This window comes from Anser anser (assembly GCF_964211835.1).
Source record: "Anser anser genome assembly, chromosome: 1".
NCBI lineage: Eukaryota > Metazoa > Chordata > Aves > Anseriformes > Anatidae > Anser > Anser anser.
Window position 1 is genome coordinate 199,864,793 of NC_139720.1, and position 144,179 is coordinate 200,008,971.

A 144,179-nucleotide genomic window follows, 5' to 3' on the forward strand; every position below is an offset into this window, starting at 1 on the left:
CTCTTTCCCTGAGAGTTCTGATGATCTCATTCTATATAGCTACACATTCATTACAGTATGAAGTACCTTCCTTAGAAGAAATGCTGGATGCTAACAATTCCTATGCTGGATCTCATTCTCAACAACAAGGAGGTGTCATGGGGAATGTGAAAGTCAAGAGCAGCCTTGGCTACAGTAATCATGAAATTGTGCAGTATTGCATTCATAGGGCAGCGAGAGGGAAGCACAGCAAGTTTGCTACCCTGGAATGGGGAGAGCAGACTTTGCCCTCTACAGGAATCTGCTTGGTAGACTAACATGGGACAAAGGCCTGGAGGGAAGAGGAGCCCAGGAAAGTTGTAATATTCAAGGATTACCTCCTTCAAACTCAGGAGTGATGCACCCCAACAAAGAGGAAGTTGGGCAAAAACACCAGGAGACCTACATGGATGACCAAGGAGATCCTTAACAAGCTTAAACAGAAAAAGAAGGCCTGCAGAAACTGTAGACAAGGACAAATTGTCAGGTAGGTAGAAAGAGATATTATCCGAGCAGCCAGAGGAAAGCCAAAGCCCTTTTAGAATTAAATTTGGCCAGGGACATCAAGGGCAAAAAAAAAAAAAAGGCTTCTGTGGGTACAGTGGTGATAAAAGGAAGACTAGGGAAATTGTGGGCTCCCTCCAGAACGAAAAAGGGAGACCTAGTCACCTGGGATATGGGGAAGGCTGAGAAACTCAATTGCTTTTTTGCCTCAGTCTTCACCAACAAGAGCTCCAGCCACATGGCCCAACCCCCGGAGGGCAAACGCAGTGACCAGGAGAATGATGAACTCCCCAGAGTAGGAGATCAGGTTTGAGACCAACTAATGAACCTGAAGGTGCACAAGTCCATGGGACCTGACTAGATACATCAATGGGTGCTGATGGAACTGGCGGATGTAGTTGGTAAGCCTCTCTCCATCATTCTCCATTGAGAAGCTGTGGCAGTCTGTTGAATTTCCCACTTACTGGAAGAGGAGAAACATAACCCCCATTTTTAAAAAGGGAAAGAAGGAAGACCCAGGAAACTACACGCCAGTCAGTCTCACCTTTGTGCCTGGCAAAATCATGGAGCAGATCCTCCTGGAAAGTACGCTAAGGCACATGCAAAATAAGGAGGTGAATGGTGACAGCCAACATGGCTTCAGCAAGCGCAGGTCGTGCCTGACAAATCTGGTGGCCTCCTACCAGGGGGCTACAGCATTGGTGGATAGGGGAAGAGCAACTGACATCATCTACGTAGGCTAGTGCAAAGCATTCGCCGCTGTCCTGCATGATATTCTTGCCTCTAAATTGGAGAGATATGGATTTGATGGATGGAGCACACAGTGGGTAAGGAATTGGCTGGATGGTCACACTCAAAGAGTTGCGGTCAATAGCTCAATGTCCAGGTGGAGATCAGTAATGCGGGGTGTTCCTCAGGGGTCAGTATTCGGACCAGCACTGTTTAACATCTTTGTTTGTGACATGGACAGTGAAGCTGAGAGCACTCTCAGCAAGTTTGCCGTTGACACCAAGCTGTGTATTGTGGTTGACACACTGGAGGGAAGGGGTGCCATCCAGAGGGACCTTGACAGACCTGAAATTTGAGACTGTGGGAACCTCTTGAAGTTCAACATGACTAAGTACAAAATCCTGCATCTTGGCTGGGGCAATCCCAAGCACAAATACAGGCTGCGTGGAGAATGATTTGAGAGCAGCCCTGATGAGAAGGACCTGGGGGTGCTGGTTGATGAAAAGCTCAACATGAGCTGTCAATGTGCGTTTGCAGCCCAGAAAGCCAACCGTGTCCTGGGCTACATCAAAAGCAGCGTGGCCATCAAGTTGAAGGAGGTGACTCTCCCTCTAGTCTGCTATGGTGAGAGCCCACCTGGAGTACTGCATTCAGCTCTGGGGCCCCCAGCACAAGAAGAACATGGACATATTAGAACGAGTCCAGAGGAGGGCCACGAGGATGATCAAAAGGCTGGAGAATGTCTCCTACGAAGACAGGCTGAGTGTGTTGGGGATGTTCAGCCTGTAGAAGGGAAGGCGCTGGGGAGACCTTACAGTAGCCTTCCAGTACCTAAAGGGGGCCTACAGGAAAGCTGGGGAGGGACTCTTTGTCAGGGAGTGTAATGATAGGACATGGGGTATTGTTTTTTAACTAAAAAAGGGGAGATTTAAATTAGATACTAGGATGATGTTCTTTACTCAGAGGGTGGTAAGGCCCTGGAACAGATTGCCCAGAGAAGCTGTGGATGCCCCAACCCTGGAGGTGTTCAAGGCCAGGCTGGATGGGGCTTTGAGCAACCTGGTCTGGTGGGAGGTGTCCCTGCCTATGGGAGGGGGTGTTGGAACTGGATGGTATGGCAAGGGGGTTGGAATTAGATGATTTTTAAGGTCCCTTCCAACCCAAACAGTTCTATGATTCTCTGATTCTATTATAAATGCCTTGAATTTGAGTTCTGTATAGCTCATTGAATATAAATCAGTGGAAGCTTTTAGATACCTTTGTCAGTGATTTTATTAGGTTAGGTAGCACCTTTATGGCCATTTTGTGAACAGCAGAGTTGCCTAAATGATAGATTTAGTTGGTTATGTCTCCAAGGTCCTGTCTTTGAAGATGTGTACTAAAACTAAATCCTTGGGTTACTGCAATCTTCTGTCAACAAGACTACAATTCATGGTCAACAGCTATGAACAAATTTCACTGATCTCCTACCCCATTTAAAACTGTGATACTTCTATTGAACTTTTTAGACAAGATATACTTAATATGTAATTAGTAGGTAATTTTTAAAGAATTTTCAGCTGTAGGAACATCATGAGTCAGTGGATCCACTCTGATGCTTTCACATAGCCATGTCATATACCGATAAAGTATCAAGTTCCATCTCAAAACAAGACTTTTTTTGTCCTTCAGCATTGTGTTTGAGATGCATTTTCTAAATCTTTTTATATTCATAAGACATTTTCTTTTAATCTCTACAGAAAATTAATTCAAATATAATTTTGTTACTAATTTTTACCAAAGCTGTCTTTTAGATTGCACACACACATTTTTTTCTTTCCCAAAATTTGCTCTCCATTCTCCTTCTCTTCATTCCCCATCTTCAAATTTATCGGTCCCAGAGACACCTCTCTTTAAATTTTGACAGGTTTTACCAATCCACTTCTTTTAGTGTTTGCTGATAAGATGGGCTCTATGTTCCCTATAGTATTGTATCAGCACCTGCTCTGATCTGAATTCAACATTTTAAACCTGGGCCATCAGAACTGGAAACAATACTCCAGATGAGATTGCTGTACTGTGTACTGACATCTGTCACTGTACAAATAATACTTGTAAATCACTAATGGAAATAGTTCCATTACTCAGCATATTCCAAGCTTTTGTTGATGTTTTCCATGGTTTCATCATCTTAGAAGTTCTTTATGATCTTGTGATTTACTGAAAAACAGAAGTCTCTTCTTCCTCTCTCCCTGTTGTCCTTACTACTGAATAATTCTCTTATATCTAACACCAAGCTCAAGGCACTGACTCACAACATGCTGAAGTGTGCTCAGCATCGGGGACCCTTTCATTTCCTTGCAAAGGAATTTAGTAGTTCCATCAAAAGCACCAGCATAGTAATGCCAGAAAATCACTAAGCTTCCTGTTTGAATCCACCCTGCCCGTACTGCATACAGTTAAATCCTGGTTCTGGAATCTGCCGCAGGGATTGGAGATCTAATAGTTGGCTTGTCACAGAGAATTAAAACAAATTAAATATCTTCTCTGAAGGTGTCTTCATTGTGAAATGTGCCTGTTGCCTTATCTCAGTTGTTATATGTGAGCTACCAATAGTTTAGTCAAGCAGAAGAAAGTGCTGAACTGCTTAAATAATGTTAGCAGTTACAGTCCAAAGAGGTGAGGTTCAGGAGTAGAAGATTAAAACTATCTCCTTAAGAATCACTCACTGCTGGAAGGCAGAAAAGAGGAGGAGAGAGTTTAAGCAGTAATGAAGCCCTGAACGGACTCTGAGGCTTAATGGAGGTATAAAATCCAGCACCCTTGCTAGTTTTTCTCCTAAAAAATCAGTGGACATAGGATATGAAAAAAGCAAAAAGACATTAACTAAGTAGTGTAATAAATGCCTTTAGATTTTCTCCTAAATGCTCAAAAGCAGAAAAATACCTGATTCATTTCATCTAGGGATCAAGATCTTTCACTTTTTTTTTTTTACTTTACAATTACCTTAAAGGAGGTTTTAACAAGATGGAGATCATGCTCTTCTCCCAGTCACCAAGTGATAAAATGAGGAGAAAAGGCCTCACGTTGAGCCAGGGGAGGTTTATACTGGATATTAGGAGAAATTCCTTTACTGAAAGAGTTGTGAGGCATTGGAATAGGCTGCCCAGGGAAGTGGTTGAGTCACCATTCCTGGAGGCCTTCAAGAAATGTGTAGATTTAAAACTTAGTAACATGGCTTACTGATGGACTTTAGTACTAGGTTAAAGGTTCAATTAGCTGATCTTAGGGATCCTTTCCAACTGCAACAGGCTCCCCAGGGAAGTGATCATGGCACCAAGCCTGCCAGAGTTCAAGTGTTTGGACAACACTCTGAGACATATGGGCTGATTTTTCTGTGGTTCTCTGCGGAGCCAGGAGTTGGACTCAGTAATCCTTGCAGGTCCCTTCCAGGATATTACATAATTCTATGACATATAGTATATGTCACAATAACTAATATGACGTATCAGTGGTCAATGGCTCTATGTCCGGGTGGAGGCCAGTGGCAAGTGATGTCCCTCAGGGGTCTGTCTTGGGACAAGTGCTTTTCAATATCTTCATCAGTGACATAGACAATGGGAACGAGTGCACCCTCAGCAAGTTTGCAGATGACACCAAGCTGAGTGGTGCAGTTGATACCAAAGAAAGAAGAGATGCCATTCAAAGGGACCTGGACAGGCTGGAAAACGAGGCCCATGTGAACCTCATGAGGTTCAACAAGTCCAAGTGCAAGGTGCTGTACCTGGGTCGGGGCAGTCCCAGACATGAGTACAGACTGTGAGAAGAACTCATTGAGAGCAGCCCTGTAGAGAAGGACTTGGGGGTTCTGATGGATGAAAAGCTCGATGTGAGCCAGCAGTGCATGCTTGCAGCCTAGAAGGCCAGCTGTGTCCTGGGCTGCATCAACAGAGGAGCAGCCAGCAGGGGAGGGAGGTGATTGTGCCCCTCTGCTCTGTCCTTGTGAGGCCCCACTTGGAGTGCTGCATCAGCTCTGGGGCCCCCAGCACATGGATGTGAACCCGTTAGACCAAGTCCAGAGGAAGGCCATGAGGATGATCAGAGGGCTGGGGAGCACCTCTCCTGTGAAGAAAGGCTGAGGGAGCTGGGGTTGTTCAGCCTAGAGAAGAGAAGGCTCTGAGGAGACTTTATTGCAGCTTTTCAGTACTTAAAGGGGTCTTATAAAAAGGATGGAGAAGGGCTCTTTACTTGGGTAGGCAATGATAGGACAAGGGGAAATGATCTTAAACTAAAAAAGGATATATTTAGACTAGATACTAGGAGAAAATTCTTCAGTGTAAGAGTAGTGAGGCTTTGGAACAGGTAGCCAAGAGAAGCTGTGGATGCCTCATCCCTGGAAGTGTTCAAGGCCAGGCTGGATGGGGCTTTGGACAACACGATCTAGTGGGTGGCATCCTTGCATTTTAATATATTTTTTTTTCCTTTGGCAATAGGCAAGTGATAAAAAATTAAAATAGAGAAGAGCTGGCATTCATATGGACTTGACATCTTCTTTGGTCCTTGCAAAACGCTTTGTAGTCTTTTCTGATACAAAAACTCAGATTATGAAATATTATGCTTGCTAATTTAACATGCCCTAGTTGTTTGAAACTTGGCTAAAAGCCAGATTTGTTATTATTTGATAATTATATTCCACTTGCTGCAGGAAAGAACAGCATAGGCACGTGTGCCTCTATGAAAAGAAAAAAAAAAAAAAAAAAAAGACTACTTAGGAAATAAGATACACAATTTGAAAAGCCAAATCTCTGTCTGATTTAGGCTCACACCAGGTTCTCTCACTTCCAAAATGGGATCTTGAATTAAAAGACTGCTGGCTAATATGGAGGTGAATTTGTATGTGTCTCCATCCATTTGCAGGTAACTCTTGATAAGCAAGGACTTTAGTACAGATTTCATCACATGAGTCTACCTACATTTTACCTGACAGTATACACTGAATTGCAGACTTCTATGATGATCTATCTTTAGTGCCTCTGATAAGCTTTTTGCAAGAAAATCACATCTGTTTTTTATGGCAGTCAGCATCAAAGATCCCCAAGAGAAGAACCCATACCTTGCCAGAAAGCCTGTGATTCTTCCTTTTCAAAAGCAGATGGAATAGCTGGAGACCTGAAGCTCAAGCACACTTGAAGCACTCATTGCTGGATGCTATCCATACTGAGCACACTGCAGGCTTCTCTGCAGACGACAGCTAGGTTACTCAAAACTGTTTCTGAGGATGCTCCCACTGCAAAATGCAGAGGATGGAAGACTATTTTGATTCCACCATCTTTCAGGCAGAATGGCAGCCATTCTATATGGTGCTTAAGTACACCAGTCAAAACTGATGCCTATACATCCATTGGCAAGGGATGCTCCCAAATCAGTTGCTGGTTAGGTACCAAGACTGCTTCTGTAGTATTCTTAGGATATCAAGTCTGCTAACTCTGGAGATCTTGTCTTTAACTGTGAAAGAGCACTTCTTGATGGACATCCCACTCTATTCCTAACTGCCACTACCTATTTCCAGCCTTCCCTTTCATTTGTGCTCATAATTGTGAGGAAGCTGGTTCCACAGACTGAAAGGAGGCTTTTTCCTGATGGCTGAGATCTCCATTGCATCATCAAGCTAAACTAATTTATCTTATGGCTACATGAACATGAGATATACAAGAAAAGCCAAAGAAACAGAAGCTGTGTTGATAGCAAGGCCATCTCTTTTTGATGGAGTTCAAGAAGCATTTGGACAATGCTGTCAGACATTTAGTTTGATTTTTGGGTGGTCCTGTGTGGAGCCAAGAGTTGGACTCAGTTATCCTTGAGGGTTCCTTACAACTCAGGATATTCTATGATATCACTCTGCATAGCCTAAGGCATGCCATCACCCTAGAGGCTAATTCCCCCCCTGTTCTGAATGGAGACCTTAGTACCTAATTCAAGACTGAGGGGCCCATTGCAAGGTTCACTGGCACAATATCTCAAAATAGTTTACACTCCTTGCCATTGTAGCTTAGATATCATCTGGCATGAAAGAAGTAAAGAGAAAATTTAAGATTTCTAAGAAAGTTCTGTGCTAAGGACTGCCATAGATTGTAAATTAAGAATTATGGAAAGTTGTGTAGTTCTTGTTATGGCCTTACATATGTAAGGCCTTAGTTTGTTGTGCTGGTAGTGTCCAGGCATTTTTCAAAATCATTTTCAGGTCGTTAGTGTGGAAAGCTTCAGACATTTTAAGAGTTATGTATTCTACAGATGGCAAAAATATGCTTGTTCACCTGATATTTATTCTGTCTAGAGGTAGTGAGAAATGTAGACAGTTCAAGCATGCAAAACTCTTCTAATTACCAATAGCAAAAATGATTTTAAGAGTTTGGTCTAGGAGCTTAGAAATGGGTACTGCTAATAGCTGTTATGGGAAGATTCTGCCTTTGGCCATGCTGGGGTAATTTATCACTTCCCTGTACATTATCTGAAATAAAAGGGAATGCTCATTTATTTATTTTGTTGTTGTTGTTGTTTTGTTTTGTTTTCTGAGCAGTTTATCCTCCACCGAAGCAGTTTTTACTGTACTGTAGTGTTGCCTACACATTGAATAGACTCTCTATCAAAGACTGTTATCAAAGACTGAACTGTTAGAGAGCAGAATCAGTTCTTGAAATGGGGAACCACAGCAATTTTGGGGGTCTTAATTACTGTGAGAAAATAGGAAGAAAAATCAAAATGAGGGAAAGTGCACACACTTTCATTTCAGCTGAGGATGTCCAAAGTTAAAATTATCACACTGAAATTTAGAAATGTACATTATAGGCATTTACATTTTAGCTTTATAATCAAGGGAGATATAGGCATTTTATGTGGTTTATTTGGGATATATATATATATATTTCAGGATGAAATTTAGATTCAAATTCCAAAAATGACAATTCCAGAGGGATAATGATGTCTAATAAGTATATACCAACAGGGTAAGGCTCTCTTAAATAAAAAAAAAAAAAAAAAAGAGAGAGAGAGAGAAGAAATCTTAGACTCATTCAGAAATAGCTTCTATTAACCTTAGTAAAGTTTTATGTGGGTTTAAAAATTAATAACGGTCAAATTGGAAATGACTAGTGATTTTTGGTACCTCTATTTTTAGATATTCACCTTGAGAAAAAACTTTAGAGGACATGAAAATGCTTAAGACCAGTTTCTGAAGTCATGTGGTTTGGATTTTGATGTAAATAGTGGTGATTAAACACCAATGTTTCAGTTGTTGCAGAGCAACAGGACTTTCAGCTTCTGCTTCTGCCCTGCCAGCAAGGTACCTGGGGGTGCACCAGGAGCTGGAAGTGGACACAGCCAGGAGCTGACCCAGACTGGTCAAAGGGATGTCCCACACCACATGGCATCATGCTCAGCAATAAAGCTGGGGTAAAGAAGGAGGAAGGTGGGGACATTTAGAGTGATGGAGTTTGTCTTCTCAACAAACTGTTATGTGTGATGAGCCCTGCTTTCCTGGAGGTGGCTGAACACCTGCCTGCCAATGGGAAGCAGTGAATGAATTCCTTGGTTTGCTTTGCTTGTGCATGCAGCTTTTGCCTTGTAACCTGTTTTTATCTCAACTCTAGTTCTCACACATTTACCTTCCTGATTCTCTCGCCCATCCCACCTGGGGACAGTGAGCAAGTGACTGTGTGGTACTTAGCTACCTGCTGGGGCTAAAACACAATACGAAGATTCTCTCCCAGTTTTTGAAAACAGTTCTTTTGCATAAATGTTATTAGAATGCTACACTAAATTTCAGATGCAACACATTTGCTCTATAGTACTTTATTCATTCTTTTATGTCTGGTTACTTCTGCCGGTTGCAAGCAACCAAAGATTTGTTGCTTTGGTGTTTGCATTCTCCAAGTTATAATGATACTTTTATGAAACTGCTTAAGTGGACTAGATATCAAGGTACATTTTCTCCTGGAGGAAATCAGTTCAACATCTCTGTTTTATACCAGAATAAGCCCTAAAATCAGGATATATGATATCTACTGCTCTTCCTCTTCTTATGATATCTGTTACTTTATCTGCAGAAGCAAAGTAGCTCAGTTTGACACAAGTTGTCTTTGACAAATCTCCATTATCTGCTGCTCATCTCCTTGTTATCTTCCAGCTATTTACAAATGATCATATTATATGTCTATTTTTTTTCCCACAGGGACTGAATTTAAGCTGTCTGGTCCATAATTCCATGCTTAGCCACTTAGAAGTGTGGCACAGTTTCACTCTTTTCCACTTTTCTTCTATGACACCCATCTACAAAAATCTAAAATATAAACAGTAGTGGTCCTCAGGCTACCTAAAATATTTCTTCCAATAGCTGAAGATTAAATTCATAACACAAACCTGACTTGAAAGCATCCATATAATAACATACTTTAATCTACTTTTTCCCTATTCCAAGTCAGAAATCCATGCTTTTTTACTGTGTATTTCTTGAGCTCGCTGCCTCCTACTGTCAGCATTTTTAGTGAAGACTAGAACAAACCCCAAACACTTCACACACTTTCTTTTTCACTCAGCACTGAGTGCTGAGTTCTAGTGCTGATCTCCAAATCCTCCACTACAATTACTTCTTTGTATTCCACCACTAGATCCATGAAGTTATTGAAAATCTTTTTTTTTTCTTTCAATCCTTCATTTTGTTTATCTCAATAAATTCTGACGTTCATCTGACAATAGCTATTAACAGCTGTTAAATCAGGATTTTGCAAAACCAAACAATGGGTTGCATCACAATCTTACAAACTTCAAAAAGAACAGATTTTTAGATCAATGTCTTTAACCTCACATATGGAGAATGTCTTAAGATGTGAGGGGGTCATGCTGACATTTTGTGTACGTAGAAAATAGTTTTGCACTATCTTCCATTTAATATGTGGAACAATTGATTGCCACAGAACCCAGTGAAGCCAAGTGGATATGTATAAGTTTCTTTTGCCATTGCAGGACCTTCTCATGATTATACATTTCTGACTACAGCCCAACCATCAGTTTCACATCAGTAAAGGGAATTTGTTCTTTCCTGCTGTGTGCCAGAATTCTCATACCCAAGTCATCACACATCCAAGGATTGTACATGCTGTCTTTACAATAGTATCATGCTGACCAGATACACTGACTTTGCAGCAGCAATTGGGAACAGACAGACTCCCCTACTGGGTAGCTTAAAATGATGTATAAAGAAAGCTTAAGACCTTACAGGTTGGTCTGGACAGACAGTTGTGAATTATTTACGTGATTAAAACTCTGCACTGGCAAAAAGAATATAAATTACCCAAAACATATAAAAGCAAAACTCATTCATTTTATTCAGCTCAGCAGCTTAACACTATGTAAAGGGAAAAAAAAAATAATAAAAAAAAATCTTCCCAGCACAGAGAAACTATAAAACATATTTGAAAGCAAAAGGCTGCCATTGGCCTTCTTGGCCACCTGGACACACTGCCGGCTCATGTTCAGGTGAGCATCGATTAGCACCCCCAGGTCCTTTTCCTCTGCACAGCTTTCCAACCACTCTGCCTCAAGCCTGTAGCGCTACATGGGGTTGTTGTGACCAAAGTGCAGGACCTGGCACTTAGCCCTGTTGAACCTCATCCCATTGGCCTTTGCCCATCAACCCATCCTGTCCAGGTCCTTCTGCAGGGCCTTCCTACCCTCCAGCAGATCAGCACTTCTCACTTCTCCCTAACTTGGTGTCGTCTGCAAACTTACTGAGAGTGCACTCAATTAGCTTCTCTACTGGTTTACTGTTTTAATCTGCCTACCCATCCATTGTGCCTTCTCACTTTAAAGGAAGTTCTTCACAACAATCAGTATATCTTCATCATTGTCTGGGTGCCCGTTATCCACTCAAATGAACCTGTTGCTGAACAGTCCTGAACAGTCTGCTATTGTGCTCTTTGGCTGCCATCACCAGCAGTATCTCTCTTCTCATGGACATGCTTCATCTGCTAATACTTCCCTCATGCATGAGGGTTATGGGACCAACACACCTCACTATCAAATTAGGTAGGGCCAGTAACTTAAAAATTATTACAGGTGGTTACAAGTACAGCACAGAAGATTGGGTAGTGTTTGCATTTTCCACGCATTTCCTACCTTGGGCTTGTTTAACATGGGGAATATGATGTTTGCATGAACAATGTGTCCATTTATATGTAGTATAACTGTACACTTAGTACTACGCTATATTACTACAACTTGATTTTCAGCTAGCTTACTAACCTAATTGTAATTTATAGGACAAATGTTCCAACTTAACAAAAATAATATCTCGTCAGTTTTTGCTAATAAAAATGAAGTTAATTTAGACTCCTGGGTAATAAGGTAACTTCCAATATCAGCATATCCCTAGTTCATTTACTTATACATAGAATGCTTTTTAGGTCTAAATATTCTCCTGAAAAGGTAAAAGTCTCAGCTTGATAACTGCATTATGTTCATGCAGGAACATTAAATAATAATAATAATAATAGTAATAAAATAAAAAATCTTCACTTAGAATTCTACTTTAACAGTTTTGGACTGGAGGCTCAGAACTGACAAGTGTAATTAAAGCTTTACTTTAAAATACTTCTTGGAGCTTATTGGTAGTGAGAAGTATTTCTTCTGCTGTCTGAGCGTTCTGACAGCTGTGCTCAGTGAAATCAGGTTAGTTTTCTCTTAACAAGTGCAAAATAAAGATTTCTACTTTTGTCAGAGGTGTAACAAGCCAGTGAAAATGCCACTGGGCACCAAACCAAACTACAGAAAAAGAACACACCACACAATAATTTAGTGTCAAAAAAAAAAAAAAAAAGACATTTTCACTGTACTTTCACTATTTCAGCCTCTACGGTACATACCCATTCCTGCCGCATTTTTAAGGTTTAGCATGTTGTAATAATTTCATAATGTATACCTTTGATAAAGTAACTGATCTGGGAAAGGAAAGATGAGCAATACACTGAATCTAACTGGGCTGCAGCAAAATATTTGATCACTGACATATGAAAAATTCTTAATGAACATGGATGGACAAAAGAAGTCACAAAATAAAATTAAAAAAATAATAATAAAATAAAAAAGAAGGTTTTGAAAAAATTGTTATTGCAAATGGAGGTTACAGAACAAAGAGCAATGTGAGAGTTCCTTAAGGAATGGTCTTGCAGTTTAATGAGTATTTTCATTAATGATCTTTAGCTAATGAAATTTGTCACTGAAGCAAATCTGAGAGGCATTATCAATACTATAGAAGATTAAGATAAACAAGGAGGAAGCAATGGACGACCTTGAGAGATCCTAATACAACTTAAATGAAATTCAGTAATAGGGGAAAAAAAATGAAAAAAAAAAAAAGTTAAGGACTAAAACCAAGGATCCCTCTTAAAACAAAAACAAAAACAAACAAACAAACAACAACAACAAAAAAAACAGTCTGAAATACAAAAGGAGAGAAGGACCAGGGGCTTTGTCAGTTACAACAGTTACAGCGTGGCTACAATATGATGTACCTGCCACAAAAGGCAAAGCATATAAAATATTCCAGTAGATCTAAGTAAATATTAGGACTATTACACAAAGTCTTTGCTAGCACTAAAGGGAGTACCATGTTGAACTTGGTGGAAGAGGAGAGTTCAGGCTGAACAACTGAACAGAAAAGCTGTATCATCATAGTGAAGGCTGCCTCATGTAGTAAAGTCAAGCCAGAAGCTCCTCCTTAATCTTTTCCAAGTCTTTCCATGCCTGCTGCATTTTTAAGGTTTAGCATGCTGTGATGTCATTTCCTTCTATTAATTCATATGAAAAATGTTTATAATAATGAGATGTTTCACTTAGAATCACCTTGACAGAATAACTCATATTCTAAGGAACATCAGGAGATCACTGGTTGATCCATCTGCTGAAAGCAGAGCTAACTATGATGATAGTTGGTCATGACCTTGCCAAATTCTGGTTAACTCCAAGGAAGGAGGCTCGGCTACCTCTCTGGGCCTTTGTTCCAGTCTTTGATCACCCTAAAAATGATTTCTGTCCCTTGTATCCAATTAGAATTTTCTTTGATGCTGTTTTTATCTTTTTCTCTTTTTCTCTTTGTTGTGAACACCTGAGAATATTTGGTTCTTTTTTCTTCATATACATTAGCAGAATGACCATAGAGCAAAAACCAATACTTCTGTAATGGACTACTTCCATTATTATAAACTAATTTTCTTTTCAAGTTAACTCTTGGCAGCCTCCCTTCTAGATCTCTAAAAGTGCATTAGTCCCAGAAATCTAAATTTATTCTTCAGTGTTGTTATGCACAAGAAAGAAATACTTCAAAAGAAGTTTCTGATTTTGAAGGTGGCCTCACTATTGGTTTTAGCTTTGTGCTTAGCACAGACCAAAGGGTAGTCTTTACTTATTTTGTTAGACCTAGCTTTATGGCTTTGTCCATAAAACGTGATGTATTAAAAAAAAATGTTTCTGAAAAAAAAAAAAAGTAATTAAAAATATCTGGTTAGATATGTTTTTGTTCTTGTGAATTTTAGTTTTAGGCCTCCAGAACTAGGAAGAGATTTGACAAGTATGGCAAAAAGCAAACACTAGGGTTATTAGACAATCATTGTATTCTGTTTTTGTGTGTTTTGTTTTATTTTTCTAAATAATTTATTTTTCTAAATAATTCAAATGTTCAACCCAGAACAATTCCTAAATATCAGCTTTCACAGAAAATGAGTTTGTTCCATCACTAAAAGGCCACTTTGAGTGACTGCTACAGGACACTTAAATTTTTCATCCAGTGAATCAGAAAGTATTATGTCTTTGTGATATAATCTGTTTATGACATTTTTGACATTTACAAGTTGTGAGTTTCTGCCAGGCACACCTGTGTTGCTCCATAAATGATAATGTGTAATTATCACCATTCCTTCAACTTACAGTATTAACTTCTTCTCAATGCACATGCAAAAATTCCTTTACATAATCTTCAATTTCATTTGAAGATCGTGGTATAAACTTACTTAAAAAATGAGAAAATGTCATTCAGAGGAATGGGTTTTCTCTTATGAAATGCATGGAAAAGTACAAATTGTATGGACAGCAAGATTTTAGTCTGACTACTGCAGTCAAAACAGGAAAGGAGTGAAGTGGGTGGAAATAAAAATAAGAGAGGTTAACAGTCCTTATAGGTCATCCTTGGGTCCCCTTTGAAGGTGTAAAGCTCTGGAGTATCATTTCCTCCCTAAAATCTGAGAATGGTATGTAAGAAAACAAACAAACAAAAAACTGATTTGGAAAAAAAATGAATAAATGTCAAATCTCAGCAACCAGGAGCTGGAAGGAGTATGGTTCTGTTATTCTTAATAGAATACAATAAATTCTTGCATAGTTAGCCAGAGACTCGATGCCATGACCACTTCCCTGGGGAGCCTTTTCCAGTGCCTGACCATTCTCTTGGTGAAGAAACTTTTTCTACCACCCAGCCTGACCCTCGCCTGTCACAGCTCCATGCTGTTCCCTTGGGTCCTGTCGCTGTCACCAGAGAGCAGAGCTCAGCGCCTCTTGCTCCACCCCTCCTTGTGAGGAAGCTGTAGGCCACCATGAGGTCATTCCTCAGCCTTCTAAGCTGAACAAGCCAAGTGACCCTTGCCCTCTGAACATTTAAAAACTGTAATCAGAAGACTCCTGTGAAGGAGTAGTGATTGATATGACATCTGGCTTAATATGAAATTGGATTTCAAAATATTGCCCTTCTCTTTATTTCCCCATGAACAGTTAGATTTCATTGGAATTTGTTTATAGTTCATTGACTCCCTGTTAATGTCAGTTGTTGCTTCACTAATACTACAACTCCAATTTTGTAACTCCCTTGTGTGCAGCCCTTTTCCTGGTCACTTAATCTTAGGTTCATTTAGAGACTCTCAGTCCTAGAAGAGAAATAAATATGATCTGCATCTGAAAAAGAGAGTGGCAGGAAGAGGCATTGACCTTTGGCCAAAACACCTTCCATAATCCCAGTAATGAAAACCCAGAAGACAAGCAAAAGAAGAAAATCTTTTCCCTCATCTGCATGAAATTATGTTCTCAAACATCTAAAGGAATTTTCTTCCAGTTTTCAGAGATGCATACAAAATGACAGTACACTAATCTTACAATAGGGGCACACAAAAATTAAAAGTATTCTTACCTTTCTCCAGGTGTCAGTGCACCAGTGAGGGAGCAAATTCATCTGGAAAACATAATAAACAAAATCCTGAAGAATGTAGTCCCAACCCAGCTACATACCCAAAGTTTTGAAAAACAAGGAATTTTTCCTGTACGCAGGCTAACAGGGAAGATAATTTTCAAAGCCAAGTACCTTTCATGAGGCATACTTCAGTTGCAGCTGTTTCCTGTTTAAAACCATAAGGATTCTTGCCTGAACGATGCCAGAGCTATGATAATATTGTACTCAGGGAGAGGTTTTTTTTTTTTTTTTTTTTTTTTTTTTGTTTGTTTGTTTGTTTGTTTTTCCCTCTTTGGAAGATGCTAGAGTGCTTAGAAACCAAACAAAAAATAACTTGCACCACTACTCTAGACTCTAAACCTTTAAATAAGAACACTTTCTTATGATAGGTAATTACTGTTGTCAATCATGGTCCTTGATAAAGCAGACAGAAGTGAAAGGACTTTTTTTTTAATTCATGTTAATAAATGGTCAGTGGCATGCTTTTTTATGTACTGTGAGCACCCTCACAGTACAGAAGTGCCCCCTCATATTGAGCCAGAACTTCCTGTGCTTCAGTTTTTGCCCATTGCCTCTCGTCCTGTTGCTGAGTACAACTGAAAAGAGACCGGCTCCATCTTCTCGACACCCTCCCCTCAGATATTTATACACACTGATGAGGTCTCCCCTCAGCCTTCTCTTTTCCAGGCTAAACAGGCCCAATTCTTTCAGCCTGTCCTCATAGGACAGGTGCTCCAGTCCTCTAATCATCTTCATAGCCCTCCTCTGGACTCGCTCCAGTAGCTCCATGTCCCTCTGGTTCTGGGGAGCCCAGAACTGGACACAGGACTCCAGGTGAGACCTCACCAGGGCTGAGTAGAGAGGGAGGATCACCTCCCTTGACCTGCTGGCAACACTCTTCTGAATGCATTACATGACGAAGCTAAGGAGTGTTCTCTGGTGATTTCACTGTTCCCTTGTAGGTGCAGGTCCCAGTGCAGACTTGCCCACCAGTCAGGCTGTATACTCACAAGTATGTGCTTGGGTGTAAGGTTGTGCACCAATCTTGATCTCAATTGACAGAAGAGGAGGAGCTAACAGATGTTCTTGACCACCTGACCATGCTGTATATACTATATAATACTAAGTAGTCTGTTAAAAAAAAAAAAAAAAGGCAAAAAAGCTGGTAAAAGGGCAGGAAGGCATGTGCTGTGACAGGAGGCTGAGGACCCTTGGGTTGTCCAGTCTGGAGAAAAGGAATCTGCTCCCTGCATCTCCCTGAGGAGGGAAGCGCTGAGGGAGGTGCCGGTCTGCTCCCTGGGACCGACGGTAGATCACAAGGGAATGGCACGGGGCTGCGCCAGGGGAGGGTCACACTGGGCATTAGGAAAAATTCCTTTACTGTGAGGGTGGTCAAATGCTGGAACAGGCTGCCTAATGAAGTGGTTCATGTCCCATGCCTGTTAGTGCTCAAGGAGCATTTGGATAATGCCCTCATTAACAGCCTTTAACCTTTGTTTAGCCCTGAAGTGGTCAGATAGTTGGACTTGATGATCTTTGTAGGTTCCTTCCAACTGAACAACTATGTGTAACAGCAGCTGTGGCAGTGTTTGAGGCACCCAGAAAGCCAGTAGAAAGGAAGAGTAGTAGTCCTGACCTGACGCTGAAAAGAGAAAAGTCTCTGAGGCAGAGAGTTGGAAGAACAAGACTGCACACTGTGGGAGGGGAAAAAAAAAAAAAAAAAAAAAAAAAAAAGGGTATATGAAGATGTAAAAAGGAGCTGAGTTTTCTTTTCCACCACACTCCTTTCTTATGGTGTTCGGGAAAAAAAAAAATATATATATAGTTTGCATGCAGAAAAGCAGGATGACACTTAAAAATACCTGACAAAGAATATCAGATTTTTATCCTCTGAGAAAGAGCCCCTAAAATACCCACATATTAGGTGAGCACACAGGTCAAAAAATAAGTAATATTGCAAGCAGGACTGGTAAGACCACCTTGTCTACTGTTTTCTGGTTCTCAATCAGATTTGTCATAGAATCATAGAGTGGTTTGGTTGGATGGGACCTTAAATATCTTTTAATTTCATGCCCTCCCCCCCTCCGCCCCCCCCCTCCCCTCCAGGCAGGGACACCTCCCACCAGACCAGGCTGCCCAAAGCCCCATCCAGCCTGGCCTTGAGCACCTCCAGGGATGGGGCATCCACAGCTTTTTGGGGTAACCTGTTCCAGTGCCCCACCACTCTCACAGTAAAGAATTTCCCCCTGGTATCTAATCTGAACCTACCCTCTTTTAGTTTAAAGCCATTCCCCCTTGTCCTACCCCCTGACAAAGAGTCCCTCCCCAGCTTTCCTGTAGCCCCCTTTAGGTACTGGCAGGCCGCTGTAAGGTCTCCCCGGAGCCTTCTCTTCTCCAGGCTGAACAACCCCAACTCTCTCAGCCTGACTTCACAGGAGAGGTGCTCTAGACACTCGATCATCCTTGTTGCCCTGGACTTGTTCTAATACTTCCACGTCCTTCTTGTGCTGGGGTCCCCGGAGCTGAATGCAGGACTCCAGGTGGGGTCTCACAAGAGCAGAGCGGAGTGGATTACCTCCCTCACCCTGCTGGCCACACTGCTTTTGATGCAGCCCAGGACACGGTTGGCTTTCTGGGCTGCAAACACACATTGCTGGCTCATGTTGAGCTTTTCATCAACCAGCACCCCCAGGTCCTTCTCAGGGCTGCTCTTAATCCATCTTCCACCTAGCCTGTGTTTGTGCCTGTATTTGTGCTTCTCAAATATGTGCTGAACAGTGGGTCTGTCTGAAGAATGTTTCCATGCTGAAGGGCTGACTCAGATTAATTATTTCTGTACAAGTTTCCAACCAGAAAAAAAAGGGGGGGGGGGGGGGGGGGGGGGGGAAGATCCATTGTTTCCAAGGGAAAAGATATTTTCTCTGTCCAGATTAAAAATCAGATCTGGTGATCTTCTGGAATTCCGCCTGGAATTCCTGTGTTTTGATTTAGATTCTAATGGTGAATTTTTGATAATGATGTTCTTATTGTATGTCTGGATAGGGCTCTTTGTCCTGCTGCAATGAGATTAAGAACAAGCAAAGGAAAGAAGGGAGTATGACTAAAAGAAAAGTGAGAGCCAGATGGTTTAAGGAAATATTGGACTGTCTGTAAAGTGATGCTCAAGGGTCTGATTTGCAGAGAAGCTAATCCTTCACAGCTGCATTGTGAAATTTTGGGAGCTGTTCTTGACCATACTGGATACTATGCAGTGTTAAGTAGTAAGCGCTTTTCAACCCAAATCATCCAGCTCCAATGGGCAAGAACTCAGTCCTTGCTTATTTTATGCAACAGATCTTCCACTGTGACGCTGGGAAATAACCTCCCTCCATTAAGGTCCTGTGGGAGTAACTTAATTCATATTTCTGAAGCCCATATATACCACACCAGTGAATGCAGTAGCTAAGATGTCGAGAGGATTAATACTCCTCTATTCGATACAGACAGATTTGAGGACCTGGCTAAGGCATTTTTCCTATGGGTGGGGGAAAGCACAGGTATATAAAACCCACAGTATAATCTTACCTCTGACATTTTCTACCTTTCAAGTGTTAGGCTTCGCAGCCTTGAAAACATTCTCTTTTGTTGTTGTTTTTTTGTCTGTAATAAATATAGAAAGAGACAGAGGTTAAAATGTACATCATTTATCTAAAAGCAGTCTTTGTGTTCCCTCCCCTTTGTCTCTGGAGTGATGTCCCCTAACGCTTATGTAAAGCTAATAAAAGGGAGAGAGAACCTGGATCTTTTATCATTCACTGCAGAAAACACAATTCTGTATTTATACAGCAAAATATGAATTATTTACCTGATGGACCACAGTGGCCTCTGAAGAACAATGCTATCTGTCTTGCTAATACATTTTGAACACACATGCGTTGGGAGAAAAACAACAAAAAAATGTACAAAATCTTAATCAAGTGCATTTAAATTTAAATTAACTAAACATCAACATAAGCATTTGTAAACCTTTTGATCTTCCTTAAAATAAATAAATATATGTATATATTTTTTTCTAGCTATCTCAAACACTTGTTCACACTGAGGTTAACAATTTACCCTAAATCTTACTTTCCAGGGTATTTTTTCCACACAAATACGTCTATCACATATATTTCTATTCTAAAAGTACACATTTCTACTTTTAACACTTCCCTGATGCATAATAAACGTAGTGTGTTATCAACTTTCACCATTTCTAATATAGTTCTAGGCAGAATATGGCTGATTAAAATTAATAAAGTTTTTAATCTAATTCGTTAGTTGTTCAGTATATTTGTGGAGGGTTGCCATATAATTACAAGACATTCAATAGGCTTTGGCTTCAGCATATACCAATTTTTATAGTCAGCTAAAAATGAATAATTCAGCTTATTAATTAGTTTATGCTTATTAGTAGGATAGAGTACATTTTGAAAACTTAGGCTTTTAAAGCAGCACTTGTTAATTTGATGACCACATAACTTAGAAATAATTACATAATACTTTAAAAGAAAGTTTCCCATTCTTGATGGGAAACTTCAGGTTTACATACACATTTTTAATGGTGTTAATAAGAAAGCAACAAAATGGACAGGTGTAGTCGACTGGGGTCTGCTAGGAAAAGTTCTGGAGTTTTTTGTTGCAGTTGTTGTTTTGTTGTTGTTTATCCATATTGTTTTTACAATGTTACTGCTTGAAGCCTTACCCAAGAATGAGTTTTATTTTCCTATATATCAAATGAGTTACATCAGGATGGTGACCTGTCACTAGTGGGGTTCCCCAGGGCTCCATTTTAGGACCAGTCCTCTTCAATGTTTTCATAAACAATTTGGAAAACTTGAAGGTTTTTTGAGCAAGTTTGCAGACAAAATCAAATTGGGTGGAGTTGTTGACTCCATCAAGGGTGGTGAGGTCTTGCAGAGAGACCTAGATGGGTTGGAGAGCTGGCCAATCACCAACAATACGAAGTTGCCAGATTCTGTACCTGGGAAAGGGCAACACTGGCTATACGTACAGACTGGGGGATGAGATGCTGGAGATCAGCCCCGCAGAAAGTGATCTGAGGTTTTTGGTCAACAGCAAGCTGAACGTGAGTCAACAGGCTGAAGTATTTTATTCCTTTTAATAAGCTTCATATTTGTGATAAATCTTATAAAACACTGAGCTGTTGACATGGACAGTAGGGCTGTGGAATAGTAAAATATCAGTAGATTAACAGAATTACTGAGTTAGAGGAGAGAGGAAATTCAGAAGATATTAATAAATTAAGCCAAGATTAAATTTTTGTTAAACTGCTACTGATGCAGCAAGTTAAAATGACTAGGTTCAGATGAAATATTAAGTAGCATCTGAAAAACGGAGTACTTCTGAGTTAACCTCTCCAAAAGTGTTGGGCAGACATCTCCATTCACTTGTAAAAAATCTTCTCTTAAACACATTATATATTAAAAACAAACCAACTAACAAATTAAAACAAAAACAGCCTGCAAGGAGGCAAGATTCTGATAATGAGAGTCTCAGAAAAGTATACCTCTATTAAAAATAAAATAATATATAAATTAAGATAAAGACCACTAAAATACCTTGATGTTTTTACCTAGTGAGGAATGCATCCTACTATATATATATATATATATATATATTTCTTTGCTTTATTCCCTTAGCTGCTACTGGTCTGCTGACAGACATAAACAAATTGTTTAAATCCTCCCCATTTCAGCTTCCCCCTTAGTAAATCAAGACTGGTACTTAACCTGTTTTGCAAAGGACTCTAAGATCTAATGACAGGATTCCAAGTTGGGAGCTCAGGGCTATGGTAAATATGACATTTTGGCATACAAAAATGATTATGCTTTTAATTGAATTACAAAATATAATTAATCTTGAAGCTTGCTATTATGCGATAGAAGAGATCAAAATTGTGACAAATTATCTGTTTTATTGTGTCTTCTATCATAATTATGTTTTTATAAAGTATGTTACAAAACTCAAGAATGTTCTTCTTACTGTTGTAATTATAAATGTCCAGGAAGATATTTTTGTTTTGTTTTAAACCAAGAAAAAAATTATATTTTCAAAGACCATGAGGATCCCTTGGACAGGTTGTGGAGCACTCTGGAACACTTTGAACTGCAAGCAAAGAGGAGCTCTAAATATTTGAATGCTATTTAAGAGTAGGACAAAATAACAACAACAAAAATATGATTTGATGGCAACAAACTGTAATTGGGTAAATATTAATAATTTCTTTGGTGCTAATTTGAGTATGTGATTCCCATGGTTTGTCACATTTATTTCTTTACCAAACTGGTCATGCAAAGTTAAAGTTAAGTAAGATGACCTCATAACAGGTATTAATTTATGACTGTTCTACTAAATAGTATCTACTCTACCATGAATTTTATCATTTTACCATCAGATAAATCTAGTCTGGTGCCAGTCTGGTGTAGGTCTAATTTGCTTAAATGGTCCCTAATTTAATATTACTGTACTGTAGGGAATGTTTCAGCTCCTTAAGCTCTACCACCAAACACATAGAACTGGGAGACCTGATGACAAGTCTTACAATTGTAAATGGAGGTTACAAAAACATTTAACACTTTGGCCTTTTCCATGTCTTTTGTCAGTATGTCTCCTGTCAAATAAGCAGTGGATCTACATTTTCCTTAGCCTCACTTTTACTGTGAATGTATGTACAGAAACTCTTCTTGTTACACATCAGATAACCTGCTACTTTCAACTCCAGGTGAGCTTTGGCCCTCCTAACTCTATTCCTGTATTCTCAGGATTATTATTATTATTATTATTATTAATAATAATAATAATAATAATTAATTATTATTATTGTTGTTGTTATTATTATTTATTATATTCTTCCTGGATAGACCATCTTCTGTACACTTGTGTGTGTGTTTGAGTTTAAACAGGCATTCTCCCTTCTTTCAAGCTGGCTTTCTGCCATACCTGCTTGACTTTCTGCATGCCGTAAATGGATTTCAGAGTAAGTTGTCATTGAACACCATCTAGATCTTCTGGATCCCTTTGCCCTTCATAATAGCATAGCATGATGTAATGATCATCATACGCCTGATCAAGCTAAAGTTTACACTCTGAAGTTCAGAGTCTTTAGTTTACTACTCACCTTCTTCACTTTCCTCAGGATCTAAAACTCCAGCATGCCATGGTCACTACAGCCAGGATTGTCTCTGATCTTTACAGTCATAATTCTTCCTTATTATGACTGGCAGGTCCAGAACAAAACATTATTGTAGTCAGCCCATTTGACACCCGAGTAAAAACTAATACACACTCCATAATTCTAGGTTTCTAGATTTCTGATATACTGCTTTCCAAAAGATATCACAGTGGCTTATATTCCCCATGAGAACCAAACACTGTAGTCATTAAACTTCTTCCAATTAAAGAAGGTTTCATTCACATCCTCTTTCTCGTGATCACGTGGTCTGTATTAAACACTGACCATGGCATCCTCTTCTTTGCCCTCCCCTTTGAACATGACAAACAAGTTCCATGCATCTGAGCTCTTTCTTTTTGCAAATACAAGCCTCTCGTTCTTTGTCTTCTTTCCTTTCTTTTTTTTTTTTTTCCTAAAGACACTCTATCCATCTGTCACAGCATTTCTGTTGTGCAAACTATGCCATCACATCTCCATAATCCCAGTAACATCATAAGTCTGCAACTGCTCAGGGACTTCTAATTCCTCACATTTATTTCACATACTGCATGCATTTAGGTAAAGATATTTCAGGTGAACTTCTCATCTCACTTTCACCTTACTCAGAAGAATAAGGGAGACCGCCAAGTCATGCCTTCCCTTGTACACTTTTCTCTGCATTTTCCTAATTATGTGTAAGCTTTGTATTTTTGTATTCCAGTTAAATTAATTTAAGCTCTCCTCAGTACATTAGCATGTCTATTAGCAAAGATGTTCTTGCTGCATATCATCAGGTAGATTTCACTTCTTCCCAGAAAAACTCATGCTTTGGAGAGGGTTCCAGAAGAAGCCGAAGAGACCTTCTGGCAACAACAGCCATAAAGGGTAGAGCTGATAGATACCTGGGCTTCTGTGCCCTTCTCCTATCTCCAAAAGTCCTGTAGTCACTCTTGGTCTTGCCAGCATCTTCACTGATAATATGGTGCCTATATGGTGAAATACTAAAGCTGGATGTGATGATGAGTCAGATGTGCCCTTCACCTGACTTTTATCTGTAATCATCATGTTATTTTTGCCATACATCACTGAAGAAATATTTATATGGATTTCCACAAGACATTTCAGTAACAGCTCCAAACAGCAGTTGTGGAGCCATATTAGAGGGTGCTGGGAACACAAGATAACAAGCTCTTTGGAGAGGTAATATAGAATCGTATCATTGAATCATTGAATCACAGAATCATAGAATGGCTTAGGTTGGAAGGGACCTTACAGGTCATCCAGTTCCAACCCACTAAATTAGGTTGCTGAGGGCCTCCATCCAGCCTGGCCTTGAGCACTTCCAGGGATGGGACATCCACAACGTCTCTGGGCAACCTGTTCTAGTGCCTCACCACCTTTTGAGTGAAGAATTTCCTCCTAACCTGTAATCTAAATCTCACCTCTTTTAGTTTAAGAACAGAGGAGCGGCTGAGGGAGCTGGGGTTGTTTAGCCTCGAGAAGAGGAGGCTCAGGGGAGACCTCATCGCTCTCTGTAGGTACCTTAAAGGAGGCTGTAGAGAGGTGGGGGTTGGTCTGTTCTCCCACGTGCCTGGTGACAGGACGAGGGGGAATGGGCTAAAGTTGTGCCAGGGGAGGTTTAGGTTGGATGTTAGGAAGAACTTATTTACTGAAAGGGTTGTTAGGCATTGGAATGGACTGCCCAGGGAGGTGGTTGAGTCGCCATCCCTGGAGGTCTTTAAAAGACGTTTAGATGTAGCCCTTAGTGATATGGTTTAGTGTAGGACTTGTTAGTGTTAGGGCTGAGGTTGGACTAGATGATCTTGGAGGTCTCATCCAACCTAGACGATTCTGTGATTCTGTGATTCTGTGATCCTCACTTGTCCTGTCATTATCTGATTAAACAAAAAGTTGTTCTCCATCTTTTTTATAAGCCCCCTTTAAGTATTGAAAAGATACAATAAAGTCTCTCTTCAAACTGAACAGCCCCAGATCTCTCAGCTTTTCTTCATAGGAGAGGTGCTCCAGCCCACTGATCATCTTCATGGCCCTCCTCTAGACTCTCTCTAACAGGTCTACATCTTTCTGGTGCTGGGGGCTCCAAAACTGGATGCAGCAATCTATTTGGGGCCTCAGAAGGGCAGAGCAGAGAGGGACAATCACCTCCCTTGACCTGCTGGACATGCTTCTTTTGATGCAGCCCAGGATGCAGTTCACCTTCTGGGCTGCAATCATGCACTGCTGGCTCACATCAAGCTTTTCGTCTGCCAGAACCTCCAAGTCTTTCTCTGCAGGGCTGCTCTCAATGAGTTCTTCTCCCAGTCTGGACTCCTGTCTGGGATTGTACTGACACAGGTGCAGAACCTTGCACTTGGACTTGTTGAACTTCACTGGGTTCACGTGGGCCCACTTTTCAATATGTCTTGTGAGATTTGAGGAAAGGCAGGATGGCTTCATAGCTTCACTGGATTTATACTAGTCCAAGCAGCATGTGGATCTTGTCTTGGAACATAGTGACAAAATAACAAATGACTGATTATTTTTCCTGATCAGGACATCATTAACTTTGTACTAATGCTCCAACAACACATTTGAATAAATTGTATGATTCACCATTCAGACAAGTATGCACCACAAGACAGTGGATTACCTCCTGTCTGTCCTTACGACAAACTTCCTTACTTGTGCTGTGCAAAAAATATCACTTTCATCACTTGTCTTGTCCCCTCACTATTTCACTAGGTAATTTCACATGATGCTCATTGGTGAATAGTTTTCTTTACTGTAAAAGTGTTTGTATCAATTTGTGCTGATTGCATCAAATAAATAACTTGCCAGGACTTTAATACATTTGATAGGTACAAGTGCCAGCCTTCTGTCTCAATGTAGTATTTAAGGATAAATAATCATTTTTCCTTGGTCCAATCTATTTTCCACTTCCATCATTCAAGCTAGTTTTAAAATCACATTCCTATTTTTTTGTTTGTTTGTTTGTTTTTTCCCCCCAAAGAATGTCGTTTATCCTCAGTAAATTAGGAATAGAATCATAACTAACCCTTGCCTTGCAGCACTGTAACTTTATTTATTTATTTTTAGCTCAATTACACTAATGCTCAGCAAAAGCTAAGTAAATCCTGATTTCTCAGTTAACGTACTTTACTTTAAAATGGGAATTATTAATCATTTAGTGTGCAGTACCACAAGGCTGTGGATGAATATCTGCTGATAACCATCACTGAACTACTCTGCTGCTGCCAATTGTGTTGCTATTACAATAAACTGAAATAGATTATTTAGATCCTGAACACTTTGCAGTGGGGATTATGTCTGCTTTCTCCCATCCCCCATCTACTGCAACAGAGAGCTAGCTGGTATTATTTAATGAACGATGAGAAAAACAGAGAGGGGATGCTCCTTAAGGTAGAGGAGAAGCTGGATCCATTTACTACCAGGCTTTGCAACAGCTGGCTATGTGAGATGCTGATCGATGGAGATCATCCTTAGTAGCAGCCGTCTGGCCATGGGAGAACTAACAGAGATACTTACCCCCAGGAAGTGTGCAGTGCAAAATGTCCCTTCAGGCACCTCTGATAACTCACATGTGTACCAAAGTACTAACTCATTCAAATGTTTTCTTCCTTCTCACACTATTAGTCTCAGTTCCCAACACCTCTCACAGGAAAAAGAACAAATACAGAAAATAATAATAATAAAAAGCAGCAACGACAACAACAAAGCTCCTTTCTTTCCCGTGACAGTTCTTAACCTTTCCAGGTACTGACGTGCAATACCCACATTGTACAAGTTTCCTTTTCCTCCTTTGCATGCCCATCCCCAGCTCTCACCACTTATTTCATCCCTGACACATCTGCTTGGAAACCTGGGATGCAGGATTTGTCCTACCTAGATAGGTAGGATCACCAGCAAGGTGAGCTGGGAACTACCAAGATTATGCTCAACAGCTTATTGCCCCACTGTCCTGTCTCAAAAGGTTATCTTGAAGAAAACAGCTGTGTGCTTATATGCCTATGGAGCAAAAGCATATTCAGTCTGTTCCCATCTGTGAAGAGAGGCCCTGAGAGAGTCTTTGCCTGAGTGAAACTCTCTTCTTGGAGCAAGACTAACAGAGTTGTGTGAGATATCGTATTTCTATTCACAGAAGGGATTATAACATATATATATATATACATAAAATCTGCATCTATTTCTTTTCTTAATGAAAACAAAGGTAATTCAGTTTTTCTCAGGAAAAAAAAAAAAAGTGCTAGGAAAAATTCAATGAATCACACCAAAGCTTGCATTCTGAAACAAAACACTGAACAAAAAAATATTTTTTGATTGAAGTTGTGTGCTAAAAGCATAACATTTGTAATACAAGAATACATCTACAAAATAAATAAATAAATAAATAGATCTGAAAAAAAAAAAGAAAGCTTTAAACACTGTGTTCCATTTTGAGAACTATTTTTTTGTTTTTGTTGTTTCTGTTTCTTAGCCCAGAATTTCATCTGGATGAGCAGGTTCTTGGGTGAAATGGTTGGTTTTGATCAAAAGGTAATTTTCTGATCTACAATATTCTCTTGGAAATCCTAGACCAATTCTGCTGAAATCCTTGAAATGGCTGCCCCGCTCGTCAGCTATATCCACCAGACCATGCCAGACATACTGGGCTCTGTTTCTCTTACTGTAAATTCATTTAGTTCTGCTAGCTTCTGATGTTTTTCTGATGCTTTCGATACAGCCCACTTCTGAGCTTGCAGACTGAATCTTGTCCAGGGATAGGGTTGAATCTGCTTACTGTGTTTTTTTCTACATTGTGTAGAAATATCTTCGTGCCAGATTCAAGAGGTCTTTGCTTTTCCAGCCTCTGCAGCCTGAAGTAGGACAGTGATGAGGAATAATATGAAGAAGAATTATTAAAGCTGAGTAATCCTTCCTTATGACAGAAGTATCTCTTATAAATAGGTCCAGTTTTAACAAGAGGAAAAAGAACAGAGCTCTTTTAGGCACAGCTAGTGCAGTATTTCTGTTGTAGGTCATGCTACACAGCAGTGGCTTCACAAGTCTCATGTTATCCATGGTGTAGATTTGCCTGCTTTTGACTTTTCTTATTACTCAGATTCTGTGGTGTGGTTTTGAATTTATTGATTAATAGTCCCAAGTATGATGTAGGTACATGCACATACCAATGGAAAGATAAAGGATATTCCCCAAAGAGCTTTTGGGGCTATTCTGGATAAAGAACAAGCATAGCACATTTCATCTTGTATCCAAAGTATTTTTCAAAGCATCCCATCAATTTAAATCCTCTAGGTGTGGAATTAATAAGGATTAGATAAATTCAATAATCTATATAATCTTCAGAAAGTGATAACAATGTTTAGCTCTCTCTTTATAACAATAATCTCTTTATCCATACTAATATGAAATGTCAAAGTTTCTATTACCATACATCTCAGTTTCAAGCCCTTACTAAGGCAAAACATCCCCTGAAAAAAAAATGTCAGAGAAAGAACTTTGTGACTTTCCAGTGGATTGCTATTCATGCTAAGCAAAATATACACCACTTAGATACAAAACTTTTTTAAAGCAGTGTTTAAATATTATGTAAGGTTCTGTTATCCTTCTGAAAGGAAAAAAAATCACTCCCTCCATTGAGGACAATGACAAAGGAACCCTGAGGATTAAGAACCTTCAAACATTTCTAAAGATATCATATCTTTATTAGTTTTCAGTTCATCCCTGGAGAAGAATTTGACAGTTGTCCCCAATTAGCAAAGACCAAAATTAATTCGCTTCAATCAACAGAACTAAAAACCTTAACATGTTCATTAAGAATACAACTAAAGACTTCATCCAAAGAGATTTACAGGAACTAGAACAGAAAGTTAATTCTGCTGAAGTCTGAAGAATTATTAGCTATTGATACTAAAATGGTTGGTTTTCAAGCAGAAACACTGCTTGATCAAGATAAATAAAACACGGATGTCCACATAAATTTTTATTTATTTTTTATTAATATAGTCAACATTTAGCAAAAAAATATTGACCTGGATTGTATTACAAACCTTATTTTCCTTCATTTTACTGTTACATCGTATCTCCCATCAAATCTTTAATTAACATGAAAAGAGAGCTGATAATTAGGATGATCATCCAGAGGTCAAGCAAACCCACTGAGATTTAATATAAGCTAAGAGCAGAGTTCTAATCAAAGGAGTGTAATTTCCAATCAAACCTTTAGAAGATAATTTTCATGGTTTGAATTTGCAAACATTTAGGTAAGTATGTTAATAAACTTTACATATGTAAATAACCCTGCTGAGGGCAATAAAACTAGTCAGAGGTGAAATGGCACAGTTGTAAGCATAGCGAAGGTGAAGGAGTTGAGCAGCAGAGCTTTAAATGGCTAGGGATTTCCCTAAGATCTGCCAAAATCATTGGAAGGTGGCAGAGTAGCAGTACATAGGTGTCCAACTAGACACTGGATGCACATGCATAAGTGCATGTTTAATCCTATAGTGCCAGACACTCAGAATCTGTCTGTAGGATGTTTCTTCTTATTCCTCTGCCTGGACAGAAAGCAAGAAAGTTTTAGCAAGAACAAACTTGTCATTATCACCTCTTCCACTTGTAATATACACATTTCAGAATGAGAGCTAACACTTTTCCCACAGTGTTTTGTTTTAAGGACTATCACTGCAAACCAAATAAGATGTTCAAAAACTCAGGCTGTTTCAAGGAGGAGTAGGAACTTCAGTTTGCCTTCTGCTTTCTTAATGCTGCTTCTTAAGGCAAACCTGGGGAACAGCATGGCCACCAGGGATTCTGCAGTCAGGCAAAGCCCCATCACTGATACAGGTAGAAGAAGCTTTTTCTTTTCAAGCTTTATTACCACTATCTTGTAATCAGAAGAAAATCTTATTTAGACAGTAAAGTGAACTTAATTGTCAAAAAGGAGAGAAGATTCCCTTTTACGTTTATTCCTTTTTTTTTCTTTTTTTTTCTTTTTTTTTTTTTAAATTATTGTGGCGGCTCATTTTTAGGCTGTGTTTTTCTTAGTGAAATTCACAGATATCTCTGCTTTCCTCTGTTACTTACTGCAGAAAACTGTTCACACAGCTCATATTCATATTTTCTTTCCCAATTTGCACATCTATGGTTGAAAGCACCACCTTCTGGCCAGTGTGCACTGAAATTTAAGCAGCAAGCAGCTGAAACTCTTCATATGTCTTTACCTAACATATACTACAGAAGATGGCATGTTTTTATTATTGCAAGAGTGATAGCTCAATACATACAGTTGCAATACAGAAATTGTTACTAAATGGGTTAGTCCAAAATATGAAGATCTGATTTTTCTTATGTCACCATAATATTAAAATTCATATTTTAAAGACATGGAAAAATGAAGTTAAAACTGTCAGTGAAATATCTTGGAAAATATTAATATTCCCATTTTGGTTTTAGGTGTTTGGTAAAAATGACCCATCCCACAAAGTATGAATAAATTTGCTTAGCTTAATATATGCAAGTACCATTTAAATTCTTAAGATTAATTTCATGTCTAAAGCATATGTAGGTGTGATTGGAGCTGGTAACAGACGTTAAATTTGCAGCATCTGCATTTGCAGTACTTGTGTATCCTGCCACATTTCTTACAATTATCATACAATCTGAAAAAAAGAGACTAACAGTTTAAGACCTGTCACAGTATCATAAAAAGCAAAATAAGGACTTATTTAACAGAAACGCATGGTGGAGATTAAGGAAATCATTCTGCACTGCTCTGTGACTCATTCAGCTTCTTCCAATTGTTCTCCCTTTATTGCCTTTTTAGTATTTGATCTCTCTGTGGACCCAGTCAAATCCTCTCACTTATGTTTTTGCTAAAAGAAGATATATCACACCTCTTCATTCATTTCCTAAGGAAAAAAAAAAAAAAAAAAAAAAAAAGGATAGGAAAAAGGTTTTAAAAAATGTATTTTTTTTAAATTTCTGATTTATGCAAAAGACATGCTTTTTTGACGGTGAGATATTGATTAGGTGAAAAAGGCTGATTATTTATTCACTCAGAACTCACTGTTCTTGTAATTTTTCTTTTATCTTGCATTTTTCTCACAAAATTTGATAATAAGTACACAGTCTAAGATTCAAGATATTTAGCAATCAGTTTTTAAAGAATGGCATTCCTGGCTCAATTAGTATGAACTCTACAGCCTCTATTTCAAACATTTGGAGTAATATTTTGGCCCCTGAGCTCCACAACAAAAAAATCTCAGTGGTTTTAAATGGGCCAGACTTCCATCTGTGTGTTTCAAAATGCACAAGCTGGCATGGCATGCAGGACTACTACAGAAACTGTGGTTCTTCATCTTTTTTTAGGCTGTAAGCATTTGGGGAGTTTTGTGCAGCACTTCCCACTTTATGCTCCAACTTGCTTATTTTCTAAAGGCAAGCATAGAATGATAAAAATGAAACCAGCAACTGGAGAGCATTAATGAGGAAATAAACACAAGGCATATCCTGAACAATAATTCTTTGCAACCACCCCTGTTAAATCAAGGCAGGACTTCCATGGATCTGTGCAATTATCTCTCTTTGCCACTGAGCACCTCGTGGCCTGTTAATGCTTTTCGTTTGCATCACCACTGCCCATTTTATGTCCACCTGGTGATATTGGCAACTCGCTCAGTTTAAAGTAATACTGTAATATTTCCACAAGAAATGGAGAACAACAGACGAGAATTATAAATTGTGTCAGACCCAGGGGAGATCTAGGTGAGTGTCCTAACTACTCTGCTATGGAGGCTATTCTGTTTAATTAAAGAGGTCCAGCTTAAGGCTGTGAATGACGCTTGAATCAGGATGAACCATAAGTAACTAAAAGTGACAATAATATAGGATATATCTCATTTTTGTCTGCTGAGGAATGTGAGTGGTCCTGCCTGGTGGTATGAGCTCTGAGAGACCCAGGTACAGCTCACCACCACAGGGGTTATGGTCCTCGACCCATTCCATACATTACAAGTATGTATCTCAGACCCAGTCACCCATTTCCTTTAAATTTGCTCCTCTGCCTTTCATAGCAGTTGACCAGGTTTCACAACGTACTGTCAAGTGTACAGAGCAGATGGCCCATCATTTCTTCTACTTTCTCCACAATTTAATATCCCCTTTGCTTTCTGAAGTACTGCACTTCTCTGCTATAATCATAATGCCCAAGTACTGAAAACACTAAACAAAAGCAGCTCAGCCAGTCACTGATATCTACCCCAGTGATTTGTCATGAGAAACACAGAGCACTCATCTCCCAGAAATACCAAGCTTTCCTATAAAAGCATGTTACAGAAACAGGCCCTGGAGACTTATTTTGTGATATAACTTCCTAACGTAGTGATTAATTCACAGTAATTTACAATGAGTTATTTGAGTATATCTTTCACGATGGTGTGATAAAAGCTGGGCTTCATGTTGATTTTTTGGCTTGTTTTGTTTCACCTGGTGCCTGAATTTGTTTTGTGTTATATTTTTTTTTCCTTTTATTGCTAAGATAAAGAAATCTGCAACTGTGAAGAGATGTTTGACTATGTGCTTTATACTTCCAGAAATGAACGGAAGACACATTCCTAGCACAATAGCACCAAATTCTGTGCATTTCTGTTGCCTTCCAGGCACCAGCAAGACTCACTTTCATTTCAGGATTTTCTTCCAGCAAAGTAATTTATATAAGTCAAATGATTTTTAATTTTCACAAGAGAAATTTATAAAACCCAGCACAGCTCAGTTTTTGCTACAGCTGCCGCCTCCTTAGTTATTTATATGGCAATACAATACAGCAAAGCAGGAACACGAAGCCATGCTGACAGAAAATGAAGATAGCATAAACAATACAGATTACAGTAGTAAAAGAAAAGCCTGATATAAACCACTACAAGTGGAATCAAGAAAAAACTGTATGAAATATCAGATTGTTGAGAGTGAGTTCAGCAACACAGATGCAGCTGAGAAGCAGAAAATATCAGTGTTATTTAGTGTCAGTTGCCTTTTCCTGTTTTCTTTTACCTGCATTTAATGTTCAGGCTGTGGTTTCTCTGGGATCAGGAAGGTATTTACTTACTCATTGAAACTGCATTTAGATCACCAAAACCCTGACTTTGTAGGAGCTTCTAAGTGCAGCAGCAATAAAATAAACCACTAAATATTTTTTTAAAAAATGCACAAAACCATTTCAGACATGTTCATCTTTCTTCCTCAGAGAAAGAGAGAACAAGACACACAATATATGTGACCACAATGACACACTCAATTGGTAAGCACTGACACATTATAGGAAGCACCAAAGAACAACCACTTACACCTTTATTATTATTACTATTATGTATTTTCTTAAGAAAGAACAGTATAGCCAAGCTGTCTTTGAAAACAAAAATATTTTAGTCACTTAAAGTACCAGATATTAAGCAATAGACTAGCTTTCCCAAAAGAGAAATTCTGGATGTCCAGCCTGCTACACCACTGATCAATCTCATCTGCAGAAGCGCTGAGCAACTGCCTAATGTGAAAGCCAGCTTCTTTCTGAATGTGCACCCAAGGTACTGCTTCATAACTGCTGCAACCGGAGACCTAGCTGTTTGGTGACACTCGTGAACAAGGGACACATGGAATTGTCCCTGCAAGAGCAAGCAGGGATAGACATTCGGTTGCTCCATGTTTTCAAAGGCATTCACACATCTTTGCTGCCCACTCTTCCAAACTTGAGTTTGCTTTGAAGAGAGGTCACATTGGCTGGCAACTTTGGAAGTTAAGGCCTGCAGGAAATCAAGGTTATTTTCACTGTGCTGTGAAAATGTTCTAATTCAGATAAAAACAGAAAGGAAATTCAGACTACAGACTTTTAGCTGGCACATACTCATCTCTGGAGTAACCGGTACTTAATCACTCTCTCACTTTTTCATATATTAAAAGCTGGGATACAAAGATGGGTGCCCAGTGCCTTGTGCATTCTCCTACTTTTAGCCAAAATGACAAGGATCAAAAAAGTTTGGGGCTCAATATCTTTCATCATTGTTGGTCATATCAGACGGGAAGTAATTCTGGCTTCATTTTCCCATCTCCTTACCTGATACTAGCTGGTGCAGGCCATCTCACATCAGTTGAGCAATGCTTATTTATAGGTTGTGTTCCTATTTAAATAGCTACCAGAGGATAAGGTTCTACTGCTTGTGATCTCAAGTAACAAACTTCATTATCGGGTCATATCCACATTTTGATCACTCCAGATAGCTCTGCATTAACAGGCAGAATGCATCCCCTCTCTGAACAAACATAACAAGGTTTAGTGTAATGAGAAAGAGAAGAAGTGAGAATCCCAGCTATTATAAATGTCAGTCTTTTGGACAATACCACACCAGGATCAGGAGCTACTATCTTAGAACAACTCTTTAGCAAAACTGTCATTGCAAATAAAGCTACTGCAAGTTGAATGAAATAATACCATTTATTATCAGCTTATTATTGATTTGTTAAATCATCAGAACAATTATTTTGATGTAACCTCTTTCTGGCTTTGGACTGAAATCTCCAACAGAAGGGGAAAAACATTTTTTTGTTGTTGTTTTCATTTTAGCTCTAGAGCCAGGAGTTCTTCAGGCATTAGTAATGCCTTTGTCAAGGGACTAACAGTGTCAGTTCCTATTTGTGTCTCAAAACTTCAGGGAAATGGATACTTAACCAAACAGGTGTTCAGGGAGAACGGGGTGGGTGGAGGGAGGGACACCTTCATAGAAGGAAAGAAAAAAAGGAACAAAAGAAAAAGCAGATTGGTGAACAACAGAAGTGGGAGGTGGTTTTGTCAGTGCACTAGTCAGTAATTTAAAGAAAAAAATAATATATATATATATATTTTTAATCAGGACCAGCTTTAGCAGTCAGCACTGTAGCAACCATCCTTTCTCACCAGTTATTTGCTCCTGTTCAGTGCTAATCAGGCATCAGGCAATCAGAGCTCAGTTATATAAAAAGAGAAGGAACATTAAACCAGACCAGCTTGTGGGTTCACCCTCCCTCAGTGCAAGTGACAAAGGAATGAAGGAAATAATAGCTTGTACCTGCTTTCTTCATTTATTTTGCTTGGCTTAACTTAGGCTTCCTGTAACTGGCAATTAAATTCGGTTCTCCTGAGCATATGGAGAGACAGAGGAGAGGCTGTGCCTGCAGTGCTCAGGCAGGAGCTGCGTGCACTGCAGGCAGCCCTGGAAGCAGGGAGGCATCGCCAGCTGAGGAGCTACACTCCTTGTGCTTCCAAGCGCGGGCAGAAACAACAAGATGCTGAAGGGTCTCTAGTGCCCCTGAGGACACAAGCCTTGTGCAAAGGTGCAGACACATAGCAAGGTGAGTGTAGTGCTGCCTCTGCTCCTAAGAAGTGGTAGACTTTGTATTACGTTAACAACACAAGCCTCAGGACTTGGACCTTGCCTTGGCCTGTGTGGAGCTTTATGGTTGCTTTTTTACCTGTAAAGACAATGGTCCAACAATCACATGATGGTTACTTCCATTTTACCTTCTCTTTTAGCTTTCCACTGTGGTGCAATGCAATGCTTGTTGTTATATGTATATGTGTAACTAATAGATAGAAAAAAAACAAGTGATTATTCTGTGCAGAATGGGCTATCCATGACAGTAAAATAAAACACAGTGGAGGATATGTATGAGGTGAAAGTAGAGTGCATGAAAGCACAGGCATGGGGTGATAGCACAGGGCCAGGACTATAAATAGTGCACCCTGAGATCTGAGAAAAAAAACAGTTTAAAAAACAAATAAATAAACAAACAAAAATCACACAGAGAATGACCATCCACATGTAAAACACATGAACCATATGCAGCAAATTCAGATGCAATGTGGGCTTGCAGACAACAGAAGAAAGAATAAGGTGTACAGCACGCTGGCAAGTATATTTAAATGACCCAAAAGACAAGAAAGAAACCATCACCATCAGCTTTGTGCTCTTTCCAGAGAACTAATAATGATGTTGATGACTCCCCATACCCTCCACCTCAGTATGAAGGCCCTAGAGGGACACTGGAAGGGATGAGGATAATATGGATAACATCAGAGAATGGGGTAAATACCAGAAACTGTACAGATCACTTTAGCTGTGTATAATTTGAATTATGATTGTTAATATCACAGTAACTGGACTAACAATAGTTCTTTGATTTGGCTGTTAGTACTTGAATTAAACCGAGAATAAATCTTTGTCTGTGCATAAAAATTGTATTCCTTTTGACTATAAGAACAAGATTTTGTGTGTCATAAATTGGTGGGAATTCAGACAGTCTGTTTTGTAACTTGGATGCAACTAATTGGTAACAAAGTGAGAGTGTGTAAAGTGCTCCCTGAACATGTTGTTTTACCTATATTGTTGCTTCCTATCAGACATCTGTGGATGAAAAAGGGAAGTGAAAAAAAAAGTCAGATTATGTCTCTTCACAGGGATTTCCTTTGCTCATCATTGTTAAGGAAAGAACGTCCAGGCCCTGAAATAGGAAAATGTATCTAGCTCCCCTTATGCACTGTGTCCTTCAAATTCCTGGCCCTGGCCACAATTCTCTCACGTGCTAGGCTCACTCAACTCAACAACCTTTTCTCCTCTACTTCCTGGGGCAAGTAAGAAGCTGTCCCAGGCTGCACAAGGAGAAGTGTGTTCCCTGGTTGGTAATGACCTCCCAGACACCTCCTTGCATCACATTTTTTGATGTTGGCATCACAAAGCCAACAGTAATAGAGCATTTCTCTGAAAGCTAAAAACTCAGTGGTGAGCAAGTCTTCTACCTCCTGTGAAATCAAGCAGTAAGGGAAACTTTGCCCTGTTTATCTTAAACTGCTTCTCCCACTCAGTTACCTTTGTCTAACCACTTTGTCTCATACAATTTTTGTTCTACACCCATTATCAGCAAAAGTGATACTTACTTTCCCAAAAGTTCAAATGCTGTCTTTTGCAATGCTGCTCCAAAACATCTCACATCCAACCTGATTAGAGGATTTCTGAGAAGTCCATACATAGGTTTTTGTGCCATAGTGGAAATCTGTCTTCCTTGCAGGTTATAATGAGACTGCTAAGCTCAGTTTGTCTTTTCAATGTTCCCAGAGCAGAGGACTATTTCTCTGTTGATAGGTTACTTTCATTTTTCTTACTAGTACTCACTTTAAAAAACTGCAGTTTCTAATCCTTTGAGTTATAGATCTTTTCCCATCAGATGTAACTGGAGTGGAATTATTTACAATATAGAAGAACAGTAAAATATATGTAATTCAGAAGAAACAGTAAATTCAGCTTAAGATTATTCCGGAACACAGATTTGTATTGTGTAGTAAATGAACATCAGTAAACAAGTGAAACCAAACTTCCCAAATCTCCCCAAACAGTTGTTATTTGGCTGAACTAGCACACAGTCTGTTTTCAGTTGTCGCCCCAATATGTTGTATTTCCTAGTCCAAGTGGGGGACCATAACTGATTCCTGATCTTTGCTTTCCCTTTTTTCAAGTCCTCCTGTAAATTTACTAGCTACAGAGAAATTTTAGCATGTATTCAATGTAGCAAAATCATTAGAAGCAATACTTCTAAATAGTAGAGAACATTTCTTTATCAATACTTTATCAAAAGCTATTTGACATATGTATTCAGATCATTAAATGTGGATTGATGATGATTGTTTCCTCATTTGGGGCTTACCACTGAGTAGGTAACTAATCTTGCAAGTTCCTGAATACCTTTCACTCTAAATTACATCAATGTAAATTTGATGAGTAAAATTCCAATGGTACACAGACAAGAGAACAAGTGAGTTCAAGAAAGTTAAAATCTTCTTCTACTGCTTTGACATTGTACACAGTAGCAAATAAATAATTCCAGATTTGCAGTGTTAATAAGTGAAAATATTCACATTGGCAGATCAGCCACAAACGAAAAGCAGCAACAAGCTTTTTCTAAAGAAAGAATTATTATTTTGTCAAATCAAGCAAGATCTCATTAATAAAATAAGGATTTTGCTCAAAAGACTCTTCATCATTAAATTGTAAGCCAGATGAGAGAGACCACATTCAGGAAAGGGCTGATAAAAATAACTTTAGAAGATCAGTCTTTGCTGCCAGTCAAATCCTGCATCAATTATACATTACATGTGAAAGACCTTGCTGGCTGTAGCCTCCTCCTGCATTAGCCAAATCTTATAACCAAGCGTGGGGAGAATCCTTTCATTAAAGAACAATCTGGATCACACTGTGAGTTTTATTATCTTGCAGCGAAGGTGGTGCCATGGTACTGCTAAAATAAAAGGGATACAAAAGCAGGTCAACCTCATTGTGTAGATTTCCTTTATACAAGCCAATGCAGTCTGACTTACGTATCAATATATTCTCTTTCCTTTTTAGACAAGATGCTGCAACAGTGCAGTGCCTCAACAGAAAAAATGCATAACACAAGCCACAAAAATTCCAAACTACCTGCTGAAAAATAATTACACAGTAGCACTTGATGGCATTGGAGGGGCCCTGTAGGCAACAAGACATCAATTTGTGCTTTTTTTTTTTTTATTTATGAAAAAAATCAACTCTCATTTAACACGTATTAAAGAAAAATGGCATAGACTTTCTTTCCTTTAGTTAAAATTAAAACGTGCAAATTTCTGGTTTCACCAAAGCAAATCCAGAATAACTACAGGAATATAAATGAAGTTGCTTTAAATTTACCTGTCAAGTACTGTGAACAGAATCTGGATTTTCAAGTGCCCCAATTCAGATGTAGTATGCCATAAACTATCTGGAAATAAATATACAAAACAAAAATATAGAGCATTAAAGCAGATAAATTTCATACAGCACCTCTGCTCTAGATATAATTAGATGAGACAGTTTGTTGGCAAAAAGAAAAAAAAATTAGTTCCAAAAGAGAACTTGCATCAATAGTTGTGCTCATAACACATCAATTAACCTATCAATCACTATTTTACTGACAGAACCAACGTATTAATCAGTCAGACTGTATTTTGATCTGCCTTCAGCTCATCAGAAACACCAGTTCACTTCTGCATTCCCATTACATTGTTTCTGCTTGTTTCTAAAACAAACTGTGCCAACTTGGGTCACTTATAATAAATTAATTGGAGCAGAGGACTGAACTACAGTTTCCAACATCCTAGAGGGGCATGTCACATCTGGGGGACTGCAGAATCCATCACTTCTCATCTTTCTCACTGGCTCAAGAAATATGTAATAATTTGTATAAACCAGTGTAGCTCCCAGGCTTTTCTCTCAGAATCTGATACTCAAACCTACAGCCCGAACTGGCTCTCAAGGGGATTGAACCAAATCCTCCTCTTACTTGAAAGATCTAGACACAGAGGTATTGGGTAAGAAGTTCAAGAAGTTCAGGCTGAATACATGGGCATATGCATGTGCACTACTTCTCTGAGTTACTGATATAATAAAAAAACACAGAACAATTTAGTTGCCCATACTTAGGTAATCAAAGTCACTTCAGAAACATGAGAGCATCCTACCTGGCCTCCAGATAGCACTAGAGAAAACTTCTGGACTTTCCACTGGTACTGATTCATACCTGCCAGCCTCAAGGGAAGGCCTTAGATACCACTGGGCATCCTAACTGGCTCTGTGTCATGTTCTTGGCTGGGACAGAGTTAATTTTCTTTGTAGAGGCTCACATAAAGGCTCACACATGCTGTGTTTTGGATTTTTTTATAACAATAGCAGTGATAACACACCAATGTTTAGCAGTCACAGAGCAGTGCTCACACAGAGCCAAGGACTTTTCAGCTCCTGGTGCTGCCCTGCCAGCGAGGTGCCTGGGGGTGCACAGGGAGCTGGGAGGGGACACAGCCAGGAACTGACCCAGACTGGCCAAAAGGATGTCCCACGCCGTGTGGTGTCATGCTCCGCAATAAAGCTGGAGTAAAGAAGGAGGAAGGTGGGGACATTTGGAGTGATGACAGGTCTTCCCAAGGAACCATTACAAGTGATGAGCCCTGCTTTCCTGGAGGTGGCTGAACACCTGCCTGCCAATGGGAAGCAGTGAATGAATTCCTTGGTTTGCTTTGCCTGAGTGCATGGCTTTTGTTTTTCATACTAAACTGTCTTTATCTCAACCCATGAGTTCTCGCACATTTACCTTCCTGATTCTATCCTCTCATCGGTCCAGTTAATGGAGCCAAGATAATGATTTGCATGTCAGCCTCCTGCTATCTACTGTAGTATCAGCCTGACAGCCCCATGGGATCTACTCAGTATGGAGCAAATGATCCAGCAGCGACTCTTATGAGAAGCTTTGACACTTTCATATTAAACCCAAAATACAAGGGAGCTGAATATCCAGAGCTGAATTTCACGAATGGCCTTTCTGAAGTGGGTATTTCTTGCTTTCTGCTGAGCTGTTATTTCATTTCTCCAGGATTCTCTATTCTTCAGTCTCTACCAGTAAGCTGTCAGCACTCACAACACATTTTTGCTTTGGGCTTTCAGGGGAGTCTCCCAGTCACATGCTGCACAAACGCTTCCAGTCTCAAGGTACTTGCTCCATACCTCACTCTGACTCATGGCTCAAGTCAAAAAGAGATAGCAATGCCTAACACTGACCTACATCCTCATTTGTCTGTCAAGATAAATATCAAGATAAGCTCAAAGCCCAATTCCAATGACAGTAAAATGCTAGGGGAGTACAAGCACATCATTTATGCCAAAGCAGAGAAGCACTGTTATTGTAGGAACACTTCTCAACCCAACACTTCCTCACCTGTGGCAGCCTTGATCCAAGGCCTGCTTGCATATTCCTGTTAGCTTCTCAAGCTGTTGGAGCAAATCATTCATATATCCACTCAAATGATATGCGATGAATTCGGACACTTCTGTTGACGCTGAGCCTTTGCTAATGTCCTGAAATTTATTTGGTGACACAAAGAGTGGACTACAATCCCTTACAAGTAGGGAAACAGAACTGTAACTTTAAGGTCATGAAAAACATGGTGGTAGTGTTGCTGAATAAACTACAGTTGCAGAAAAAAGGAACAAAAGTAATTTGTTTTTAGCAAATAATTTAAAACAATACATTGCAGTCCTGTAATAAAACCCAGAAAATTCTTCCATTAAGATTGCAGGTTTCTCATATGATCTTTGGTCTGTTAATTGCCTGAATGTATTCTAAAAGAGGAATTGCAATTCTAAATTGGTATTGCAGCAAAGTGTTTGTGTGGGACCCTTACTATGAGCTTGATAATAAAGTCTGTAAACATCAGCTGCTAAGGGGTTTAATTTGCAATTTTGTTATCTGCTGAACGCAGACAAAAAAGAAAAAGAAAAAAAAAAGAAGAAAATATGAGGAGACAAAACAGGAGGTTTTAGGAACCGTGACAATTACAACATTCTGTCATTGGCTTGTATTTCATTTCATTTTACATTGGTTTTGTGGTGCACCTGCTGGTATCTGCTAAACTTCAGCTCTTTATTTAAAAACATAACCCTTCTCTTCCACCTTTTGCCATATGAATGAAGATAAATTAAGTACTCATATGATTTGCATTCAGGGAAATGGTGAATTCAGAGACTTTTGGAGTCCCTGTTCTACCTCTGTTGATGTTAGCTTTACAGAGACTGAACTCCACACATGAAACGAATTTCTATGAGCAGAAAGTTACCAAGTCACAAAATACCCAAAAGATTCACTGAGTCCCATTATGTACAGCACGTTACACCTGTCATGTAAGTTTACATCAATCATAAAAAGCCATAAAGCTTGAGCCAACCTGAGGGTGTGCTTATAGCATCTTCTTATAGATGTATCAGGATACATCTGCAAGTTGATTTGCCACTGATCAAACCAATGAATTTTTCACAGTTATACTAAACAACTTTGGTCCTAAATGAGCCTATAAAGAAGAAAGAAAATATTTATCTCAAATACTTCTCTTGCATTCACCGCTAAAAAGAAAGCATGAAATCATTTGATCACAGCACTATATTTCCATCTGCTGATACTGACTCCAGCCTATTAGAGCTGTGGTATCTTAGCTGAGAAAGAAGCAATAATTTCTTGAGGAATGGCAGAGGAATTTTAACATAGTTGCAACTAATTATAAGAATCTTCTCAAATTTGAGAAGTTACAATGCTGTTAATCTAGTTACATCTTCATTCTTTCAACAAATCCATCATCTCTTAGAGAATTTTATAGCCCTTCCTGAGTCCAGCTTTGGTTATATCTGACCAGGTATCCAGTTTGATGGATTTCCAAGATTTCACAACAAAACCAACCTTATTTTTTTCATGTAGTTGTTCAGGTGTCTCAGTTCATTCACCTCCTGCATTTCATCTTAAACTGAATTAGGTAAAGCTAGGTAGAGTAATCATACAAAGGAGAGGATTTGATTTTTTCCTTGAATCCATGCTGTCACCTCAATAGACTAAGATTCATATGGGTATAATGCTTCTTACTTTTCTGAGGAGTATCTGTTCTGTTGCATCACACAATATTCCTCTTTGCAAAAGTGGAATTTGTACTCCTTCCCAATCTTATCTATATCTTGCTAGCATGATCTATACCTCGCATGCCTCCTTATATTTTCTTTGTCTCTTGCACATTCAGGTAGATGAGTACTCACCTTTCTTAGTGGAAAGAAAATCTCAGGCAGACTTTGTTTCACCGAGTTTCAGCCCCAAAATTATTCACCTGACTTTCTGCATCTTATTTCTCTCCTTAATATCACATTTTTATCATCTCTCCATTTTCCTTTTGTTTTATTTGTGTCTTAAAACACCACAGCTATTACTTTTTAAAAACTGATGGCATTGTAAATACCTCCTTTAACATACACTGTTTTTTGGGGGGCATTCTTATTTATCTCAGTGATGGAAAGCTGAAATGCAAATTTGTCAGTAGGACAAAAGGTCTAAGTGTGGTAGATTCTTCATGCTGTTTACACGATAAGGAAGATTTTGCATGATGAGGTAGATTCTCTCTCAAATATTTGATCTAATCTTTTTTTTTTTTTTTTTAAGTAGAAGAAGCTTCTTAATTGACTCTCACACATAGGTGTTCCTGATTTCAAATACATGTAAAGGGAGGAAATGTAGTATAAAAAACAGCTTATCAACATTACATACAGTATTGTCTTCAGGTCTGGTTACAAATTGAGTGACAGTCAATTTCAAAAGAGGCAGGAAACAACATCTGTGTTGTTCTACAGCACACACAGAGCTTTCTGCATTACACAGTTTAAACTGGGCCTTCAAATATGAGGGTTCAAAACACTATTGATGGAGATGAAACAAAAACAGAAACTCGGAAGCTCCATGAAGTTGACTCTATTCTATATGGGGTTACTGATGCAGACCACCAGAGCAGAGCAAAACCTATTGAACCAGCGGATATGGAAGAAACAGACTGTATGAGCATCCTCTGAGATTCAACAGCCTTTTCTTTCTTGTCCTTAGTCAGTTTCAGCCCTTTGGAAACCTACATAAAGGTAGGCCTTCCAAAAAGGACAGCTCAAAACAACAAGGCCTTCCAAAAGTATAGCTCAGAACAACAATCTAAAAAGGTTCCTCTGAATCACCTTTGAGGAATTTCATTTCCTTTCTCTGAATAAAGGCAAAACTTAGGAATACTAGATAGCTAAATTAAGTATCTGAATGTTGACACTGCTGCTATTCTTACTATTCTCTATGCTCTCTGTTTCTTATCTGTAAAATGAGAATAACCACACTACATGGATGTCAAAAGAGTGTTGTAATGATAAATGTGTTAAAATGTTTGCAGGATTAAAGTTAGATACTAGGAAAAAAGTATTATCCTATTTGTAGATAAATTACCCTGTAATAACATTACTATTGCCTTAGATTTATTATTTTTATTTATAGATAATAACATAATGTGCCCTCAGCCTGTACAAAGATACTGCACTGCAAATGTTTTACTGTCAAATATACATATATATATATATATATAAAACCTATTCTTCTTGAAGAGTTTACAGCCTGATATGATAGTAAGTAACAAAGCAGAGCAATAGTAAGTCCCAGCTCAGCAAAGCAAAGGGCAAGGCATGTTGCCATCATCTAATGGCACATCGCCTAATATCCAGATATGCCCCTTACCCTCAACAAAACACAAAGATGTTTTAAAAGCAAACCAATAAATAAAATGCCACCCTCTGTATTACATTGATGTCTCTTCACTAGTCACATATTTTCTCAGCCTCGTGAGATGCAACAACCTGATTTTATAAAGGTTTTAGGGGACACTAAGCAGACAAACAAACACCAGGAACAATATGCACACAAAATGCAACACCTGATAAAAGTAAGTCAAACAACCTATAATAGGACAGGCAAATGAAGCTGGGAAGGTTAGATACAAGGACAAACCTTATTCTAAGTGCTCCACAAAATAGTATTTTCCTTTTGGAACCTTTTGAATCACTCTGGCAATTTTTAATCCAAGATCACGTAGAGTTCAAATGCAGGTTTCTGAGCGTTTCCAAGGGGATGAGCCAAAGCCTTGTGCAGTCCATAGAAAACTCCCTACTGACTTTAAAGTGGTTTAGATCAGATGTTTGTGGTTGGTTTGATCTCACCTAACTTTATCCATCAAAAACTTAAGACTCATGTAGTGTAGGATAGTTATCATCATGCTTTAAATTGTAAATGGAGAGAACAACATATCTGGAGAGTAATGCATCTATCACAGTCGTGTATTCTTGGACAAGAAGGAAGCTCCCTGGTAATGCCTTGATGAATTAAAAAGAGAGCCTTGAAAGTGGTTAAGTGGCTAAAATTATAGAACATAAATCCCGTGCTTACTTCACAGACTCAGGAAAGCCAGTCTAAGATTGCAATTCTAGAAAGAAGGCTTAAACTTTAAATTTAAGCTTACCTTCAAGTACATTCAAGTGCCTTCTTGAAAATCCTTCCCTGTGACTTGAGAGCAGAAGTAGAGACAGCAAACCTGAAATCACAGCAAGAAAAAGGCAAGCTGTGAGATCCACATCCAGCCTTAAGGCCCTAGCAGATACTCATCGTTTTGAAGGAAATCCATGTCATGTTCAAAACTGCAGGAGAGTAATATCATCATTCACTAAGTGCTGAATTAGATCTCCACGTCTACTTTACATGTGTTTGCATAGATTCTTAAGCCAGATTTTTTGTACCTTACTACACCAAACTCTTGAAGTTTGAGAACTGGACCTTTACTTGTAATGTTTATTTGTTGCTTATTCATGTGTTATTTTGCTATATGTTTTGTATAAGGGCACTCCTTGTATGAGTTCCCTCTGACAGTTGTTGTGGAAGGTCATTTTCACAGTGCATAAGAAAAGCACATAAGTGGGGCCAGATCATATGTAAACACCAGGGTGAGAACCATCAGTCAAAGAAAGCTTGCAGTTTCTACATTAACCCCTTCCCTGGAAGATATGGTGGTTTTACACGGGTGGGCAGCCAAGCTCAACCACAGCTGTTCTCTCACTCCCCCTCCTCAAAGGGAAAGGCGGGAGAAAATACAATGAAAAGGGCTCAAGGGTTGAGATGAGGATGGGGATGTCACTCAACAATTATCATGATGGGCAAAACAGACTCAGAGTAGGGAGACAGTAAAATTTATTGCCTATTACTAACAAGCTAGAGAAGTGAGAAACAAAGGAAAGAAACCCAAACCACTTTCCCCAATCCACCCTCCTCCACCTCCTCCCCCTGAGCGGCGCAGGGGACAGGGAGTGGGGGCTGGGTCAGTCTATAACACTTTTGTCTCCCCTGCTCCTTCACGGTCCCTCTCTGCCCCTGCTCCCCGTGGGGTCCCTCCCACGGGATGCCGTCCTTCCCGAACTGAGCCTGGGGGGCTGCCCACAGGCTGCAGCTCTTCAAGAACTGCTCCCACACGGCTCCGTACCACGGGGTCCATCCCCCAGGAGCAAACTGCTCCAGCACGGGTCCCCCACGGGCGGCAGCTCCCCCCAGACCCCCTGCTCCTGCGTGGGCTCCTCTCCACGGGCTGCAGCTCCGGCCCGGGGCCTGCTCCTGCGGGGGCTCTCCATGGGCCGCAGCCTCCTCCAGGCCACATCCACCTGCTCCACCGGGGGCTCCTCCACGGGCTGCAGCGTGGAGATCTGCTCCGTGTGGGACCCGTGGGCTGCAGGGGGACAGCCTGCTCCACCAGGGGCCTCTCCACGGGCCGCAGGGGAACTTGTGCTGCGTGCCTGGAGCACCTCCTGCCCTCCTGCTGCACTCACCTTGGGGGCTGCAGGGCTGTTTCTCATTCCTCTCTCTCTCCCAGATGTTGTGTAGCAGCAGTTTTTTTTTTTTCCCTTTCTTAAATATGCTCTCCCAGAGGCACAAACAACATTGCTTATTGGCTCGGCTCTGGCCAGCAGCGGGGCCCTTACCTAACATGGGGCAGCTTCTGGATTCTTCTTGCAGAAGCCACCGCTGTGGCCCCTCACTATCAAAACCTTGCCACATAAACCCACTACAGTAGATCACAATTTATTTCTAAAATCTGGCCTGTGGAGCTGAAGAAGTGGTTATAAAATTTAGATGAGATAGAAGCATGAGGAAATCCAGCACCACTTCATGGCAGGAGCACGCAACCTGATGACTGTCAGTACAGTGCGCCAGCTTCAGCGTGTGTGTGTTACTATTTGCCATCACCCAGCTGGAGAAAGATGAGTGCTCTCAGCACACTGACCACAAAAAGGAATCCAGGTGTTGCATGGAATAAACAGGATTTCCAGAGCCTGTACTCACTGGCTGCAATTGAAAAACTTGCTTTGGGGTGAGGCCTAGTCTTAAGCGCCAGGCTGAATGAGACTTCTGACTACATGATCTGATTACATGAAACATTTTCTTTACCAAAGCTGGTTATGCTCATTTCCAACTAATTTTTACAATTTGTTTTTCCTTCACTTGTGCCAACACAATTGTATGCAATTGAAGTTATCCACACACACACACACAAAAAAAAAAAAAAAGTTCTTATGTATTTGAACCTGAAGTGTGTAGTGTATTCTTATAGACTGGTGCAACTGAAGAGCTGAACTGTACAGGAAAAAGGTGGTCAGGGGTAGGTTTCAGAAAGGCTAAATCCTCTCTTTCTCTCAGGATTACACAACTCTCTCTGTAGAACTCTCAGACATGGTACTGCTGACTGAAGCAGAGATTTCCTATGTATCCAGTTTGATGGAGTACTTGAAAGCACTGATGATTTTTTGTAGCAAATTTACAAACCAAAGTGGCAATACATATCATGAAATAGAACCATAGAATGGTTTGGGTTGGAAGAGACCTTAAAGATAATCTAATTCCAATCCCCCTGCCATGGGCAGGGATATATTTAGTGCAATTCACATTTATGGTTTGTGATGATAGGTAAGAAGCTCTTCTTAAGACCTACACAATTTCCCAAATGCATTTTGCCAGTGGGAAAGGTAAAGAAATGGGGGCACCAACTCTCCGCTGCACTTGTATCTCACTGAATCACTTAAAACTTTTCAGAATGGTGCAAAAGCAAATGTTCTGATCTAAGAATGTCTTCCACAGATTTCTTCATGCTGTAAATAACTCTATCAGATGCAGAGTAACAGACAAACCAGAGCTGCAGCAGATATCAGAAAGACAGATCTCAGCATCCATGGTGGTATCAGTGTATCAGTCTCAGTCACAAGGATTTATCTGAATATTTTAATATCACTCATGAAGTCACAATGCTTCATTGCCTTCTTGAGAGGTAGCAAGTAAATAAGATGGATGTACTGCAACAGCAAGACCCAGAAAACCTAGGCAGCCAAGGTTTGCCCCATTCATTTGTAAAGTTTATAGCACTGGATAGCACAGATTGTAGAAAGTGTAAATGGTCCTCTATCAGAATTTACTGACCTGGAAAGAAAAGGGTGGGAAATAAACACCCACACTGTTAATAAAACTGGAAGCAGGGGCAAGTTTGTCTGCCTGCTACCTGAAACATTTTACTGTGGTTCAGGACATCCTTGCTACAAAATTTGTTGTCCTGTGTTTATAATTGAATGAATTGTCAGCCAAAAGTTGTTACTTTCCGCTGAAGACTATGAGTAGGTACGGTATTTGTGAAGCATGTTGTCGTGGCCCATTTAAATCTATCTGTTCATGTGAGAGTGACAGGACAGGCTGCAGAAAGGTGTTTTTTTTTCCCCTTTACGGAAGTGGGGAAGCCCACTGAGGAAAGCGTGGATGAGAGTCAATGGGGAAGCTGTGTGCCCAGGGGAAGCACACACAGGTTCTGTGTAGCTTAGAGTGGACACACCTTTTTCAAGTATTAGTTCTGCAAAGAGGTATTATAGTCCCTATAACAGATAGTAGTCCTGGGAACGGCTACCCCAAACTGCTTCCAGTACATGAAAATATAACCAACACTTTAAAAATATGTCATCCAAAATGTATTTTTAAAATCTCATTAAAAGAGATCAAGGACATCAGCAAACCCCAGGTCTCAGGAGCAGCATGACATGTGGCAAGGTAAATGTTCAGACAGCCCTGTGAAATGGATCACTTCTGATGCATTAGGAGAAAGTTAAGCAAATAAACAAAAGCATAATCAATGGTGTTTGCCAAATAGACTGAATTCCCTCCATAGATTTATTTCCAAGGACATAAGAAAGAAGGCATCTTGGTTTTCTTGTTACTAAGTCTCTTACACTTCCTTTCAAAATCCACTGTTCATGATTAAATCCTATTTCTCCAGAAGAATAAGAAAAGTTCCTAAGCATGGTAATATTTTGTCTCTTAGTATCAGTGAAAAATCTCCTTTAATTCTAAACTTTGTTCCTGAATATACAGCCTTCCTATTCCCTTCTGATTATAGCCTCCCTGCTGTCTACATAACCCTTCCTTCTCCTTGCAGTTTCTTAACTTACTGGCATGTATCCTCAACATATGCTATGCCTTTATCTTGGTCAAACATTGTGGGAAGATTGAAGAGAAAGCAATGTGGAAGGAGCGCTCCCTTCACAAGCAGCCCATTTGAAGATGTTTCAGTACTGAAGTGCTAAGAACCAGCCTGTAGAAGCTGAACTAAATGACCCAATACTTTGTATCCCCACCTACATCCTACCTTAAAAAAAAAAAAAAAAAGTATATTTCTGGATTTGCTCCAGGCTCTCATTTGTTCATTTTCATAGAGAAACCAGATGTTTGCAAAAAAATAATTTTCCTTCCAGAAAAAAATGACTTTCATATCCATAAAAAAATGGAGGTGACAAAATAAAAATATTTGGTTTTTGAAACAAGCACTAAAAAAATCCTCAAAGCCAAAAATTGCAAGTTTTACTTGCTATTGTTTATAACATGATTTGTATTCCCTTAACATCTAGACACCTAGACAAAGATCAGAATTACCTTTCACTAGTTGCAGTACATACAAAGAACTGAAAATCAATGTAGCCAAAAAAAAAAAAAAAAAAAAAGTACAAACCGAAAACTGCTAACCACTTTCTATAGAAGAAAGATGATACAGTGAGGTCAAACAGGAGGCCTGGAACAGATCTGGGATTTGAACTTATATTTTCTACAGAGAGTTCACTTCCTCAATAGCAAGACTACTTTGTTGAAAGCACTAAATAAAAATCAATCCAATTTTAAATCTAACTTTACTAACTCCACCATCATAGTACTTCAGTTTCTTACTTTCTGCGCACATTTTGTGTTCTTTAAGCTGAAGGGCAGACAGTTTAAAACTTTCCACATTACCCACCTTTCTCAAAACATTTAAGAATATTTAATAATTCATTCTTTCCCAATAATGGAAAGGCTTCTAATTATTTTTCAATTAAAATGTCACATTCTTCAGAGTGTTTATATTATTTGCATAAACCTCTCTTATTTCCCTTCAACTTAAACAAACTTCTCACCTACTGCTATTCATGAAGTGTTATGAATTATTTCTATAGCTACTCTTCTGGAGAGAGGAAATTTGATATAATTGCCTTAAATATTTCTTTGCATGACTAAGTACACCTTTGGTAGAGTAATGGAGTTTACAGGGCACATAACAAGCAGTTAAACTAATGAAAAACAGCAAATCCAGGGCATTTGTTAACACCAATGAGATTCCATGCTATGTTGAGGCTGAACAAGAAAGCTTTTAGTCTGGTGAACCATATTTAATTTTGAAATATGACAGCCCTTCAGCTGACCAATACCTTCACGCCACAGTTTTCTTTATGCTTCAGACTTAGCATAAAGATTTATCTGAGAAATGGGGTTATATAACAACTTACTCAACTTGGCAACAAGCTGCCCAATAACCAAGCTCTCCATTTTATAGAATACATTGTATACAAACACATTCAGCATTATCAGATGCAGCATTCCTCTCACATAATTTGTACGTAGATGAGCTTCATAAATTACCAATACCCCAGTTGACACTGATGACATATTCTCTAACATTGCCTGATTCAGTAACGGCTAAAAAGAGATACTCCATTACTCCATTACATTACATTTAATCCAGGTTTGTGAAAGGGAGGTTTCTGGTTGGGGTTATCAAAAAAGCTCAAAAGAAATTTTAAATCCTGAAGAGTTTCTAACCTATCTTTATAGCCAGTTCCCTTCAGATTTCTTGCCAGACCTAGTCTGAAAGTATGCTATAAAAATATAGGAGGCAGATTCATCTCTCCAGATTTGTAGCACTGGAGCACCAGAGCATCTCTCGCTCTCCAGCTGTACTGTCCTGCTTGGTAATCCTTTAGGAGGTTGTGTAATACTTGCTGGAGGTTAAACATTTGTCCATATCTTAAGAGAAGGTTCAGTATTGAGGAAAATGCCAGGGTGAGATGAAGCAGATATGCAAGGAATCTGTTCCATGATAGTCCCCTTGGCAACATAGTCTGCAACCTTAGGTGCTGGTAACACCAAGGAAGCTTGATGTGCTGACTCTAAGAGATTCAGCACTGAGGGTGGAGCAGAGTGAAGACACTGCATCCAGGCTCTGTGCTATCACCACAGGGATGAAGAACCTGATCGTATTATGGAACTGCAGATTGCATGGCCAGCCCGGAGTCTAACTGATAACCAAATCATGTCCTCTGGGTGAGCTTTGCTCATTATAATCTCATTATAATGCCAAAACTCACCTCCATCCTGAAGGCTACCCACCTCTAAGGTGCGGCCACTCCTCACTGAGCATGTGCTATGAATTTCTCTGAGCCTATACCTTTAAACAAAAGTAAGAAAAATTTATACCAATCACAATGAAGACACATATGACTAGAGTCACTCCAGCTACACCTAAAAGTAAGAAAATTGTATTAAAATGGCTCAAGAGAGGGAAAACGTAGAGGAAGACACCATTGCAGAAAAGTTGGAAGGACATCACTAACTATTGGGATCAGTTGACAGGGTCATCTCTTTTCCCCCCTCACCTAGGGACACCTTTTGGATGAGATTTGAACTCGGTTATACCGAGTACTTCCCCGGGAAACCTAACATTCTCTATAGAGTTATTTCATAAGTTAGCACATGTGTAGATTATTGTTTTTGTCATATTCTTGGTATTTGTATGTGCTTTGCAGACAGTGTATTTATCACTGGCAATCCAAAAGAACTCGTGCTCCTGTTGCTTCAATAAACTATACCAGTAATCTACTAGACTGCAAAGTGTATTGCGCTATTTGTGAATCTGTGGTCGTAATTAATGCAACCAGTTTTATAGTGCCGATTGTGCTATTTGTACATCTGTGATTGTGATAATTCAATATAATTTAATATACTGAATGTGTCTAGACATATTGCCAAATTGGACATCACTCAGAATGTACACCCAGCTGCCCCCAGGCCCTCTATCTGAGGACAAGCTGGAACAAAAGGGGGTTAGGTCCTGACAAACTTCCTTACCTTTTAACACAACAGAGGCACATGCTCAGCCTATGGTTAGACAGCACCAGTAGTCGGTAAAATGAGTGGGTTTATCGAACTGTCTCCTTGCTCATTTTGTGTATGGATGACACTTTGCTCATCCCTAGGGGTTGGAATTACAGCTCTCCAGAGCCAAAATCCATGGCTTGCTACAGTGTGAATTAAGGTTTTGCAACTGCCGTAAGCTTCTGTTCATAAATTTCCTGGTGTGATCACTATCAGAGACCTGCAACGCACTCTCTCCCACCCACCAAGGAAGAGGATGGAGCTCTCTTTAACTTTGCGGGTGTGTAAAGATGGAGAAGTGAGACTTCAGTGGAGAAGGCAGAGCTGTGAAGTCACCCCTGGCGTGTTACTCAGGACAGGGCCTGAAACATTAGAACCCAATTTACTATACCCTTTCCTATCACCTCGGATCAGTGTTTTAACCCAGGGAAATTAAATGTAAAATGCTGTCATTTTTAGATGGCTTTTTTGACAACTATTTTGCATAGGTCTAAGTTATTTCTTACTTGTGATGCAAAAGAGCAAGAAATTAGTGCAGGGTGCAACCCTCTGTGGCTTCTACTCACATGAAAATCTGCATTTGAAAATTGTTTTTTGTTAAGACCAAGAACCCTGAAAAGCTGCCACATGTCCTACCTGAAAGACTGAAAAAAAAAATGACAGATGATGGTGTGAGAGAGATTACTTGGGAAGAAAGCTGGTTTATTAGACAAGCACAGTAGTGAGTCTGATTGGGATATAAAGGAGATCAGTCTTCGCTCAGACATCTCAGGCCCAGTGTGAAATGTTAGTCTTGCTCACTTGTGAATGCCACACAGTAACATTTCTTTCATTTGTTTATAGATTTTCATCACTTTGATCCCCCCTACCCCACCCCCCACACTCACCAGCAAAATCAGGAGCTCTTGAAATGAAAACCTGATTTTTCAAATTACTTTTGCCTCTTCAAATGATATCAGCCAAGGAACACAGTGATTATTACACAGTTTGAAGCCACAGTTCACTGAAAATTTCGAAGAAGATGAAAGTGAGAAACTAATAGAAAAACAAAAACAAAAAAAAACAGCACTATGAATGGCAAAGGTAAAACAATAATTAAAGAGGTGTTGGTATGCAAAATCTGAAAGAAAAGAGTAAAGATTAAAAAAAAAAAAGAATAAATCTGTCATTTAGGAGAGATGGGATTACATAAAATAAAGTGAAAGAAAAAAAAACAACATAACTAAACACCAACAGCACTTTTATAAGTGTAACAAATTTAAATAGTTGGGGATAAAAAAAAAAAAAAGCAACTCTAGCAACTCACAGGCTGTAAAGAAGACAAACTGTAAAAAGATCTGTAGAAGGAGAATCAAATATAGATGAAATGAGGCTGCTAGACAAGGGAGGAAAGAGGGGAGACCTTGATCAGCAGCCACTAACCTGTTGGTGTGGGGGTTTGTAGCAGTCCATGTGGGATGCAGGGCTGCGAGCACTTCTGGCGGGTGCCAGGTAGCTCTGCTGAGAGGGGGGAGAAGCAGGGAGGAGGCTGGCAGGCGGGCAGAGCACGGTTGGGTAGGGTGCACCCTGCAGAGCTGGCAACAGCACACTGAACACTTCCTCCGGCACATAGACAGGGGCCCCCATGCAGCAGACTGCCTTTGCTAGCAGGTGTGGTGAGAAGACCTGACAGACAAAGCTCATTATGGTGTCCCAGCAGAGCATGAAGCATCTAGATATTCTTAATGACCATATATGAGGTGACTGGCTTACTCTGTCTGGTGAACAGCTTGCAAGGATAATATCTTGCCCCGAGGAAGAAAGGCTTGTCCCTTTCAAGCCTTTTTCTTTTTTTTTTTTTCTTCTTTTAGTGCTTAATATAAAAGTTTCCCCTCATACACTAAACTATCTGCTGCCACAGTGTCCCCATGGCCGTGAAGCCAATAGTGTCCAAGAAGCTTCCGATAGTCTTTCCCCTTCAGAACCACCAAAAATGTCTCTGCGAAAAGTTTTTGGAAGGGCACCAGCTCTACAGAGCAAACATGAGGGGTTATTACCAGAGGGTCAGTCTCTGGTGTAGCTATCCAACTACACCGCTGTGAAGCTGTGGACCATTTAGTCTCTATCACAGTGGGTTTGTTCTGTTCATAATATGACTGCTAGGTGATATTTTCATGCATTTCCTCTTCCTCTGTCTGCCGCTGAAACCGATAATGCATTACAAATTCCTTTTGAGGAACAACAGGCTATTGTTTAAAAAGTAGACAAGCCATCGAGGTTTAGATTATAGATATGTCAGAGACAAAGAAAAAGAACGGTGTTTTACACAGGTCACGACATGCAGGAAGGACACAGATGTGTCTTCTCACTCTTGCAAATACAATTTTATGTGTTTGTGACTGTATCTGAAATGAAAAGAGAACAAACAGCACTAACAAAAAGCAAATTTCAGCTAGAGAATTTGAGGAGATCCGGGACATGATGAGTACAGATTGTTGTCTGACATTCCTGATAACAGTTCAGATTCGGCCATTCCCACAATGACTGCGCTGTGGTTTATTTTTCCCATATGTAAAATAAGCCATGGCCCAACCCATATGCCTACAAATATTTACTGTAAGCAAACAAGTTATTTTTACTCTCCACGGACAAGACAGCTTTGGCATAATATAACCCAGGGATATATTTCCTGGCAGGATACTGGGGATGGTATCAGCACTGCTCCCTGCACAAAATCTCTTGATTGACCACATTATCTCTTCATCCATGTCACAGCTTCATCTGGTCCTCCTATAATCAATGGATATGCAGTAGAAACACTTGTCTAAAGCAAAAGTTAGACAAGGACTGTGAAGTGAAATATGGAGTGGAAAGACTTGGGTAATGAGACTAGGTCCACAAGTTTATGTTTTCCTGTAGGGTCCAAGAATTTGCAGTAAAGAGATGGTGGTGATCTTGTAGAGGACTGAGTTTCCCTTCCCCTGCAAACAAGCACGGAGACTCCCAGGTCTGCAGCTCCATAGGTGTGGGGATGAGAAGCCTCTAGCTGAGCCAAGCACTAGCACTGCTGCTCGCAGGGGAGGCAGGAGCAACAGGAGACTGGTTTCCTGGAGGCATTTGCTAAACTCTGTTTCTACTGAGCCACACTGAATCATCTCAGTGATGCTGATTCTGCGCTGACCGGCCACTTCTGTGATTTTGTGCAGTGACTTAGTAAAGCAAATGTGTCAGTTTGGTGTATACTATAATAGGGCTTCATCTCACCTGACTCCCTGTAAGTCACTGAAGTCCAGTCACAGCAAGTGGAGGCAATAAGGTTGTTGGAGAATGCAGATCCCCTGACCTACTTTGGATATCTGCCTTTAAATGATATGGATTCTGTCTGTGAAGTGCCTGTTTTTCTCCACTAACAGCACAGGGACTGTAGACAACAAGATCAGATGTAGATATCTACACAATAGATGTCTAAATTTGATGAGATTAATTCCATTTTATCTATCTGTACCAAACCGCAAACTCCATTTTGGTCATGAAAATGTGTCATGTCTCCCATGTTGTCTTTCAGCTTCTACCTTAGATTCATAATTCAATAACTGTTGTGGAAGGCAAGCAGTGGAGGTAAAGCAAGCACTGCTAACAGCACACATTTCTCCGTTTTATTCAGGCTAAAGGAGAACAGGAACAGCGATCTAGTTTACACAGTATCTCACTGTGCCTTACACTGACACAAAACACGAAGTACAAATAGAGCAGAGTAAACATAAGAAGTAGAGTAGAAGTAAGCAAAGAAAAAAATGGTTTGGATAGGAGAGTGTGTAAGAACATCTTCAAACAGCTTTGCAGGCAGCTTTGATGAACCAAACATGGAAGGAAGCCTGAGCTGAAGAAGTGTATCTTTTGATCCCAAACAGTTATCAAAGCCAGAAGGGCTTTAAAAAATGTGGCAGCAATGAAGACACAGATTTTGTTTAATATTTTGCACTTAGGCATCTAATTAACTGTAATAGGAAAATGCAATAACTTACAGACCACCAGGTGAGAAAGATGTTGAGTATAGTCTTTGGGTAGTCTCTCCCTGGGAAGTGAAAGGTGTGTTTGTTTAAGAAACTGTTTTGCAAAGTTATTTTGTTCTGTTTTTCCTGCCAGAACAATTTGAACATTTGTGTTGTCTAGGAAAGGTACAGCTTTTTGCAGGGAGTAGCTAGGGGTAGGAAGTTTCAACATAATTTGCAAAAAGTGATCGAGCAGAGAGTCGAAGTCTGTGACCATGTTTCTAAAGACTACAAGAGGATTCTGCTCAGACCCAACAAGCCAGTGCTGAAGGACCACAAGCTTGATCCAGTATGTCAAACTCTGAGTGTCCAGCTGTGGTAAGCTCATAGCAGTAGCAGTAAATGTATGCACAGCAAGATAGAATACCGTGGTGAAGTTGGTCTGCTATGTACTCAGGCCTACCAGTAGTCAGGTTGGTCAGCTTTGTATAAATTGTTTCCAGAAACACAGAAGTAGGAAATGACACTCAAGAGGATTTAAAGAGGCCATCCAGGGCAACACCTGCTCCCAAACAGAATTTATGGCTGGCCCTAATCCTCTTACAGGTGAAAGATAAAACTTCCAACATCTAGAGGTATATTATTCAGCCGTTTAACAAGTCACCCAAACACAAAAAGCATACCATTTTTTGACAATATTTCCTGTGTACATTATAGGAATTTATTATATGGTTTAGTTAATTCAAACCAATGAATGGTTTTGCTGACCTTTCATTAGTAGTTTGCTTTAATGAGAGATTTTTCAATAAAGGATTGTTTGAACATGCTAAACCTGCCAGTTCATTTTTATAAAATATTTTGGCAACTCTTTTGCTAGACATTGTGATGCAATGTGATATCTTTTCTGAGAGATTAGAGGGTTGCTTTCTTGGCTGACAGCTTTGTTTCAAATAGAAAAGAAAGAAAAACGACGTCACTACCGATGTTGAAAATGATATCTTTTTGTTGCACATATTCCTAGCCATTATCTTGAACAATACAAAACACTTTGTTGGATTTCAAAAGATGAAACAGCTACTTCAATTTCAGACCTCATGGAGGACTGGTTCATGGGACGTGTTTGGAATTGCTCATAAGTAATAACGTGTAGCTCACAAACTGTCATAACTATTTCCTGGTCTGGTTCCCTCCAATAATAAATGTAGCAGTTCACAACTTGCTAAACAAGGAAAACATCTACTTATTCCAATTGGTAAAGCAAATCCATCTCTTTATTTAATGCAGGTATGAACATTCCAGGCTACAAATTTTGCACTTAGAAAATTCAGTTTACAATTAAAATAACTGACTGAGATGGGGTATTTACTGATATGAGTGAATGCCCTGTTTTTCAGGACACCCAACGGAGTAAGAAAAGCTCATCATTTTTTGTATGTACCAGTAAGACATTTGTTGACAGTGTAGTGGCTTTTATCTATCAATATAGTCCCTCTGGCGATATGTCAGTGCATCTTGAGACTTTATGAATTATCCTTGTAAGGATTTTGACATGAGTTACAGCAATTTTACCCTCAGTGTACAGACGGCAGAGATGAGGTATTTGTCCAGAACCATAAAGAAGCTATGTCTGGTTTTACTGAAACTTATCTTACAGTCTTAAACACAATGCACCATTATTCCTATCTTATGTCTTTGGGACATCAGTTAAGGACACGTTGAATCAACAGGGGTAATTTTGCCAGGTTGAGTTTTAAATGTGCCTTTAGAACAGAAGAAAAGTAATTTATGCCACAATTTTCTCTTTGGACTGGTAGAAATCACTGGGCCAAGGCATCCAGTTATGTGGATAAATGTCCCAACTATTCTTTTCCCATGAATAGCAAAAAAGTAAAATATATTCTTCTGGTATAGGACATGGCTGCTCCCACTCCATATTCTCCTTTATTATTTTCTCCCTTCACATTAGAAAACAGACTTCTGCAAGTAGCAGTGAACATGGTACCATGGTCAACTCAAGTAGCATCCAAATGGCCCACAATTGCCCTATATTGGCGGAGCTGCTCAGACCATAACCCTGTCCCAAGGGAAGCAGGGCAGGAACCTCCCACCTGTGTGTAAGAAGTTAATGTGGAATACCATTTTTCCATACAAATGTACATGCAGGAAGTAAGACCCTGCAGGCATGTGCATGTGTGTGTAATCATATGCATGTCATGTCTGCTCAATTGTATTTTTTCCTCTTTCTAGAAACTGAAGGGTCCTGTCACCTGAGTGATCAATTCATGTGACTGGTGAATGGATTAGACAGTAAAAGTGAATAAAGACAACATTGGAAAGATGTGAGAAGGAATGAATACATCTGCACAACACTCAGTGGTAAAATTAAAGCATAAGGAACTCAAGGAGCAATTGTATGCAGCAGTATGGATTTTGGTATGTGCTGTCCAGCCTTGCTAGAGTCCTGAATCCTGTGCACCTGCTTGGATCCTTAAGGACATGTCTACCATATCTTCACTGTGACTTAGACCCACATGAAATAGATCACAAATGAACTTATTCCACAGTTCAGATCAATCAGCATCTCTCAACAACCCTTCCTATTACCCAACAGCTGGAGATGAATGTGGGCTTTTCTCTAAGACTTTGCAACAAAAGTGCAACATCACATCAACAAAATACACTCATAGAGAATCAAAGGGCCAAGAAAGTCTGCCCTGCCTATAATCTACCTCTATCCTTTGAGATTATCTGGATTCTTGTTTTCTACAATTTGGAGTCTCTCCTTCAATGCTGTAAATTGCAGACGTGGTATATCACTTTCCGAGATGTATGCAATGTTTTGTTTCATATTCACAACCAGAGCTGAGTCCTGATTTGTACCAGGCTTGCTGTTTTTCATCCAGTTTGTTTCTAGGTAGTACCCCATTGCTAAAAAGTATTTTTGGTATTTTGTAGTTGTTTGAGAAAACATGCTCCCGGGGCAAGGATAGCAGTAGATGATGGAGATCTTGCATGTTGTCTTTTTTTTCTCAATATAGCCTACAGCATCAGTTTTTTCACAGTCTCCAGTCCTTTAATGAGAGTATTTATGGCTAGATCTGGATCAAAGGTTATGACTTTCTTCAACTTGAACTTTTATATTGCATCAGTTTTAGCTTATTACATTTTGTAAAATAAAAATGATGAGCAACTTGTGCTGTTGTAGTATGAGAAAAAGCAAAGCTTTTAAATGGTATCTGTCAGAACACATTTTGTGGTAAATATTTTGGTTTATTGGTAAATGTTTAACAATACTCACTTGAAAAATAGCCACATATACAGTGTGATCTCAAGTAGTTCTCAGTTCCAGTTCTGCAGATAATCTTTCTCCCATTTAATGAGTAAAGGGCAAAGGGTGGCTGTGAACAATGACACTTCTCCCATTCTGTGCAGATTCTCACACTTATGACTGCAGTATATGGGCTGAGCAAAGTGACTAATGTCTATCTAGTGTTTGCTTTCTCTTCCCCTTCCTATGAGGAAGTACTGCATATACTTGAAGTATAATACTGTTGGAGGTAATTTGTACTAAAATTTGTATTAAATACCGGACTTTGTTAACTAGGGTTTCAAGTTAATTAGGTGATGTGTCTTGTGATTTAACCAGCTGATAATGATACTTAAATATTTTTTATTTTTTTGTTTGTTTGTTTGTTTGGCTCCAACTTCAATTTATGTTGAGATCCAGTTGCTGTGAGTTGTGATCTAAACCGCAAAGTGACCAAAGGATGGAACTGCATACGCTGAATTTACTTTTTAGATTATATAGAGAAGCATATATTATGTATTTTTAACAGAATAGAACATTTGAAGGAAGCATTTGAAGGAAGCAGAACATTTGAAGGAAGCGGATTTGAAGTCAGGCAAAAAAGGGCCACTAAACTCAGTGAACAGTAACCAGGAAGAAGAGCAGATGTGCTCCCACAAGTCTGTAAGGAAAATTCAGGCAAGAGATATAATCATGAATGGCACAAACAAACTCCCTATAAACTTGTTGTGTGTATTCTGAAATAAGAAACAACATCCCTTAAATTATAAGCATTTGAAAAACACTTTCAAATTTTGCATTAGAAATAAGCAAATACATTGCATGAGTAAGCTTTAGTTTGAGCAAATCCCCCTTTCCAGTTCTTCAGATTGAGGTCTCTAGAGTTTATTATGTGAATGGCAATAACTCCCAATAGAAAACAAGTATATTCCTAACTTGTGAGGCTAGATGACAAAAAAACTTTATCTGATTTCTGTGATATGCATCAATTAACATCACTGCTGACTGCTGGGTGCAGCTTTTCTCAAAATTCTTTACTTGTGACCTACAAAATGACTAGAGATGTAGCATCTCTGTAACAGTCAGAGGCCCTGCCTCAGTATATCAGAAGCTCTAGCTTTTAAAGTATTCTCTCCAAATCCAGATAATTCCCTATTACTTTGAGATGGCACATTTGAAACATGTTTTAGGAGAAAGTGGCTGAATTGGAGTGGTTAAATAGCAACATTGAATGCCAATATCGCTGCTGAATCTAACAGCTGGCACACATGTCTATATTAGGGAAATCTTTTGCATATTACCTCCTCAGTGATACTTACAGCGTTTTACAGAAAAGGCCCAGTTACCTCATAAACGGCTCCATTATCTGATTTACATTTTGGACTTTGATAAATCTTCTGTGATAACATGTTACGAGTTGCAATTAGGCAAGAGGTATGTGGAATAGATTCACTTCATTAACTGGCTTCTGGCATAGAGTTTAAAGGTCGAATTCTGATCTCACCTATAGGGAGATCATGAGTATACATCACATGTAACCTGCAGAAATAATCTATATTACCATCTGGCAAAGAGACACAAGAGTCATAACAGATAACCCAAGAGTATTGATTGTGACCTATACCGCAGAGCTTATTGAAAACTACTTACAGCTGTAGGGTCATATATAAGTTTAAGGAAGGTTTCTATCTACTAAGTTCCAAGAAAATATACTGATTTTATTTCCTTGAAGTTGTGAGTTACCCTACACGGGACTAATGCGAAGTACAAAACACTTCATCAGCATATATCAACGTCTACCAACTTCATTAATATCATTAATGCATTAGAAATGCAGCATTCTTCCCTTGACTGTTGTAAATATATAAAAGTTTGTGCATGTCCAGAAAGTACCCTTAGGCCACAGAAAGTAAATTTGGAGCTACGTCACTTATTTGCCTAGAATTGCTCCAAATTTATCCCCATAAATCTCAGAACAGCATTTTGCTCCCTTATTTGAAACACACATGCAAAATTAAGAACGTTAAGCCATGCTGAACCCGGAAAAGAAGTCATCCTGTCACAGAATAACATTAAAAAGACCACATTTCATGGATAAATTAAGGCTGTATGGTCAGAAAATGTCATGTTTTGTGAAAAAATAAAAAAAAATAAAAAAAATCCTTGCCATTGCTACCCAGGAATGTGCAGAAAGAGCTAATGAAAGTCCTTTAATGGGTATATATTTCAGAATACTTCTTTTCTGAATATAATAATTTTTCATATAAAGGATACCAAATCAGATAAGGAGAAGCTTTGATAGAAGCTATTGGTAGGTAAATCTAATTGAACTGCTAGAAAAGGAGTAGCAAATGGAACAAATAATATCCTTTTGTAAGAAAGAAAAAAGGAATAGAAGTGCATGCTTTCTTTTTTAATACAAAGAATAATCAGAACACGCTGCAGTGTTGAAAACAACCATATTAAAACAGATATCTGATTTCATTGGGGTAACAGATGCTTGGCTAATTCAAGATATCAACAAGGATGTAAAAACAGTAGGACATAAAGTCACCCCATGATGTGTCAAAGCTGGGGAAATTTTAAAAGATGTAATTCGCTGAGTCACCAGCTTAATTGTGTGAACTGCTGTTACTTTCAAACTTGATGTTAAAAACTTTATTTTATCACTGTGTCTTGTCCTACACCAACAGCAAGAGAAGCAGTGACTCTGCCACCTTTTAGTGCTCCTAGGTTCTTCTGAACTGCGGCCTCTGAATACCTAAAACTTCTGGAGTTTTGTCCAGACAGAAAAGAATATATCAAAGATAAGCTTGCTTATTACTTACATTTTCTTCAGCTTTTATCTTTCTTGATCATTGAGGGCCTAATCTGGCTAAGACTTCCATGTATTTTATTTATTGATATATTCCGTGTTGTTATTCCTGCCACAACTCTGTAGCATGTGATAGCTTTACTTGTCAAATAAAGAGATAGAACCACACGGAAAAAACTCATCAGGGCCAGATGAAGGATTTGAGCCTATGCTTCCTTGTTCCTTGTCTAGTTACTTCTTCAACGACCTGAGCTATTTTGCTGATGACACAGTAAGAGTATAACTGCTAAGTATTTGTTAAAGCTTCATTTTGCCAAGGAGCAGTGGGAAGGTGAGGAAACACGAATGTGTGAATGGGACCATCAATATGATTTTTCTTCTAGCTTTCTGCATTCACAAGAGTGAGACCATGCCCCTATATCAATACAAATGCCTGTTCAGCATGGCACAATGTGTTACAACATGTAGCAAAAAGCCATATACATGTAAGTTTTCTGGTCCACTACAGACAGGATCTTTTCAAAATGAAGCTTTTAAATGTTCATTTCAAAATCTCTTTTCAAGAAAGGATTTGGAGATGGCATATGCAGGGTGCACATTTCCTCTTACAAGCTTTTACTTTCAACAAATGCTCTCTTTCTGTTACTTTTATGCTGCTTCCTCTTTTCAGAAAGCATTTCATAAAATTGATATGGAGAAAGAAGCAACAAGGTTTTAATATACATAGAGCAATCAAAGGCTCCCCAGGTGCTGACCATAATATTGACTAGAATATGATTATGGAAGACATATAGAAAGGCAGAAAAACATAAGGGGCTAGGTAACATTGTGGTACATCTTCTTCTGAAGGCCCATGGCAGAATAATTACCTACAGTCTTCTGCCAGTTCCCTGCTAGGGATCACACCCAGTTCCTGTGAATCACTGCTCCCATTGCAGGAATAAGAGACAGGGAGGAAAAGATCTTGTAAACCTCTGCCGTCAGCTAATCCTTTAGAGCACTTCATCCTCTGTCCCAAATCCACTTTCATGTACAGGATAAAAGCAATCACATCTAGAGGAGCTTCTCTGTGTTGCACCCAGGGAAATCAAAATGTAACAGAAGTAGTAATGTTAAAAATAAATAAATAAATAAATAAATAAATGCTAAAGACAAAAATATTGTCCAGAAAGTAGATGAGATTGTCTAAGGAATGGGCCAAGGACATTCATGAGAAAAATAAGCATTTACATCGGAAGAGAAGAGGAAAAACATAGGGTTGCTAGGTTTCCTCAAACTCATTTTTTGTCTGATTATGCCTCACTCTTATGTCATTTAAATATTTCAGTTCCATACCTTTGGTGAGTCTGATGATCAAATTCTATTAACTCCAACATCTTGATCCTTACAAATTAATACTTTCTCAATTGTCAGTCATGGTACAATCCACCTGTATGACAAGACTGATGGCACATAAATGCATGTGATTTACAACCCATATCACTCTCTGCCATTAATTTCTGCATCTCCAATTTCAAATCCTAGCTTACACCCTGTCTCCTCTAACTAAACTGTGATAAGATTAATATCTTATTTCTAGATTCTCATTATTTCTTAAAGCTGTTTCCTACCTTTCAACCTTTACTTGATGAATATAGCTGTCAAAAAACTGGGCATGAACCCAGAAATGAATTTTCTTACACTATTTATATTAGCTGTTTTACTAGAATCTCTCTGCAGTTGTAGTTCACTACTGTGAAGGACGTTTTAAACTGTTTCAAATGCACCACAAACTAAAGACACATTATGAAACAGTATAACTAGATAGTGTTATTTGCCACCCAGTAAATCTTGCTCATCAGCTTATACCTACTACCAGAAAAATTAGATTTCCCTTTAAAATGAGAATAATCAGGTTTTGCATTTGATTGAAATCATGCAAACAATGTATTGGTGAAAAGATGTTGCTCTCTAAAATAATCACAATAATAATAATAATACCATGCAATAATTACAAGATTTTGGAAGCAAATAAACATATCAAGCATAGAATTGAGTTTTGTTTGAGAGGTTTTTAGTTTGGAGAGAATCTTTCCTCAAGCTTTACAATAACCCAGCGAAAGACAAAGAAGATTTTAAAAAATAAATAAACTAAAAGTGAATTGGTCAATAGGACTTACTAAAAGCCATAAGTGGAAACAAAGAGAAAAATTACATAAATGGGACAAAAAGAATACACATACAGAGCTAGTTTAAAGGTCCATTTACCCCTGTACAGTGTCTGCAAGTGAAACCAAAAGTAAAGACAATGGTAAAGAGTATAAGAAATAAAGCTTGTACTGATTTGTCTTGGTTTATTTCCCTACTTTATGACAATCTGAAATTAGGAACTTCTAGGAATAGCAGATGCATGCAAAACAGTCTCTAGACACTGATGGATTTATCTCCCTTTCATTTGTCTAGCTGAACAGAGGAAGATATGTACAGAAGGTAAGATGTGTTTCAGTGACAAAAGGTGTGTTCTAGGGCTTAGAAAGAAAACTCAAATAATGGAAAATGAAATTTGAAAAATAAAGCAAGCAATTCAAAAGCTCAATAAAAAGAGGAAATAAAGGATGAAATCAATGCAGAATGGCAAGCAGGGATACCCTGATATTATAAAACATTGCACGGACAAGTAGAGCAGAACTCAGCAGCTATTAAATATAAGGATTAAAGTGTATACTTGTTCTGATAAACGACTACATAAAGCTGATGTCTTCTCTGTCATAAGATTTGAAATGATGCTCTGTTCTGGCTATGTTGTAGAAAACCTAGGAGGATATGAACAGAAAATGATTGAGTTTTTTGTTTGTTTTGTTTGTTTTTGTTTTTGTGTGTGTGTGTTTTGTGGTTTTTTTTCATGCTTTGTCTAATTAAATGTGAAGTCATTTCCAAACTGAAGTTGAATTTTAAACCAAAGGAAAGTCTAAGTTGTTGAATTTGGTTTCTTTAATTAATTTGATATCCTCTGGTGCCACTCCCCGACTACGTAACTTCTGAAATCATAATCTGAGTGAATAGAACAATGGTGGATTTAGGACGGCTTTTAGAATTGAATAGAATTGTTCATTTGGGAGGGATCTACAAAGATTATGGAGTCCAACCATCTGACTGCTTTAGGGCTAACCAAAATTTAAAGGGTATTAAGGAGGACGTTATCCAAATGCCTCTTGAGTACTGACAGGTGTGGGGCATCAACCACCTTGCTGGGCAGCCTATTCCAGCATTTGACCACCCTCATGGTACAGGAATTTTCCCTCATGCCCAGGCTGACCCTCCCTGGTGCAGATCTGTGCCATTCCCTTGTGCTCTACCATCGGTCCCAGGGAGCAGAGACCAGCCCCTCCCTTGGTGCTTCCCTCCTCAGGGAGCTGCAGGGAGCAGTGAGGCCACCTCACAGCCTTCTCTTCTACAGATTGGACAGCCCAAGAGTCCTCAGCCTCTTGTCCTCAGCACATGCCTCCCTGCCCTTTTACCAGCTAAACAGAGCAGGAGAATTACCTCTTTTGACCAACCGGCCATGATGTGTTTAATGCACCCTGAAATGTGTTTTGCCCTCTTGTCTGCCAGGGCACGCCACTGGTTCATGCTGAGCCTGCTGTTAACCATCACCCTCAGGTCCCTTTCTGCTGAGCTGCTCTCCAGCCACACATTTCCCTGTCTGGGCCTGTTTGGCATTACTCTGTCCCAGGTACAGCACCTGGCATTTTCCTCTGTTGAACTTCATGTCCTTGAGGATTGTCCAATGCCCCTCTGCAGGGCCTCTCAGAATTCCAGAAAGTCAACAGCACCTCCCAGTTTAGTATCCTTGGTGAAGTAGCTAGTTGATTTTCCCTAGAAAATGAGATCTGTGTACCTGCTTTTGGAAAAGCACCAAAAATTTTCAAATAGACAAAGGCTGAAAAGTATTGCTTTTGATAGACTATATATAGAATATGAGGAATAGTTGTTAATTGATTACATGACTAGAAGTAGAACTAGGCATTTGGAGGAAAACCTTAATGCAAGGAAAAATATGTTGGCATTCATTTACTGTTCATACATGAATTCATTTTTATCTAGTTTAAGCATCATAGCTAAGAAGTGTCTATTTTAACCACCAAAATTAAGTTAGTACAGAGTTCAACAGATTGACTTGATTGTCCAGCCTCACCGACAGAAAGCAAGAATGGCATTCTGGAAGCAAAGTAAGCTGTATTGCTTTGACATCAGTGGAAATAAGGAGGAAGATCAGGCACAGCCTGCATGCATTGTAATATACTCTTTCCTACATATACCAAAGTCAATGCGAATGATATTGTCCCTCCCACACAAAACAGATGCTTTGGCATCAAGAACAGAAAAGATGCAGTTCACAGGGGCTCATGGGGCAAGAGGGCTACATGGCAAACCACAAACAGAAAGAAGGAGGGAAGGAGGGAAGAGAGAGAGGAGGAGTATGAGCATTTTGCTTATCACCACCAGCCTCTAACCATTCTGTGTGTTGTGGCCATTTCGTTGCTGACCAGGCAGTGATGGTCAAAGCATCTGTGGCAGAGGCTAATCCTAAAGTGAAAAACTGCACTGATGGCATCCCCAGCAAGCACTTCCATGTCAACAAAATATCTTCAGGCCTTCTTCTCTCCAAACGACCACGATCTCTGTTGTGGTTTAGCCCAGCAGGCAGATAAGTTGCGCACAGCTATTCACTTACTCCCCTGCAGTAGGATGGGGGAAAGATTAAAAAACAAACAAACAAACAAACAAAAAACTCATTGGTCAAGATAAAAACTGTTTAACAGGACAGAAAAGGAAGGGATAATAATAAAAACAATGCAAGTGATGCACAATGCACTTGCTCACCACTAGCCGACTGATGCCTATCTGATGCCTATCCCATCTCTGAGCAGTATCCCTACCCCAGCCAACTCTCCCCATTTTTTATTGTTCCTTATGATGACATCAGATGGTATGGGACAGCCCTTTGGCCAGTCCAGGTCAGTTGAACTGGTTTTGTCCCCTCCCAGTTCCTTGTGCACCCCCAGCTTCCTCACTGGCAGGGCAGCACAAGAAGCAGAAAAGTTCTTGGCTCTGTGTGAGTGCTGCTCTGCAACAACTAAAACTTCAGTGTGATATCAGAATTATTTTCCTCCTAAATCCAAAACACAGCACCATACCATCCACTATGAAGAAAATTAACTATCTCTCAGCCAAAACTAGGACAGTCTCAGTCTCTTTGGGATAGCAGAGTGATCCAACCAAGAGCAAAGGCTCCCCTATTGCACCAATCTCTGCTACCCATTACAGCTGAGTTACCAGAGGGGGCATCCCCCTTTAAGCCTCTTTTGTTGTTCTGCAAGAGTGTTGCTGAAATTGTAATGAGATTGTGTTGTTGTCATTTTTCTACAAGGACAGCTGCAATGGTCAACTTCAGGTGGAAAGAAAAATGACTGTCATCAGTATGCAGCACCTGCCAGTGAGGCATTCACACCAGTGAAGCATAATCAAGTTTTTAATGTAGGACCAAAAAAGCAAGCTCAGCACTTTTGCTATTACTGTAGCCACTGATAACAATTACTTTCCTGGTGGCAGGGACAGGGACAGGGGTCTTCTCCCCCTTTTGATTTTGACCTTTGTAAATCATTTGGCATTGATACAGCAATTACTGCTTAAACCCATTACAGGCATGGAGATGGAGTTACAATCAATCACTGCTGTTTGATGGACCAGCATCCTGTTGTGTTACACGCTGCATGAACACCAAACAAAAGGTTGGTCCAAACACTTGCTCTTTTCTTGTTTAATAATCAAGGGAGAATCAGCTGCCTGGGACTCAGACCAACATGTTAAATCTAAAGATGTGTCTTTCCTGGTTCTACAATGACCTTCCAACATCTGTTCTATTGTCTAATTACAGTTCATACTGCTTCATATCAGTGTGGACTGATAACCCTATGTTACCCTAACCCTAGTCTGAAATTCCCTTGTCCAAAAGAGGGATTTGTGACTCATAGTGATACCTTGCTGTGTTTTTTCACAACTGTAAAAGATTCATGTGGTTGTTTTCCTCAAAATTACAAGAGTGTGGAGAGGCAGAAACCCTCAGTTTCAGTTTGTGTCCTGAATTGGCTGGAAATGAGGGGACTCAGCTTTGATTGCACTAATAAACCTGACAGTAGCAACTAAATCCTAAAGTGAGGGTTAAGGTTGGCAATACAAGAGGCTCATATGCAGTCCTCTGCAGGAGAGCTCAGCCTCCAGAGTCTGAAGCTTGCAGGAGGAGATGAGATTTATGAAAGTTTTGGGGAGAGGGAAGGATAGGTTATTTACTGAGTGAGTTTTTAGGAAGTATCCAGGGAAAGTGAGTCAGTATCTGGAACAGCAAAATAGGTTTTTTTGCTATTTCAGATACTTGAAGGCAGGGAGTTACATGGGGTAATGTGGGAGAGGAAAGATGCCATCTGACTATGTACTTATTAATAAGGAGATCTAGCTCTTTCTGATAACCATTTTACAGGCATTCAACATTCACAGGATCCACTGTGATAAAATCTTCAGCCCCTGTATGTCTGTCAAGTGTGCACACAATCCAACTGTGGTGCATGGACATGGGTGCCCAGAGCTCAACAAAATAAAAGGCAGTGATGAGAACTTGCAGCAAAATTGCAATGGGTGTTCCCATCTCATCCTGTCCACCAAAGGTCCTGCTACACGCATTCCCTGACAGTCCAGGGCCATATCCCTAGACCTCAAAGTGTCAATGCCCAGCTGTTCTCCATGTAAATACAAACATAAAGCTTTGGAACTAAATTTCTGACAGAAAACCATTATGGAATCTCCCCAGTTTGGTCCTTTAACTTTTACTTTCTCCATGATGCCTACATAAGAATGCATCTGCTACTGCAGGGGAATTCAGCTTTTTCTTCCCAGTTTAACAATTAAATAGGCCTTGAAAGCTGCCCAGAGGAGGGCAGCTGGTGAAATTGACTGGTTTGCTGAGAAAACTGGAGCTCCAATTTGCAGTTTTTGTAACCACTGACCTGAGGTCAATTCTAATACAAGAATCTATTAAAATATCCAAAGGCAAGAGAAGAACTAATCTGGGAGGGGAGGTCTCTTGAACTACCTGTAAGCACTGACAGCTCAATAATATTTGATTCATCCCCTAAAGCATATTTGTCAAGAAGAAACATCTGTAATGATAGATAGGGTAGGTAAGATTTCCAAGACAGCTGGACATGAGGGATGATCTCCATAAATAAAGGCAGTCAGACCCACAGAAGGTACAATGTGTACATGTATTATGTCTTTGTCTCTTTCTCCCACTTAAAAAAGAACAGAAGAAAAAGAAATATATTCTATTCAATTCACTGCTGACTTTGAAGCCTCAGACTTTTTTCCTGATTCTGGTTTGGCACCAGAAACATTAAGCATTGCTTAATTAAACAATCTCTCCGCCTCCATCCCACCTCCTAAATCAAATTACAAGGTACAGCAACAGGAAAACGTCTGCAAAAATTAGACCAGTACAGAAAAGGCAACCAATCCTTTCTGAAAACAATGGTGTAATGCAACATAAACATCAGGCTCAAAGACTGTAAAAAGAACTCAGGGTTGTATATCCGTTCCCCTAGTGCATAGAGTTAGTAGGGACAGTTCAACTCAGCATAATGTAGAGCATCTGCAGGAACTCTTGAAGCTCTGGCATCCAGCAATAACCAGAGCTGCACAGGCAGGACTGCTGACATCCTGCAATGCTCTTGTCATTAGCATGGTTCCAGCACAGCTCCGCCACTGGGACACCTAGGATGGACCGAGGAAGACAGACACTGTAGCTCCACACTAATCTTAGGCTTCACAGCAGAAGAGGGATCTTTAACTCTCCATTTAGGGAATGAGAAGAATGAAAAAGTCACGGACAGGTGTAGTCACGACACAGCCTACATGCAACCAGGATCTGAACACAGGGAGCACATCACACAAAAAATGCCTTACCCCATTAAAATGGACAACATAAACTCTAGGCTTTCGTATGTAAAAACTCAAGTCATCTAGTTCTACAGAAAGCTACTAGATTTTCCCATCATCTTTTCTGTCTTAATGCATTTATGCCTAAACACTTAAGCTGTAGGCATTAAATTAGTTTGGCTGGAGTCTATCATCTTTCGCTACGATTCATTTTCAAGGTAATCTTTATTTATTTATTCATTTATTTTTGTAGGACACACTTCTGTAAATAAGACTTTATCGATAATAACAGAAGAGAGAGAAACATTGTCAAGTTTGCTCAGCCAGGGAAATATTGCCAGAGCTGTTCATTGATAAAATACATGAGTTGCCTATGTGTTTTGCCCTGACTGAAGTATGACCCAACACCAAAAAATATAACAAAATACTATTTGTTATCAAATCACTCCTGTGTTTTTTCCTTCATACTTTCTTCATCACTCAGTCATCATGAACAATTTTTAAACCTGATGCACACCATACATTTTTTTATCCTTCAAATATATCAATATTGCAACATAGTTTGTTTTCTTTATTTTGGAAATTCAAAGCATGAAGATTTGTGGTTTTGCCAACTGAATTTAGTCTTACTTTCTAAATATTTTAGCATTTAAACTTAGTTCCATGACTCTAAGGAAAAAAGAAAAAAAGGAATCTTTTTTCCCACCTTGACTCGATCTAGAGGTTTTGTTTGTTTGTTTTGTCTGTTTATTTGCTTGCTTGATTTTATTTATTTTTGAACCAGTAATTGTATAGTCACAAATTAATAATTTAAGTAAGAAATCCTACATTTTGATTGAGTTATTACTAGGAAAGTTGAATATAATTACTTGAAATAATATTTAATTTTTCAAATAGGCCTTTTGTGATAATTACATTGCTAATGCTTTTGATTTGGTGGGTATTTGTTTCAGATGCCTGAGTATCATGAATTTTATCTCTTTATGTTGTAAACAATGTGAAAGTGTTGTTTTGATTTAAATATGTCAATTTCTACACAAGATGCAGAAGGATAGAGAATTTGTCTCTGATTCTTTGTTTTGGATTTGTTCAATCTAAAGAATCAATTTAGGATAGTAGAGCTGGGAGACCAAACCACCTACACAGGACATGAATATTTTCCTTGATGTCAAGTGGAACTTTTTGCAGTTCAAAAAGTAACTAAATCAGATTACGTGGAAGAAAATAGGAAAATCCCTATAAAATATAAAACCTTAGGCTCACATAAGACTGCATGATTATCCTGTGGTTATAAAGGATGGTATTTTCCCCAGTAAATCTAAAAGTCTAATTGGGACCTTAGGAATCTAGTTGTCTCTCTATATAGTCACCAGCAAAGGACAGACAGGCTTATGGGATGATGTTTCAACCCTTCTAAGATGTGGAAGAGATGGTATAAAACTAGCCATTTGATCCTGCACAGAGAGTAGTTATCAGTCATTCTATGTTACTATGAAAAGATTAAGAATAACCTCAGGTCCTGCAACTGTCTGTTCTGGTTGTGGTGCTCCTCATTAATCCACTCATCCATAACCTCGATGGTGGAGTACAGTGTGTCCTAGGTTCATAGAGCGTGGTGACCTTTAAGTGTCAGGGCACTGGCAGTAAGTAGTTGCTAATACCTTGGCGGCAGGTTTCTGAATGTGAACTGCAAAAATATGACAAAATTCAATGGAGATGAACATAAAATGTTGTAGAAATAATCAACTAGACTTACTGGAAAGAATGGGGAGTTAATAAGAATAGTTCGCTAAGTGCAAATCTATAATGTCATGCTGTGTGAAAGGAAGAATATAGTAATAGGTCATAGAAACAGAAATATAATTCACTAACATCTCCTGCTGCATGGTAAGGCCTAATTTGGGGTGTCCCATCTGGAGGACTACATTTCAAGATGGGAATTTACTGGAGACAGTCCAGACAAGAGCAGGAGGAATTGTGTACAATCTAAAACAACAGATCCAAGAAGATCAGTAAAGTCAGGGTTAGAGAATGCTCTTCAGACAGAAAAAGAAAGGACATTCTTCATGGTGGATGTGACAAAAAGCAATGGACTTAAGTAGCATCACGAAAGATCATGGTAGTTATTACAAAGAAAGAAGAAATTGTTCTAGTAGTGAAGATAAAGAGCTATAATAGGTTGTCTGGAGAGATTGCAGAAGCCTTTAAGAACAGGTTATACAAACGTCTGTTAGGAATAACAAAGAAAAGGTTGATATTGCCTTCAGGCAAGAGGATATATTAGATGACAACATGAGATCTTTTCTATTTCTCTGTGCATTGTTGTCTGGAGCTGACTCTCTCCTGTTAATGACTAACGGCTACATGTAGAATGTTTGGTATTCCAAGATTTGCACCCTATTTATGTACAAATCATTAAGAGAAATAAGTTTAGCCTACTGTTTTTTCTCTCTCTACCAATAACTTTTCTTGTCTTATGCCTTGGCACTGTTGTAATGGTCTTAAAATATGATCTAATGGCCTGAAAAATAAGGTCCTCATCTCAGGACACGAATCATTCAAGAGCATATAGTTCCTTTCATTAATGCATAGTAAGGGATTGATAAGAGGAGAAATATTTCAGTAACTGTCCCTATTCTTTCATGAGCCAAGATGAATTTCTGAATCTGCACTTGACATACAAAAATTATATCGGTATCTTGCAGCTAAGCTAGAAAGTGCCCTGGATAAAACACCTCAAATGCAGAGGACACAGGATTATGGTTACAACTCATGCCAGTTATGAGGAAGGATCATATTGCATTCCAGAAAGTGCCTGGGTACACCTGCAAGGTACTTGAGCTCTTGTGGGAATATACGGTTCTGCAATGTCCCTGACCATGCGAAATTGCAACACGAAACTAAGGTGAAGGAGCAGGGAAAAGGAAGAGTTCAATAATCACAGGAAATAATGCTTTGGTAAGTCATAAACAGTAAATAAAACCAATACATAAAATCACAAGATGATTTGCTAAAGTAATATTTTTTTTCTAAAGACAGAATACTAGAATTTAAACAACAACAACAAACAAATATAAGTGTCATACACTGTCCTTGACTTTTCTCTCCTCACTGCTGAATGATGTTTATCTGTGCTTAGTCAGAATCCTGTTTCCTGGACTTCTTTTCTCCAACGCATTTCAAACAACCAGAGAGAGCTACTCCAAGCTGGCTGAATGCCTTTTTGCCAAGTCCTTCTCTCAAGTCATCCTTGAAGATCTGGAAAAACTGTCTTATCATGCAGCAGTAGTCAGCTTTTTGTCCAATGAGATTTTTATTTGAATTACTAAACATGAGTTTTAATGACGGTCTATCACTAGTTTCCATACTCTGACTTCTTAGCATACACTTGTTTCTAACACAGAATGAAGACTAATGACAACTTAAAGGCAAGGAATAGTCCGTGAGGCTAAATTAAGCTCATTCTTTCATCCAAACACATAAAAAAAATTTGTGATTTCAGATGGAACTCATGGATTGTATGCATATGAGTCCCTGAAAACATCACAGATTCCAGTTAACACCTACTGCCAATTTTTTGCACCGATTTATACCATCTGCCACCATATTAGAGCAACTCACTAAAATCTGTGGTAGGTTTGGCTCATTACACAGGGATTCATTTAGTTGGTATCAGATGCTGCAAAAGAACAGGGAAAAAAAAAAAAAAAGTCAAGTTCTAAAAACTTCTGATGCTTTCTTACAACAATGTTTAAACTCTTGTTTCCTTTGTGCTGATACAGTTGTCATTATTCAGGCATTAATTTAGACTATATTTCCAGATTTTTGTCTTTTGAATTGATTGCTGCCTCTTACACCTTAAACATTTAAAAACTTCTTAGTCACTATTTTATTTCTGTATGTTTGAGTCACTTGTCAGAAAGATGTGGGCTGTGTTATATGAAAGAAGTTTTAGAGACTCCATCCTTATTTGTGGTGTGAACACACTGTTGATTTTTCCTTGCTGAAGAACACTTTGATAGTACTATCATCCATACTAGTAGGCATTCGTTGCAAAATTTTTTGTCCTTTTCTGCCAAATAACTTGTAATGATAATGGCCAGATACCAGGTGCTGCAGCTGTGGTGGTTGTTTAAAGATATGCGATTAAGTTTAATTGGGTACTTAACCCACCAGCTTCCTGCTCTTTTACTGTTCTGCTATTGCACCTCCAGCAGCATGCTCCAAAACTGTTTTGTCAGTCACACAAATCAAACCATCCATTTCAATTCTCCCTAAGAAATCAAGGCAACTTTTCACCAATCACTTTTCCTCCTGCTGTGTTTCCAGCAGATTCATAACCTTTAGCACTTTCTGTTAATCTGTTATACAGTGAATCATTTTCTTCTCTGTAACTTCAACAGTACATTGTAGGTCCTGAGCCAAGACTAACAGTTATGGATTTTTAAATGTTATTGCACTTCTCACCTATGGCAAACTTCATCCTCTCTTCTTTTTTTCTAGGTTCTGATGAGAGGTTATACCACCATTCAGAGCACCTACAATTAGTGTCTAAATTCAACATTGTTATGAGCAGTCCAGTTCATACTCTTTAAAGCTGCCAGATTCTGGCATGGCAAAGAAACGAAACAGACAAAGAAAGATGCAATATCCAAACTTCCTAGGTTTCTAATTCAGTCTGTGCTTACCAATTTGCACTTTCTACACAGCCAAGCAAGGTCAATGTATGGAAGATAAACAGAGATGGTTTGAATTACTAATATCTCTCATACACATAGATTAGGATTTCCCTACTGCAAAGATATCTGCAGAGATCAGAACATGGAATGGTGTCATTTGTTCTGACGGAGATGACAGCATCTCTACCAGCATAACACACCCTTCAGCAGCAAACCACAGCAAGGGTGGCAGTCATCTACCTCATTTCACACATGCAGGACCACAAGCTGGTGAGAGGAAGCTGGAAGAGCAAGTCCAGTCCTTACTTTGAAGAAGTTTGTGACTTTGCTTGATCCAATCTATTGGAATTGTCTGTGTTTAAAAACCCAAACCAAAAGAGTCAGCAGAGACTGTCTCTTAAAAGAACACTGATGCTTTCAGATAGCACGAAGAATGTTTTAATAACTCTTTTGTCTAGCCATTTCTAGATATATGCTTTCAGTGAACATGCCTAGAAACAGAATGCACATTCAAAGGGAACAGAAAATAATTCTAATTCAACAAAACTAAAACCTTTAATTTTAAGTAAGTCTTATTACAAGGTAAAGAACTAAATGCTTCAAATGAGATCCATCCCTTACAGAAGATGATTGAAGAAAAGGGGTTTTGCACACCTGAGGTGCTTCTAATTTGGAATAGGCAGCTTGAAAGGTAATACCTCTAGTTCTTTCAAGAACAGTTATTTAGGCAATATACCTGTATCACCCTTCCCACAGAAACCACAGCTGTATTTTGAACTATGATACTTTTGGCTTTACATTCTAATTGTAGAAACTATGAGCCAAGGCATAATTAAGGCAGAAAAGGAAAAATGCAAATGAAAAATGTAATGAACTAAAAAAAAAAAGAAGTAAAACTACACTTCTGCCATGGGCCAGAACAGATCTGGGGAGCAAAAAATGAGGGTTTTTACTACCAAAGGATTCACTTAGCCAGTAAATAAAATTCATGAGAGAAAACAAGAAACATTCAGAAGACAGGAGACTCTGATTCCAGCTTGTCTTGGGGAAACATGAGATCAAAAATAATTCTACAGTTTTGTGGATATTTCCACTTCATTATGTCTTCCCATCCACTCTGTCCCATTAAGATCCTGTTAGTCCCCAACATTTCTGAAACTGTCAGCTATTAGCCAGTATACTGTAAAAGACCTTCATTTGTATCCTTGGCATTGGCACTGTACTGTCTTCATCCCGTTCCTGTGATGAATACCTGCACTGACATTCCTTCTCAGCAAATAGATTTTGTTACAAACGATCCCATTATTGATTTTGTAGTAAGTTGAGTAAATCCTAAACCTCAAATACGATGTGGTGGTTATGTTTCACAGCTCTCAGTACCTTATTGGCATTCAGGTTGTGCTAGCCCCTACTAAAATCATTTTGTTGCAGCATGAAGCACAAATACATTTTACTGATACACTTGCTGCAGTGCTGCCAATTATTTTAATGCTGCCATACAATAAATAAATGAATGCTTAGATGTTTGTTTCAGCAGCTGATTTTTAAGCAAAATCATCTTCTGCATTCTTTGCAAAGTGTGCTTTGGTCATGACAAATTATGGATCGTGGAATCTAGCCAATTTCTTGTGAGACAGGCAAGCCCACCAGTTATAGGCAGACAAACCATAGATGCCTCTTTTTATGATTTTGGATTATATGTGGTATATTGTTATGTTTCATACATTAAAATTAGCAAGGCGTGCAATAGCAGATTGCAAAACAGAGCTGATAACATTTCAGCCACTTCTTTCACTGCTGCTCTATTATTCAGCAGTGGTCATTAGAACTAGCACTAGGCATTATTTTGTTTGTTTTAAACCACACTCACAACAAAAATAATAATCTCCCTCCCCCCACTCCCCTAGTCCTGCCCAGAATTATTTCTCTCTGGTCCCAAAAGGTGCTTACGTCTGAATGGCAGACCTCCGGCCGGTCACATTCAGTTAAATCAGGTTTCTTATGTTCAAGAGTAATAAAGTCTGTTACATTACACTTCACTGACAAAAGGTTAAACAGGAATGATAGCATGTATCTATGAAAGTCTGGAGGTCAAGAGGTTAGAAAAACCCATGGTGCATCTATTGAAACTCAGAGCTGAATCTAGTGTTTTTGAGTCACCAAGTAACGGTGAAGTGCAGCTAAGCTTCTCTGGAGACACTGGAGAGATGTAGCTACCAGGCAGAGACAGTCTGACGCACTCTTTGAAAGCACCTGCTTTTCTCCCCTTCCTGTTAGGGAGCTTGGGACCAAGAAAGTACTCTGAACTTCCTATGCCAGACACCCTCTGCTGATATGTGTCACCACACTGAAGATTGCTGTCTGAATGCTGTTAACTACACTGCATCCACACCAGTACAGAGCAGGAAAAGGACAGTCATTGGGGAGTCGGCTGCAAGTATGACATTAATCCTTTATCAAATGAACCCCTTACCCTCCACCCACAAGTCCTGATCATACTGAACATGGGATTTGAAGTTTGCAGTTACACACATATCACTGAAAAGCAAGCAGTTCTTCTGTCAAGCAGGTGGTTGGGAAATAGGTAAGCAGCCAGAGAGGCTTTGTGCCTCCACCAGATCTTTGGAGCTTGAGGTGCTTCCTCAGCAAATTACTGCTCTCAGAGTAAAAGAGAAAAATGGGTGCAGATGTGTCTCTAAAGAGTTTATCTAAAGCACAGAACCTTTGCTGCTTGCAAAGGAGTTCTATGGGCTACACAACTGTCAGAAAACAGGGACCAGACTTACCTCATCAGTTTTAGAACTAGAGAATATCCCGAGTTTGAAGGGACCCACAAGGATCATTGACTCCAACTCCTGGCTCCACAAAGGACCACACAAAAATCAGACATGTGAGAGCATTGTCCTAACACTTCTTGAACTCCAGCAGGCTCAGTGCCATGACTGCTGTTGAAAATGATTGAGAGAGGTCTCGCGATGATATCAGCCATTTCTCTTGAGTACCCTGGGATGAATCCCATCGGGCCCCATAGACTTACGTGCATCCAGCTAGAGCAGCAAATCCCACACAACTGCAGGGTTGGCTGGGAGATTATCATTCCCATATTCACAGTCCTCTAACTCAGGGTAACTAGGGTCCCAGAGTCTATCATCATTGTTGAAAGCAGAGGCAAAGAAGGCCTTAAATATCTCTGCTTTTTCTGTTTCCGTTTGTGAAATGACCATACTCATCAAGTAATGGATCAATGTTTTCTCTGTTCCTCCTTTTGCACCCTGAGATTTGGGTGGCCACATGTTCCCTTGGGAGCTCTGCTGGATGGCTGCATTGTTTCCTGTGGCTGGAGAGACCACAGGAGATGCAGAGGACATAGCTTTCTGCTGGGTGGATACCATGTTGGAGCTCCTCACAAGCAGGTTACCACTGCTGTTGGAACTAGCAGTTTTAGATATCTATATCGTCTACGTCTCAAAAGGTCATTCAGAGCTCACTTTATGGTCAACAGGGGAAAACAGGTTTTCCTTAGGAGCAGTTGTCCTGACCTGTTTTAAACATTTTTATTATGACACCTTATGAGTACCTGTCTGTCTCCAACTACTGTGAATGGAGACCTAGCTCAGAATTAGATGTCTACAATGTAGATTTCTACATTTGCCGGATGAATCTAGTCTATTACTTCTGTGACATGCTGACTGATAGTGACATGCTTTGGATTTCAATACTCACCAGATAGTGTAGGGAAAAAAAACAAAAGTTACGGTCCATCCACAGTATTACTAATATTGGGTATTTCACTGGTATTGGGCATTTCTTGCTTTTAGCAGGTGAAAAGTATGGACAAACTTTTCTGCTAAATATTGCTTCTTTGGGGCATGACCATAAAATTCTATCAACAGTATGCAAGAATAAAAGGGTACTTGAAATACGCATGCTAGAATAAAATTCCAGATTTAGGAGTATGGAAGGGAAAAGAAAGGGTAGAAGAAAAGAAGTGAGAGAAAGAAAAAACAAGATGTTGATAGATTAGGTAGATTGCATAGATAAACAGACATGCTTCAGAAAGACAGCAGTTGTACTGCTAACAAGCATTTCACTAAACCGGTTTTCTTTGTATTTTGTCAAAAATAGTCTGATATGAAGCTGGGTTTGGATAGTACCAGGCTGCTCTTATAATATAGAAGTAGGTGACCAAGCCAGAATGGCTCACAATGAGGCAGGAAGGCAAGTAGATGCTCTGGCAAGGCTAGGTTTGTTTCTGCTGGAGTGACAAAACAAGTGGGATTACCATTTCTGTTTCTGGAAAAGGTTCCTCCTTTCCCCAGCCTTAGACTTCCTTCTGCACTCACCCATTGGTAGTGGAAGCACAATAAGCCTCATTTATCTGTAGCAGTCCTCCTAAGATAATGGCTGCTTTCATTCCCTCACCTGTCTAACATGACTCAGGTTAGAGACTGCCTACCTTTGTAGTCAGTAATGTATTAGCAAAAGTGAAAATGTGAAATCTCCGTCCTCAGAAAAGCTCTTGGTCAGTGTTGTGGTTTAACCTGTCAGGCATCTCAGCACCACACAGCCGTTTGCTCACCCCCCCCTCAGTGGGATGGGGTAGAGAATCAGGAAAAGAAAGCAAAAGCTTGTGAGTTGAGATAAAGACAGTTTAATAGGACAGAAAAGGAAGATAAATTATAATAATTATGATAATAGTAATAATAATTTGTACAAAGCAAGTGATGCACAATGCAATTGCTCACCACCCACTGACCAATGCCCAGCCCGTACCCAAGCAGCAGACCTCACATAGTCCAGCCAGACACCCCATATTAATTGCTCAGCATGACATCAGATGGTATGGAATACCCCTTTGGCCAGTCTGGGTCAGCTGTCCTGGTTCTGTCCCCTCCCAGCTCCTCGTGCACCCCCAGCCTCCTTGCTGTGAGAAGCTGAAAAGTCCTTGGCTTAGTGTAAGTGCTGCTCTGCAACAATTAAAACATCAGCGTGGTATCAACATTATTCTCATCCAAAATCCCAAACACAGCACCATACCAGCCACTAGGAGGAAAATTAACTCTCTCTTAGCTGAAACCAGGACAGTCAGGAAATGAGGAAAATCTGAAGGTGGGGTCTGCCATTCACGCACAGCAGAGAGTCAGTGACACCTGAGTTAAAGACTCAGACCTTGCAAGGGCATCCCTTGGTACCAGGCATTTAATGATTGACACGGACACCTCAGTGCATGCAAAGCCTTTGATCAACATTGGCCGCACACATTTATGCCCTCACTGGCTTCTTAAGGGCAGAAAACACAATAGGTCAAAAAATACCATCCAGCAAGGTAAGTTTTTTTGGTTTGCTTTGTTCTTTTTGTTTTCCTGAGGTACTTACCCTCTTCTTCCATTTCTTACTAGAGCAGCATCAGTGAGAACTGAGCTTGCTGACAGCCAGTGCATTCATATTTGTTACACACATCACCTGTCTTGTTTAAATGTTTTCTCTGTAATATGGATTTTTGTCCAGTGTTTAGGTTGCATTTCTCTGTAGGTAGCTGAGGAAAGGGAGCAGAAGGTTATTTACAACCTGCAGAAGCTGAGGAAGGCTCTGTTAGAAAGTGAAATAGAAAAGCTGCTTGGAACAAAACCACCCTGCCACAGTGCACTGTGCTTGCCAGCCTGCCCCAGAGCCTGACTCTCAGTGTACACTGGGTAAGTGTATTTACTTCAAAGGGCTACTTCGGTTTACTCCTGCCATGAATTTAAACCCCAGGCTATAAAGTACTCACCAGACACGATATGTATTTTTACCTACGTTTTGCCTACATGTTACACATCCTTCTTTGTGATAGAGAACTGTTGTTAAATGAAACAGTGGACATTTGAAGGAAAAAAAATAATAAAATCAATACATGCACTGATACGCCTTTCTGTGAAATCAGACACACCACAATATTTCTATTCTGAATATTATGTTTTGCTTCTCAATAAAAATAATAATAATAAATCAGCTAGAATTATGGACAGTCCAATAAAAGGTAACAGAGTCTGTATACTGACACCCATTCTTTCAGAATGCATGCTCCATGATAGCGTGTTTTACTTGGATTACACAAAATGACACTTATAAAACACATCAGAACAACAGTGACTCAGTTCAAATCGATCATTCCAATTGTTACATTGCTGGCCCAGCGGGGGTGGTATGATTAGCTAGACATGCATTTACATGTTTATTTTTAGTTTTAAAAAAGATAGATAATTTCACATAGAAATTAAAATCAAAAGACGAATGATCATTTGCAAAAGTGTTTAGCCCAGAGCTTAATATTTTAAGCTCTCTACAACATCCTTTAGCTGGGCAGCCAAGAGATGAACTATTTATCAAGGCAATGAAGTTTATCTTTATGGTCACAGTAGGCATCACCTTTCAGTGGATGGAAATGTATGCATTTCCATCAAACTGACATTTGCTTCTTAAAAACTAAGCCTTTCTGAGCACACAGCTTAAAAAGCAAACACAAATGGTGAAAAAAATAGACTGTTACAGATGTAATTTTAAAGATCATCCGCAAAACATGCAATGTTAAGGGAAAATGTAACATTAAGTAGCTAAGGGAAGTGAGATTGGGTCTCCTAAGAGCTCTGTGAGAGCTAAGTCTCTAAACTGCAGTTTCAACACTACTAAGCTTTGATGGCAACAACAGCTTAGTAGTTTTATCACCTCCTTTGTCTTCTCCTCACCACAGGACACTCTCCCTCTGTCTGCCCTGTCATAGCCATTCATTGGCTACGCAGAGTTGTGTAGTTAAATCGATACAGACTAAAAAAAAAATATTTATGTTGCTTTCTTAAACCAGATTTGCTAGTGAGGTCACAACATAATCCCTCAAGTGACAAAGCATATCTTGGCCAAATTGTGGGATTATGAAGTGGTATCAAGCTTAGTGTGAAGCTTAGTTTCTACAAAAATCTTCATCATATATAATCACAACCTAAAACTAATTGTTCAGGATTCTTATGGAGACCTTGCAGATAGCAGAGCTTCGCTCTGACTTGCCAAGCTTGCTTGCACAAGCAGTTTCAAAAATGTTTGTATTTGACTCAAAGTAGACAAATTCAGTGTAGACATCTACCTCTTTGCTCATTGCTCCAAGCTATCTTTATAGTCAGCAGAGAGACAGATTCAGAGTGAAATTCATATGATGTTTTTTGTATGGCTCCTTCAGACTTAGATGAATTGAACAATAAAAGGGGCAATCTGTCTTCGCTGTCTACAAAAGGAGCCTGGGGTAATTAGTTCAGATAAAGACTTGAGATATCAAGTTTTGCTCAAAGGAAACCCACCACTTTTGTTCTATGAACCTGTTACTGCTCCTGCTTCATCTAACTGACTGCTGACTGAAAGCAGAGTCAGAACAGTGATTATATATATAACATATATGTTTACATATCACACAGTCAGTGGAAGGGACAACTTGCTGGCATGATGGAGTACAAAAGCAAGGTAATATAAAATTACACTGCATTGCACAGGTGTTTATGGATGAGTCTCTGTTTAATGTTCGCAATGTTCTTCAGCAATTAGCTGTTCTAAACTCCACCACCTTTCACACTGCCACAAGTAGGCAACTTTTCAGCTACTACTAACAATCAGCCATCTGAAGCTATAGAGTGTGCACATACATGTGTGTTACATCCCTCCTAACGTAGCAGATACTTGACAGCTTCTGAAGTGGGAGCACCATCTTGTTGAACACACGAAATCCCATCTCAGCAACTGGGAATTGAAGCTAACCCTGAGGATTTCTATAATGACTCACAAACAAGACTTTCATAAAACTGTCTGTCTTTAGGCTTGTCCACTCCAGCATATTTGCAAGGTACTCAGATCCAAGACAGGACATTTCTTTAATGACTATTTCTATAATGACTGTTTTTTCTGTAATGTCTATAAGGGCATTTCTATAATGTATTTAGCTAATAGCTTTATGAAAACATAAAACAGGGATAACAGTTTAAAGATATAATGTGATTGATCAATGAAATACAGCCATAACCTAGCCATAGCACCAAGGGCTATGATTCAGCATGAGTTTATCTTACCCATTTTAGGACAGGCCAAACTGCAATCCATTGAGTTACCCTGTCTCCACTAAAGAGTGAGGTGGCACAGATGAACAGATTAGACAGTATGTTATTTTTTAGACAAGTAAGCATTAACATGATATCTCCAGACAATGTGACAGTTTGGAATCAAGAGATATCATTTCTTTAACCACTATTGTCTTCTTTAATCTGAAAGCTTTTTTTATGTTGAAACTTAGATGAGAAAGATAAACATCCATGCGAACAAAAAAAAAAAAAGAGGAAAACAGATTAATCAAATTATAATTTTCTGCCAAATAATAAAATTAGATTCATACTCCCAACACATTCTTGTTAGAAGACATGAATTAATTTCATTAGTATTTCATTACTGACACAGAGGAAAATAAAAACTCTGTTCATACCTTTTTTGTTCAACAAGCCATAAAATGAACTAATAATTCTGTAGTCCTTTTTTGTTCTTGCTGTAACCTCAGTTGTTTTTAACTGCAAGACAAAATTTGACTTGCTTGTTCACACTATTGAAGAAAAGCAAAGATTTTCCTTTTTTTTTTTTGTTTCTGATTGTTATTTGAAAAAATAAAAATAAAAATAGGTAGGCTCCAACATACTTCAAAACTACTTTATAAAGCCACCATAACTTAACTCTGAGGTAGACAACACTTTGTGAGGGGATAACCTTGTGCCTTCTGAAAGACAAACAAAAAGTAAACTTGCCCAACACTTAGTTTTCTTACACTATCATTTTTCAAGGAAACAACTTATTTTTAATAGCATTTATTACTAACAATATTGTATTTTTAAGGGAAAAAAATCCACAGATTTATCCTCAGGTACTTCCTCAATTGTTCAAGATCTGTCTACATGACATTGTACAGATGCATGTTGGGGGGTGAGGGTACAGATTAGGGCTTTATCCTTAGCTAAAGTTACTAATTGCTCTATACATGCACCCCCTTCCAGACAGGACCAAGCTCCAGGACATCCAGCCAGCCAGCCATTCTCCAAGTCTGTTGAACAAGGAAGGCAAACTGAGAAAAAGCCTCCATTTGTTGCTTTTCCCTGTCTTCTTTAGTAGTACGGACCCAATTCCAATCTGTAGAGTTAGCCTGGTTTTAGTTATTACTATAGGGGTGTTGGAGGTGAGAGAAGCAAACTCCAAAGAGTAAGTTGATAAATGACTAGGTGTCTCCAGAGGGTGACATTGACTTCAGTGGGAGCAGGCTCATGGAAATTCAGCTACATGCTTAATTTTCACACAACTAAAATAATGAGAGAATTCCACTCCAAGCAAGTCTGTGTACAATAATACAGGAAAGTTTCCCTCTCTTCTTGGAGAGCAAAGCAGTTTTCTCATAATCTTCCCAAGAACCATGTTCTTGGGGAGTTATGGGTGCAGAAGCAGGCAAGGCTTTTATGACCAAAGTGTTCTGTACTGGGAAAGTATTTGCCTCCTAAAGAAACCTATTATTACAGTGCAAAATCACCATTCCAGGGGTAATGCAGTGCACTGTATACCAAGTTTCAACTCAAATATTTACAGCAACTGAAAAAAACCCTGGAAATAGGGTAGGAAATGGAAACACAGAAGCAGCCTTTCCTATAGTAGCATGAATGGTGCTGCTTTAACGTTGTTTAGAATTTTGGCTGGAGGCACTGAGAACATCAACTTTTTAATGAAAACTCAAAGCGTCCATAGCAGTGTGAAAATTCTAACATTGTTGTATTCCCACATCACTTTTTAACAGCTTGGGGGGAGAAAAACTTTCATTTTAAATGATTCTTGGTTAATTTACAAAGAAATTAGTAGAATAAAACTTCTAGAAGGTAATAGAACAGCATTACTTGTGCAGGTCACACAACATCAAACCCTGAAAAGTCACCATAAACTACTTTTACTTATCCTAGAATTATCCTGCTTTTTCATGGCCACTTATCAGAGACTCATGGATTAGGATCTGGTTTCAGATGGACTGATATCTTCAGGTGGCATGAGGTGGTGTAACTTCTCTAACTTTGCTTGTTGAGGCTATGGCCCATACATAAATTCCTAGAGAAAATTGTTGTATGAACTAAATGCCTGCTTTAAGCTGTAGTATTTATTTAGTCGCTCTAATCAGCACGGCAATGATCTCTTGAACTCCACATAGCTAAATAAAAGACAATAAGAATTGCAGTATTGAGCTGGCTATAAATATTTTGGAAGATGGGGAAGGTAAAGGAGTGAAAGAAGGCTTTGTCTACTCCATATAAAACAGTGCAGTGCAGGAATTCCTGAACTTGAAGAAACAATAAATCCAGTATCAGTAGCCAGGGAAGTAAGTCTTCTTTGTTCAGCACAGCATCCACAGCATGTGGATGTCCAGAAATTTTGTAGCCAGACGGCACCAAAAAAAAAAAAAAAAAAAACAAAGTAGTACTTCAGACAGTGGCTGGCATAAACGTGGCTTTCTAGGCAAGCATAGGCATGCCCTACTCCACTGTCTCCATATCCTCCAGTTTCATTGCGTAAGAGCTTAGAGTGTAGGAGCACTTCAGCATCCAGGATAAGTGGTTTGGTACCTTGCAGGGCTTGGCCCTAAATCAAGTGGCAGAGCAATGCTGAGAGAAAGCAGGTTATCCTCCTTTCTGATGATCCTGTTCTTGCTGTAGCTAATCCAGCACTCCTCTAACAAATCCTCTCAGTAGGGATGCATACACTGAAGGGATGCATCACTTCAGAAGGACTGTTGTTTTATTTTTCTTAATACCAGCCATTCTCATGCCCCTCAGAGCAAAGTGGCAATTTGCCTGGACAATGTATATTTACTGTGTCAGCCATGCATCCCCACAAATCTGACAAGGAAAAACAGTACCCTTACAGATGACAAATGGGACGGGAAGGGTAGTGAGGAGAGCATGAACATAAGAAGCTTCTGCACAAAAAAAGAAACATTAGATCAAGAACTGAGTAGAGTCAGAGAGAGGTAACACTACTGCTCCAGGCAACAGGTATTACATGGGAGAAGGTTTTTGCCTGCACTGTCAGAGTAGAGGTTGGAATGAAAGCCAAAGGGCCAAGGAGGGGGAATCTATATCTGGAGCACGCAGCCCAGTCTCAAAAGGCTGCCTGAAAAAAAGCTAGACAGAAGTTTTTTTCACCTGCATTCCTAAGGAAATTATGTTTATGCAGTCACAATATCTCTGTGTGTACACATTTCTATGTTCTCCAACTTATAAATCTTCAGAAAAAAATATAGATTTGGCAATAGAGCTGACCTATCAAAAAGTCCTTAGTAGCTTCATACAAGTGGGTGTCCAAAGTGTGGTGGTTTTACTCAGCTGTGTAAGGACAAAGAGACCACTGAATAACTATCATCATGGGCAAAACAGACTCAGCATAGGGAGATTAATGTAATTTATTACCTATTACTAACAGGCTACAGCAGTGAGAAACTAAAAGCAAACTAATAAAATAATTCTGCAACGATTCTACTCATTGTTGCATTGGATACCTGAATATAATAGTACAGTGAGGTTTAATTTTCAGAAGTATTTCTCTCAAACTCATTCTTATATTTTCCATAAATTTATTTCCTTTCCTTCCCATTCCTGTCTACACAAATAGGCATTTCCCCTCATCTACTTTTAATGAGGTTTTGTTAACTTGCCCAGGGTCAGACTAAACCATTTAATTTCTGCATTAAAGGGGCTAAAGAAGTATGTATCTTCAGAACCATGCTGTTCTGTGTGGCACAGAGCTGTTTTCTTAAAGATAAACCAGCTAAACTTGAGCACTGTACTTCAAGCTCACCACATTTTCTGGAAAAGAAAAAAATAAAAATAAAAATCACAGCTGTGCTCCCCCCACCTTTTTCTCTCTCTTTTTTTTTTTTTTTTTTTTTTATTGCAGTGGTTTCTTATTCAATCATCTTCATGAAAGTGCCAAGCATTTCAGCAGTCCAGCCTTTCTTAAGACTTCCAGGGAGGATTGGAATGAGCCTCATGGGGAAGGTTAGAAGCAGGCTAGCATGCTGAATTTTGGCAGACTCATAAAGGAAAGGAAGAAATATGTACCTACTTGGGGGTAATTTGGAGTTAAAAATAATTTGAGGCCTTTGTAAACAATAGCATCTTAAATTGGTTTCCACAAAGCTCTTTCATTTTTCACTAACAGCTTTTCAACATCAGATCAGTACTGAATTCACTACAGTTTCCTTCCTTTCCCTCTCCCTTTGTTCTCTTAGTAACTTCTGTTCATCAACAAGTAACTTTCTACATTATTTTATATTTCAAAACCTGTTATTTTTGTATCCCATCCTTCAGCTTCTCTGATATTACTTCTCTTGGTCTAGGTATGAACAAGAGACTCTCTTATGCACAAAAAAAAAGATGCTCTTAAGTAGAATTAAATCTCCTCTAGTTTGAACAGTAAATCAAAATAGAATCATGCTTGTCACACTCCACATGCATACTTAATAGTTCTACAAATAACTTTATTGCAATGTTAACTTTCTGGATGGAAGTCAGCTTTGAACACTGCAGAAGCAAGAAGCAAAGACCAGAAACACAGATCTGCCATAGTACCTTAAAACTGCATTTAAATCTCAAAAGTTTTCAAATAAACACACACCCAGTAACATTTAGATGGGGAGAGATACCTAAAATAAGTTTCTCAGTCCTATGTTCAGATGTCTACTTTAACTCTATGACAATTATGTTCAAGACAGTAAAGAAAAAATGACTGATTATCAGGAATAGTCAGCCACCTACAGACAAAAGAGAGAGAGTTTGTACTGAGATTGGCTTCTGTGGATTATTAACCCAAGTTTCACAGATAATTACTGCAATAACTGGAAAAGAAGCTAGCGTCTGTCTGCCTTAGAAAACTAAGATCTTGATCTGAACTTTTTTCTCTTGAACAATAGAGTACACAGATTCAAGCACCTAGTGCAGGAAAAAATAAATAAATAAATAAATAAAAGACAGGGACACAAATATATATTTAATGGTTTGTGTTTAGGCAACTGAATAAGACAGGTTGCTGAGAACCCAGCCACTGACATGAGATCTTTTAAGTTTTAATACCTGCTGTTATGTATACAAAAATGCTTGGGGTGAATGAAAAGCATAAACCCTGAACAAAATAGATCAGTGAGCAGAATGGAGGTGAAGCAGAGAAATATGTGATGTGTTGCATAGCCATAGGATGAAATAAATGTTCACGTAGGTATTAACTGTCCTTGACCCCCTACAAAATGCAGTGCAGGCAAATGACAACAGTAAATAACACACTTAATCTGCAAAGAGAAAAGAGAACAAATGACAGAGTGCTGTGAATTATCAAACAGGGAATGTGTGAAAAAGCCAGCAGCAGCACAGGAGAAAACTCAGTATTGTTAGAGTTTTTTCTTGGGCCGGCTCATGAGTTTCTGCAAATGGCAGTCGGTTTAGTCATTTGAGCTGGCAGTATGAGTTTACAAACAGCAATGTTCTGTCATCTTTTCCCCATGAAATATAATTCTTCCTCTCTTTCCCTTTTCTCCTTATTTTTATTTTTAAATGACTAAATATCCTTCCCTGTGTGTCTGAAATCAGTGTCTTGTCATACTTTTCAATCACACTCATGTATGTGAGCTTAAGCATTTCAAGAAGAGTTTTGTACAATCAGACTTTCAGATTAGAACATTTGCAAAACCAAGAAACATTTAGCATTATATTCCTGTGTTCTTTGCTATTGACTAAGATATTTGTCTTACCTCTACCAACAGAGCTTCCCCTGCAGTGAATTCATAATTGTGCATTACGGAAATACAGATGTTGGCAATAGAAGAGAGCAAAACAAGATCGTTTCCTTTCTTGTGAGTGTTTGTCATCGCAAGTGTCAAATGATTCAAGTGATGAGTCTTCAGCCGCAACCCTTGGGACACTGTTCCACAACTCAATATACCTCAATGTCAGGAAATTTGCACAGAGATTCAAAGAAAAAATTCCCCTCCATCTTCCATCCCATTACTTCTACTTACAACTACCTCTCTTGCACTACATAATTTCTCTCACATGCCTCATGTCAACGTTGTGGTGTGTTATTCTGTCCCTTCTGCCAAACTACTCATTTAGCTACTTGGATCTTTCCTCATAAGTCAAGACCTGCTAACTCCCTCGATCATTTTTGTTGCTCTTCTCTGAAATGTCTTCAATTTATCAGCCTTTTTTCAAAGCTGGAGTGCTCAGAAATGAGTGAAGCAAAGACAAAAACCTCCTGCTACACGTTTGGCAAAATTGTGCTTCCTTTTTTCCATCTCTCTGACATGGTCTCCTCCCATCCATATTATAAACTAAAAAGACATTGAAAACTCCATTCATTGGAAAATTTCAGGTTTGGGGCTTTTATTTCTAATTAAAATCAATTGGATTTGAAAATCTATATGAAAAACTTATTTCTTTCTGGTGTCTCAGAATTTCATAAAACAGTAAGCATTGTGGTGTTTATATGTTGCTGGGCAGATGAACTCCACCACAACTGCTTTCTATGCAAACATACAAAGGATCTGTTGGATCCACATAGCTGAATGGATTTACATTAGACTTGATCCATTTGAGAATTAGTTGCGATCGGGAAATCCCTTTTCTAAGTTTCCTATGATAACAGCCAATTCATATTCCTTTTAACAGCTAATATGTGATGGCTTCTTAGACTGGCAGCTCTTAATTTCCCATCATAACTGGGTGAAGAGAAATACAGAGAGCTACACAAAAAGCCCCAGATACCATCAGTGCTGAAAGGGAAAACTTCTGTAGTCCTCCAAACTTATTTGATTGCATCCATGTAATTATGGGTGAAGGAGAATCAACAGAGGTACTTTATTTTAGCTGTTTGATTGTAATAATTTGCATGAGCTCTTGCTGGAGAGAAGAGACAGTGGGATGAAACAGGTGGAGAGATGCCAGACTGATGGTCTGCATACATGTGACTAGAAAGTTGGACATAGAAATATAACTTTTAAACATTTGTATGAATAAAGAGCCAAACTAAATGTTTTGTGAAATTATTGTCCAGCAATAACTTTTAAAGCAGGATTATTTTTTCCCCATCAAAGGGCAAATCACAGTTTTCACCTCATCGGTCCATCACCGTCACTACTTATATGGCACTGAGTGTAAAAACTTCTTTATCCGTATAACAAAGAGTACAGATATTCTACATGGAATTTCCTGAGTGAAATTGTAGCAATATTTATTTGTTTCCCAAATATTTGGTTACATAAACTCATCAAAATAGGTACTTAAAAACTAAAGAATCTAAGAAGAGATAAGAAATATATATATATATTGTCTTGAATCAGAAACTGGTTAAAATATAGAGTAGGACTAATTTTTATTGGAGAGGGTAATTTTGTATTAAGCTGTACATCTCACAAACTGTACCTTTTGTCCAGCGCTTTTCTTAAAACAAACAAACAAAGAAAAACAAAACTCTTTTTACCCAGACTAAAACCTTTCAAGTCTGATTTTGCTGTGTGTGGGAGGAACAGCCTTCCCCTGGCAACAGACTACAGATAAGTTGACATAGCAGGTTTCTTCCTGATCTCATCTCTGATTCATTTATCTTTCAGGCATGTCATGAGCTTTTTCATCATCATTTCTGAATTATCCAGCAATCAGTGTTAGTTCCAAAACAACCTCACATGGTCCACAGTGCTTTTCCATACAGATTGAATTTCTGCTTCATGTTACTAACTGTCTTCATGGACTGGGGAAAACAGATATGGCACCAGAGCCTGCCTCTCTCCATTCTGAATCACCAGTGAAGCCCCATGAAGTGTCTCTGGCAGACATGAAAGCATTTGTCCCTGTCTCATGACAGGTACACTTGTGAGAAAAGGTGCTGTTGCATATTCATTCACCAGAGGTCAGCGTGGAGGATATAAACAGAATGTATTTATATGTACAATACCTCAACTTTCTAAAGCGTTATTTTATCTGTTTCCTTCATGAGTATACATTGTATTGAATATGCATGGGTCTGTATAAAGCATTCCTGGAGTCGTCTCCTCTAAGAGGTCAGGGTAGTAACCTTTCATACACAGAAAACAGCAATAACAACCAGCACATTTTATTAATATACTTTTAGGCTTGAAAAGTGATGAAAGAAAAATCTACGCTACTGTGAAGGAGATGGGAGAGCAGAAATTGGAATACTGGACTGGGATTACATACCCAGCACTACACCGGGCTTCTGGTGACACAACAGTAAATATTCTAAAGCAGCCACCACTTTTTGATTATTGGCTAAAGACAAAAGTGGTTTGGCTCCCAGAGATTTGTGTAAATTGAGCAGCCCTGTAACCAGAACCTCTGAAAGGTGTGTAAAACATATATGAAATCTGAAACACAGGTAAAGAGACTTAAAAAATATGGAGCTGGGCACAGGAGAAAATCTGGACATTCCTTTTCTGCGTTCTTCACTTCCCACATGCAAAATGAGTGACAGTACTTTATAGGAGATACTCTATTAAGTTCACTGGTGGTAGAAAACAGCATTTTACACAGATATACCATTTGCAGAAGTGCAATTTAATTATAATTTCCTACTTCAAAAAGGGCTTGTTTTCAGCACGCTCCTTTGTTTATGCAGTGCATCCCAACCAGCAAAACTATCTTGTCTTGAGAAAGTAGAGGTTAAATGTATTCAATACAGCAGGAGAATCTAACTCCATCTCTATTCTTTGCAAGACTGGTCTCTGAAGTAGCAAGGTAAAAGTTCTGAGTGAGAACCTAGTAACATCTGAACAAAATGCTTCTCTAAAAAAGAAGCAGCTCGATCCTTTCTAGATTGGTAGATTTTCTTTAAATAGGTCTAACATAGCAACTAACTTTTCAGTTCAGATAGGACAGAAGGCATGTTATAGATTACTGTTACATATGTGGAAGAGTTAAATATAGGCAAAAAGGATAACAAGGACACAAGGCTGTAAGGATTAAAAATAAATTAAAAAATAATATATGGACAGGATATTTAAAGGGAGAAAACAGAAGCAAACATTATTGCCCCAAAATCATACTGAATTAATGTCATAGAATCATACAATCATAGAATAGTTTGGGTTGGAAGGGACCTTAAAGCCCATCCAGTTCCAACCCCCTGCCATGGGCAGGGATACCTCCCACCAGACCAAGTTGCTCAAAGCCATATCCATCCTGGCCTTGAACACAGCAGCTACATCTGCCATTTCCCTCAGGACCTACGGATGTATTTCTTCAGGCCCTGTATACTTGTGCACCTTCAGGTTCCTTATCTGGTCTCAAACCTGATCTTCTCCTACTCCGGGTGGTTCATCATTCTTCCAGTCCTTGCCTTTGCCTTCTGGCTGGAGCTCTTGTTGGTGAAGACTGAGGCAAAAAAAGTAATTGAGTTTCTCAGACTTTCCCATATCCCAGGTGACCAGGTCTCCCTTTTCCTTCTGGAGAGGGCCTGCAATTTCCATAATCTTCCAAATTTAATTCTAAATGATCTTTGACTTTCCTAACCTGATCCCTGGCTGCTTGGACAATATCTCTCTATCCCTCCCAGTATATCTGTCCTTGCTTCCACTCTCTGAATGCCTTCTTTTTCTGTTTAAGCTTGGTCAGGAGCTCCTTGTTCATCCATGCAGGTCTCCTAGCATTTTTTCCCATCTTCCTCTTTGGTGGGGTGCATCACTCATGAGTTTGAAGGAGGTGATCCTTGAATATTACCAGCTTTCTTGGGCCCCTCTTCCCTCCAGGGCTTTGTCCAATGGTACTTTACCAAGCAGATTCCTGAAGAGGGCAAAGTCTGCTCTCCCGAAGTCCAGAGTAGTGAACTTGCTGTGCTCTGTCCTCTGAATACAAAAGACACTATTCCAGTCACGGTCCAGCTGCCTTGGGTATTGAATGAACACAAAAATAACCTGTGTCCCAGAAAAGGTACAGTCAAAGAGAGAGTAATGTATTACAAGCAGAGGTGAATAAGGTAGCAGCTGTCACTTTGGTTGCTCAATTTGCCTTGTGGTTGTGCTGTTTATTAAGAGGCTGGGAACATTCTTCTTGTAGCAATATTTTTTGTACCTTATGACACTGTTGAAGATTTACAATAAAAAGAATTCTGCATTGAATTCAATGAGATTTTCCTGTCTCATCTTCCTTTTTAATCTCTCTGAGGCTGAGGGAGTAGAAACCTCAGAAAGAATTCTCACCATTTTCTCATTTGGTTTTAACACAACTAAGATGTCAAGAATATTTTGAAAAATATTTTGTCAAAATATTTGAAAATGATAGGATTTCTTTGATTTTGTTGTGGTATAACCCATCAGGAAGCTCAGTACCACACAGCCACTCACTCGCTCTCCCCAGGTGGGATGGGGGAGAGAACCTGAAAGGTAAAACTGTGAGAATTCATGGGTTGAAATACAGTTTACTAGGTAAAGCAAAAGCTGTGCATGCAAGCAAAGCAAACCAAGTAATTAATTCACTACTTCCCATCAGCAGGCAGGTTCGGCCACCTCCAGGAAAACAGATCATCAAACGTAACAGTTTCTTAGGAAGACAAACGTCATCACTCCGAATGTCCCCACCTTCCTCCTTCTTTACCTTTGCTGTTATTGCTGAGCATGACACCACGTGGTGTCTTGGGACATCCCTTTGGCCAGTCTGGGTCAGTTCCTGGCTGTGCCCCCTCCCAGCTCCTTGTGCACCCCCAGGTACCTTGCTGGCAGGGCAGCACCAGGAGCTGAACAGTCCTTGGCTCTGTTTGAGCACTGCTCTGCAACAACTGAAACATTGGTTTGTCATCACCACTACTGTCATCAAAAATCCAAACTACAGCATTGTGTCAGCCTCAATGAAGAAAATTAACTTTGTCCCAGCAAAAAACATGACAGTTTTCAAGTTGCAGTTGCTTATGAAAAGTGTTTGTACAAGCTTCTCAGGTTTTCCAACAAGCTGAAGACCTGTGTGCTAACAAAGAGACCCCCCATTAGCATTCTGTATGAAGTTGAGGGGGCTGACATCACAGAACTGGAGGTCACCCCAATAGTCATTTCAAGTAATAATAAGATACTTTGGAGGTGATAGAGTTGTAAAAGCTGACAAAACAGAATGCAATCATGAAAATCAATGAAATCAAGACTGCAATAATGATCAGGGGTGTTAAGGAGCCTGATAGATCACAGGCCATGAATTTGGACTATGCTTTTTGATGCAGGTAGGAAGAAGTCATTAGAAATGTCAGCAAGAACCACTCAGTTGCATTAAGAGAATTTACGATCAAAGTGAAAAAGAAAAAATTCACAATAGTAATAGGCAGTACATTCACGTTATCTGGAGATGACAGGATAAAAAATTAGTGAATGGTTTGAGTACAAATCAAGGGTGAGTGTTCTGAGATACATGAAAAATAAATGGGGACATAGCCATAGAAGACAAGACTCTTATTAAAATATGTCAAATGAAAGGCTGCTGGTAGAGCAGCCCCTTAGATTGTAAAGGGCAGATGTCTTGTCCTGCAGTATATTTTTATAAGTTCAACCAAGTTGTTGCAAAGAAAATAGGAAATAAAATATATGGTGTGTAATTTAAGTAAGACATCAGTACCCATGGAAATTTACAGATTAGTTCAAATCACTGCATTGTAAGTTTACAAATGCACCAATGAAACTGATACATCTATCTTTGTATTTTGTTCTACTGAAGCTTGAAAGAGAAAAAGAGAAAGAGAAAGAAAATGAAGAAGATGAAGAGAAAGAGAAAGAGAAAGAGAAAGAGAAGAGAAAGAGAAAGAGAAAGAGAAAGAGAAAGAGAAAGAGAAGAGAAAGAGAAAGAGAAGAGAAAGAGAAAGAGAAAGAGAAAGAGAAAGAGAAGAGAAAGAGAAAGAGAAAGAGAAAGAGAAAGAGAAAGAGAAAGAGAAAGAGAGAAAGAGAAAGAGAAAGAGAAAGAGAAAGAGAAAGAGAAAGAGAAAGAGAAAGAGAGAGAGAAAGAGAAAGAGGAAAGAGAAAGAGAAAGAGAAAGAGAAAGAGAAAGAGAAAGAGAAAGAGAAAGAGAAAGAGAAAGAGAAAGAGAAAGAGAAAGAGAAAGAGAAAGAGAAAGAGAAAGAAAAGAGAAAGAAAAAGAGAAAGAAAAGAGAAAGAAAAAGAGAAAAAGAAAAGAAAAAGAAAAAGAAAAAGAAAAAGAAAAAGAAAAGAAAAAGAAAAAGAAAAAGAAAAAGAAAAAGAAAAAGAAAAAGAAAAAGAAAAAGAAAAAGAAAAAGAAAAAGAAAAAGAAAAAGAAAAAGAAAAAGAAAAAGAAAAAGAAAAAGAAAAAGAAAAAGAAAAAGAAAAAGAAAAAGAAAAAGAAAAAGAAAAAGAAAAAGAAAAAGAAAAAGAAAAAGAAAAAGAAAAAGAAAAAGAAAAAGAAAAAGAAAAAGAAAAAGAAAAAGAAAAAGAAAAAGAAAAAGAAAAAGAAAAAGAAAAGAAAAGAAAAAGAAAAAGAAAAAGAAAAAGAAAAAGAAAAGAAAAAGAAAAAGAAAAAGAAAAAGAAAAAGAAAAAGAAAAAGAAAAAGAAAAAGAAAAAGAAAAAGAAAAAGAAAAAGAAAAAGAAAAAGAAAAAGAAAAAGAAAAAGAAAAAGAAAAAGAAAAAAAAGAAAAAGAAAAAGAAAAAGAAAAAGAAAAAGAAAAAGAAAAAGAAAAATACTTTTCTGTCAGCTCCAACTGTAAACACTAGAAACATTTCCTGTAGTCATTGTTCACAGTTGCCATTTGATCTGATCATGAGAATTATAGTATATTAAGAGAAAGAAGTAAATTCTGGAAGCAGAAGAGGAAATAAATGAAGGGCACTCCACCTCTGGGAAATGAGTCAGTGATTAGAATCTCTTGGAGTTTGCTGTTGTACAAATATCCATCTTTTATTCAGTGTCATTTAAGCAAAATAATATTATCACAGAGAAGATGGCTCCAGAGTCCAGCATATATCTCCTAAACTAATCCTTTAGAAAGAATATGCTTAGAAAGACATGGTTTGGAAATTATTTTAATGAAAGTCTGCTTTCCAGGACCACAAAATGCAGCCTTTTTTTCATTTACAGTAAAAACATCAAATAAATGGGGTATATATGAGCTCCTTGGTATCGATATTTTGAAATGGATGCTCTTAAACAGAAAAAGTTACTGTACATCTCATCCTGCTAAGAAAGCAAGTTTAACATGAAAACATTATACAGAGTAGCTAGCATTGATTTAGAAACTAACCACTCTTAATATCACAGATGCAAGGAACATTTTTAATGTGATTATAGCAGCTTGTGTTCTAGGTTAGGCTTATTTCTCAAAAAGATTTACTTACATTATTTGTGTTACTGCAGTCTAGAATTTGTAAAATCCTAGAAGAAATATTGGTGCTACACCAAGGATGATATAACCCATGTAAAAGACACTGGAAGGAAGATAGCTATGGACAAATAGAAATACACAGAAATTTTGAGAGTATGCAGTAAGCATGATGGAAATAAACAATTAAAAAAACAGCAGTGAAAGCACAGTAAAGGAGATTTTTTGTGTAGGTGTATGAAGTAGAGAAACAAAATGTTTTTTAGTTGTTCACAGGTAGTTTCTTCCATGTACAAAGGACGGCACGGCAGAAGGACCCCAAATGTGTAATAAGTGAACCAATGATCAATGAATGGGTCAATGACAGTAGATATCATCAGCTAGAGGCACAAGTCAAAATCTAATCACAAATAGGAAGATGTGGGCCATAAAGCTCTTGAAGTTAAAGATGGCAAGTGTGCCTCAGAGTGAGGAAACATCAGGGAAACTGAAAGAGAGTGGACAGAGGATATCCACTATCCATATTCAAGATACGGACTAGAATAATAATGTTTATGGCAGCAGAATTCAACATTGACAGGGTGAGGCCAGGTCATATCTCCCAGCCAGCAAAAGCACCCCACTGTAATTAATGCACATGAGACTGGTAGGCAGATTCAGTCATTCATTTGAAAGTCATGAGGGCAATAATCTGAAAGATGTTGTCATATCCCAGCTGAAAGAGCGTACAGAGACATTCAAATTAAAGTTAATGCCCAAGCTACACACCTGAATGATAGGCAGTGTAATGACATAGTCCTGAGATGTCAGCACAGGAGACTGATAAGAAGGGACAAAAATTAAAAGCTGTCTTTTGACCACAGAGAACCTCCAGTAAGACATCCATAATGTGTCAGAAAGATAGGTAGATTTGCTAGCTTTGGCACCCTGGTTAGGTCCAAGATAAGTTGACAGTCCTGCACAAAAATCATTGCTAAGCTTGTGCTGCCAGATTCCCAGAAGCAAAATGCACAAGAGAGAAGACTGAAATCGAGAGCAGGGGATTTGTTAAAAAAGAAGAAGAACCACACAACTGGAGTTAGGTATGATTTATAGCTTTATCCCAAAATTCAATTCATTTAACACTGAAGCACTTTAAAAAGTTCTTCCTTGGATATAAGCCATAACTTTTGGTATCTTGCAGGATGAACTCATTAGTTAAAATACTAAGGTTCAAGAGAAGTATCAAATAAAAGAGTAATAAAGTGACAAAGAAATAAATCTTTGGAAACAAATTCAAATTAAATTGTTATAGCCTACACAAATATAGCATACAGTGAAGTTCTTAGCAACTGCAGGCTGCAAAGCACATTTGCTTGCTATTTGAATCTTGAACTATGATTGGGAGGTGACGGAGCAGAGGCTGACATTTTAAGCCTCTAACACAATGAAATTTCCCTCTCCTCCTGACTTTTTTTTCCCCGGTTGTTGATTTGTTTATATGCTAAAATGAAATTGTTGCCTTTCTTAAATTGGCATTTTGTTTGAACTTTTCCTTTCAAAATAAATCTTGACTGGCTGAGAATTATACTGCAGATTGCTCTGCATTTTTTGTTAACCCTGAGACCTGTTATTTTCATACTACTTTGGATATTTCTGAAATTTTTAAGTGTCAAACCACATAAATTTCAAATGTCCCTTTAAGCTATTTAGACACTTTTCTCATTATTGATGATGAGTTAAAATCATTTTGGAGGCCACACTGTGTGGTTTATTTATCTCATTTACCCTGGATATGAGTTTGTTACATTCCAAATTTTATAGCCAATAATGCAGCTGTGCTAGACATTTTCCAATTGTTACTATGGTGTGGGTTTTGTTTTGTTTTGTTTTTGTTTTTAACTTGTGTGCTAAAGGCTATGAGGATTTAATACTCCAGCTATGCACTGAAATGATACCTCTTGTCAAAGTACACACAGCACTATACTGAAGGAAGATCAAACTTTCCAGAACATTATAGAAAGCTTAGACTATCAAGTAATATCGGTTGCTTCTCTTGACTACCTTTCTTTACACTTGGGAACTTGCTTGCATTTTTTTCAAACACAAAATGAACATTAACTAAGCTACTCTTTTTACTAAATAATTTTCTTTTAAAAAAAAATAAATCCCCCTGTGAAGATGAAATTAATGGTCAAAATGAAGAGGGATAGCAGAGTACTGCCAGCAAGAGCCTGAAAGAGGATTACCCAGAGCTCATCTGAGTGCCTTAATCTCCAGACTGTAAAGCTAGCTCTTCTCACGTTCCCTGGCTGGAGCACTCTTAATTTGCATAAACTGTGCAGTAACTAACAGGAAGGCTGGAAAAATATAGGCAATGCAGAAACACTCACAAGGGTTTAAGCGCTGGAGTTAGTTTCCTTCCTATTTTTTTGACTATGTTTTAACGCTTTCTTTACATTCTGGAAAGAATTAAAATAAGGGTTTAAACCCTCATGTATTTCACAAGGCTTAAAGACTTACTTTTGGACTATTTGTGTCTACCACCATTCTTCAAGCTTTATAACTCCGTCTAAAGGTATAAATGCAGAAGTACGGACCACATTCATGAACATATTTAAATACTTAAAACCCAATTTGGACTTCTGTCATGCTGAAGCTAAGGGAATATGGACCTGTGTATAAATGCTTTCCTAAATTATCATGAGAGATGTTAAGTCTGGAATGTTTCTGAGAACAAAAGGAAAGAAAATATCCTTTTACTCCCATTTCTCCTTATCGAAGTCAAGGGAATTGGAGTTTCCAAATAATAGAGGCTGAGATTTCTGCAGCTTACAGAGATTTCATCAGTAAGGTATAAATTTTTAAATGTTTTTTTCCAAATTGGTACAGAGAAAGATTTGTCCCATGCTTGACACACAGAATATGGCTACAGCAACATTTAATAACAAATCTAAGATCCAACCTCACACATTTAGGGGTGAGTGTTCACTCTACAGTAAGTGAAGACACCAACAGACAGTCCTTTGAACCTAAGATTTGAAGCATCTCATGAAGGTGCCTCTGAAGGGAGCTGAGGATGCTTGGTTTGACTGAAGTCTAATTCAGCCACTTCTGTGAAGTACCCACCTTCAAGAAGGATAAGCCCAGGCCTAAATCTAAAGTCACAGAATCACAGAATCATCTAGGTTGGAAGAGACCTCCAAGATCACCTAGTCCAACCTCTGACCTAACACTAACAAGTCCTTCACTAAACCGTATCACTAAGCCCAATATCTAAACGTCTTTCAAAGACCTCCAGGGATGGTGACCCAACCACTTCCCTGGGCAGCCCATTCCAATGCCTAACAACACTTTCGGTAAAGTTTTTCCTAATATCCAACCTAAACCTCCCCTGGCACAACTTTAGCCCATTCCCCCTTGTCCTGTCACCAGGCACGTGGGAGAATAGACCAACCCCCACCCCACTACAGCCTCCTTCAAGATACCTATAGAGAGTGATAAGGTTGCCCCTGAGCCTCCTCTTATCCAGGCTGAAAATAATAATAAAAATAATAATTTTGTAAAAAATAAAATAAAATAAACAATATTAAATAATATTATAAATAATAATAAATAAATAATAATAATAATGATAAATAAAAAGAAATAAAAAATAAAAAGGGCCACACACACGCAAAACAAAACAATCGAACAAAAAATGGATAAGCATTAAAACAAATTAAAAACAGAATTATATTTTCCCCTAGGTCATTCACAAGGTAAATTGAAAGACCACAATGTTTTAGTTAAGACTTGATTTTGTTCCTGAAGACCTAAGTGGAAAAATCTTCCACTGACTACAGTAGATAGGGGATTATGCTTCTAATGTGCCATACCAAGATCAACAAAGCATGCAGAGGCAATTAATAACAAAGCATGCAGAGGCAATTAATACTAACTTATATCACCAGAAACTACAGAACTTGAGATAAACAACAAGAAAAAGAGTACTGTTTCCAAAAACATTGCATGCTTTGACTCCCTCTGGCAAATCCAGTTTTGTACAACTTTCCATATAGCCTATGAAGTTTATAGTTAAGTCAACAGACTTCATATCCAGTGAAATTGCTTGTGTTAAAATCCTATAATCCAGACTGAACTAATTGATTATCTTTACTAAGGCAAAAGCAAGCAGTTGCAAAGCTGTAAAGCCAAAGAAAAGATGGGTCAGCATGAGTCACTAGTATTTGCATAATCATTTTTTCCAGTTCTACCAAGTTTCTCTGAATTCTTCAACAATAACAGTAGGCTACCGAGATGTCTTTTATACCTACATGACTCAGAGTTTCACCAATGGTTTGTGGGTGTTTTAAATTTTTTTTTTTTTTGCGGGTGGGTGGATTTTGGGGGGGGTGGTTTTTGTTTTTTGTTTTTTTCCTTATCTGAAATAAGGCTAAGAAAACACAGATATAGAGATATAAAAGTCACCATCTGAAATTTTGTGGTTGTAAACAGAAATCAGTGATAAAGGACAATTAAGCCAAAATACTGTCATCTCTACTTCTCAGCAAGATTACAGATGCTTTCCCACTAACACAAATCAGCAGATATTTTTACTCCCAATAAAGACTGCAATACAGCTCTATACTATAATTGTAATTGGTCAAATTATTTTATACTCACCACCCAGTGCTTCACTAACCAAAAGAGCAGTAGTAAAAATACATCTGTTTCAAAAGAGTAAATCATCATTTGGTTTCCATGTATTGACTGGCTTAATTTTCACTCATTTAGAAGCTTTTCTTTTTGTAGACACACAGAAGAATATCAATAACTAGATTATCAGGAATTACTGTGAGTAGGAGATGGAGAAATAATCGGCTTAAAATCTTTGTGACCAGACATTATCACTAAACTAAAACAAACTCTGTTTTCCAAAGTTGCATATTTTAAAACTGAATATTTGGATTCCATGTTAAAAAAAAAAAAAAATTCTGGGTATGTGGTTAAAAGAAGTGTCTTTATTTTTTTATTTGCTTTTTCTTTGGGACCAAGTTATTCTTCTAAAAGCAGGGCCTCTACAAAGAGATGTGAGAGCTCAAGGTCATCTTCTTGTCCCCTGGTCCACATTCTGCGCAACATATATACTTCAGGCCTCAAACTCTATTCAGTCCAACTTAATCATCAAGCCTCCCACCCTAGTCAATCCCTAGTCAATCGAAAGAAAGAGGCATTTCTGAGAGTTTTTTATTAAGACTATTCTATACAGATATTGTAGGGTGTCAAGAAGTATTCTCTGGAGATAGTTGACTCATGCTGTTTACTGTGCAAAGTGTATAGACATCGCAGACAAAATATTTTGCATTTAGATAGCTGAAGTTAGGTATGATATATACCACCATAAACTTAAACTGCTACGTTTATATGAGAAAATAGAGTATTATGAGAATATGCTAAAGACAGTCAGTCAGATATTAAATTATATAAATACACAGATCTCAAAAGTCCATCCCAAAATGCTGGATGCTGGTAAGGATTCCAGCCCAAATGTAGAGCTAACTTCTAGTTCAGGAATCTGCAATAGCTCTCTTTGGAAGACATTTCTTGAATTCATACTGCATCATAGATCAAATGAGTCCTTTGAATTTGCACAGAATTGGGGGTAAGCACTTTACAGGATGTCATAGAATAGTGTTTGCTTTTAAAATTTTAGGTCATAATACTAATTTTGTATGCCAAACTGCTAAAGCAAGCACGTGTTCAAGACTCCATAGAAATAATAGCACAGTGAAGTAACTGCATTGTAGAAAAAAAAAAAATATGTTTATTTGTTTCCACCTCTGTTTTCTTTATAAATATTTGTTTTTCAGGATTTGCGATTCATTAAACTTCATTTGTATATTTCTTGAAGTCAAAGGCAATGTATCTTCATCTTAGTATGAGCAAGCTTTAGGTAAAAAAAGTTGGTATCAGCTGTTAACATCAGAAAATAAAACTTGTATTAGCCTTTGGGACATAATTATCACATCAATCTTTGTTTTAAATACGGAAGACTCTATCAAGCACTGGAAACAAGTTATGTGACATTTCCCAATCATGAAAAAGTCTTTCAGGGACATTAAATCACTTCTCAGCCTTTAAACGTTAACTCTAACCAGTACCATGAGTTAAGCAGCATAACCGACATACATAAACCTTCATGCCTTTTCTTTTGGGAGGGAAAATTATTGTAGTAGGAAGGAACATGTCAGAAGAAAGGGAAAATATTCAGGACTAATCAATTTTTTGTAACCTTTCTCTCCCTCTGAAACAGAGGGGGAAAATACAAACAGGTACATGCTGCCATGTGGGCGTTTTGATAAGAAAAGGCTGTTATCTCAAAGATAGCATGTATGAAGTATAAAGCAGTTTCCAAGGAAACTATTTTTTTGAATAGCTCTCTTGCCAGAGATTCATTGTTTTCATTGGCATCAATCTCTCTGTCACACATCCTCCTCCTTAGACAAGATGATAAAATCCAAATGTTTCCAGATTCTGAGTTTTGGGTTTGGCTATCACACCATCTTTAATGACTGACTGCTCACAACAACGTACAGAAATTTGAACACCTACTCCAATCCAGTCCTTTGTTAGCACAGCTAACTCAGCAGTCCTGATGCAAACAATTCAAATCTAAAAGTAAGTAGTTCTTTAAGTACCCAAGGAAAACTAACCACTAAAAAGGGCACCAAGCCATTTAGAAATGAAAAAAAAAATAAAAATCACAAGTAGACATTTTCAGATAGATTTTTTCTCATTTCTATATAGTTCAGTTAAAAAGGGAAAAGACAAAAAAAAAAGACTTATAAGACTTATAACAGCAATAATGGATATATGTTTCTGGTTAGGTAATGGTCAATTAGAGCATTAATGGCCTAAGGCAAAACAATGGGCTTTTTAGTTTTTCAAATCAGGTATAATCTCGCTTGCAAAGATCAGCAGTTTGAAAGCTACTTGGAATGATTATATGAGTAAATGTACTTCATGGCCATTCATGGAGAACAAGCTCAAGAACTGAACTCTGAAAGTGCGAAGCACCTGTCTTCAGCTAAGTAATCACTGCTACACTGAGATTTAGTTTAAATACACTCCTGAATGCTGGTGAGACAAGACCACTAGCACTACATGAATAAATCTGATTTATAATCCAGCAGGTCAGTGACTCACACTTACATTCTGCAATACCTGGATGATGTCATTTCCTTCCATATTTGAATAAGACCCTGTAACCTTTCAAGTAAAACACTTAAGCACATGCTTAACTCCATGGATTGACTTGTACACAGATTTCAATGATATAACGGTTGACTGAAGCCAAGCAGATGGTTATGTGTTTTGTTGGATGGAGGCCTAGATGCTTAGAAGGATGCTGGTGAAGCATTTTATGACTCCTTTTAAAGAGATAAAGTCATTTATCTGTTCTCTTTTTGTTTTGGATGCTAATATATGAAATATTTTTTCTTTAACCAAGTGTTTCCTTCTTCTGCACCTTCAGACTTCATCAGCATCCTTTAATTCGCATCATAAGTGCACTGCTTTGCTTTGTTACAGAGAAAGGTATGTTAGTTTTTATCAGTAACATTCTTAATATTATAAAATAATATAAAGTTTAGCATAAGAAACTTAGGGAATCTAAATACAAAATTAATCAGATTATCAGTTTTATCACACTATTAAAACTAGTCATCTAACAGGACTTTTTTTGTGCTAAGGAAAGTATTATCTCAGAACAAAACACAGTTTGTGCCTCAAGGACATTCCAGTGTATATATCACACAGTATAACAGAAAACTTCATACAGGCAGAGGATGAGAGGGAGAAATGGAATAATGGGATAACAGAATCACAGGATCACAGAATTGTAGGGGTTGGAAGGGACCTCAAAAGATCATCAGGTCCAACCCCCCTGCCAAAGCAGGTTCCTTAGAGCAGGCTGCCCAGGTAGGCGTCCAGACGGACCTTGAATATCTCCAGAGAAGGAGACTCCACAACCTCCCTGGGCAGCCTGTTCCAGTGCTCCGTCATCCTCACCATGAAGAAGTTCTTTCGCATGTTGGTGCGGAACTTCCTGTGCTCCATTTTGTGGCCATTGCCCCTTGTCCTGTCCCCACAAACCACTGAAAAGAGGTTGGCCAAAAAATGAGAAACAGCAGAGTGAACACCAAGGTCAGAGGAGGAGGAGGATGTACTTCTCCTCGGAGGAGGAGGATGTACTTCTCCTCAATCTGGCAGCTTTTCACTACTTAAAGAATGAAAATGTGAAGCCACCTTTCTAAGACAAAGCTCTGAGTCCAAACAGAAAATTAACTAAACGTTGCAGATTCTCAATAGCATAATGTGGGGGCAATCCCTTGGCCTGCCCAAGGGGACTTTTCAGGGTAGGTTTCTGCAAAAGAACTTCTAGAAAGCCCTGGGAACTTTCCTACACAGGTGCTGAAGCCCATCAACACAGACTATGAGTCCATTTCCAGATCAGTGTGTATGTCTGCCACTGTATGGATTTATGTTCTTTAACATCCCATATCAGCAGAATAGAAGAGATGTCAAGAAGCATCTACCCATCCCAGGTCCAGTACATAAACTGGAGAAAACAAAGTGTAAAGTTGCCACATTTTGGGCTCCAGGAGAGAAGAATGAAAGTCAGGTTCAATGTCATTATGGATAAATAGAGATATTATTAAATAAATCTGCTTTTTAATCAGTCTATTGTAATGAGTTGGAAGCATTTTTAAATTACCCCATAATTTATATGTTATTTGCTTAATGAGCTATTTCCTTATTGCTTGTTAATGACTATTATCAGGAAGACATCTAAAATGCAGACTCATCTTGATCGTGCAGTATTTCTGTATATGCTTACCTTAACAAAAAGAGGCATTATGCCTCTTCCATCTGTAATCAAAGTTATCAAAAAATCAAATCAGGAAGACATTTTGTGAAATTCTTTTTTTTTCTTTTTTTTCTTTTTTTTTCCTTTTAGATTTTATTAGCATTAGTTAAAAAGAAAATAGTTGTGTCAGGGTTTCAGTTGGGATAGAGTTAATTTTCATCAAGTATTCCCCTTGGCAGCTAACTTTTTGCTTCTCTACTGTGGAGACTTTGAGACAGGCTGTTGCTTAAGACTGCAGTTCTGTGTTTGAGCAGTAACATTTATCCTGGAGAACAGAAGCATTTCAGATGAGTAAGCAGAAAACATACTTAGGGATAAACTGTTTCCTTTTAAAGGATATATGTGTATGGTTGTTCATCGTTTTTGTTTGTTTGTTTGTTTGTTTAATTTGCTTCTTTTACTTCCCCCTTTAGTTTCTCAATAAGTATTGAAACAACATATTTTTTTGCCCTTAAGATAAATACTGCTGACAGAGAAATTCTGGATGCTGTGATCAGTCATGGTTCTGCACAGAACACAAGTCTCTGGCATCCTCTGCTTGAACCTTCCTTTCTTCTTTCTTTTTAAACATTATATAATGGTCAATCCTCTGGTCAGTTTTGTCACTTTTTGGAAAAAAAAATAAAAATAAAAAAATTAAAATAAAATGCCCTTGAAGGATCTAGGCATTAGCAAATCATTGGTGGTCTCTTTTACTCCAGGTAAGTAGTCTTTTCATCCAGACAAGGAATAGCAAGCCCCCAGATGTTCTGCAGTGCCTTGCCTCCATCATTCTTCAACGTAACAGGAGCACAAGGAGACCTAAAGATGTGTATATAGCAGACAAAGCACAATTTTGCTGAAAGCCCATCAGTTCTCCCCAAAGAAGCGGTGTGTGCATTGGCTTTTGGAATCAGCATAGCGTCCTCCACAAAGCATGGCTATGCAGGGTTCAGTGCTCCAGCCCCAGCACCGACTTCTCCAGCTACATAGCAAAAAACATAACCCTCCTCAGGGCATGATCTGCTCAGTAATCAGACAGAGCACCGTTAAAAATGTTATTGTTTTTATTATTGTTTTCCTTTTTTCACAAGACTTTCTTGCCAACACTGAACTCCCTGTATGTTACAGAAAACTCACAGATCACTTCTTCCAAGTATTAAAAGCTTCCTCCTCCCACCACCCTCCAAAAATTGTTGCAGCCATGCTTGGGGATTCAGGGTTTGATTGCAAGATGTGTAGACAGGCAAAACTGAAATTGATGTATATTACTTCTGAGGACGCTAGTCCCATTTCCAGTAATTACTGACAGTTGCTACAACAGTTACACCAAGTCTATGGAAATATGTCCAAGTTTAAGTGTTAGTGAAATTAAATGTGATGTTATTCACATTCCTCTGCATTTGGGAAAATAAATAACTAAATAAAAGAATATTACTCAAGGCCATGAACAAAAAGAATCACAGGAGGATGCAATTCAACCATTTACGGTTTAGCAATGGGTGTGGTTTTGCTCTAATATATTGTACTGGGACTCAATGCAAATTACTTATTTTCAAGTATGCATTTTGTAACTTTTTAGAGTGACAGGCTTAAAATTTGGAGCAGTTATCTCTGTATTTGTGTATCAATTTTTGTTTCACGGAATTTCTTTCAGTTACTTTATTTCTAACCTCACAAAAGTACCAAAGAAATCCAAAAAAGTTTCTACCTGAATCTAATGCTAAATAAAAAAGAAGGGTGTTTTATTGCATTATAGAAAAAAAAAAAAAAAAAAAAAGATTAGAGGGTAGTTGAGTTACAACTTCTCTGCAATGTCTGTACAAAATTTCCTGTGTTTCCCACAGCTAAAATATACCCTTTCTCAAATAATGTGGATGCAACAGACAGTGCAAGGACAAAGGAGATAACTACCATATATATAATCACGAAGTAACAGTCAAAAGGGCCTCACAAAGCAGTTGCACCTGACAACTGGTTGACAGGGTATTTACAACATGCAGAAAATTTGGGATGAGAAGGAAGACTCAAACTTTAGCAGGAAACTTTGGTCTTTCCTGGAGCTTGAAAGTCACTTAGAAAAGAAGTGCATTCGTAGATACTGATGCATTCCCTATTTATAGTTAGAACCAAAGCACAAGCGACAGACCATGATAAAGCTGCTCTTACAGTACAATCAGCCAGATCTGAGACAGCTAGAGCAGAAAACTGGCAAGAAAGTACATATATCTTCCTCTCCTTCCCTCTCTCCCCCATTATAGTGACAGCAAAGTGGAGATGGTTTACTGAGGATACACTCTGCTGCATTGCAGCCAAAGAACATAAACAGAAAAATGAAAGACCTCCTGACTCCAATGGGGCTGAAAAATAGATAGCTAGGGAAGAATATAAGAACAGGGTAGCTACAGACTGATAATTTCCCAGAATCCTTCCTCAGCATAAAAAAATTTATGGCTTGGGACTTCTTCAGTTTCTTTGTGAAAGTAAGCAGAAGGCTGCTTTCTGTGGTGCTGTGCAGAAGATGTGGTGGGTAATGTCCCCACCTCCAGACTGCTTCTTCTCCTATGATAGCCCACCCTTTGGCTATCTTCAGGACCCAGCACCCACCCACATCCTTTCATCCCTGTTTACTCAGGTGGCCTCGAGTTTACTTCTACACATGCTTCAGAAAGTCCTATGCCATATTTCCTTAGTGCCTGAGAACTTGATATGCATATTTGTTTAGTCTCAGAGCTTTTGTGGGGAAAATAAAATAGACTTTTGTCTTGGTTACAGGCTTTGCCATATAGCTGTCCAAGTGTAGAGACATGAACTTGGAACAGTAGAAGTATATACAGACTGATCCACAGAGACAGCGTATGATGTACGGAGCTTTCACACACAAGAATTTGGGGGCTGTTTCAGCCAAAAGAGCTACAGTAAGTTAGCAAAGGTCAGTCAGAACTGGGGCTGTGATCAACAGTTCCACAAAAGCACCAGCTCAGCACAGAAGGCAGCTCAGGCAGCAAGAGGAAATCAGTGTTAGAAATTGCAAGAAAGGGAACAGAGAATAAAAATAGAAAATATCATGCCAGATCACACCCACACCTTGATATTTTTGGTTCCAATGCCTGAAAAACAAACAAATGTACAAAAAAAAATGTAGTACTATAAAAGGATCAGAGAAAGGCAGCAAGGATAATTCAAGGTACAGAAGCACTTTCATCCAAAGAACAGCTTAGACTCTTCAGCTGGCAAGGAGATGTCCTGCTGTGCAATACAACTGAGGTTTCCAAATGTTCAGAGGGTTTCCAAAAGAGCAGACAAGGACTGGAGCTTCACCGTCTCCTTCAGTACAAGAACTAGGGGCCATAAAATGATGCTAACAGCAGATGGTTAAAAATGAATGTAAAGACATCTTTTCATGCAATGTGTTAAAACTGATTAGTGGTACCCCTTGACAAAGGATGTCATGAATACAAAAAACTTGTAGAAGTTCTTGGAAGAGTGTTTTGTTGAGTGCTACTAGATCAAATACAGCAGGCTTAGTTGTGAAATCCTGGAAGACAAATATAACTGGAAGCTAGGAACAAATAAGGGGAAGAATGCTTGTCTGGTTCTTGTTCTCCCCACACATACTTTAAAGGCAGGCTACTGAGCTAAATAAACATTTATTCCAAAGAAGGATGACCATTCACATAATTTTATGCTAGGTTATGAAAACTTTGTTCTTCTGCACCAGTTCAGGGACAGGCAATGGGAAAGAGGAAGAAGTGAGAAAGAGAAACCTCTTCCCCTCCTGGGTATACTGCTGTAAGAAATGGTAGCAGGGGAGTACTGTGGAGAGAGGTAGAGGTAAAATTATGCCTGTGCTTCACCAGTTGGCATACCTTAGGAGTGTCAAATTAGAGAGAAAGGTGTCTTTGGAGATTGAACACCTAAGTACATATCTCCAGCCAACTGCTCAGGGATGCAGAATCCCTTCTTTCCAAACTTAGCTTTGGAAGTGGCAGTTTGGTCCCAGAGAAAATACAGCCCTTAGACTGGGAAGAAAGAGACTATTTCCACAAGCAACCCCACACTGTGTCAGATCTCAGCACTACCAGCCCCGACTTGCTGAAAGGATGCCAGCACTCTGGGAGGCTGCCTCTTACTGCTGACAGGAGACAGCCCAGCCTGGATGACTTCCACCGTTACTACAAGGGAGTGAAAGCACTGTGTGCTGTGGCCAATGCTGTTGACACCATTCTTACAGACACGGTGCTAACAAAAGCCTTATTAACAGTTTCTTTGTTTAGATTCCCTTAATGAAAAGAAACATCAAAATGCAATGGAAGCTCTTGTGAGCAACGCTGTTAAAGCAGCAGCTTTCCTAATTTAGAAGCAACGTTCAAAGGGAATGTCACATAAGTGTGCACCGGATAGATAGCAATTCCAATATGCAATGGTGTCCTAAAATAAAAATGCAAAACAAAAGGCAATAGGTGCTCTGCCCAGTGAATAAAGTGTTCGTAAAGTCAAAGAAGAAAAAAATCTCAGTTAGAAAAGGAATGAAGGAGGAGATGGAGGCTGCACAGCTGCATCACAGGGTAAGGAACATTATAGCAGGCAGTGATAAGAGGGGACTACAGACCTCTCAGCATACCTCCTCCCCACGCCTATGTAGTTACCACCAGCAAGTGACCTACTGCCACTATCTAAACCAAGGCTGACAATCCTTTCTCAGGAGAATCTTTCAGCAAAAAAGACAGTTTCATAATCAGAGAAAATATCCCACTAGGATGCCAAAAAAATATATGACTATACATATTGTTCTTCTGTCTGCCATAAAGAGTGTCTTGAATAAGATTCTCCACTGACCTCACAGAAAACACCAGCATTATTTAAAAAGCCTGTTGTGTGTCACAGCATCTCAGCAGGAAAGCGTCTGAAGCAGAATGAAATCCTGGGACATTGCACAGCAAGGAAACAGTATCAGAGAATCTGAACAGTACAACAAAATCAGGAGCAAAACTAAAAGGGGAAGATACTGGAGTGGATAACTAACTGTGTCTTTAACCAGCAAATATACAGGAAAGCTGGAGAGAGACTCTTTGTCAGGCAGTATAATGATAGGGCAAAGGGTAATGGCTTTAAATCAAAAATGGGTAGATTTAGTTTATACTTCAGGAAGAAGTTCTTTACTGTGAGGGTGGTGAGACACTGGACCAGGTTGCCCAGAGAAGCTGTGGATGCCCCATCCCTGGAGGTATTCAAGGCCAGGCTGGATGGGGCTTTGAGCAACCTGGTCTGATGGGAGGTGTTCCTCCCCCTTGGCAGAGGGGTTGGAACCAGATGATCTTTAAAGTCCCTTCCAACCCAACCCAATCAATGATTCTATGATTATTGTGTCAGAAATGTATTATTTTTAATTAACAAAAAATCCCCTGGAAAATGTTTGGTTAATTTACCCACTTGCAAGATATCAGTTTGTTTCTTAGCTGTAAAATTTATTGCATGCTAACATATTGTCTCAAGTACTTTTACCTGTTCACTGACTCAAGCATCATTTCATATAATGCTCAAAGCCTTACCCACTGAGTGGTCCATCCATCAAATCTATGTCTCTCTAATTTAGAGACATGTATGTCATGTGGGACAGTGTCAAATACTTTGCACAAACCCCAGTAGATGATGTCCGTTGGCCTTCCCTTGTCCACCAATGCTGTAACTCCACTGTAGAAGGCCACCAGGTTTGTCAGGCATAATCTGCTCTTAGTGAAGCCATGTTGGCTGTCACCCATCACCTCCTTGTTTTCCATGTGTCCTAGCACAGTTTCCAGGAAGATCTGCTCCATGACATTGTTGGGCACAGAGGCAAGACTGACTGGCTCCAAGTCTTCCTATTTTCCCATTTTAAACATCTTCAGGGAGAGCCAAAGTCTGCTCTCCTGAAGTAGCGAGTTTCCTGAGCTCCCTCCTCACTGCACTCAGGATCAATTCCACCCCTCCTTGTTGGTCCAGCATAGCACGTCTCCTCATTGGCTTCGCTATCACTTGGAGAAGGAAGTTATCATCAATGTATTCCAGGAACCTCATGGACTGCCTATGCCTGCTGTGCTGTCCCTCCAACAGATACCATGGTTATTGAAGTCCCCCATGAGGACCAGGGCTTGTGAATGTGAGGCTGCTTCCACATGTCTATAGAGGGCCTCATCTGCTTCGTCTTCCTGATCAGGTGGCCTGTAACAGACACCCACTACAATGTTGCCTGTCCCTCTTCTCCTTTTAATCTTTGCCTTAAGCTCTGTCAGCTCCTCATCCATCCCCAGGCAGAGCTCCAAGCACTCCAGCTGCTCATTGACATAGACGGCAATGCCCCCACCTTGTTTCCCCAGCCTGTCCTTCCTGAAGAGCCTGTATCCTTCCACTCCAACACTCCAGTCACAAGAGCCATCCCACCATGACTCCATAATGCCAGTGAGGTCATAGGCCTGCAGGCACATGCATATCTCTAACTCCTCTTGTTTCTTCCCCATGCTACGTGCATTAGCATAGAGACATTTGAGTTGGGCCCCTGATGAAGCTGATTTAATGACTGGAGTGGCTGGAATTCCTTTGTGCTGCTCTTCAGACGCTCTCCTGCTGAACTATGACCCTTCTCCAGACTTGGCATCTATCACTGACACTGGCATCAAACTGCGAGGAGTGGAATGGATTAAGTATCACCTCCCCTACCAACTTTACTTTAAAGACCTCTTCACCAGCTTTACAAGCTTATGACCCTTTCTCTTCCCCTTCTGTGACAGGTGGGCCCCATTAGCCCCCAGCAGACCAGGTTTCTCAAAGTGAGTCCCATGGTCTAAGTAGCCAAAGACCTGACTATGGCACCAGTCCCGCAACCGCCTGTTGATTTGCCAGATTTGACTGTCCCTTTCAATTCCCCTCCCTTTGACCGGCAGGACTGATGAAATAAACTACCTCTTCTCCCAGATCCTTTCCTGCTGTTCCCAGGGCTCTGCAATCCCTCTTGATACTCCTCAGAATGCTCCTGGCTGCATCACTGGTGCTCCCATGAAACAGCAGTAGATAACAGTCATTAGACTGTATGAAACTTGGTAGTCTCTTGGTGACATCCTTGATATGAGCCCCAGGTAAGCAGCAGACTTCTCTCAAGAGTGAATTAGGTCAGCCAATGTGTGCCTCTGCCTCTCTTTTCTAAAGAGAATCACCTACCACTATTACCCGTTGCCTCTTCTTAGTTGCACTCATCGTTACACAGGGAACAGATCAAGCTGCCTTACTGAGCTCTCCCGTCCCTGCAAGGGGTCTTGCCTTTTCAGTCCGCAGAGGGGTGAAGCAGTTCTGTAAGGGCACCTCAGCATTCAGGGAAAGACTCTTCCTCCTGCTGGTCCTTCATGTCTCCAGCTTCCAACCTCCAGTGTTACTGAACCTCCTCCCTTCTGTGAGTGCTGGTGAGGGAGTTTTTAGCTGTTTGGCCACAGGATGTAGGTCCCCTATAGATTGTGCTAGGATCCAGCTGTCTAACCCCTCCTTAGCCTCCCTGATGCTACACAGCCTTCTCACTGCCTCCTGCAGCTCAGCCACCTGGTTCAGGAGGCCCTCCTACCTTTTGCAGGCAGTTCTGCCACACGTCCGTGCCCTGGGTGAAAGATTTAGGCTCTTCCAGCAGTCAGAAGTCTGCACTGCAGCCTCACCCCTCAGTAGCTGGGTCTGGGTGGAGGCATCAGCCACTGCTGGGGTAGACGGTGCAGACAACACCAACAGAGCCATAGCCTTTGCCCTGAGATGAGTGCCCATCATTCTACCTTGAGGACCAGGTAGGCTGAGCGCCCATGGCCTGTGCAGATGGTCATGGAACAGAGCCTGACCACAGCGTTAAGCTGTTCTCAGTGCCTCCATGCAGCCTGTGGAAAGGCCCTGCCTCACAGGGTGCACTCCCTGTGCCCTCCTCACCCTGTTTGCCCCAATCCTGTGTGCTCGTGCTCCCTAGGGGCTGCCTGTGGAGGAGTGTGGGGTGGCCACCATGAGACTGCTGGCCCCGCATATGCCTTGTCAGCCACTCCTATGAGGAGCAGCTGAGGGAACTGGGGTTGTTTACTCTGGAGAAGAGGAGGCTCAGGGGAGACCTTATTGCTCTCTGCAACTACCTGAAAGGAAGCTGTGGGCAGCTGGGGGTGGTCCTCTTCTCACAGGTAACTAGTGATAGGACTAGAGGGAATGGCTTCAAGTTGTACCAGGGGAAGATTAGGTTGGAAATTAGGAGACATTTCTTCTCAGAAAGAACAGTCAGGCAATGGGATGGGTTGCCCAGGGAGGTGGTGGCGTCACCATCCCTGGGGGTGTTCAAGGAAAGGTTAGACCTGCTGCTTAGGTACATGGTTTATTGGGTGACATTGGTAGTAGGGTGATGGTTGGACCAGATGATCTTGAAGGTCTTTTCCAGCCTTAATGATCCTATGATTCTGTGATTCTTGCGAGAGCTGCTGGCCCCCAGCAGGTCTCTGCACACCCCTGGGGCTGCCCCGACACAGGAAACCCCCCTGTAGGCCACATCACCCCGCTGTGGAATATGCCCACCCCAGAGCTGATCACCTTGGTAATCATTTGAAAAAGTTCAGATGATTGCCTATTCTTAAAGCAGTTTCAAAGTAGAACATTAAATCAGAACATAATAATGTTTGGGGGTTCATTCATGTTTCTGTTTAATGTGTAAAGGCTTGATCTTTATTTTGGTAATTTTTCCCTTGAAAATAATCAAGTCAGACGCTGGCCATTGTTTTTGTGCCTTCAGTGGCTACTTACATGTTTTCTTTTTAAATCTATTTCTTCTATTTTTACATGTGTCAAAGACATTTTTCTTAGCCACAGTTAAAAAGAGAGGATTGTGAATATTTGACAAAGCAAGCTTTTCTACCAACTGTTCCAGTCAGACAGATGTTAATCACCTACCTACTTTTTATGTCTGGTTTTCAATCATTCCAAGAGCCTTTAAAAAAAAAAGCAAATGTGAATATCAAATACATTTCTGACGCAGAAAATCAAAACAGGAAGAATTTGAAGTATAATTTTTAGACATCTTCATTCATCATAAAGAAAATGGATTAAAATATCCTTTTTTCTTTTATGCCTGTTCTTTGTCAACATGAAAGAATACTGTTTTTCTATAGTTCTGAAGTCTGCTAGGGACTGCAGTGCAGCTGAAGATCCTACCAAGGAGGCACAGGAAAAAAAAAATCTAAGATAACACTTAGAAACCTTGATAATTTCTTTATCCCAGTGTTCCCCAAAGTAGTCCACAGCTGAAAAATTTCTTCAGTTGAGAGCCCATTGCACCAGCCATTCTTTAGGAGAGTTTCAGCCTCTCCCATCCTTTTGACATCCTCCATTCCCAAGCCAGTAGTCTTATGGCTGTTTATGCTATATTGTTTTTCTTTTCTCTGGTAATGTGCCCTTTTCAAAAATTCTCCTAAAGGTACTGAGTTTAGTATAGAGCACCTCTACAATGGATACAACTTCACTGCAGAATCAAAGCAACTAAGTAGTACCAAAAATATAAAAACATAAAAATAAAAATCCACAGCTCTTATCTGTTCAAAGTGTTGACTGATGAATGCACATCCAGGTATATATTACTTGTACCTGGTGCATGAGTCATTCAGAGATAGCTACAGTTATTGTCTGTCATAAAACATTTAGAATATTGCAAAGCTGGATCATAAGATTTTCCCCCTCCAGAAAAGAATGTTGTTCTGCTTCATCTGGAAACCCTGATTATTTGAAGATTTATTCTGTAAAGTTGAAATAGTCTTAAGCCAGGTCAAAATTTAAAAATTTATTCAATTACTTATTTTAAAAGTTGGTAAAGTTCCAGAGATAACTCAGTGTTACGAAACAGGTGGCTTCATCATAGAAATAGCTATGTAGAGGTAAAAAAACAGAACATAAAAAAAATGTATCTTTATTTGTATTTTCCAGACTTCTCTGATGCTTAATCCATTACAGTCTCATTTGTTTGCTACCTTCACCCCCAATATAAATCTAAAATGAGTACTATGAAATACTGAAAGCTTTGTTGTAGTTGCTGAAAATGGCTGAGCTAAGGTAAAACTAGCTTTTCCCTTTCACTGCTGTGGAGAACTAATTTAACATCATATTTCCTTGAAAAGAATAGTTATTGGCAGCAATTTACACATATAAGGATGTAGTCGTGTGCATACGTATACACAGTTGTTGATATGCATTTCAGAAAGCTCTGTTTCATTTGAAAACTACTGGAATTCGGATGGCAAAAAAAAAAAAAGACAGAGGCTCCAGAGCATTGACACATGATTAACATAGATCGAAATACTTTTCAGTCTTTCTGTTTAAAACATTTTTGATTTGTACAAAGCTTTTCTAACCAAGAGCACACTATAGAAAAAAAAAGTTTTTTGTTTTTCGTTTTTTTTTAAAAAGACTTTAAATATCTCAGGAGACGGGAACATACATAGCTTGAGATGACAACTCCAAATGGTCATACAGAAGCTCTAGAGAAACCTCACAAGCCCAAGCTTGTCCTTTCCAATATTCCTGAGGTAAAACATCACCAAGGCTGTCTTCATACACTAGAGAGCAGATAAAGCAGGGAATGGAAATGTGAGATAAATACCAACTTGTAATGTAGATTAACACCAGACTGAGGATTATTCCAACTTCCCATGTTTAACGTGTGATTTTATTTATTTTTTTATTTATTGGAGTCCCTACACAAAGATACCTAAGCTTGATGGTAAGAATGGCACTGTTTCCAGTTACTTCTCAGATGTGTTCAAGAAAGCAAGCCATCGCTTAAAGCTTGATGAACACAGAACAAGATTGCCAGGGAGACTGCAAAATGATATTAAAACCAACACAGACAAATATGCTCTAATATGCTCTGCTGGGAGCATATTAGGTAGAGTGGATCAGCCCTGAAGGATGGGGATGGATTTCCAAACCCTAAACAGAGACTCCAGATCCTGATGTAAGGTCATCAGTAGAAGACAGATATTTGCTGAGGGTACAGCTCAAGGCTACAGGAACCCCACATAACCAAAGGGTTTCCAGGAAAAAGCTAGTGCTTTTATGGCTGTGTATCTCCACAATCCCAGCAGTGCACTACTTCCAGAAACACCACTTTGTCAAGTGCAGCATGATCTGTAAGATGGCATGGCTATCTCTGAAAATAAGTCTTTTTTATTTCACTTGTTCAGCAGAGTGTATGTATGCCATCCATTGTGTGTTTTAGTAGGTCACTTTTCTTAGTAGCCTTGCTTTAACTCCAGTGAATTGATAGTTAACTCATGGCTACAGACACATGAACAAGGCAGGAACCTAGAACAAATCTCCCATGGCATCTTCTGTGGCACCTCAGCAGCAATGAACAGTCTGTGCTGTGAAAGACAGACATCTGAAAGCACAATTTACTCCCAGGTGGCAAATGAGATTGCACCTAACTCACAGACATAGTGTCATACCATACAGAGACTCAGTTACACATACATGTAAATTGAATCCTAGTTCAAACATATCATGTTCATCTGTTTTTTTTCTTGCTGATCCCAAGGGGGAAAAGTATTAATAGGTTTATGGATGAATGTATCTAGCTTTAGTTTTATTAATCTGGCTTTTTTTAATTTATTAATCTTTTAATCTCTGGCTTTACTAATCTTTTCTTCCAAAGGTACAGATCTTCATAGACAACTCTCCCAGGAACAACAAATGGCCACACAGTACTATCAACAGAAAGTTCCATGCTATCAGAATTTGCCCACGCTGGGAAGCTTGACAACTTTAGCTTTCTGAGTAGAGAAATAAGAAGCACTGATATCCCCACCCTTAATACGGAAACAAACATTACAACACAGACATAGCAAATATCATCTCTACTAAAGCTTATTTCACTTTGCAAGAAAAAGTTGTTTGTAGTCATCCATCACACACCTGTTTTTATAACCACATGGGATTTATACTTATTTTTCATAAGTTAAATGTCCAAAGAAAGTAAATTAGATTTAATTAAGGTTATTTAGTAGAGTTCTGCAATTTAGAGCTGAATTACTATAAATTAGTACATTCAGTGATATCCTGAGGAGGGGAAGAGGAGGCTTAGGAGTATCATGGCCTCAGTATCATCTTATATAAAGCACAGAGCCATATGCTCAGTAGTGCTTCCTCCCCTGATCACCTTCTCCTCTGATAAGTTACTGAGGACTTTGCTGTAAGTTAGATAGCAAACAATGTGTATTAAAATTATACCAATAAACTCTGCTCTCCACAGACAACCTGAGAATGTTCTGCCTATGTTGGGGAAAGGGAAGAGGGTAACAAGGAGAGTTTTGTGTACAATTTTCATCCCCAGCCCATCCTACAAGTGTTTCTCTACTGTGACAAATGACATTTGAAATAAGCCAGTTCCCTTCTGGCAAGAGACCCTGAGTAAATTGTGACTCTTTACCCCTGCTTCACCTTTCTTTAGAGGTCCTACACTCGGGGAGCATGCTGAGATTTTAATGCTTCAGGCATCAGCAAAGAGTTCTCTCCCAGCCAAAGAGAGGTCAAAGACAAGGTTAGGTGCACATGAGGCTACCAAGGTTAGGGCAGCTCCCGGCACCAGTCCAATACCAGCATGTGAAAATGACAGAACCCCTTAGGTTGTCCTTTTTTGTTCTGCCCAAATGACCAGGGACATGCTTACAGCTCTATCGACTGTAAAGGGACCGAGTCAATACAAGGCTAAAGTAAAGCTTGAACTCAGCTCTGCCACTGCATCTCCAAAACATACAAGAAAATACTGACTCTGAATACTAACCATTCAGAATATATTTTCTTTCAGCAGGCTATGGTCTTCTGATAGATGATCTCCTTCCATCATGATGCTAAAGCAGTCCTGCAATCTAGAGATACAGGACTTGATTCATTAATGCCTGCACCCACGCTTATGTCATCACACCAATTATATTGGTCATAAACCATCTTTTTATTCCTGAGATCTAGCCACAGCTCTCTGTTCAGCCAGGCCGGTCTTCTTCCACGTTGGTTCATCTTTCGGCATGTGGGGATGGCCTGCACCTGTACCTTTAGGATTTCTTTCCTGAAGAGTGTCCAGCCTTCCTGGACTCCTTTTCCCTTCAGGAATGCCTCCCAGGGGACTCTGCCAACCAGTCTCCTTAATAGGATGAAGTCTGCCCTCTGGAAGTCCAGGGAGGCAGTTCTGCTAACTCTACTTTTCCAAGAATCAAAACTGTATTAATTCATGATAGCTGTGCCCAAAACAACCTTCAACCTTCATATCACCCACAAGTTCTTCCCTATTTACAAGCAAAATGTCCAGCAGGGCACCATCCCTAGTTGGTTTATTCACCATCTGTGTCAGGAACTTATCTTCCACACACACTAGAAAGCTCCTAGCCTGTTTCCTCTCTGCTGTGTTGCATTTCCAGCAGACATCTGGTAAGTTGAAGTCCCCCATGAGAACAAGAGATAGCGATTGTGAGACTTCTCCCAGCTGTTTGTAGGATATTTTTTGTGCCTCTTCAGCCTGTTTAGGCGGTCAGTAACAGACATCATCCCCCCCCCCCCCCAAGACATCTGTCTCATTGGCCTTCCCCCTAACTCTAACACATAAACATTCAACCCTGTCATCACCATTATTAATCTCAAGACAATCCAAACACTTCCTAACATACAGGGCTAGACATGTATGACCCGTTACCGTTTAAAACACAGAAGTGCTAACAAGAAACTGTGGGCAGGATTTCTGTCCCCTCTCTCCCCTCAGCACATAAAATAGTAAGGGAAAAATATTACTCTTAAAACTATCAGCATTTCCAAAGTTTTCACAATTCAGCTGTCCTAATCATGGTATAAATTAGAGGAGTGTAAGTGCAGTTATAAGAAGGTACCATGGTCCAAAAGGAAAACAATTTGACAGAGTGTTGGGAGAAATTATTTCCTATCACCCTCATTTTTGTCACTGTCTGCAAAGGAGCAAATTAAAAAGAATAACCTGTCTGCAAACATTACTTTCAGGTTCAATGCACACAATCTAAGTCAGGATTCTGAGAAAATGTTCTCCTCCTTAATGAAGTGACTCCAGCAGTTGCATATTTAATACCACTTTCTGTTCTGAGAGTTAGTTGGCATTGAATTTTTTCCCCTCTCTTTACGTTCTGTATGATTAATTGAGAAACCTCTTCCCTGGATGGCATCAATTCACCATAATCTCTGCTGCCTATTAAAAAAAATTCATTCCAGCATCTAATTTTTTATGTTTGAGGCTTGAATGTAATCAGTCCAGCCCAGCTGCTGGATACATGTGAGAAACAACTGTCAGAGGCACTAGCCATTTTTCTTCAGATTTGATGAGTTACCAATGATGCCATTTCATAAAGACTTCTATCTCATTCTATTGCTAAGTACCTGTCAAACACAGTGTATCTAAGGACATAGCAGAAAGGCTTTGTAGTCATTAGGATTTTGTTACTGCCTTTTTTCTTTTTTTTTTTTCCCTCCCCTAACACACCGATCTTATCAGATCTCTGCTAGTTTGCCATACTTGACTAAACCTTTGTCAGCCTGGCTTCTACGGAGCATCTCCTGGGAACAGTCTTGGTTTTTATTCATCCCAGGACTGAGATAATTAAGCAATCTATGAACTGTGAGGCTTGCTGAAATGTGATGCTTTCTTGTTGTCCTGACCTTGATGTTTTGGATGCTCTAAATCATGATGGATATACTGCCCATGACGATTCCTTCAAGGTTGTGGGCAGTTTTGTGCACCCAAGACAAGAATGGCAAACATTTGTGTTCTTCAAATTATCCAGTATTCTGCCATCTATCTGCTGTTTCTCCACAGAGCTATGGTCTATACCGTTATCTGACATGCTGTTAGGGCAGTTGTGGTAAGAAAAGAAATACCTGTCTCAAAGTCAGTTTCTCTAGCTGCTTCCTGCTAATTTTACCCAGTTCTTAAAATGGTCAAGTTATTAGAATATCAGGACTAAGAATTTAGACTTTCAGAGAAAAGATGCAGGATCTCTAACTGCTTAGTGGTGGCTGCTCATTATGGAGGCCTCTCCTTTCTTTAACTATTACAAAAAAGACCATTTAACTCCTTGGTGTGTGCTGATCATGAAAAACAGTGAAATATACTTCATCATGGAAGCAGACTTCAGACAGAGCCAAGAGCCAAAAGGGAAAGAGCCAGGAGCACCTCTGCAGTGATGCAATTCCTGCAGCAATAACCATCTCTGTGCAGCTGGTGAGACAGGTTTTCATGGAAGGAAATTTCTTTTCACAACAGAAGAGCAGATATTGCTTATACAAGATGAACACTAGGGTCATGCTTTAGCATTAACAGTTTATGGGATGTTGGTGTCTACATGGTTTTCTCTGTCCTAATGATAATCACTTGGTGAGGAAGCTGTGGGATCTAATTAAGTTCTGCACAAGGGGAAAAAAAAGTCTGGGATGTTCTGAAACTAAAATGACCATGTTGACATGTTGACAGCCAGCCCCAGGGAATATGCTGAAGGATGAGAAATAGCTGTTAGAAATGCTGGAGACCAATAGATCTCATGAAAGCTAGTGTCACCTGCAAGTACTCAGTCACAGAAATAAAGGTGGGGAACTGGAGTCCAAGAGCACAGTTCTCAGTTTTGCATTTTTTTATGAGACAAAGTTTACAATATCATTTTAAACTAGTATATTTCCTCCTTCGAAATGGGAAAAAAGCTCTACTCATAAAGTATTTGGATTCAGCTCTGCTTCTCCCTCTGCCAGTTCAACCTCGTCAATGGCACTAGGAGGGCATGTGTTAGAGCTAGTTGAAATCAGACATATAAAAAAGTACTGAAAATAAGAAAGTGAGGTGAAAGGTTTATTAAAAACATGCTTAACAAACTGTCAGAACATTCCATCATATTTTCTCTCTGAATTTAAACCTCTACCTTATTTACACTCATCACTTTGAACATCCTATTTATTGAGTTTGCTCAAGACAATCTGGTTTTCCCGTACCCTCGCAGTTCTGGGAAACTCGCAATGGCTTTGTGAATTCCTGCAGTCATATAAGATGTATTGTATATTTTATGATTTGCTTAGTATACTCTGAGCATACTTAATACAGGTAATAAAAGTATACACTGTCTTTTTTGTGTAAACTAACAAATAATTCACAAATAAATCATATAAAAGCAAATACAATTTTTCAATCTGTCATTAAATGTTCTATATTTAAAACAAATGCTGGGAAAAAAATATTAAAAGCTTAGGTCTAGAAATTGAAGAGGCACCATGAAAATGAAAATTGCATTTCTCCCTGAAAATCTAGTGCCTGTTATAGTTACAAGCAACTCCTAAAATTACTATAGGTGAAAGAAAAATGTCCTCTATTTCCTGCAGTTTGTTACATTGTGCATTTGACAGCACTTTGTGTGTAGTCATTTATTAAATCAATTTCTCCTCTGCTGAGAAGACTCCTATCAATACCAAGAGGGAACAAAACAAAACAAAAAGTTTTATGTTTTTAAAAACGAAGTTTGTAAATCATTTCCAACACATAATAGCTACTCTTAATCCACTGAAATCAATGAATCTATATTGATTATTCTCTCAGAGTCTGTCCTACCCATTAATAAATGGTGTTTATTACATTAGAACCTATATTTTCAGTACACTAACATCTCTTTAATGTTTTCTTGCTTTTGGGCAAGCTGGGCAGTACATGTGAAACGCAGCCAAGAGAAGATGCAGAAGAATCATACCAGCACAACTGCTATATTTCTCTTTAGCCAACACCTCTGGTCTGTTGAAGGTCTACTTCTGGAGAATCCCAGCCTACCTGTGCCACCAGTGTGCAGTCAGCCTCTCTGAAGCAGCAAGAATAATGCTGGATGGAGGCAGCTTTCTCCACAAAGGCACCATCATGTGCCTCCTGCCTTCTTGGAGTCTTTGAGGGATCCCTCATGGTTCCAGCTCACACTCAACGTGGAGTGTCCCATAGAACCTGAGTCTTATCCACCAGCCACAGAGGGATATCTAAGGCACTGCAGAAACCACATGAAGTCCCTAAACTGAGGTGCCTTCATCTGGAGGCAAATCCCAGCAGGTGCCCCATGATCAGAGCAGGAAATCTGTACTGGATTTGGCTGGGATGGAGTTAACCTTCCTCACAACAGCCCATTTAGTGCTGTGCTTTGAACTTGTAGCTAGAACAGCAGTGTTATCACATAAATATTTTGGCTATTGCTGAGCAGTGTTGGTACAGCATCAAGACTCTTTTCAACCCCCCTCCAAAAGCCAGTGGGCTGGGGGTGGGCAAGAGGTGAGGAAGGAACATCCCCAGGGCAGCTGACCTAAACTGTCCAAAGAGATACACCATGTGGTGTCACACTCAGCAATAAATGGTGGGAAAGGAGGGTGGGAGGGGGATGTTTCTCCTTATGAAAACATCTGTCTTCCCCAACAACTGAGGCCCTGCTTACAAAGATGTGGCTGAACATCACTTGCTGATGCAAAGTAGAGAATAATTGTTTTCTCCTTTTGCTTCTGAAGGGCCTTTGATTGTTTTTCTATTCTTTTAATTAAACTGCTCCTTATCTCAACCCATGAGACTTCTTTCATCATATTTTCTTCCCCTGTTGTTTTGAGGAGGGGAAGCGAGACAACGACATGGTGGAGCTTAGCTGTCTGTCAGCGTGGATGCACCACAGTCATTTTTGGTGCACAAGGTGGAGCATGAGGAATCTGAGATAAGGATGATAACTGGGAATGGTAACAGGCAAGACATGGACTGGACATTGTTAAAGACAGCAATAATTGTGAAGAATTTATGTTGTAGTAATGTAGTAAAGGGATGAAGGGTGACATGTGTAAATGGTTCCCACAGCAAGGAGGTGATATAAGGAATGTTTTATCCATGGCACTCACTGTAAAGTTCAAGCATGTCCATGATATTGAAGACACACTTACTGTTCCCCTTCTGATTTTATTTAATAAATAAATAAATAAGGAAGTAGAAAGAAGAAAAGAAGAAAAAAGAACACTGAACACTTAGTAGTGAGGAAATAAAACTTGTCAAGGGGACACTATTTCAATGTGACACTGTATCTGCAGAAACATATTTTCCAGCTTGCTATTGAAATTCTATAATCTGAATAGGAGAGGTACAAATGAGTTGGAAAGAAAAACAAATCTTTTGAATTGCACTTCATTTTTCACTTCAAAATTATAATGATTGACTGTGATCCATAACAGACGGATCATTACCTTAAACTGTAATAAATCCTCAGCTTTCAAGTCAAAGCACTTGTGGAGTAGAAGCACAACTAAAACCTCTGTGTTATGGACATTTCATATTATTCAAGATGTACTTGGAGCAAAACATGATACAGTTACCATAGTTTTATACAAAGGTGTGATTACAGCTGAAGGTCACCAGGAACAAATGTCCACTGTAATTTCTTCTGTGCTTTCCAAGGGAGTGCAAAGGCTTGGACTTGTTGGCTGAACATTAACTGGCAGGTCTGAAGTCAGGTGTGCTCAGCAAAGCTACCTTCACCTCCAATAGTCACAAGCACAGTTCCTCAGTCCAATTATATATTCATGTAAGATAGGTCTAGCTAAGAACTGGTTTTGTGTGTTTTAGGCTTCCTGCTAGAATACTGAATTTCTTCCATGGGACTTCCATAGTATCTGCACAATTTATTTGACAGATTTTTACTGGATACAAAACAACACCTAGGGAAGGACTGGTCCAAAAATATTACCTATGCAGGTTAAGTTAGCACAGAAGTTCTGCACAATGCACAGCATACAGTTATTTTTTGTAACTGGACTTCGACAAAGAGACACAATCCTCCTGCCCCCCCCCCCCCCCCTTTTTTTTGTTGTTCAGAAGGTATTTAGACTTTTTGCATTAATGACTTACAACACAATATATCAAACAATAAAGGTATGGGACATCTTGAATCTATGGCATACCTGAGACTGGAAATTCATAAAGGCAAGCCCAAGTGGAGATCCAGTGGGCTAGAGGAAGGGATCCCTACCATGAACATCAAATGCCTCCTGAGGTATTCACCAGGACTTGGATAACTTGCTGTAAACAACCCCATGCTCTCTCCCATCCTGCTTGAGGAAGGCACAACCTGTCGAAGCTGGTGAAGGGCCTGGAACACAAGTCCTGTGAGGAGCGGCTGAGGGAACTGGGGGTGTTTAGTCTGGAAAAGAGGAGGCTCAGGGGAGACCTCATTGCTCTCTACAACTACCTGAAAGGAAGCTGTGGGCAGCTGGGGGTCAGCCTCTTCTCACAGGTAACCAGTGATAGGACTAGAGGGAATGGCTTCAAGTTGTGCCAGGGGAAGATTAGGTTGGAAATTAGGAGACAGTTCTTCTCAGAAAAAGCAGTCAGGCAATGGGACGGGTTGTCCAGGGAGGTGGTGGCATGACTGTCCCTGGGAGTGTTCAAGGAAAGGTTGGACCTGGTGGTTAGGGACGTGGTTTAGTGGGTGACATTGGTAGTAAGGTGTTGGTTGGACCAGATGGTCTTGAAGGTCTTTTCCAGCCTTAATGATTCTATGATTCTATGAGTCTTGAGAGCAAGGGAAACCTTGAAGGATAAACCTGACACCAGATAAAAGGGGCACATGTATTAGTAGAGGGTTTTTCTCCAAAGATTTTTAGTGTTTGAGTCTTTTTTTCCATATCACCATGAACCATGAGTATCTGTATCTAAAAATGTCTGCTGAATTTTGATTATTTACATATAATATTTCTTACACTAACAGTAAATTCTTTGCTCCATACATATACAGTGTGTTCCCTATTGACCCAAACCCAGATTCTCAGTATATCAGAAGGAACAGAAACAAGGATGGGAAAGGACCACAGAAACACCATATACTTGAAGGGCTGTGATTTGGACCCAAATACAGCTGCTGAGTCTGACTGGCTGGATGCCCTCAACAGCATTTGCTGTGCTGAGGAACAGATTGAATGCAGGGAGGCCGTGAGAAGGAGGCATGTGGAGAGCCACCTAGTCAAAGAGTTGTGCACAAAATACATGAGCTCCAGGAAGAGCAGGGGCTGTCCAGGTTTCTCCAGGAGTAGGCCAGAAAGGGAGGAAGTAGTGTAGGGAAGAGACAGGGTTTTGGTCTTGTCTTTTCTCTGCAGCACCCAGTATATGTGGCTGGGACCAGAAAATAACTGAAAAATGCTTCCCAAAGCACAAACCTTTTTGTTACCTCTCTGCAAAGCCACTCCATCCCTTGGAGACAACTGAATCATGAATGCTTTGGCTGGTATTCTGCAAGGATTAATTCTTCCTCCTCCTTTTTCATCAGTATTTCCCTGAATAAAGTTCTAGTTACTGGTATATAAATCAAACACACAGGGAATATTAGTCCCATCCTTATAAAGAACAATTTACTGTGATCTGTTTGTCTGAAACTTCGGTGCATGATGGTTTGTTGCCTGTTCCTGTGCAAATGATACTGTAAATCACCCAACCAAGCAGCAATTTCTCAGCACTGTCTTTATATTTTACCTGTGCAGGAGCGGGGATTTTTCACTTGCAATATCATTTCCATCCCTGCGTAGTGAGTCTGCAGAATGAGCACCTGACCCTGCATCTGCAGTGAGCTCTGCTGGGCTCAGCTCTGCACTGGCTCTCTGCTGGTGAAGACAAATGACTCCCCTGTGCAAGGACCCAAGGGGTCACCACATAGGCAGAAACTTCTTAAACATCTGCCAGGTGAGGGGGTGTTTGTCTTCACAGACTTCTCTCATCTTCACAGGCTTATCTTGTGGACATCTACCTCTCAAACCATCAACCTTTCCACTTGAATTTCCAGGATGCTTCTCTGGCAGTTCTGACCTCTTTTGGAAATAATAAAAAAGAGCCTCAAGGACTCCTACAATGTGCTTAGTACATTTAGCTCTGTGTAGCTCCAGGGGCTTCACAAAATAAACAAGACAAATGTTTCCCAGAATCAGGCCCATGTAGGTTTGCTTTAAGCTTGTGCACTTAATACAACAAAGGTGGTGAAGGACTACAGTAGCAATTTGGCTTTGCTGAGAGAGAGAGATCGGTTACCATCTTATCCATTAATAAAAACCAAATAACTTTAAAATATAGATGACCTCATTTTTTAAGGGCCTATTGCAGGGGTGGTTGCACGTTTTTCCTGCAACACTGGTAGCATAAACAGCACTGGGAGAATGATCTCCATCTATAATTATGCACTAGATCTTCAGTAACCAAACTACATTACCCCACAGGACAATGTAATGGTTTCCATGTTTTGTCTTTTTTTTTTTTTTTTATTATATTTTAAACTTATATGGAAAGTGTATTCCATATCTCACTGCAGGGCCACTTCTACTCACCCCAGCATCATATGTGTCCATAATGAAATATCAGATGTTTATTTCCCCTTTTAACAATGTATTTACTATACAGTATGTTTTAGATTTCCTGTACAATTATTTTAAGGCCTCATGAAAAGTCTATGCATGAAAAAGAAGCATGATTAAGATTTTGCATTGTGGATGCTATAACCCTTTTAAGTGCCTACTAAAGCCTAAGGACAAAAGATAATGGTAGAGTAAGGCACTGTATAAGAAATGTTACCTGGAATTATTCTATATGTCCGTCTTGTGGGTTTTGCTTGGTTCATCACTCAATTCTACGTTAGAAATTACTGGAAACAAACCTTTTCATTGTAGCTGCTTGCTAGACAGCAGCCTATGGTTTAAATTATACTAACAAATACCTTCATACATATATCCTCTTTTCTTTATTTCCAATATATATCACATTGGCCAGTGGCAAGGAGCAAAATAGCAGAAGAAGAGCATTTGGAAATGACATGCAGACAAAGGCACCATAGTTTCCTCCAATTTCCATCACTACAGCGTCTCATCTGGAAAAAAAGAAAAAAAAAAAAACTTTTGACAGAAGGTGGGAGATACAGCAGACAGGACTAGCACCAAAACCAGTGGTGAAAAAGGAGAGAAAGAAGTCCATGGTGTTTTTCTAAAATGTTTGCTAAAGAAAAGTAATAACAGCTAACAGCCAGAAGACAAGCTAGCAAATAAGCCAATGGGAGAAAGAATTGTTAACCAGATGCTAGTATCATCCCCGTTTCTTCTCAAGTTCTTCAGAGTTGCTGTTGGAAAAGGAGGTGGTCCTTGACTGGCTGTTACCAGCAGAATATAAATTAATGATAATAAAATAGTAAGGAGTAGAAATCATGACTTGGAAATACCTGTCCAGTCATTTTCATATTTTGAGCAGATGAAGGATTATGTCTGATCCTCTTAGCAGATACTAATGACCTCAATCAGTATCCAAGTTTCAGTATTTCCAACTATTTTACCAACATACCCTTTTAACAGCCAGTGTAGCTGAAAACTGCTGTAAGTGACATGTTCAATCAATTAAATCAGTGATACAAATCATTCTTCTTAGTGATCTTCTGCTGCCAACAGATATTCCGTACATTAGAAATATTACAGATATTTCTGTAGTGTGCCAGTGCTCCACAACTTTACTGTACTGTGAGGAGCAACATCTAAAAGAGAAAACCACATCCTGCTTGTAGCATGGGAATGCAAGATTCTACACTTATTTTTCAGGAAAATCTAAGCAAAATTAACAGCAAATTAAATAATTAATCGCAGCTTTCTATTAACTGCTCTCCTCAACATTACATCCCTTCTGGACACGTGTGCAACCCTTCTCAACATCATCAGCTTCAGAATTACTTCTTTAGAGTTGTTTACTACATGGAGAAATTAATATACAATTATTTTTTACACAAGATCCTTCTCAGGAACACTGGATCCATATTTATTGTCATAGCTAATTAACCAACCACAGATTCAGACTTAGCATGAGGAGTCCATTCTCTAAGAGATAATCCATTGCAATTGCATTAGAGAATTACATTCAACTTGCAGATGAGAAGAAAAAAAAAATGTATTTCATCATACCAAACCAAAAACAACATAATACCTTATATAGCAGAAGGCAGTGTCATCACTGACAACAAACAAGCTGCTGATCACTGATCCTACCACCTGCCCTGCCAGTTTTGACCTTTTACACTGCCAAAAACTGCTCCTAGAATGATCCACGACAGCATGCTGTCAGTCTTCACAGGCTCCAACTCGTCAACCCATGCTGCAGCTCTGGGTAAGTATAAGTGACAAAACACTGCAAATACATCAGCTGTTGCTTGGCTTGGCAAGCCTCATTGAGGAACCATGAAGGTATTTAGGTGAGAGATATAAATTCAGTGAGGTATGGAGGTCTCAGCAATTTTATTGACTTAGACCTTAGCACTTTGCCCTGTTAAGGTTTGTATATCTCATTAGGCTTTCTTTCATCTGTTGACCTGCCTATCTACTCTTCATAACACCAACACTTACTGCCAGTCTTTCTGATTTATACTTGCCCAATTTGCAGCCTGGCAAAGTCTTCAGTTATTAGCTGAAGTGCTTGGGTCCTTTAATGTTTTGTAAAAATCCTTTTAGTTGTGTTTTTTAAAAAACAAATTTTTTTCCTTTTGCTTTTCATCTAAGATCGAGCCCCAATTTGTCAGTATCTATCTGGCAGTTATGTGTTCAGGAGTGAACACAATGTGCTGGTTGAGGTTATACCACTGTGATAGAAAGAAGAAATATAACTACAATGCTCTGAAACATGCCACCTTTGAACATGAAACACTGAATCACTCTGGCCTTTTTTCTATTGCAAAATTACCTAAAGGTCCTTTCCAGCACAATCACTTTCTTCTACTTCATTTTGCCACTGTGCCAAGTGGTTTCAGACTATTTCTGAAATTTCCTCTTTCATGTTTTCAAATTGTAATTAGTAACCTGATTTTTTTTTTTTGATCCTGAAGATATGTAAAGATTCTCAGATGATGTGTTCTGTCATAAACATATTAGCTGAAGTGCTGCTATGACAATTCAAACTGGCTGAGAATCTACCCTAATTATTGCAGTGCATGCTCTTGATGTTAATCAAGATAAAGACGGCTATGGGGATAAATCATTTTTCATGTGCTTTGTTGAAAAGGAAGCTCAGCTCCAGCAGCAGAAGTTCCCAGTAACAAAAAATTTGGAGTGAGATTTCTCTTTAGTCATCAACTCTTGCTCAAAGCAAAAATAAAAATAAGAAGCATGTGTGCATCCACAGACACATATTATATATGTGTATTTTAATGGTCATGATATTCTCCAATAACGCCATTCTACAAGCTGCAAGAGTCATGTAGGAATTCCACCCTGCACTTTACAAGTACTCATTGCTTATCAGTACACATCCATGCACAAACCACTAAGTATGGGTTATTACATCTAATCTTTGGTATTATATTAATCATATTCCAAGATAAACAAAATGTGTAGAAAACTAATTATAGTATTTGCTAACTTATAGCCAGCTAATACGTTCCCCCAACTGCATGCATTTCTCTTACTGCCTACTGTTTTTATTAATTTATTTATTTATTCTGAAGTTAGGAACAAACATTACACGAATCAAAAGTAAATAAGCACAGAATTTTAATCTCCTCCCCTTTTCAGATTTGAAATTCCGAACCCAATAAGCCTCTGAAAGCTCTCTGATTTTCACCTAAGTTGCTTTGAATTATCATAGCCCTGTTCTGGGCCTATGTCATGGCTTCCTTCAACAATATTTCTGATAGTTTAATGCTGAAAGCCTGCTAACACTTCCTCCCTTTGTTAATCCTGGGATCACAGAGACCATTTCCCCCACTTTTCTTGGTCAACATAGTTGTCAAAACAGATCGAGATTTGATTGCTCAAATCTTTCCTCCAGACAGCGTTGGGCGGTCCCAGTTTTTCTCATGCCTGACACTTCACTGATGAATAAGATATCCCTTCATCCAAGGCACTTGCATTTATAACGTATATAATCAGAATAACAAATTTTCTTTTAGGTAAACAAAGAACGTTGAAGGGGGTACCCAAGATGATAAAACCTACTGGTTTTCTGTTTGCAGAATAGCTGCAAAAACTTTTTTTTCCAATTTTTGTTGAAAATTGTTAATTTTCTCAAGCATCCAATACTAGTATTGAAATATTCTTCATTGCTTGTACATAGATGTGGGTTACAGAACACTTCAACAGAAAAAGCTCAACTTTTGCTGAAAAGGCAGCATGGCATAAGAAAAAGCACACTAAACTCTAGGGTAGTCATTCTATATTTTGTTCGGTATCTGCCTAGAGATAGAGCAAAAATCACTTTGCTTTTGCTTTTCTGTATCTAGTTTCCCTTTTGTAAAAATGGAGGTAATAATCCACTATCTATTCACAAGTGCAGTTTTAGCACTGTAGTTCGCAGCACCCTATTTTACATTTATCTGACAACACTGTGGGATTTTAAGATGCTGTAAATGTAGCCTTAAAGTTCTGTCAAAATACCTTAATAAGAGTAACACAGCAGCTAAGATTCTCTTCCTACAGAGTATTAAGCGTCCCCAAGGAAGGACAAGGGAGAAATGTGTGGAGCCATACAGTCACTGAAATCTAATTGCTGTATAGGTACAGTCTCTTTAAAATTGGCACATCAGAAGCAGCCCTCTTTAATGCCAGTGGTAAAACTGCACACATTCACCCTAAGTGGAATGAAGTTTTAGCCTGCACAAAAATAAAAATCAATTAATCATAATTAATTAGCATTCTGTACAGTCCATAGCACAGAATTCATCTTTTTTGCAATATCCTATATAGCAACTTAAGAAAAATGTAGGGAATAAGATGAGTATCTAGAGAATGTCACTGAGTAATTTTAAGAAACCCTGGGCTTTATTCGGTGATAATTCATGTAGGAACATATCTAACTAACTTTTACACTTATGATTCACTTCACTGACTCTTAGAAGTACCTTAATCCTACAGACAGACCAGCTGAGTTCAGTGAGATGTGAATCAGACTGTATGAAAGAGCTACAATCAAAGACCCATTCTGATGTCATTGGGGTACACTTTAGTGTATGTTATTTTGTTCATTTCAGAAACCATATCCATTTTTAAATCAATTTCATTTCTCCAGTGTCTTGCATATTACATTTTGGAAAAAATAATGTACAAATAGCATTAAAAGAATATTAGTTCAAGAAACTAAATTCTGAACAATTTTAACTTAAAAGAAGAATCCATAAACTCAAATTTCCAGAGCAGTCAGAGTAAAGATAAATGAAATATTAAATGTACTCAAAACATCTTGCATTTTGAAGCTATGACCATTTGATTCTAAGACAAACATCCCACAATCAATACAACCTTCATGAATATATTAAACTGCGTTTCCAGTCCAATTTAATAAGCTCCCAAAACATTTTGCTCCAGATATTGAAGTCATTTCAGCAGTAACTCTACAGTAGTTTATCATATTTAGTAGAACTGCATTTGAAGTTTAGAGGTTAGGTTTAAAATATCTGAACAATTCATGTTCTTATAAATGCAAACTACTGGAAATATAGCATAACTTTCATACTGATCTTCAATGCCATCTTATAAGTCCCTGGCTGCATACATCCTTCCACACGTTGAAGAGCAACTTACCTTTCTTTTGGACCATAAGAGGGGTAGCAGAAGACTTGTGCTGGTAAAGGGGCTGAAGAACAGTCCCACACCATCAGCAACAGGAGGAAGTAGATCAACTGGGGATCAATTTGGCTATGTTCCCCCAGCATACAGCTGCATCTGTCCTTCAAGGCAGATGCAGGAGGAGTTAATTACCATTGTCATCTCCCACCTGTGCTCTGCTCCTGGCAGTCCTTCTCTCTGTTCTCTGTCAAGCGGTAGCAGACTTTTAGCTTTCACACATATGACGACTTCTAAATATCTCTCATAGCTCAAGAAAGCACAGTAGTCTTTTGTAGGTGAATGAAGGAACAGTTTTTTTGTGGTTTCATGTGGATACATTTTTGGAATTATATGACATCTGTGGACTGTCTCAAGCCATACGAGCAGAAGCTGAGGCTACTGGAATAATGAGAGATAAGTCATGCTGACTATGATATTGGGCAGTGTCAGCCTTGTCCTGCAGTTGATTTGTGTCCTTAAACTTAACCTAACGTGATCAATATTTTTCTTCTCTGTTCATCCATTCCACCACCGACCCTTTCTATTCCTTCCATCAACCCTTTGTCTGGCACTGACCATCTAAGTTCAGAAGTCCAAAAAACCTCCCAGATCTTCACAAACTTGACTTTGGCAGCTAATGCACGCCAAGAACTTTGTCTCTTTTTGAGATCTTGCCATATACATTATGTATACTCACAATCATCTTAATAATCTGACATTTCCTCCATACCTAGTAATAATATAAAGAACGTTACCGCCTATGATTTTCTGCTTATTTTTCTTTATGTATGTTGTTCTGCTTTAAGGGTAAAAGTAGTACAGTAAACTAATAATAGGATTGTTTATCCCATAAAAAAACTCATATCTGACTACAGTGAAGTACCAGCCTCTTCTACTCCAAATTGTCTGACCATCAAATATCAAATAAACGCTTTAATTTTGGATGAGACTGTAGTTCTAATAAACCTGAAAACTTTTGTCAATGCACAAATCAGTGATGACACATTGTTCAAAGCATGACAGTATTTTTTAGAAAAAAAATAGTGTTTTAGCAACCTTTACTAGAACACAAACACCAATTACCTTATGTTATCTAATCTTTGCCTGACAGTTTTAAAATGTAGCTCTATATCTGTCTTTTATTTTTATTAGTCTTTTATGAATTAAGTTACAAATTACCTGCCAGGCAATCCTATTGTGTATAGATTTATGTAACTCATTTTTCTGATATACGTTAAACATTTGCTCATATGTTGTATAGTGTTGGGGTTTTTTATATTTAAAAAAAAAAAGAGAGAGAGACAGATATCGGATTATTTTTAGCGACTGTCTATCACATAGAAATAGAGAAGCCCAAGGCTTGTGTTGATCAGGTGCTCCACTTTCTATTTCTTTCTTGTACTTTTAAAATAATGTTTCTTTTCAGTGCTGGACTTTTTTTTTTTTTTTACTGAAGTAAGGCAAAGTTTTTCCATATCCAACCATTCACCTACAGAGCTAATAAAAAGCATTTGTTCCTGAAAAATACAGAGATCCCATACAAAAATAAATAGATAGATAGATAGATAGATAGATAGATAGATAGATAGATAGATAAAAGAGAGAGGGAGAGAGAACATATCCCTGATGATCTAATCCCTTAATTTTAGGAACAGTATATTTTTCCTGACATCACTTACATTTAACATGCTGTGGTGGTTTTACTCTGGTGGGCAGCCGAGTTCCACCATGGCCACTCTCTCACTCCCCCTCCTCAAAGGGAAAGGGGGAGAAAAAAATACGATGCAAAGGGCTCAAGGTAAGGACGGGGAGATCTCTCAACAATTATCGCGATGGGCAAAACAGACTCAGAATAGGGGGATAGTAAGATTTATTGCCTATTACTAACAAGCTAGAGAAGTGAGAAACAAAGGAAAGAAACCAAAAACACCGTCTCCCCATCCACCTTCTTCCACCTCCTCCCCCCGAGTGGTGCAGGGGAATGGGGGAATGGGGGTTGTGGTCAGTCTATAGCGCTTCTTCTCCACCGCTCCTTATCAGTCACTCTCTGCCCCTGCTCCACGTGGGGTCCCTCCCACGGGATGCCGTCCTTCCCGAATTGATCCAGCGTGGGCTTCCCACAGGCAGCAGCTCTTCAAGAACTGCTCCAGATATGGCTCCGTACCACGGGGTCCATCCCTCAGGAGCAAACTGCTCCAACCTGGGTCCCGCACGGGCGGCAGCTCCTGCCAGGTCACCTGCTCCTGTGTGGTCTCCTCTCCACGGGCTACAGGTCCGGCCCGGGGCCTGCTCCGGCAGGGGTCTTCCACAGGCCGCAGCCTCCATCAGTGCAGGTCCACCTGCTCCACCGTGGTCTCCTCCACGGGCTGCAGCCTGAAACCCTGCTCCACCGTGGTACTCCATGGGCTGCAGGGGGACAGCCTGCTTCACCATGGTCCTCACCACAGGCCGCAGGGGACTTCTGCTCCAGCACCTGGAGCACCTCTCCCCCTCCTTCTTCACTGACCTTGGTGCATTCAAGGCTGTTTGTCACTCCTCTCACTCTCTTAGCTGCTGTGTGGCGCAGCATTTTTTTTTTCACCTGTCTTAAATATGCTCTCACAGAGGCACAAACAACATCGCTTATTGGCTCGGCTCTGGTCAGCAGTGGGGGCCGTTACCCAATATGGGCCAGCTTCTAGATTCTTCTCACAGAAGCCACCCCTATAGCCCCCTGCTACCAGAACTTTGCCACATAAACCCACTACAATGGCTGCAAGAAGAGACTCAGAGTAAGAGCACCAATGTGCCTTGCAGCCAGGATCGTATTGAGGAAAGCAAAGACATTTGTGACTCTACAGTGGAGGGCCATGATACGTTCATCTGTGCCACCAACCCAATCCACCAGCCAGGGAAGGAGTAGGAGCCACAGCTTCAGTTCTCAAGCTCACTGTCAGACTTCATTTTCCTTTTCCTTTGAGATGCTGATATTCTGCTGAGGAATCATTTCTGAATATAAGGTTGTAATCCTGGCCTGGTCGTACCCAAGACCAAGGAACTCCAAACTTTTCCCTTCTCCCACTGTGCAAGTCAGTCAGAGCTTAGCCCTAAAGGGATATCTTCTCCAGCAAAGCAGTGTGAAACTAGCAGAGACCAGTTTTTAATGAGCTATCTCAGGAACCAGCGGCAGCCTCTTTCAACACAAGGTACCTCTCAGCACGATTTAACCTATGCTTTGGCCTGCTGCCAGCTCCTGCATCTCTAATTTAAAGCAAGTCTGGATGTTTCTCTGCTGCATAGTAATTTCCTCTGTAGCTGTGAGATGAAACTCCCGTAAGCAATAGATATACTGGGGATTAAGAACTTCCACGCCCTAAGTGGCAGTGCATGCACTAAGTCATCTCTCACCGAGGAGACGTTGTGTGTCATCCGTGCAGCAGAGGCTATCATTTCTACCTACGTCAGAGGGTACAGTTATAAACTTGTGAAGACTCAGAAAGCAATATTTTTAGTGACTTATTTTGATACTTTCAAAACCCAGTGTTTTACATTGTTGTTGGAAAGACCCAGTATAAATATCCATCATTATGATCTGTTTTCTGAGAACAACTGTGACTGCAACCTCCCCTTATCCAGTCAAAACAACTGTTCTCCATACCAAATTTTCATTTTTCATTGCACTCCTGCCAAACAGGATCTTTCTACATGATCATTTTGCAAACCCTGTTACAGTTCCCCAAGCAGTAATCCTGGGGAGAGAAAAGGTGGCATCAAGAACTGAGAGGATCATCAAGTCTGGTTTTCTTTTGAAATCACAGGCAGTACGATGTGCAAATCCCTCACATGATGAGCTCCTTCAGCCAGCTGAATGAAGTGTCCTTGTTGCTGGAAGGCCAAAGGCTTCAGGTGACCCTATGCAGCCACTCTGCAGCTCTCTGTGTATTTGAGATGCATGAGGTGAGTGCAGGGAGATTTCAAAAAAGCGCACTCTTGTGCAGATAGGCACAAAAGAGTGTAGATAGTCAATTCATGTGCTTACATAATTTAGACACAAAAGTCTGGCACAAAGCCACAGCAGCCATTGGACTCGCAAGACAAATTTGAATTAAAGAAGTTAAGATCATCTCTTCCTGCACAAAGAACTGCAGAAAACAGTAAAAATTGAATTAATTTTAAGAATGCAAATACCTACTAGGTGGGTTGCAGGGATACACACCTAGTAGCTACACACCTGGCAGGGGCATTCCTTGGAAAAGGCTTGGATCTCAGCATTTCACCCAGGTTTGGGATATTCAATGCCTCTGCAAAGCTGATGTTATTTATCACAACACAACTGCACAGAAGTATCACTTGTCCTATCTGATCCTGCTGCACAACTGAAACAGACAAAAAAATGTTAACATCAAGAAACTGCAGATTAATTCCTATATCTACATTTCACAACTTTATTATGACTAACCTGATCTCCTTCTATGACAAAGTGACACACTTAGTGGATGAGGGAAAGGCTGTGGATGTGGTCTACCTTGACTTCAGTAAGGCTTTTGACACCGTTTCCCACAACATTCTCCTTGAGAAACTGTCTGCTCTTGGCTTGGATTGGCGTAAGCTTCGTTGGGTTAGAAACTGGCTGGATAGCCAGGCCCAAAGAATCGCGGTGAATGGAGTTAAATCCAGGTGGAGGCCGGTCACTAGTGGAGTCCCCCAGCGCTCAGTATTAGGGCCAGTTCTCTTTAATGTCTTTATTGATGAGCTGGATGAGGGGATCAAGTGCACCCTCAGTAAGTTTGCAAACGACACCAAGTTAGGTGTGTGTGTCGATCTGCTCGAGGGTAGGAAGGCTCTGCAGGAGGATCTATATAGGCTGGACCGATGGGCTGAGGCCAACTGTATGAAGTTCAACAAGGCCAAGTGCCGGGTCCTGCATCTGGGGCGCAACAACCCCAAGCAGAGCTACAGGCTGGGAGATGAGTGGTTGGAAAGCTGCCTGGCAGAGAAGGACCTGGGAGTATTGGTTGATAGTCAGCTGAATATGAGCCAGCAGTGTGCCCAGGTGGCCAAGAAGGCCAACAGCATCCTGGCTTGCATAAGAAGCAGTGTGGCCAGCAGGGCTAGGGAAGTGACTGTCTCCCTGTACTCGGCTCTGGTGAGGCCGCACCTCAAGTACTGTGTTCAGTTTTGGGCCCCTCACTACAAGAAGGACATGGAGGTGCTCGAGAGAGTCCAGAGAAGGGCAACGAAGCTGGTGAGGGGTCTGGAGAACAAGTCTTATGAGGAGCGGCTGAGGGAGCTGGGCTTGTTCAGCCTGGAGAAGAGGAGGCTCAGGGGCGACCTTATTGCTCTCTGTAGGTACCTTAAAGGAGGCTGCAGAGAGGTGGGGGTTGGTCTGTTCTCCCACGTGCCTGGTGACAGGACGAGGGGGAATGGGCTAAAGTTGCGCCAAGGGAGGTTTAGGTTGGATGTTAGGAAGAACTTCTTTACCGAAAGGGTTGTTAGGCATTGGAATAGGCTGCCTAGGGAAGTGGTTGAGTCACCATCCCTGGAGGTCTTTAAAAGACGTTTAGACATAGCCCTTTGTGACATGGTTTAGTGGAGGACTTGTTAGTGTTAGGTCAGAGGTTGGACTAGGTGATCTTGGAGGTCTCTTCCAACCTAGATGATTCTGTGATTCTGTGATTCTGTGATTACTCTTACCTAAATTACTTGTGTTGAACTCCATCTCCTCCCTACACAATTCTACTTAAAATATATAGATGTCATTCACATTTTTATGCCCTGCATAATCCTAAGAGCACTCTGATGCCTCCAAGGCTTGACCTCACATTTATTTTTCCCTTGACAAGAGATAAGGTCCCACCTGAACTTTATGGCGCCTATCAACCTTCTCAACCCTTGTGATAGGTGAATCTAATGTCCCAGAAAAGTCTTGGGCCATCCTGTCTGCCTGATGTTAGTGTTATGTGATAGAGATGGTGAAAATTGGATGTAGAGAAACATTGTCCATCTCCATGGTACCCCAAACCTGTTTATCCCAGGAGAATGAACAAAACTACTATTGACCAGCTTTAAATGCACCCTGGTAGATAAGCTGTATTAAAATGTCCATCCTGGATGGCGTTGCTACCCAATGGGCTAGACATCGCTGGGATGTTCCTGCTAAGAAAAGGCTGGCGGACTACCACAGGCTCAGGGAATTGCACAGCACACTTCAGTCAACCACCGGAGGGTTGACTGGTCCAGCAAATACTGACCAGTGAGTGAATTTGCTAACTATTTCACACCTCGGTGACTCAGCGCAGCCATCTGCTGCAGGGAGCTCCTGAAGCAGCTAGGAGCTGTAAAGATGGACAAAAGTAACCCACTGGATGCTTGCCAAAATCCCCATAGTGCTTCAGGCAGTCTCTATTTAGCTGATGCATACTTGGCAGATTTGCCTGAGACTTTTCCATTAATACCTTTCACAGTTTGAGAATCTCTGCTATATCAGCACAAAATCTTCCCTCAGCCACTAAAAATGCACCCTGGTTCCTCGGGCAAATGCCTCTGAGACCAAATCTGTCTGCTCCCTATTGCACACTCATTGGCACTTATATCTTTTCTTAGGTGTGATGTTCAGTGTTGTTTATAGTGCTCTAGGTGCAGTCTAACTACTTTATATACAATAATACTATCTTCTCTGATTTATATTGTATTTCTAGCAATTCTGTTTGCCTTCTCCTATACAGAAGCACAGTGGGTTGAAGGCCATGGGGAATATCTCCACAATAACTCCCCAAATTTATTTCAAACTCCTAGTAACACACTGCAGTGACATTCTATTTGTTACCTCATTGGCTTCTTTGCTATTCTACATTGTCTCTTAGAAAAAGGCATTTAAATGATTTAAACCCTCTGAGCTGAGCTTCATTGTTCTTCATTATTTGCTGTATTTCCTGCATTAGTATCATATCCACAGCTGAAAATTCAACTCTCAATAGCATTAGGTAAACTATTAAAAATAACAGAAAGCTGAGGTGGGTACATTGATCCTAGTGATCCTTTATACTTTCTATTTACAGTTAATCAGTTCCGTCCTTTCCTACAGAGGACTTTTATTTTGTTGAGCAAATGTTCTTTCTTCTTCCAAGACTTAGGCATTACAAGAATTTCTTCTGTTCTTGCTCCTGGCAATATTTTTTTCTCCATAGCAGATTTTTTCTTCTCTGCAGCAAGATAGAGGCAATGGCTTGTGCAGTATTCATCAAAATGTGTATTTGGAACATGCAATAGCCACTCAGTGATACTGGAACAGAGGTGGTTTTAATCCATCTATCTAAACACGGATTTAAGATCCCTATTATAGTGACAGAATATATTGCATAACACTATGAATTATTTAAAATGATTTATACCCATAAATTACAGTAGAATATAAACCAGATCTGATAAAGTAGATTTCAAAAACTAAACCTCAAATTTAAAAACAAAATGGTTTTATTGCAAGCAAGCTAGTAAAGCAGGGATGTGTTTGGAGGCAAGGGGATTCTCCTACAGAATGTGTTTCTTAGCTGATGCCACCATTCATCATGACCAAGATGCTTGAACTTCTAGAGCAGGAAGAGATACCAAATTTGGTAACCAACAGTTACCACAGTGGGAGAGCAAATTTTCAGAAACCTAAGAAGATTGCTTAATATGCCTTAATAGAAATATGAGTCAATAAACTGTCCACCAGGATTTCCACTTGTTAAAATGGTATTGAAACTCCAGATAGAGTCTTCCTTAATAGACCAATAAAAAATGCACTTGTTAACCTATACCTTGCTGTACTCTATTCCCTCCTGCCTTTATGTATTTGTGGTAGTCATACTGCAATTCAGTATATTAGAGACCAAGTAAACAGGATTCTGATTGTGGATGTGGCTACCCATCCTTTCTGAGGAACAAAACAGGTTTCTCTTCAGGACCAGCTATGCGTCATTTGTTTCCAATGTCAAAGACTATGTCTTTAATCTTCAAAACAACTAAAAATCAAGCCCAATTACATTAAAGATGAAATTCATATATTAGAGTCACTGCAATATTTGCGCTCCCCAGGAAATAAGGCAGGTCCAAATGCCCATAATGAATTATATGAGGGCCAGCTAGCCCAGCCACATGACAAGCTTTGAATGGAAATGTAACATATCTGGTGTGCCTTGCTTTAGCAACTGTTACAGAACATTTCCCATCAGGAAAGGCATTTCCACAAACACAATTTTTAGCAAGAAAAAAAATCCCAGTGCTCACTTCCCCTTCCACAACCAAAAAGGAAATTGACCAAATCTAAAACAGAATTTTATCCCAAATAATTTTTAGTGAGAAAAGGCGTGATTGGGAATTTATGCACACACAATCATAGAAATAAGGCTGAAAGGGACATTGACTGGTCATTTTCTACAATAGTGTGTGATTATCTTTCTATTTGGTAGTATGCTCTTGTTGTCTCTGAGTTTACATGGAACGTAAGGAGATGATGTCCTGTGGTGGATGGTAGTATGACGGTAGTTCAGCTTTAAGGCTGTACTTTTTTCTAAAATTTTAGCCCACAGGAACTTGATGTTTTGCTCTTTGGAACCCCATTTATTGGACCATAATCCTTACCTACAGTTTTTAAAGAATGCCACAGTGATCATGTCAGTATCTGGGGAGCACCTACGTTGGTATATAATGCCAAGTACTCTATCTCAGTCATTATCAGAGCAGGGAGAAAAAAAAAAAAAAAGTCTTCCTATGGAGACTTCCCTGAATAATTCCATACCTAACCCTTTCAATGACATAATTTACAGGCTTCCCATAACTGGAAAGCAACTAGCTAGGTAGCCCTTTTGAGGACTTGAATAAATAACCTGGAAAATGGTCACTTAACGTGGCAGGAAAACTTTTTCAGTGAGCAGCAAAATCAGTCTTCAACACCAAAAAATACCTTGCTGTCAGGGTGCTGCAAGGGGTGGCTGTTCCTGAAGGGAAGGGAGCTTGCAGCCACGCCATTCCCCATGGGGTGACATCCTGCAGGTTGCAAATGTGGTACATAGAGCCAGGTCTCAGTAACAGGGTCCATTGACAACCACTGACATGGTAAGCAGTGAACTAGGGTCAATGTCGCTGCAGGGAGCCCCAATAGGAGCAAAAGGAGACAGGGCTGGAGACAAAATTACAGCATGGGTCCAAGGGATTAATCCAGGGCATGAAGCTGGAGACAGGGCTGAAGACCAGGACTCCAATAGCATTGCTGGGATAGGGACTGACAGCCCCAGGATGAGCTAAAATGGGGTTCCTGGGCCCATGGAGGGGTGGAGGGAGTCCCAAGGTGAGGTGTACTGCTGCGCTGAGGACCCTGATATTTATTTATTAGGGCTTCGGTCACTATTTTTGTGATGTTCCCACACCCATAGATGTTGTTACCTTTCAGCTTAGTGGCTTATGCTAGTGGGAGTTTCATTAATGAGAAGGTCTCATTGTGTGATCAATCTGTGATCATAAGATTGTGTTATCTATAGTCACACAAAAAACTGTAAAGATTTCTCTTTGTGTACTGTACATCCATAAGATAAGCCTCCAAGGCTTACACACTAATGTATTCACATTATCCTCAAAAATATCTGAGGCAAGTAGAGACTTAAATTACCAGGACACATTTTCAACATAGCAGGGATTGAATCTTGGCTTCTTCAGGTTCAAACCAAAGCCCTAACCACAAACTAAATGTGCTTCTGTTCTTGGAGTAATTTTAATTTATTCCCTGCAGTTATGACTGTACTGTTTCATTACTCAAGTGAAGGCATAAAAATGTTACTTCGTCCACAAGACTCTTCTATTACAATGTAATTCCAAAAAATGCAACATAGCACGATCCAAAAGATTTGCCGCTTTACCTCTAGCTTTCACAGAGAGGGAAAAATATATTCCTGTTTCACACATCAAATATTTGCAACTGCAGTCAAAAAGGATCTGAAACCTGAATCAAACTCTATTGAAACTCATGGAGTGAAAGATTTTACAGTTTATTATTTAGATATGAGGTATTTTATTGGGATGTAAAATAAAACTCAATTCTGAGTCCATCTCAGGTGATAATAATGGCGTTTTAATTTCTATTGGAACATGGAAAAAAATAAACGTAACTTCAAGTGTGAATCAAACACTGACAAAAGACTGAAAATAAGAAGCCATGGCACACCAGTCTAAACCAAGCAGCATGTAGAGAGAGAAAATCTCCTAGACTGTCATGATGGGTAATTAGCCTCAAAAACTGGACTACCATGCTTCTTCTCAGGAGTAAAGAAAAATAATCTATATAGGAGTCTAAATATGTTTTGCAGTTTAGGATATTCAAAGAGAAATGGCAGAGAACTTATCAAAAGATAACACTTATCTTTTATTTTAAGAAATGCCACATCCAATTAACCTCAATATGCCTGATACAAACTACCCCCCAGTGTGAGAGCAGCTGTTTTGGAGTGGTCACCTTGGAGACTGCTAGATTTCTGGAAGCTCTTATAAGAGAAAAGGTCCCTGTGACTTCGGACGAAGGCATGAACTGACTTTAGTGTAATTCTACTGCAAAGCTGTGGGACTGCAATTTATCATGGGGAAAATATTATGGATTTATTGTTTACAGGCTTTATGCACAGCTGTATTGTTTGCTTTGAATTCACTTCTTACCAGAGACCAAGCCTGGGACCAAGGCTTCAACTTCAATAGCTAGTGATTTAATGTTTATAAGGAATTGAAATCAGGATTTTCCTTAAGATGGTACCATTTCCTGTTTCACTTTAACCATTGCAACCCACTTGTGTGATATTCAGGGCTCAGTTTCACCCAGCCTAAATTCAGTTGAAGTCCCAGTGCTTCACCTTCCCATTAGTTGTCTCCAGGCCTACAATACTCCCTAGTCAATAAGGGAGTACAGAGTAAACCTACTCAGATGATATTTAGGCCTGGGAAGTCTGGATCAGTTTATTCTGTGAGCCCTGGTAGAATGATGACCCCACTCACCCTGTTAATGTGAGCTTTGTTCACTGGGAAATGTTCCTATAAATAATGGCTGACCTGTTGTTTCACAAGGAGAATGCCTGCAAATACATTTTGCTTTTTATGGAACTTGTTCATTCAGTCTATTCTGGAAAATGAGTGTCATTAAGAATGAAAGGGAGACAGGTAGTACTATTAATGAGAAGGCAAGTGCCATATACAATACATGGAGAAAAGCCAATACAGAGGGTTGTCATTTATAAACACTACTAAAATAATTCAGCACAGGACTAAAATTGGTAAAAAAATATATCCTGCCAAACTGACAGGAAAAGTTACTGCACAGTATTCATTTACAAAAAATATAACAGGGAAACTGCTGTATTCTACTTTCTCTCTTATGGAAATTGTCTCCTTTCATGTTTATTCACATACCTACAGAGAAAGATTGGTTCATAGGCGTTGATTTTGAAAGATTTTGATAATTCCTATTTAGTTCACAAGATTTTGTGCAACTAGCCCCAACTGGACCAAGAGTCAAAATATTAAGCCCAACTTGACAGACCCCACTAGGAGGTCTCTGTTGGGATTAAAACAGAACTGCTTTTCATAACCTGCCTGGGCTTTGGAAAGCTGCCAGTAAACTATTTTCTCTTTCCTGAAAGGTCTCACAACCACCACTTCTGTAGACCAACAGGAATAGAAAACAAGGAACTCAAGGGCTGGCGAAAACATGGGAGGCTGAGGAGAGATCATGCTCTTCATCTCTGAGGAGAACTAGCCAGGCAGCTGAATTTCAGTTTTGCAATAATGAACCAAAATGAAGTGTTTGGGGTTGGTTTCTTTGTATGTTTGTTTTTCCTTCTCTAATCTGTCCAGAAGAATATGATTAATTCCTTTAGAAATGTCTTTTCCTTAAAAAGGGAGTAGGTGAACTTTAGCAGATTAGCAATACTAGAAGTAACAAGTGCCATTGACTTAAAAGGATATGATTCCCCCCAATTTTGCTGTTACTAAACACTGATTTCCCTGGAGGGGGTTAATGTGACCAGGCTCATGTTACACTGACTACTCAGTAGCCTCAGGTGAAGGTGCCATCTCAGTAATGAATTGGGTGTCCTGAAACATTTTTTCTGCTGTTATTCATCAAATCATGCTAATGGATAGATCATACCTTTGTTTGTGGACAACAGCCCAACCCACCTAGTCCCCAGAACCATTTAACCCTGTTGACCATGTTTTGAGCAGGGATTAGATTAGGTGATCACCAAAGGTACCTTCTCAGCTCAGCTACTCTGTGATTCAGTGGTTCTATGAAAGCTAAAAGCAGTCTTGGAAGCTGGCACCAAAACCCAAGCTTTCGTTGCTACACAACTCTCAATTCAAACAAGGTGGCACAAAGAGGGTTAACCAGATCTGAGGATTTCACATGAGGGAAGCTGCGAACACCCTTCTTCCCACCTTGCATAAGATCTAGACAAAATATGTCCTTGGTATTTTTCCACGATGCATATTTAACTGCTGTCACTGTTATTTTGCCTAAATTATGTGAAGATCTCAGCCCCTGGCTCTTTATGCAAATCTTATGTTGCAGGGCAAGAATAGCCATCTATATCTTTCTGCCTGATACTGCAACTATGAAAGCAGGTGCAATCTTTGGCACATAAGCAGCGGGGTACAGTGAAGTAAAGAAAGATTATTACTACGGCATATAGAATTAATGAGACTTTGTCTGGAAACATTTGCTGATGTTTATACTTTGTAAAAAGAGACAGAAAAAAAAAATGGAAAGTTTTTTTTGAAAAAATACAGAATAATGAACTATAGTTTCAAAGCAGCATTTAAGTATAAGAAAGTAATGACACTTCATTTCTTAATTTCTCAAAACATAGATTAGGTTACACCTTCACTTCATCACAGCCTACATGTAGTAGACAGAAAA

The 144,179-nt window shown here is 39.4% G+C and overlaps 1 protein-coding gene and 1 long non-coding RNA gene across 8 annotated transcripts; one reads left to right on the top strand and one right to left on the bottom strand.

Annotated features, from left to right (window-relative positions):
* Nucleotides 1-28,308: 28,308 nt before the first annotated feature.
* On the bottom strand, nucleotides 28,309-54,815 carry LOC310892763 (uncharacterized protein). 7 transcript variants are annotated; one of them, XR_014578402.1, is made up of 5 exons: nucleotides 52,529-54,815; nucleotides 44,629-44,700; nucleotides 40,497-41,625; nucleotides 38,441-38,510; nucleotides 35,809-38,015 (listed from the first exon to the last, which is right to left on the bottom strand). XR_014578402.1 is itself a non-coding variant. In XM_083820929.1 (4 exons), the coding sequence occupies exons 1-4, from the start codon at nucleotides 46,206-46,208 to the stop codon at nucleotides 37,949-37,951; spliced, it is 438 nt and encodes a 145-aa protein (XP_083677055.1). In that variant the 5' UTR covers nucleotides 46,209-51,876; the 3' UTR covers nucleotides 35,809-37,948. The 7 variants fall into 7 exon arrangements, 1 of the variants encoding a protein (XP_083677055.1); XR_014578404.1 differs by lacking the exon at nucleotides 52,529-54,815 and adding an exon at nucleotides 45,980-51,876 and having other exon boundaries at nucleotides 40,497-40,636; XR_014578401.1 differs by lacking the exon at nucleotides 52,529-54,815 and adding an exon at nucleotides 28,309-30,610 and having other exon boundaries at nucleotides 34,796-38,015; nucleotides 40,497-44,882.
* A 25,116-nt stretch (nucleotides 54,816-79,931) lies between these two features.
* On the top strand, nucleotides 79,932-90,723 carry LOC310892997. Its single transcript, XR_014578636.1, has 3 exons — nucleotides 79,932-80,074; nucleotides 88,222-88,311; nucleotides 90,067-90,723. It is a non-coding gene; the product is annotated as an uncharacterized lncRNA (long non-coding RNA).
* The last annotated feature ends 53,456 nt before the right edge of the window (nucleotides 90,724-144,179 follow it).

Excerpts from the sequence above, each read along its gene's own strand:
- LOC310892763 (XM_083820929.1), bottom strand. The coding sequence starts at position 46,208 with ATGTGGCAAGGTTTTGATAGTGAGGGGCCACAGCGGTGGCTTCTGCAA. Across the intron at positions 38,511-44,628 it reads GCACTTGAATGTACTTGAAG|ATAGTTTATGGCATACTACA; the intron begins GTAAGCTTAAAT and ends ATTTATTTCCAG. Across the intron at positions 38,016-38,440 it reads CTGTTCACAGTACTTGACAG|CAGTACCATGGCACCACCTT; the intron begins GTAAATTTAAAG and ends CTTTTATTTTAG.